Source organism: Giraffa tippelskirchi, chromosome 12 (assembly GCF_054371585.1).
Source record: "Giraffa tippelskirchi isolate mGirTip1 chromosome 12, T2T-mGirTip1v1.2.pri, whole genome shotgun sequence".
Taxonomy (NCBI): domain Eukaryota; kingdom Metazoa; phylum Chordata; class Mammalia; order Artiodactyla; family Giraffidae; genus Giraffa; species Giraffa tippelskirchi.
This window is the reverse complement of record NC_137286.1, coordinates 12,938,610-13,053,732: the sequence shown is the minus strand read 5'-3', so window position 1 is coordinate 13,053,732 and position 115,123 is coordinate 12,938,610. Positions and strand designations below refer to the sequence as shown.

Sequence of the window (115,123 nt, the reverse complement as noted above, 5' to 3'; positions counted from 1 at the left end):
ATGCTGTATGATTCAGTCCAGCCCTACATTTCCAGTCTCCCCTAAAACTAACCCCACCACACATTTTTGACCTTCTGAATTAATTGAAATTCCCTAAGTTGCCAAATTTGCACTACTGTTCTCTTTACTTCCATTTTATGTGTATCAACTGATAAGTTCATGTTCATTCAGTATCACTTCTTCTGGAAGATGAAACTCCACAAAACCCATCTGAGAGTGAATTAGGTGCCCTTCCTCAACATTTCCTTCATAATCCATTCATATCTGTATCATGGCCCCTACTCAGTAACTGTGATTATTGGCTTTTCCCCTTTTTTCCTATCAAACTCTTTCTATGTGAGTTACCAATAAACGGAAATTATAACCCACCTCCTCTTGAGCACATACCCATAGCTCCTCACATAGCAGCACTCAAATATTCATTGAATGAATGAAAAGCAAATCTTTGAAAGAATGTGAATTCCTAGAGCACTTGTAAAATAATTTCACAAATATAATGGTCATATGAACACAGTGAGGGTGGCATACAGATTTCTGCTTCCCTCCAAATTATTTCCTTCTCATGTTCTGCCTTAGAAAAACATAACAGCAGAAACCTCTACATATTCATTCTTTCATTTATTCACTTGTTCAACAAACTTTCTTGAGTGCTTGAAGTATATCAAGTACAACCCTAAGCATTTGCTTCAGGGAGAAAGTGGCATTTCAACAGAGTCACGGATGGTCATCAAACCTTAATTCCTTCTTGTGGCCTCAGAGCTAAACTTCATTGTCCATTCTCCTTGCATCTAGGTAAAGTCATATGACCAGTCCTCATCCATGGAATTTGGAGTTTCGCTTCTGGACCTACACAATTAAAAACCAGGAGTCTCTCTCCTTCTTTCCATCCCTTGACCACTTTAGACCCCTTTTAAACCATTACTAACCATGGCATCACTGATTCAACGGACACAAGTTTGAGCAAACTCCAGGAGATAGTGAAGGACAGGGAAGCCTGGCGTGCTACAGTCCATGTCCACAAAGAGTCAGACATGACTGAGCAACTGAATAGCAACAACCATCACTAAAGCTAATAATGCAACCAGATGGAAGAAGTCCTGGTTTCTGATTGACTCTATGGAACAAAGCTCCACCCACCTCCCACTGATCTTGATTGGATTGTGATATGAATGAAAAACAAACTTTTTTGTGTGTAAACTACTAATATTAAGGTATTTTTTCTCCAGCTAGCTTTACCTACCCTGATTAACATTGCCATACATGACAATATATAGATTACATAAAGCACTAGAAAACATCTTATCCTACTCCAGGCCTTGATTGAAAGTGAAAGTGTTAGTCGCTCAGTCATGTCTGACTCTGCGATCCCATGGACTGGATTCTGACAGGCTCCTCTGTTCATGAGATTCTCCAGGCAAGAATCCTGGAGTGGATAGCCATTCCCCTCTCCAGAGGATCTTCCCAACCCAGGGATTGAACCCAGGTTCCTGCATTGCAGGCAGATTCTTTACTGTCTGAGCCACCAAAAGGCCTTATGTGGGAAACATGAAAATTGATTAAAGAAAGCATTGTCCCAAATGGATAATGAAAAATCCTTATGGATACACAGATCTTTTTTTCTCTCTCTGATGGTCACCTGATCAAAATGCTGACATCTTGACCTGAAAAGAAGCACGGCATCACCATTACATCATATTCATCATCTCTATCAGCCCTTGTCAGCCTCTTTCATGCACTTTGAAGGGTTTCCCTGTGAGGCTCAGGAAGTTCAGTGCTACTCAAAGTAGAGTATGTACTGAAGAGTGATGGAAGATAGGAATATAAAGATAGGCTCTGAAGGCTCTTGAATATCTTACCAAAGAGATTGTGTGTTAATCTATAGGACATATAGTTGAATAAACTATGGACTGTTCGTGGTGAGATGAGCCCATCGTCTTCTTTCCTGGGTAATTGGTACTCACTAAAAGCTAAGGTAACAGTGGGAAAATCATAGATGCTCCACCAAGAGATATAATCATGATGAGGGCCTCTTTTCTCAGTGCCCTCACCCCACAGCCCTTCTCTCCTCCAAACCCATTAGTTAATGAAACTTCATAGCACCAAAAGGCTGATAGTTTCATGGAGGCCAAAATGAAAAACATTCAACTCCTAAGATGGGAGGCAATTGCACTGGTAGAATCAAAGGATGATTACAAAGGAGGAAAGAAAAAAAAAGAGAAGACCCAGGAAAAATAAAAAGGGGGCTTTCTACCAACCACAAGACCAACTTGCCTGACCAAGCTCAGATGCTGGTCCAAAGAGGATGAGAGACGCTTGGAGCACATCATGTGACATTGCCCCAGGATTCCAGAACAAAGGCCCCCAGACTCACTGAATAAACTAACATTTAAATCCCTACTTCCTATGAATTCTGTATGGAATGGAAGAAATGATTCATACCCCAAGTTAATGACTCTGCATTCTTCCAGACTGTCTGCGCAATGGTTTAAACTGTGTCAGTTTGTTTAAGCCAAAGCTACTTTTCCCAATATCTCTTTCCCTCTATTGTTCTCTTCTAGATTGACCAAAAAGAAGAATGGGCGTAGAATTTGGAAACTAGAAGCAAAACAGCTCTTACTCTCTGAATATCCTTGTGGTAATAGACAGGGGCAGACAAACACAGAGATGCTGGAAGGTTCTAGCTTGTCCTTGCTCCCCAGGTCTAAGCTTCTCCCCCTAACCACTGGCCCTACTGACCACCAGAGCCCCAGGCCCTCCTGCACGCCTTGGCTGAAGACCAGCAGAGCTCACAGAAGTCCACAGACTTTCTCATGGCACTCCTTCTGGATACTACTCCTGCAGTTACATGCGCCTGGCTTCCTGGATTCATTGCAAGTTCTGGCCCTTCAGGTCCACCTGCACCGGGGCTTCATGGGGGCTGATTAGTGACTTTTCACTGATCCTTCAATCCCACATGACAGACCTTTACTTCCCCTGCTTCTCCCACAAATCTGTGAGATTTTTTTCATATATCACTAATATCTAGTGGTTCTGTGCCTTGACTGAAGCCCTCTGGTTTACCATGCATGAGCTTGGCTGCCCAACAAGAAGATTATGTGAATTGCACTTTCTTCCCTTCCATTATTAAAGGCAGTGTGCTGGGGTTTATATATAGGAACTATAGAAATCTGGGTAAAAAAATTATACCATGGTAGAGGTCTCCCCAAAAGTGGGTTAGTTGCCCACTTGTTTCCCAGTGTGAATTTATCATAGTATGGAAACTGACTTTCAGCTTTTCTAGATCAGAAACTAGTTTACCTTCCTCTGCAGCTAACTAAGTTCAACTCTGTTAAATTAGAAGACTTGGTCAGGCTCACTAGAGGTTGAACTAGGGCCTATTAATATTAATAGGGCCATCTATTAAAATAAAATAAGATATAATTATTGCAGGTCCCAGACATTTGTATCTAAAGGTGAACACACCCTGCAGAAATAGCCTTATAAGAAGCTAAATGAAAATCAGAAGGTTGTCTGGGGAGGGATGTGGAACTAAAATTAGAAGAGTTAGGAGGAATACTGATTGATAAATAGCATCAACTTATAATTACTATCATCAATACCACAGATAAGCTGTGTGATTCCATTCCGAAGTGTACAGAGTCATAGGCCTTCTTCTCCTTAGTAGATTATAGGACTGGCTTGAGCCCTCATTGAATCCTACCCTTTGTCATGACTTTAAAGTTCCTTCCACTCATCAAATGGAATATATTTCCCCACCTCTTGATTTTGGGTTTAGCCATGTGCTTACTTTAGCCAATAGAACGAGAAGGAAGTAACAGTGTTCCAGTTCTGAGGCCAGACCTGGGAGGTTTCATATGTTTCTGTTTGCCCACTTGTGTTTTGCCATTCCCATGAGAAAATTTTGCCTGGGCCAGCCAGCTGGTCCAAGGAGGAAGAGGGACATAGATCATCCTAGGTAAGTCCAGATGAGAGGGACTAATCAGAACTGACCAGCAGATTGTCGTTTTACATCGTGGCATTTGGGGACTATTTGTCACACAGCAATAATTACCTGACATACTCTTCAATCATGATTTTCTGTGTTGGGGTGGAGAAGGTGCTCTTACCCCATTGTGGCCCCAGAGTTCCAGACCAGTGTGCCCAGGATTCCTCTCCCAAATCACTAGAGGTCACCTTGGACAAATAGTTAGTCAGGGGATTCAGCTTCCCATCTTCAATAAAATCCTGTTTGATTTTTTTTTTCCTGTCTTTTCGGTTAGGTGTAAAATCTAAACATGTGTCACTGCGGAGGGGAGAGATTTTTAAGCTCTTCCGAAGGCTACTTCTGAATATTAATGGTTGTTTACAAATGCAACTCAAAATCATTATTTGAAATAAAACTGAAATCCGATCACTTGTAATTTGTGCTTTCACCAGAGTTTTAGGAAAACTCATACGCCCAGCAAAAATCCCCAGACAGCTTAGGATGCCAAGACGTTCTTCCCCTCTCTTTTAAATCTGCTCCAAGTCCATAAGGAGAATTCATGAATAAATGTGGTTGGTGGAGGAACTAAAAATGCAAAGACATATTTTTATGACAATTGCATCTTCATTTGTTAGTTTGAAATATGCATTGGTCTTTATATGAATTAGAAGCGTGGCAGGGTGGGGGTCTCAAAACACTTTCCAATCCCATTTTTTTTGAGACGTTCCTTCCTTCCCCTCCACTTCCTGCCTTTCACCAGCTTCCCCCACCCTGCTAGTTTATGAAGGGACTGAAAATGTTGGGTTATTTTTTGAAGAAATGTGGGAGGTCTGCAATCCATTTCCTACTTGGTGTGGGTTTCATTTACCAGAAGAAGAAACAACAAAACAACAATACAAACACACTTCCAGGACAGCTGGATAACAGCTCCATGCACTGGCTTTTAAACAGCTATCCTATCACCCTGCGAGGCGACATCACTCAGGGGACGGTATGGGGTCTGTGAAGGCCAGTGAAGCATGCCCTTCCATTCCTGAAAAACATCCCCTCAGGAAACAACTTGGCGTTTCCTGCAAAACATGAACTTGCTTGGCAGTGGGAGCAACTCATCACCCCTGTTCATCTCATACTGACTGTCTGATTAATAACAATAACTAGTCCAAGAACAGTGTGACTACAACTTCAATAGGAAAGAGGGCCACAGGAGATAAACAATGCCCTCGCCAAAGGAAAAAAAAAAATGTGTGTGTGCACACAGGCACACACCCTCCCTTTAAAAATGTTGAGGGACTTCCCTGAGAGTCCAGTGGTTACGTCTCCACACTTTCAATGCAGGGAGTGTTGGTTCGATCCCTGGCTAGGGAACTAAGGTCCCACATGTTGTGTGGCGTGGCCAAGAAAATATATATGTTTTAAAAATGTTGAGAAATACAAACTGCCTCAATCAAAACCACTTTATGTTACTGGAAACAAGGTTGAAAATTACTACCCTTCTCCCATCCAGATATGTTTGGAATGCTAACAGCTGCCATTCTTCATTGACAACCATATAACAATCATGGTGTTAATGGTTCATATCCATACACTTATTTTAATTCTTGCAAAAACACTGCAGAGGAGATATCTTAACTTTACAGATAAGTAACCTTTCCAAGATTACAAAGAAGAGATCAAGGAGCCAGGATTTTAAACCAAGGTTGTGTGTGACGCCAGAAGTCAGGCTTGTTTTATGAAATCACAGGCTTGGTTGATAAACTGTGAAACCCAAACATGGGAGTTGTTTTTATTAACACATAAACCTAAGTCATTCCTCAAGGCCCAGGGATATTGCCATCTCATCTGTAAATTTTTGACTTGTTCTGGACAAAGCTCTTGATGGTTACAAGTAACAGAAACCCACCCAGATTCATTCAAGTGGAAAAGAATGGAATCCTAGTCCCAGCCCTGTGCTGGTAAGGGACCAACGGGAACACGGAGGAGTTTAGGATCTGAACAAGTGGAACTCAGAAAGGACAAGACCTGAGGCAGCCCGACTACGCCTACCCCTCACCTCAAGGAGACTGCTTGTCTCTCGCACCCACACATCCTTTCCAGCTTCTCTGAGTCTCCAGCCCCTCAGAGTTGTAGCCTGCATACAATTCCACAGTGACTTCCTTGATGGCAAATCTACTAGGTCTCTGAGCCCAGGGTCTACCGCCTCAGACAAGTAACTGCTTCTTCTTTTCTGGATTCCTGGGAGAGGAATCTGACGTGCTCAGCTTGTATTTTCCAGCCAGTCTCCACACAAGGCACAGGTTGTGGGCTGGTCTCTTGTTCAGCACCCCTGGGTCAAATGTTCACCCTGGTCCAGTGAGAGGTGGCTGGGGAGGGAGGATCAATGACCTGGGGCTGTGCCTTCTGGGTAGGGAAGCACCCTGAACTCCAGAAAATGCTTGGCTCGTCTTCACTCACTATTTCTTTCTAAGGCTGGTTTATGCACCTGGTTTAGCACTTAATTTTAAGTAGCCTGATGATGCTCTCCAATTGCCTTCTTTTGCCCTCTATTACTTTTCTAGGTTTCTAGAGAACCACATCTTATCATCATTATGTCTGCAACACCTAGCAGAGTGCTAAGAACACAGTGAACACTTAAAAGCGATTTGTTTTATTACAGTTCACTGTGGGGCAGAACCATGCAGATGATCAAGAAGAATTTCTTTATTCCCTCTTTGCCCACAAAAAGACCATTGGAACTAAAGAGAGAATATGAAATGTGATCCTGAGTCTTTACCCTCACTAGCTTAGCTGTTGCATATGCAGAAAAGGAAATAAATTTGAAATTTTAGTACACAAACTCCAAATCTCTTCCAAATCTTGGTAAAAGAGGCATCCAGGCCAATAGATCTCAACCTGGAGTAATGCTCCCATGAACCATTTTCTTGCTCTGATTCCATCCTCTTATTATCCATTCAGAGAAGCCTGTTGTTGTTGTTCAGTCGCTGTCGTGTCCGATTCTTTGTGACCTCATGAACTGCAGCATGCCTGGCTTCCTGGTCCTTCACTATCTCCCAGAGTTTGCTCGAACTCATGTCCATTGAGTCAATGACGCCATCCAACCATCTCAACCTTTGCCTCTCCCTTCTCTTTCCCTCAGTCTTTCCCAGCATCAGGGTCTTTTCCAATGAGTTGGCTCTTTGCATCAGGTGGCCAAAGTATTGAAGCTTCAGCATCAGTTCTTCCAATGAATATTCAGGGTTGATTTCCTTTAGGATTGACTAGTTTAATCTCCTTGCTATCCAAGGGACTCTCAAGAGTCTTCTCCAGCAGCACAGCTCAAAAGCATCAGTTCTTCAATGCTCAGCCTTCTTTACCGTCCAGCTCTCACATCTGTACATGACTACTGGAAAAACCATAACTTTAAGTATATGGACCTCTTACACTATTATAATGGTAAGCTTGATTATTCTCTGACTTGCAAAAAAAAAATAGTTTCAAAACCTAGGTATTAAATTACTAGTAACTAATTACTAGTAAACATTTTACAATTGGTATTGTGATTGAGAGTGGTTAATATAAGACATTCTCCTGTCCACAGCTCTGCATGCATGCATGCCAAGTTGCTTCAGTCAAGTCTGACTCTTTGCAACCCTATGGACCATAGCCCACCAGGCTCCTCTATCCATAGGATTCTCCAGTCAAGAATACTTCAGTGGGTTGCTATGCCCTCCTCCAGGGGATCTTCCCTAACCAGGGATTTAACCCCCATCTCTTGCATCTCCATTGGCATGTGGGCTCTTTACCACTAGCACCACATGGAAAGGCCCTCCCCCCCCCCACACACACACAGCTGAGATGACACTAATCCTAGCAATAAGAATGTTTTCTGCTGTTAATAACAGAAAACCCAATTTGAACAGTCAAAAACTTCAGGAAATGTATTGGCTGATGTCATGGCTTAAATCATGTTCGTAATTCTTTGAAATTCCTCTCATCAAGGTTGGGATCCATGTCCTCTCCCTGATCGAGGGTAACCATAGTGACTAACTGACCAAGAGAGTACTGTGGAAATGACAGAATGTGGAAATAACAGAGTGAGTGATTACAAATTAGAGAGTCAATGTCAGGATTAGAAAACAAACTTTTTTTTAAAGCATTTTTACATGAATCAACCAAAATGAACTGGAATTGAATCAAGCCTAAAGAGTTCATTCTCCCCCTTATTGAAGTGTCTAATTGGATTTCTTTTTAAAATTATACACACACACACACACACACACACACATTCTGTGTTTAAAATGGTTGTTGAATTGTTGCCATTGCCCGGAATCCAGCCTGACCTTGCAGCACTCCTAGATATTAAAAATCCTTTCCATAGTCTTACATTTTTTGGTTTAACAAGCATAAGAGGCCATGAACTCCAATATCTGAAGCAAACGTGTTAAACATCTGGGACCTGGCACAAGTTTCTCCTGTGGGATGCTTTGTTTGTGCAAACTTTTATTGAATTAAAAAAAAGTAAGGACTGAGTTTCAAAATATTCGTGTAACCTAGTAAGATTATTTCTCTGAAGCTCAAGTCAAAATACAGAGTTCTTCAAACCAATTAATGAGCTTAATTTAAAATCAGGCTAGAAATCTGGTCTTAAAAACACAGAGCTGTGTCTAAAAGGAATCAAACCGACATATCCAGAGCTCTCATTCCAACAAGAAGATGGCTAGGGCTTCCTTAGTGGCTCAAATTGTAAAGAATCTGCCTGCAATGCGGGAGACTCAGGTTTGTTCCCTGGCTCAGGAAGATCCCCTGGAAAAGGGCATGGCAACCCACTTCAGTATTCTTGCCTGGAGAATTCCATGGACAGAGGAGCCTGACAGGCTTCAGTCCATGGAGCTGCAAAGAGTCGGACACGACTGAGCGACTAACGCATACACAGTCTAAATTAGGTGGATTTTCCAGGCTAAGGCTCCAGTTCACAACCACTTGAAGAAAGGCCGTGACATTGGCAGGAAGGGCACTGGTCTGTGGTTTTGGGCAAGTTTTATCACTTAAACACAGATGATCTTAGGCAATTTACTTTACTTCTAGGCTTGATTTTCCTTATATCCTATAAAAAATGAAAAGAACAACCACCCCACAGGTTTTAGAAACTTACAAGCATTAAAAAAAATAGAATAATGAGGGGGACAGAACACGTAAAAGAACTATTCCGATAGAAATATGGGAAAAGAGGAAATACATAGAGAGAGGAGGAGGAAATAGAATGCAAGAGATTATCATTAGAAGATGGGAGAGATCGAACAAGTTGAACAAAGCTTTTAAAGAAGAAAAGCCAAGCTTGGTCTTCCAGATTATTCTTCAGGGTGGGCTTGAATTCTTCTAGCATTTCCCAGGGCTTCCCTGGTGGCTCAGACAGTGAAGAATCCTCCTGCAATGAGGGAGATCTGGGTTCAATTCCTGGGTTGGGAAAATCCCCTGGAGAAGGGCATGGCAACCCACTCCAGTATTCTTGCCTGAAGAATCCACATGGACAGAGGAGCCTGGCGGGCTACAGTCCGTGGGGTCACAAAGAGTCGGACACGACTGAGTGACTTTGCACAAAATGCCAAGGGCAGCATCCACTGATGACAGGTGTAACCATCCCTCTCAACTTTCACAGTCCATACTCTGAGCATTCTAAAGGGTGGGGTGAGGGTTAAGGCCGACAGGCTTAACCACTAGGTTTAACAGGCTGAAGGACAGGAAGTAAAGAAGAAACATGTCTTCTTATAGGGGGACAGAATTCATTTTCAAAATCCACCTTTTTCTTCTAAGAGGGGCCAGTAGTCCCTACAAAGTGTTTTGTGCAGCTGAGCATTTGGAGGGGTTTTGGCCTGAATGGTGGGCTGGAAACTGAGCTTGAGAGTAGGTGTTCTATATCTTAGAGCAAGGTGAATTTGGAATTCATGGACTTCTTGGGAAGGAGGGACAAGGAGAAAGTTGAACAGAAGAGAAAGAATGCAGGGCTGGTGGGATGGGGATGGTGGGTGGCAGAGGAGCTAGTGAAACAGCAGAAATGGAGAGCTGAAATGTAAATTACTCTCTGTCCCACCCTCTATTCTCAAATCCTCAGTAAAGTTGACTACCTACCCAGTCACCACAAACTGGGTGGCCGAAAACAACAGAAATTTGTTCGCTCCCATTCTGCAGGCTAGAATCCCCAAATCAAGGTGTCAGCAGGACCATGAGCCCTCTGAGGCTCTAGGGAAGTAGGCTTCTTGCCCTCACTCGGCTTCTGGAGGCTTCTGGAGTAGAATGATCTTAACTTGATCGATTATATGTGCCAAGACCTATTTCCAAAGAAGGTCAATTCGGATGTTCTGGGCAGATATGAATTTGGGGGGACACTATTCAATCCATTACCATGTTGTTTCATCTTTTTTGTGTGTGAAAATCAAGTGCAAGGGAGTTTCATGTCAGAATCAGCTGGCAAGGTACTGAGGGGGGGGGGCCATCTTGATGGTCAAATGGCCTATGAACCAAGTGAATTAATTCAGAAAAGTTCAAAGTTTGAAGTTAGAGGTGACCACCTCCCAGAAGAACATTCAGAAATCTAGAAAGACTTTGGAATTTTACAGGGCATGGAATGAGGAGTTCAAGCCAATATTACCTATATCTCATGGGCCCAGGGACCACAGCTTACTTCTGTGCTTCAGCCATTCAGTCATGTCCGACTCTTTGTGACCCCATGGACTGTAGCCTGCCAGGCTTCTCTGTCCATGGGGATTTTCCAAGCAACAATCCTGGAGTGGGTTGCCATGCACTCCTCCAGGGACCTTCCCAACCCAAAGATCGAACCCAGGTCTCCTGCATTGCAGGCGGATTCTTTACTTTCTGAGCCACTAGGGAAGCCCAAGAATACTGGAGTAGGTAGCCTATCCCTTCTCCAGGAGATCTTCCCAACCCAGGAATCTCGTGCATTACAGGTGGATTCTTTACCAGCTGAGCTACCAGGGAAACCTTCTGGGTTATCAATAAAAGAAAAAGGTCTGGAGCAGGGGAAGACAGAGGTAAAAGAGAAGGAAGAACAAAATTAAAAAGGTGGGGAGATGAATAAGAAAGACATTAGAGTTTTTAAAGGGAGACCAAGGAAAAAGAAAGCAGGGTTAAGAATCTAAGGTAAGACCTGGTATGTTTAAAGTGCTCAACAGAAGTTTGGAAAAAGAGAAGAAAGAGAGGGAGGGAGGGAGAGGTGTGCATGAAATGTCACCAAAAACTGGAGTAGGTAGCCTATCCCATTCCTCATGGACTGAGTAGCCTATCCCATTCCTCATGGAATGTCACCAAAAATCATCTCCACAGTCACCCAGAGCTGTCCAGACCGTGGCGATGTGCTATGACCTTGATCAGTTTCAAAGACCAGAGTGCCATGTGGAAACCCTAGTTGCTTCTCTCTATCAGTGTTCTGCGGACTAAAGAGGCCAAAGTCCATTTTCCACCCAAGGCCCCTGACATCTTTTCTTTTCTGATGATGAATATTCTATTTCAACTCTAGTTTGAGTTACCTCATACTTCTGGTCTCTTTGTGGTTTTTGCTGTCCCTCACTGTGCCAGGGTTTACCTTATTGAATACCTTACTGAATTCATGAAAGGACATGACGATGGTCTAAATTAGTGAATGTCCTTCAGCACAGAAGGGCAAGGAAAACCCTTATGGATTAAGCAAACAGCTTTCAGATCACTTGAGATGCAAAGTTTAAATAGTTCAGGACTGCAAAGACTCTGTGATTTAGGGAAAAGAGAACTACTAGATCCAGAATCAGAAGACCTCTATGCCAACCTACCACCAGGTTACATGAAGCAAGTAAATCCCCTGTTCCTAGCTTTGGATTCCTCATTGATCTCATGACATGATTTCTAGATCCTTTTGGCTGTCATGGTCTATATACATGCATAAATTCCAATTAAAATGACCTGCCTAGGACATCCATGGTGTATTTGGAGAATGAAAATGTTGCTAGAAACCACATTCCCACTTGTAGAAAGTGAAGATAAAATGGACCTGATTTCAAGTCATGAAGTGAAATGAAATGAAATGGAATGAGAAGGAAACTTCTGAGAGTATGCTGAGGCAAGTGAGGGCACTTCGGTCCTTCAAGTTCCAGGAACTGTTTATTAACTGAGTTATCACTTGGGTAAATGACTTGGATATTTGGAATATCTGAAGTGAAGAAAGTCAAGGGGCAATTGCTTTTTGCTAGGACAATAGAGAAGAAAATCAGCAAGCATTTCCACATACGTCATCTCGTTTCTCAAAACAAGGAGGTATCATTATCTCCATTTCATAGATGAGGAAACTAAGGCTCAAGGAACCTAGGCAACTTATTTCAGGTTACAAACTAGTAAGTGGCAGAATAGGACCCAAATCCAGGTCCGTTCAACTCCAATCCCAGTGTTTCCTCTGCCTCCCCAGATGGATGCTATTACACCCAGCTGTCTGAGCCAAAAAAAAAAAAAATTCCTATAAAGAATCTGAGTGGTGAGTATCTGCCTTTTTCATCCTCTAGCGTAAAGAACATAGGCATGCTTTCGAATTGAGAGTGATGGCTAGCAGGTCAAAGCCAAGAACAGGGTAGAAACTTGAAAAATATTTGTTGAGGAGTTCAGTGAATACTGAGTTCAGAGTTAACCTCTTTTGCAGGTTACAAGAAAAATCTGAGATTCAGAGAGGCCAAGTGTCTTGCCTTAGGTCAAGAGACCTAGAAAAGTTCTCTCTTTTTCCAGAGAGAGCTGAGAAAAGAATCAAAGATATCTAGACTTTCAGACTAGAGATATTCCTACCATATCACCATAACTCCTAAGGCCAATAGAATTTTTCTTATACATTTAATTAAATACAGTATACTTTAGGAGGAAATGAATGCTAACCTCCAATCAAGAATATTTACTTGCCTAATGGGTTAATAAGAAAATGACTCTGCTGTTTCATAAGCTAATAGATGGCATGGTTAGCATAATTTTCAGTTTTGATATGGGCTATGAGTCATCTTTGTTTTATCTTAGCATTTTTTCCTCAGATGTGGTATGTACTGACCATAATTACTGGGAATAGGAGCCCTGACACTCACTCAGGAAGTAATTGACAGACTTGCAGTGAGTCGATGACTGTTTTCATGAGTGTGTTTGGTCATTTAAGTCAAAAAATGGGTCCTTGGGGGATTTTGCCAGTCAGGGTGGTTGACTACACTTTCACTGCAGGGGGTTCGGGTTCGATCCCTGGTTGGGGAACTCAGATTCCGTATGTCACTAGCCAAAGGCAAAAAAGGTGTGTGTGGGGGGGTCCTCCAGAGTTTCTCATCCCCAATGAGCCACTTCATCTGCATCCCCAAGACCACATCTCAAAGGACCCCCAGAACTCAATCTCTAGCATGAAACTCTCTTGTCCAACACACACTTCTGACCATCTTCAGAAGACCTCTACCTGGATGTGTCATAGTCACCTCAAATTCAGCCGATTCTACCTGTCCAAGGGTATCTAACTGTGGAATTAAGATATAGGCACTTCCCTGTATGTAAATTATATGCCACAGAGAAATAAAGAAGCAAGTTTAAAATGGAGATCATCTTCCCCCACTTCCCAAACTCCTCCTCCTGAGGTATTCCTTGACTTGGGTCGGGGTGTGCCTTAGTTCCGTAAGCCTCCACACTCAGTAAATTACCAAGACCTATTGATTCCATCTACTACAGAGAACAAGGCTTCCCTTGTGGCTCAGCTGGTAAAGAATCTGCCTGCAATGCAGGAGACCTGGGTTCGATCCCTGGGTTGGGAAGATCCCCTGGAGAAGGGAAAGGCTACCCATGACAGTATTCTGGCTTGGAGAATTCCATGGACGGTATAGTCCATGGGGTCGCAAAGAGTTGCACACAACTGAGTGACTTTCACTTCACTTCACTACAGTTCTCTATACTCTTTCCCCTCCTCCCCATTTTCTCTTGTCAGTTCCCATCATCATATTCACCTGAATGACCCTGACCCCCTACTTTGTGCAAGACAGACACAATGCTAGCCCTTATGTCTATAGTGACGAGCAACATGCATATGATGTCTTGAAGGAGTTTGCATTTTAGAACTCCGTGTGGGAATCACAACCACAGAAATACAGATAACACAGAAGGAGCATTTCATCTTACACAGGAGTAGGGGTCGGAGTGAGCAGTGCAGTTCTAGGGTTTCCGGGATGGGTTTGGAAAGCTCAGAGAGGAGCTGACCTCTTAGGAGAAAACTGAGAGATGAATAGACATCCAGCAAGTGGACAAAGAGAAGCGCTGCCAACGAGAAGAGCTCTAGCAAGAACAGCTGGAGGGAACGTTTAAGCCTTTCAGGTTTGCTGGAGGGGTGGGGGCATTGTTTGAGAATTTGTTACAAAGAAGAGGAAAGTGATAGGAGATGGAGCCCAGCAAGTGGGCCGGAAACAGATCTTTGGAAAGCTTTGTGTATTACATTTAAGAGTTTGAACTTTATTCTATGGGAAGAGGGTGGTCAGTATAGACTTTTAAACAATGGACTAAACAGCCTACTCTCTAGAAAGCTCAATTTAGAGATAATGATCTCTTATGTGAACAACACAGTATTTTTCTTGATGCCCATTTCTCTCATCTCCATAGACCACTTCCAAAGTGATCTTCCTAAAAATAAAACCATGTCCCTTCCCTAATTAAAAAGCAAAACAAAATAAACTAAAAACCCTACCATAGCTTCCCATAGCAGACGGCAGCAATTCCCAAACTCTAAGGAAAATTATCCCTGCAGATGTTGATATTCTGGGGGAAAAACACAATTCCCTTGGAAATAAGTTTCATTTACTTTTATACAAAAATTAAACAGTTGTCCTTTTCATTGTAGGACTTCTCAGAGGCTTTAATTTTCAAGTGTCAATTGTGAATCTTTCTAAAAGGGATTCAGAATTCAGATTCCCAAATCTATTAAACAAGTGACCTCTTCAGTCTTGGAGCACTATTGGCATCTCCATGGACTAGTGTTCTGTGAAATTCTGGCCTCTACAGAAAGTCCAAACTCATTTAGATGAGCAAGGCCATCAATGATGTAAAAAATTTCATTGCTGTCTGCCATACTGACACCCCTGAATCCTCTGCCCCAGCCACATTGGTCTTCTCAGCGTCCTTTCCTTCCTATGCTTGAGGATTTCTTGGTCATCCTTTACGCTGTTGTTCAGTCACTGAGTCATGTCTGACTCTTTGCAACCCCATAAACCACAACATGCCAGACTTCTCTGTCCTCCACCGTCTCCTGGAGCTGGCTCAAATTCATGTTGATTGAGCCAGTGATGCTATCTAATCATTTCATCTGCAGCTGCTCCCTTCTCCTTTTGCCTTCAATCTTTCCTAGCGTCAAGATCTTTTCCAATGAGTCAGATCTTCGCATGAGATGGCCAAAGTATTAAAGTTTCAACGTTAGAATCAGTCCTTCCAATGAATATTCAGGGTTGATTTCCTTTAGGACTGACTGGTTTGCTCTCCCTGTAGTCCAAGGGATTCTCAAGTGTCTTCTCCAGCACCACAATTTGTAAACATCAATTCTTCAGCACTCAGTCTTCTTTAGGGTCCAACTTTCACATCCATATATGACTACTGGAAAAACTATAACTTTGATTATACAGACCTTTGTCAACAAAGTGATGTCTCTGCTTTTTAATATGTTGTCAAGGTTGGTCAGAGCTTTCCTTGCAAGGAGTAAGTGTCTTTTAATTTCATGGCTGCAGTCACCATCCACAGTGATTTTGAAACCTAAGAAAAGAAAATCTGTCACTGCTTCCACTTTTCCCCCTTCTATTTACCATGAAGTGATGGGACCAGATGCCATGATCTTCGTTTTTTTAACTTGAATTTCAAGCCAGCTTTTTCCACTCTCCTCATTCACCCTAATCAAGAGGCTCTTTAGTTCCTCTTCACTTTCTGCCATTAGAGTGGTATTATCTGCATGTCTGAGGTTGTTGGTATTTCTCCCGAAAATCTTAATTCTAGCTCGTGATTCATCCAGCCCAGCATTTCACATGATGTACTTGGTATAGAAGTTAAATAAGCAGGTGACAACATTCAGTCTTGACATACTTCTTTCCCAATTTTGAACCAGTCTGTTGTTCCATGCCCGGACTAGTTCTAACTGTTGCTTCTTGACCTGCATACAGGTTTCTCAGGAGACAGGTAAAGTAATCTGTACTCCCATCTCTTAAGAATTTTCCACAATTTGTTGTGATCCACATAGTCAAAGGCTTTAGCATAGTCAATGAAGCAGATGCTTTTCTGGAACTCCCCTTGCTTTCTCTATTATACAATGAATGTTGGCAATTTGATCTCTGGTTCCTCTGCCTTTTCTAAACCCAGTTTGTACATCTGGAAGTTCTCGGTTTACGTGCTGCTGAAGCCTACCTTGAAGGATTTTGAGCATAACCTTGCTAGCATGTAAAATAAGTGCAACTGGATGGCGGTTTGAACATTCTTTGGCATTGCCCTTCTTTGGGATTGGAATGAAAAACTTAACCTTTTCCAGCTGTGTGGCCACTGCTGAGTTTTCCAAATCTGCCAACACACTGAGTGCAACACTTAAACAGCATCATCTTTTAGGATTTGAAATAGCTCAGGTGGAATTCTGTCACCTCCACTAGCTTTGTTCATAGTAATGCTTCCTAAAGTCTGGCTTTAGGTGAGTGACCACATTATCATGGTTATCCGGGTCATTAAGATCTTTTTTGCATAGTTCTTCTATGTATTCTTGCCACCTTATTCTCTTCTGCTTCTGTTAGGTCCTTGACGTTTCTGTCCTTTATTGTGCACATCCTTGCATGAAATGTTCCCTTGATCTCCAGTTTTCTTGAAGAGATTTCTAGTCTTTCCCGTTCTATTTTCCTCTATTTCTTTGCACTGTTCATTTAACAAGGCCTTCTTATCTCTCCTTGCCGTTCTCCGGAACTCTGCATTCAGTTGGATATATCTTTTCCTTTCTCCTTTGCTTCTCTTCTTTACTCAGTTATTTGTAAAGCCTCTTCAGACAACCATTTTTCCTTCTTGCATTTCTTTTTCTTTGGGATGGTTTTGGTTACTGCCTCCTGTACAATGTTACAAACTTCCGTCTATAGTTCTAGCACTCTATCAGATCTAATCCCTTGAATCTATTTGTCACTTTCACTGTATAATCATAAGGGATTTGATTTAGGTCATACCTGAATAGAGTAGTGGTTTCCCCTACTTTCTTTAACTTAAGCCTGAATTTTGCAATGAGGAGTTCATTATCTGAGCCACAGTCTGCTCCCAGTCTTGTTTTTGCTGACTGTATAGAGCTTCTCCATCTTCAGTTGCAAAGAACATAATCAATATGATTTTGGTATTGACCATCTGGTAATGTCCATGTGTAAAGCGGTCTCTTGGATTGTTGGGAAAGGGTATATGCTATGACCAGCATGTTTTCTCGACAAAACTCTCCATTTTGTACGCCAAGGCCAAACTTGCTTGTTATTCTGGGTACCTCTTGACTTCCTATTTTTGCATTCCAATCCTCTATGATGAAAAGGGCATCTTTTGTCAGTGTTAGTTTTAGAAGGTGTTGTTGGTCTTCGTGTGTGTGTGTGTGTGTTAGTCACTCAGTCGTGTCTGACTCTTTGCGACTCCGCAGACTGTAGCTCATGAGGCTCCTCTGTCCACGGAATTCTCCAGGCAAGAATACTGGAATGAGTACCCATTCCCTTCTCCAGGGGATCTTCCCGACCCAGGGGTTGAACCCGAGTCTCTTGCATTGCAGGCAGATTCTTCACCATCTGAGCCATTAGGGAAGTCCTGTAGGTCTTCACAGAACCAGTCTTCTTTGGCATCAATGGCTTGGGTGTAGACTTGGATTACTGTGATGTTGAGTGGTTTGCCTTGGAAGCAAGCTGAGACCATTTTGTCATTTTTGAGGTTGCACCAAGTACTGCATTTCAGACTCTTTTGTTGACTATGAGGGCTACTCCATTTCTTCCAAGGGATTCTTGCCCACAGTAGTAGATTTAATGGTCATCTGAATTAAATTCACCCATTCCCTTCCATTTTAGTTTACTGATTCCTAAGATGTCAGGGTTCACTCTTGCCATCTCCTGGTTTACCATATTGAATTTACCTTGATTCATGGACTCAATGTTCTTGGTTCCTATGCAATATTGTTCTTTACAGCACTCGAGTTTACTTTTACCACCAGACATATCCACAGCGGACAGTTGTTTCCACTTTGACCCAGATGCTTCATTCTTTCTGGAGCTATCAGTAACTGCCCCCTGCTCATACTCAGTAACATACTGGACACCTTACATTCTAGGGGGCTCATCTTTCAGCTTCATATCTTTTTGCCTTTTCATACTTTTCATGGGGTTCTCACAGTGAGAATACTGGAGTGTGTTGCCATTTCCTCTTCCAGTGGGCCACGATTTGTCAGAACTCTTCACTATGACCCATCCATCTTGAGTGGCCCTGCATGGCATGGCTCATAGCTTCATTGAGTTACACAAGCCCCTTCGCCGTGACAAGGCTGTGACTCATGAAGGGGGTCCTCCTTTAAGTCGCAGCTAAGTCTCAACTCCACTGTGAAAAGGGGGGTCTATGGGCAAAGGATGCTAAGATATAGGTGGATGTGAGTAAAGGTTAGTGTCCATAAAACCACAGTATGTTCTTTATGAGAATAGTTTGGATGAATAATTCTATAAATTGTGAATCTATGAAAAGTGCTAGACTACATTTTACAAAGAACGTTATTTGTTATAGGCAAAGAAACTCTGGTCTTTAGAGACAGTGCATTGCCTGTGTTTAAACGGACTCCAGTTTTTCCCAGCCTCTGCTCCTGACTACACGAAGAATATAGGCACCATGACAAGATGGACTAGGGACAAAGAAAGTGCTGGAAAGATGTTTTAAAGTGCATTTCTGGGAATGAGTAGGGGTAGCCTGGCTCCTGACCAAGGGGTGTTGTTGGAATGAAGGAAGTCAAGCCTGGAAGGGAGAAACTGGAGGTCAGAAAAGATCCTCAGAAGGAATTCTCATGAAGAAGATCCACAGGGAAGACCCAGAATCAAATCACTGGATAAAGATTCTTTCTATTTTGAGCAGGGAAGACAGGAGAAAAATGAGGAAAGGGAAATCGTGGCTTTGCTCAGGAAAGGATGTTCCAGAGACTGGAGAGAGGTTCTGTGTGCTTGGGAGAGAAGAGGAAGGGAGGTGGAAAGAGAAGACGTCGAACTATATCCGTCATTTTATACTTTGCCATTTGGACCCAGCTCTGCTTTCACTGGACAGGACCCTACCGCCAACTTCCAACTTTCGGATGGAGATCAGGAGGTGGGAGTTAGGTGACAGTGTGGAAAAAGAAAGAAGAACAGAGGGAAGAGAATAAAGAGAAGAAATGAGAGGAAAAAGAGGAGAGGAATGAAGGATTCTCCCAACCCCAAGCCCACAACCTTACTCAGAACTAAAACGAGGAAATGGAGTTCTTATTTGGGAGGCAGAACAAGAGAAGCCCCATCCTTGTCTCCATCCTTGTCCTCTTCTTCCCATCTCTCAGCCTTCAGCAGGTTGTTGAGGAATCAACAAAGGAATGGAGCAGAGCTGAGTGAAATCTGGTGAAAGTTAAAAACTAGAGCAGCCTTGAGGCAGTCTCCCAAGATGGAAGCTTGCAGCTGGAGGGAGTGAGTATTACGAGCAGAGTATTTATTAGCTGAGTATTAGCAGCGTGCTGGCTCGGGATTAGCTGGAAGAAGGAACTTCCTTCCCTTCCAGAACCTGCTCCATCTCTCCAGCTGCTCCAGATGAGCAAACCGCTCCTTTTCCACATGCCTTATGGTCACAAAATTCTTGCAGCACACCTGCAAGCTCTTCACCACTTACTTGAGGAAAGTCCTGGCTTTTTATGATGGAAAATGATGCCTTGAGTCTTTAAAAGTGGTACTGAGGGCTCTGAGAAGGTTATACATTCCAAAGTTCCAACAGGAAAAAAGCAGGAAGCAAGAGGGGCTAGCTCTCCCCAACTCTGGCTAGATTCTGAGCTGAGAGGATCCTCTGGACTAACCGTGGTTTTACTGAAAAATGCCAATTATGATTTCAATAGTGCCTTTGCACATAAAAACGCTGCCTTTGCTGCAGTGTTACTGGCCCACAGCTCTGCTTTTCAGAAAGACTGGGAGGACGCTCTATGGAAATGCCAAGCTTGGGGTGGACACCTCTGTGGGGTCTCTTTCAATGTGGAACTAGAAGGAAACGAAACAAAGACAACAGAAAAAGGCTACAGGATCACTGTAAAGAGCTAATTTATTTGCAAATACCGCAGCTTGGTTTAAATGATGGGTACTTTCTTGGTAAAAATTTTTAAGAGCAGAGAATGAAGAATGTAAGAGCAATCTGTGCTCCTCTTTAACACAGGGAGTTCAACCTGGTGCTCTGTGACAACCTAGAGGGGTGGGATGGGGGTGGGGCCGGAGGTAGGCTCAAAGGGGCGGCGATGTACATATAGTTATGACTGATTTGCATTGCTGTACAGCAGAAACCAACACAACATTATAAAGCAATTATCCTCCAATTAAAAATAAACTTAAGAAAGGGGCAATCAAAAATAGGGTAAGTTATAAATGGTATGTACATTAAAGCTCAGAACTCAAGGCACGTGTTTGAAAATATAGTAGCTGTCTTGTGATAGAAGCCAGTTCTGCAACATCAAATGTATTTTCAGTAGAAACTAGGAGAGCAAGAATTAAAAAGGCTCGGTTGAAACCAAAACAACCCTCCCCAAACAAAAATTACTTTAAAATGGCATTCAGCAATCCAGTGACTCTCTGGTAGCCTTAAATTAGATTAATAAATTACCAACTTAAATCTTGATACATATCATAAAGATCTTAATATTTGAATCTATGCACAATTTACTCCTATATTCACCTTACATTATTGCTCAAGAATATTTCAAATTCCTGGAAAAAAAGGGTTGCTAGTCACCGCCTGCCAACATGTCTTTCCCTCTTTGAGAGGACACCAACAACAATATAATAGATCATTCCTGTGTTGACACTTATTTTCTCACCCTAACGGTCGATTTCACTGATGGATGCTGGCGAAGGTTCCTCAGCAGGAATCATTAGCAAATCAAAGATTCTAACTAGATGCTGTCATTCCCCCACCCAGGGCCAGTAAAAAGGCTACCAAAGTAATAAATCTTGCCTCAGTGCACTCCCTTTTGTCCTGAAGCTTCTTGGTTATTTTTTTTTTTTTTTTTTTTTACAAAACTTCTTTAGTTATTTATGTCAGGGATTCTAATGAAGCTATCAGTGATCTGTTAAGTAAAGGCACTAAGAAATTTGAGAACAAAAACATCAACAAAAAGGAACAATCTGTATATCTGTGATAGGTGATGGGTATTGGCCAATTTCAAAACAATGAAGAGCTTTACTAAAAGTCTGCTTTTTTTCCCCTAGAGATGAAAACATTGCATTTCAAAGTACATACCCACAGTATCCTAGAGAGAGAAAAATTTCAGCTAACACTGATTTTGTGTTTCCTTTCAGTGTATTTAGTAACTCCTAACCAGAGGCATCTTAGTCTAAATTTTAAACACGTGCCTGAGGATGTTCATAAGAATTTTTGTTGTATGAAATAGGTATGTCTTAATAATTATGAAAATCTAACCCAAATCATTTTGTTCACACTGCTAAACTGCGTCCACCACTATGTATTTCAGTTAGTTTTGTCTCGGAGGCTGCATCAACCCTTAGATATTCATAAATTTCTTATTGGGGACCTCTATCTATCTTGTTCATTTCTCTGAATCCAGAAACTGGCCCAACCCAAGTGGACTGGGTGGATGCTTAACTAAACTGTGTTCTCCTCTTACAATGAAAACTTTTTACAAACAAGATTTCATGTGTTGAGAGGGGAATAAAGAATAGTTGCTCTTCGGTCATGTCATCTCTCTCTGAGGGACCCTCAGATCACTCTCTTGGGTTACCCAGATGAAGAGTTTGTACATATTACAGTAAACAATCAGTCCACAAAAATACATTGAAACCACCAAGTAAATGAAGTAATCAGACCAGCTGAAAAATTTTCACCATCTGGGAAAATAACACCCCAAGCGCCAAGACAGTTACCTAAGAAAATTTCTAAGTACGTTACTCAGGCCTGACAGGCAACAGGTAGGTGGATTCCATGCCAATTAGAAAGTGTTATGATTGGCAAACCGCTGTAAAACTCTAAAACTGCAGTTTAATGGAAACGCTGGCTGTCATCCCCAAAGTACATTTCAAGGAATCGCAGAACTTTAGAATTAAAGGCAGCTGAATGGAAGTTTTCATCCATATTGAACCCAGAAGATTAGGTGGTAACACAAGAACTTTTGCAGGTGTCTCAATTCTTAATCTGGCATTTCTTCCACCACATAACCCTTCAGTCCTCTGACGGAGCTGAACAGAGCAGGGTTCATGTGACAAGCTCCCGGCCCAGCTCAGAGATGGGGTAGAGCTGATGGGGTGGAGGGTGGGGGGGGACAGGCGTGGAATGGCCTGATACCTCAGGGCCCAAGGGAACAGCCAGCCCCAGCAAACTTGAGCAGAGGGGGCACAGTGCTGAGATTCGAAGAGCAGACTTATTCTTGGTCTTGTGAAAACAGTAACACCCGACTATTCTCAAAGGGTGGCCGAAACCAACAGCTTTTCGGGTTCTGGGAGCCTCTGAAACGGTTTCCCAAATGTTTGGGGTTTGGCCCTACAGTACATACACGCTTTGCCCCAAGGCATCTTTCCCTTAATTTTTAGGCCCCAGTGTATTTTAAGGTAAATTGATCCCACATGCTTCTGATTCATTTACACTGAACTCATCAGGCTATGTTTGGAAAGAGCAATCCAAAGGCCAAGAAGCCCTTTGAGACTGCTTTTATGTGCCTTTTTTCTTAGAAACAGGAAGCCACGTCTTGACATGGACAAATAGAATGCAAGCCCTCAAGACTCAGGTCTGGTTCCAAAGGTGGCCCCTCTGAAACCCCAGGGTCGTCAAATCACCAAGACAAGGCTGCCCCTCCTACTTTTTCAGAAGTTAAAGGAAATCTTACCCTCGTGGTGTTATGAGCCTGAATCAGTCATTCGGAGAGGCTCGGCGCAGAGCTCACATAAGCCTTTAGCATTCTAACTCCACACCCATTCCTGACACCTAGGACTCCAACATGCAAGGGGAGCCCCAGGCCCAGGGCCACCTCTTCTCTCTGCTCTGCGGAGCTGGGCCTGCACCCTGGCAAGTCTGTAGGAAATTGCTCTTTTTATCTGAGCTGTGAAACTGGGCTGTTCCGTTGTTGATTTGTTGCTGGTGTTCCTGTTAACGTCACTCACACCTGACAGAGGAGGCACAGTGGGAAATGGTTTGGAAAGGGTTCCTTTTAGGGAGGAAGAAATTAACATATCCCCTCCAGCGGGCGGCGGCTGACCAGAACCAGGAAATGTTTGACTTTGCTTCCTCTACTTTTAGTATAAAAGAAGCCTGAGGTCTAACTCAGGCAAGATGGTTTTTGGGATATGTGTCAAAAGTCTCAGTCTGCAGACTTTTGAACAAAGTCGTCCTTCTTTGCCCCAACAATTGGTCTCTCAGTTTATTGACCTGTAGTGAGGCCAGCAGTGTGAGCTTGGACTCGGTAACAGGTTTGACCTCTGGGATGGGACACAGAGGCAGCTGTCCCAGTCCGTTCTCCCATCTGTGACCTGCCCTGTTGACTCCCTTTAACCCTGCCTGGGGTTCCAAGACGGAAAGGAATCCAGGTCACTGACTAGGAAAAAGACAATGAACTCTACAAGTAACTGAAAAGATGCTGAAGATAAAGTGGCCAGGGCTTGGGTCCATTTGTCTCCCTCTCTTTATACAATGCACTCTCAACTCCACCTACTCATGAAGTTTTAAAATTCTTAGGCCTACCTAAGAACAAGTAAATCAGAATCTCTGGGGGTAAGGCCCAGGAAGTCAAGTTTTTGTCTGGAAAACTCCACTGGTTATCCTACTCCACCATCAGGGGTGATGGCCACCGATTTAAAGCAACTTGATCCTTTCCTGTTCTGGAAAAGTACCTGGAAATAATCCACATCACAGAGGGTTTGATCATTGTCTTCTAATGAAATGGACTAGGATTTGGGGTTAATGTTCTCCTCTCCTTCACTCCCATTATGTTTTTAATGATGATCATGCTCTCTGGAGAGCTTTTCAAGCCAGTACCCAATAAACTAAAGAGAACTAGAACCAACCCCAAAGGCTGAATCATCTCCCATGTCAAAATGAACCAAACACAAGATCTCTTCAAATATTTAATCAGTTTGGAGACCTCTGCCTTCCAACCCAGTTGGGTAAAAATTCAAAAGAAAGCATGATGAAGGGGTCTTCAAAGAAAACACTGGGCTAAAATGGAGAGGAGACTGGGTTTGGGAAGACAGAATATAACATGTGCCTTATGGCCTTTTGAAGGCATCCTACCATGGATTAAAAATAATAATCATCATCAAAATGAACAAGAAAGGATTAAACAGTTATACAGATTTAAGGACAACTAAAACTTCTCTTATGACTGAAAATACCATACATGGCTTTGAAATAGACTCTTTAAAAACCTTTAGATCATTCTGTGGTTTCTTTCTATAGCCTTCTGTACATGCAAGAAGCAAGCTAGCTACACCCAGCATCCCCGGGAGCTTTGGGGGGCCTTGGCAAAGAAGCAATCAGCGAGAGATAGAGAGAAGGCCTGGAGGAGGTGAGAGGAAGTGGTTCACAGTTTTTGAACGTGGACTCAGACCCCACAAACCTAATCTATTATCTTTGAAAACTGTGGAAATAAACTGAAGGCCTTGAAAAATCACCGTTGATCTCAGGTCAGTGTGCCAATGGTAATACTTTTCGATAACTGCGTCGTAGAAACTGGGCAAGTATGTCCTTCAAAGTGATGGGTCTATAATAATAGAGGCGTGGTCGGGACTCATACTGACTCCTCAGGAGATGCTCAGCCGGAAAGGCCTCGCGTCTGTCTCGCTCTCGTGCTCTCTCTCGTCTCTCCGCTCCTCTGTCCCTTGGTGCAGTTGGAGGCAGTGTCAGAGGCTGCAGCCCGGCGCTCAGAACGGGTACTGGGACACATATATCCGCAGTCGGATCACAGAGCTGCCTCTGAAGTTGATGACGGTGTTGACCGTGATCATTTCCAAGTCCAGTTGTATGTCCCGGGGCCCTTTGATGGGGCGAGTCATCACCAGGGTGGCACTGATGGGGCCCGTTTGCTGTGGACGGAACCAGGTATACTAGTTAGAGAAGGTCTGACTGGCTGAAGGAGCCAAGGGTAAGCTTGACTCTGGAAGCTGTCAAACAGCAGCAAATGGTACAGATGAGCCTGTTTGCAGGAACAGGAATAGAGATGCAGACATAGAGAACAGATGTCAGGACACAGAGCAGGGAAGGGAGGTTGGGACCAATTGGGAGAAGTATTGACATATATACACTATCATGTGTAGAATGGACAGTGAGAAGCTACTGTAAAGCACAGGGAGCTCAGCTTGGTGCTCTGTGATGACCTACAATGGTGGGATGAGGGTGGTGGGAGGGAGGCTCGAGAGGGAGGGGATATATGTATAGATAAAGCTGATTCATGTTGTACAGCAGAAACTAACACATTGTAAAGCAGTTATACTCCAATAATAAAATTTTTAGAAAAAGAAAACAAACAATGGTAGAGAGGGTGAGGAAAGCTGTCCTTCAGGAGACATAGCCTCTGGGACAGTCACCAAAGCCGAAGGTCAAGTGGTCTGGCCGCAGCCAGCCTCTGTAGCCCCAATCAGGGTGCTCCCCCTTGCCCACTACTGGCAGACTGGCATCCCTTGATGCCCTGCTCCTCCCTTTGCTCATGTTCCCCTGGCTTCTCCCTGCTGCCCCTTCAGGTCTCACTGAAATATCACCTCCTCAGAGGAGCTTCTCTGCTTTTCCCAACTTAATTCAGGTCCCTGTGACCCTCTGCCAGTGCACCCTCTACTTTACCGAGGAAGGAAAGTATTCATTATCACCTGTCACTATCCACGCTATTTACTAGGTCCATGTCTGATGTCTAGGTCCACACTAGACTATGAACTCTGTAAGAGCAAGGACTGGGGGTGGATTTTCCACCCCTGAGCCCTCCAGAACCCAGAATGATGCCTGGCACATGGTAAATGTTCAGTGACTGTGTCTTGAATGAAAGAACAAACAGTTGCCTGAACTGTGTGACTCCAGGCTGTCACTTCACTTCTCTGGGCCTCCTCTCTAAAAGGAGAGTTTGTACCAGGTCAGTAGTTGCCAAGTAAACAGCCCTATAGCACCTGGGACATTTTTTAAACTAACAATCCCAGAGGCCCATTCCAAGATTTTCCGTTGCAGTGGATTTTTTTGATGATGCCTGGGGAAGTGTGACTTGTTTACCAGGCTCCAGGTGGTTCCGAGGGCAGCCTCTGCTGGAGCTCCCAGCTGGACACACCGCATCCCCTGCCCTGCAGCTTCATCACTCTGTGAATCTATCTCTGTCCTGATAACTTCATGTGAGCTTTTTTCCTCCACTGAATCTTTTCCTAAAGTTTTCAAGGCGGTGAGGAGAGAAGACTGACCTGAGCTTCTGCTATGTGTGAAGCACTCTTCTGGCCTTTTTTATGTACATATGCTTATTTAATCCCTGTAAAAGCTCTGAAAGGCCTGGCTACTTAAGGTGTGGTCCTTGGACCGGCAGTATCAGCATCACCAGGGCACTTATGAGTAATGCGGGACCCTCAGCACCCACCTAAGGCCTACTGAGCCAGAATCTGTAGCTTAATACAATCTGCAGGTGATTCATGGGCACATCAGCAATTAAGGAATGCTCATCTAAAAGCATAGAACCCAGTCTGGGGAGCCTAGCTGCCATACTAAAGGTATGTCTCGTTATCCCCTTGTTTTGTTGTTCCTTGTGAACTGAGTCTCCAAAAGTTAAGTCACTGCTTAGGGTTACTAGACCACTCATGGGCAGGGACATGGGGTTCCATTCCAGGGCTTTTGACCACAAACTCCAGGCCTTTTTCACTGCACAATTATCAGAAAAGACTGATATGTGTTTTCTTTCTCCCTGCACTGTCCTGAAAGACAAATACTCAGAGGGCTAGTGCAATGGCCAGAGGGTAGGTCCCTGGACAGTAAATATCACAAGGGAACAGGACACGCTGGACAATCCCTTCCTACAAGTTGCAGAGCCCAGTGCTGTGTCCAGAAACAAAGCAACAAGCTCGGCAAAATCAAGAAACTTGGCTTGTTTAAAGCCACACCAGACATTTTATCTGTCTCCCTGAAGGGAGAGCTCCCCATAAAGTTCTGGACATCCCCAAGAGCTGCCACAGGTATGACAAGGGCAGGGCAGGCAGACAGGTGCCACCCAGGTAATGGGACCTCCCCTGTCCTCTGGACTATCAGCAGCCTGACACCACACAACTTCCTCTTGGCATCAGCTCCCTCTGTTCCCATCAGCATCCACACAATTGGCACCTTCTCATACAGAGGATCACTCCAACTTCCTTGTCAACTCTTGCAAAACCTTGAAGCCCTGGGCTTCATAGGGTACAGCCATACAGTGAAATGCCCAGGGCATTTACAAATCTAAATATCTCACCAACTTTCACTGTTTGCAAGAACAAAGGACAGGGGTTCAGGACCCTGAGCTGTGGGCAGGCTTGGGCAAGCTGTGGGCAAGCTGTGGGCAGGAGAGTTGCAGAGCCAGGGACAGGGAGTGAAACAGCTGGAGACTTTCCAGTTGTTCCTTTGGGCTGTCCTTGTAAATGTCTCCAGAGTGTGAGAGCATCACTGCCCCTTCTATTTGGAAGTAGTCTTAAAGGTCAACCAGTCTGATCCCCAGCAGGGTCAGATCTGAAGCAGCCTGAGACAGGCCCGCCCACAAGCACACGGAGGATTCAAGTGCCTGCCAAGTTTGCTGAGGACAGATATCTCCACTCCTCACTGGGCTTTTAGGGCAGACCCAGGGCATTAATGAAACAGGCCCCCCAAGAGGCCCCGGTCATTAGTGAACTTGGTGATCACTTGGTACAAAATGATGATGGTGATGGTGGTCATGGTTGATACCCAGTATTTGGCTATGACTTGGGCTTCCCTGGTGGCTCAGATGGTAAAGACTGCCTGCAATGTGGGAGACTCAGGTTCGATCCCTGGGTCAGGAAGATTCATTGGAGAGGGGAAGGGCTACCTGCTCTAGTATTCTTGCCTGGAGAATCCCCTGGACAGAGGAGCCTGGTGAGCTACAGTCCATGGGATCGCAAAGAGTCGGACATGACTGAGCGACTGACACTTTCCCTTTCTTTTGCATACATCTCCTTTTTAACCTTTATAACCCCACAAAGTAAGTAGATTAAGTACATTAGCACACAGTACTGGAGCATCTGACTCTAAAAACCACGCTTCTAGCCACTAAACTCAGAGAAGTTCTCAGTATCTCTGAGATCATCCCAGGCACTTAGTCTACTTGAGAATCACTCCTTTGAATTGTAAATGTTTGCCTGGTTGTTTTTCCCTCCCTCGGTGTGGATTCCTCAGAGCAGGAGCCATGTGTTCCTAAACTCTCAGAGCTGCATATGTAGTAGAGCTGAATTAACATCAATGACAGAAGGTGGAGCAAGTCCTGATGCCGGTGAAGGGGCCCGCAGGAGAGTAGCTTGCAAACAGCCCACCTGACCGTCTGTCTTCTTGGGCCTGCCCCTACACAGGCTCGGGTTTGTCCTGAGTCAACCAGAGAGATGGCATTGTCTGACATGGGGCAAGCAGCCAGGCCACAGCAAGTCAGCTTCCCCTGGCCCCATCACCTGATCTCCATGCCCTTTGGCACAGTTAGCACCCTGTGAGCGTGCTCCTTCTTCCTGTCCTAACCGTCCCTAAGTCACCTGGCCAAAGCCAGTCACCTGTCATCTGTCCAGGTCTCAGTGGGAGACAGAGTGCCAATGGGGGCTCATGAAAGGGATGTGTGTGTACGTGTGTGTGTGTATCTGTGTGTGTGCATGTGAGTATGTGCATGTGAGTATTTGCATGTGTGTATGTACCTGTGCACATGAGCGACTGTGTGAGTGTGTGAACATGTGTATGTACAGGCATGTGTGCATGTGTGTGTACATGTGTGGGTATGTATGTGTGTGGCTTGCCTGCTGTGTGAAATGAAGCTCTTCCCAGGAGACTGTAACACCATCAGTGACACCCAGGGTGGCAGAGCCTGAACAGCCATCAACACCCACCCCCGACAAGATGCTGCAGTCCCTGGGGCATCTCCAACATCTCCAACCTCGCCATGGCCCAACAGCCCACAACCTCCTAACAACAGTAGCAGCAGCTGCAGAAATGACTCTACCAATACAATCATAACCAGTGCTTACTGGACACTTTCTATTGTGATTAGATGTTAAAGGAGACTTTTTTTTTGTTATCTTAATTTTGGCTGAGACCTCAAAGCTAGACAAGTACCCTGCATCCTAAAGAGAAATGTGAGAGTATGTACAGATACTAGTGGCACACTGCTGCTGCTGCTGCTAAGTCGCTTCAGTCGTGTCCGACTCTGTGCAGCCCCATAGACGGCAGCCCACCAGGCTCCGCCATCCCTGGGATTCTCCAGGCAAGAACACTGGAGTGGGTTGCCATTTCCTTCTCCAATGCATGAAAGTGAAAAGTGAAAGTGAAGTCACTCAGTCGTGTCCGATTGTCTGGGTTCTAATCCTGTGCTGGGGTTTCCTAAGCTGTGAGATCTGGGGCAAGTCCCTTCACTTCTCGGGGTCTCAGTGCTCTCATCTGTAAAGTCAGGGAGGGCAAGCAAGCTCTAGCAGCGGTCCCCAACCTTCTGGACACCAGGGACCAGTTTTGTGGAAGACTGGAAGGTGGGGGATGCTTTCAGGATGATTCAAGTGCATTACATTTATTGTGCACTTTATTTCTATTATTATTACATCAGCTCCACCTCAGATCATCAGGCAGTAGATCCCAGAGGTTGGGGACCCCTGCCCTAGAGAATAGGGCTGTGATGAAGGTGAAAAGCAGTGATATATGGAAAATACTTGGCATATGTCCCTCACTGTACAGGATCAGCTGCCACTACTCTTTGTATAATTTCTCCTGCTGTTGTCATACAGGACTTGAAGGCCATGGCCCAGCGCCAGATCTGTTTCTCTCACTCTGTCACCTCCAGCCTGTATAAGTGTATCAGACACACTTACCAGCCCCCAAATCAAGCAAGAAGGGCTTTCAGTGTGGGTCCTCTGAACTTAAGGATGCAGAGAGTGCACCGGACTCTTCCAGAGAAGAGAGCCCAGAGATGCTGTGCACCACGCGTGGGACAGGGGGCTATTGGGGAGCTGGCTATTGGTGTCCTGAAGGCCCAGTGCAAGGTCTGCCCGCCAGGGTGAGGCAAAACCCATACATGCAAACCTTCTGAGACAGCGGTTTGGGGTGGCAAGCAGACAACCAGAGGATCTCTCCCACACCTGGGAATGGTCAGTGAAAAGTCCTCAGGGGAGTCTCCAAAGAACCGACAAAGCATCCCATGAAAGCAAGAGCATTTGGGTCCCAGAAGAGAGCACCAAGTCCTGCCTACAATGGCAACAAGGGAGTAAGACTCTGGCCCCCCTCACCACTTCCCTTCCACAATCTGTACCCCTAAAACCCCAGAGGAGGAGCCAGGTCAGCACCATCAGTGAGGAAAGGGGAAGAGGAAGGCAGGACAGAGGCCAAGCTGGCGGGGAGGGTGGGGGGAGGCGGGGACTTTACACTGAGAGACTCGGTGGTTGGCTTCTACCTAAAGCAGCTGGGATTTCTGATATGGGGAGAGAGACAATTCAATAGTAACTGAGAGTATCTGTGAGTCCGATGGGCTCAGCCTGAGAGCTCACCCAGGTGTGTGCAAGTTCAAGACAGCCAGAGGAGAAAAAGAAAAGTTATTGGAAATTTCATCCTGCTTGTTTGATAAAAAAAACAGCTTCTCTGTGCTCCAGGCACTGTGCTAAGTAGATGATCTCATCCAATCCCAGAGTAGATACTATCATTATCCCCTCTATACAGATAAGGATGGCTTCCCAGGTGGCACTAGGGGTACAGGACCTATCTGCCAATGCAGGAGACATAAGAGATGTATGTTCGATCCCTGAGTTGGGAAGATCCCCTGGAGAAGGAAATGGCAACCCACTCCAGTATTCTTGCCTGGAGAATCCCATGGTCAGAGGAGCCTGGCGGACTACAGTCCATAGGGTTGCAAAGGGTTGGACACGACTGAAGTGACTTAGCATGCACAGATGAGGAAACTGAGGCTCAGAGAGGTTAGAGTGTGTGTCCAAGGCCATAGGGTTGGTGAGTTGTAGAAGGAAATGAAGTGGGTCAGCCTGGCTCCAAAGCCCATGACTGCGTAGCCTCCTGAGGAGGGCACTGCTGCTTTGCACAGCGTGGGGAGGGAAACCCTACCTCCTCCTGAAGGGAGGCTGCCTGGCTTCACAGGGCCCCTACACCGGGCCTGTCTTCTCTTCCCAAAAGCAGCCTTTAGGACGTTTCCAGCCAGGATCCAGCTTCCGATACCTAAGTTCCTTCAGCCATTCCCAGGGCAGGTCTCTGTGCCCTCATCCCCTCTGTGTCATGGCATCCTCAGCTGAATAAATGCTAATGAATTAGGGCCCTTCTCAATGTTCTCCAGAGAGAGAGAGCAAACCACATATGGCTAAAAGTTTTGTGAGTTTCAAGGGTCCCCTCATTGCCGTAACAATCCAGGCACTAGAGGAAGCTTGCAGGAAGGGGCTCCCCTCCTGGTCACTCACCTGCAGAAGACAATCTTCCTCCCCCGCCATCACGGGACAGCTCTTACACGTCAGCTACACGGGGAACATTTGGATCAAGGGGATTTTAGTAGGTGGTGACCTGGCCAAGACAAGGCCACTTCCTACAGAGCTTCTATTCTGCTGAGGGGAAAACCTAAAGCAGCTAATATAGGTGATGGTATTTTAAATCCCCAAGAAGGGCATCTTTGTACCCTATGATTGGGACCTGCTGTGTCTGTACAGATGACAGAGGCCAGATTGGAGAATGCTGGCAGGCTGGGCTTATGCTCAAGGGGGCACCAAGCCCACAGAGGTGGGCAGAGGTGGGTTCCATTGGATGGCCATGGCTGATGGGAATGCAGGAAGGACTGACAGAGACCCAGCTCCATCTTTTTCATCTTGAGAAGTTCCTCTACACTCAACTCATTTCATCTTCTTACAAAGCCCGTGACCCCACTACACTGTTCTACAGATGCTGGGCCCACAGGTGCATTATCACACGTGACCTGGCCCTGTTAGAGTCTTGCCAAAAACATATTAGTGAGGAAACTGGCATGATACTAGCTCCTGAGGCCTTTTCTAATCTGTTCTAATCCTGCTCCTGAAACCTCTCTGTTTTCAGATGGTCCCACCCCCAGAGGCAAAGACTGGAAGACAAGGGCTTGAGAGAAGGGGGGGAGTCAGACACGTGGTTCTTTCACCAGCCCACAGGCTGCCCCCATCAAAGCTGTGAACTTCTGAGTCGAGTGTCCCACACTGACCCTAGAGGACCACATACTGTGTTCATTAGAAATGCAGATTCAGATTCCCAAGCTGAATCATGGCCCCCAAGGGTGTCAAGTCCTAATCCCTGGACCCTGTAAATGTTACCTTATATGGAAACAGGATCTTTGCAGATGTGATTAAGTTAAGGATCTCAACACAGGGGGATTATCCTGGATTATCTAGGTAGGCCCTAAATCCAATCACAAGTGACATTCTAAGAGACAGGGGGAGATTTGATACACACAGAAGAAGAGGTAATGTGACAACGGAGGCAGACATTGGAGTGGTATGGTCACAAATCAAGAAAGACTGGCAGTACCAGAAGCTGGAAGAGACAAGGAATGGATGCTCCCCTGTAGCCTCTGGATGGAGCACAGCCCTGCCGACATCTTGATTTCAGCATGTGCGTGAGTGTGCTAAGTCACTTCAGTTATGTCTGACTCTTTGTGACCCCATGGACTGTAGCCTGCCAGGCTGTTCTGTCCATGGGATTCTCTAGGCAAGAATACTGGAGTGGGTTGCCATGCCCTCCTTCAGGGGATCTTCCCGACCCATGGATGGCACCTGCATCTCTTACATCTCCTGCATTGGCAGGTAGGTTCTTTACCACTAGCGCCACCTGGGAAGTCCAGAGCAGTGGGTAGATTCTAGCACAGTGACAATGATTTCAGACTTCTGGCTTCCAGAATAAATTCCCGTTGTCCTAAGCCACCAAGCTGGTGGCAATTTGTTACAGCAGCCATCAGAAACTGATACGCTAGGTCTTAGCCACCATCTTCTGAAATAAATTCTCTAGAGAGGAAGTTCTGGAATTCACATTTTCAACAAGCATCCAAATTCACACTGAAATGTGAAAACCATAGCTGTAAGACAGTGGGCTCCAAAGACATGTGATCACTCCAGAGGTTGAGGGAAATGAAGCCCAACGACAGAAATGGGACAGTATCACGTGTGTGTAATTTACAAATAAGCAAATACATTTAGGATGTGTGCTCTAAAATTTGTTCCTGATAAACCCACATCAATTTATCCTGATATGGCTAAATCGATGCTAGCCAACCAAACTTTCGACAGTGATAGAAATGTTCTATATCCAAGCTAATGTAGCAGCCACATGTTGCTACTGAGCCCTTGAAATGTGGTTAGTGCAATGAAAGAACCTAATTTTTTAATTTTACTTATTTGACATCATTTTCATTAGTTTAAATTTGAAGAACCATATGGCTACTGTGTTGGACAACGCAGGCAGAGCCCACTTCTTTGAGGAATGCCTTTAAGTTCACTGCTATGTAAGTGCAATGAAGGCAGGGATTTGGGACCGTTTTGTTCATTGCTGTAGTCAGTTTCTAGAAGCAAATAGTAGGGACTTGACACGTGTGTGAGTGCTCAGTTGCTTCAGTCGTGCTGGACTCTTTTGTGACCCCGTCGACTGTAGCCTGCCAGGGTCCTCTGTCCGTGGAATTTTCCAGACAAGAATACTGGAGTGGGTTTCCTTTTCCAGGGGATCTTCCTATCCCAGGGATCGAACCTGTGTCTCCTACAGCTCCTGCATTAGTAGACAGATTCTTTACCACTGAGTCACTTGGGAAGCCCAGGGATTTGAAAGAATATACATATGCAGACATAGATATAGATATGTCTATATCTGTAAATATAACTGAATCATTTTGCTGTATACCTGAAACTAACACAACATTGTAAATTGTCTATACTTCAATTTTTTAAAAATAGTTAAAAAAAAAAAAGAATTGCAGGAAGAAGGAGACCTACCATTGCATCTTGGCCTAATTTCTCATTGCACAGATAAGGATCCTGAGGCTCACAGAGGAGGAGAAAATTTCTCAAGGCCACTCAGAAAGTGAGAGGAACCAGGACAGTGGAGTTCTGACTCCCATCCACTTTCCCCTCCTGCCTCTATAGCCACCCCTCCGAACTGCACTCTGGCCTGTTTCTAGAAGCATGCTCCAGGCTAGACAACAGGACACCTTGTGGAAGATGGTGACCACCACTCAGCACCCACTCTTACCCGCATATAGAATTCTCTGCCCTCATTCCCAGACTTGATCTGGAAAATGTAGTAAGCCCCAGGGTAGCGGGTGGTTGCTTGCATTTGGAAAATGTCAGCGGGAACAGAGCGTCCTGACACCACATCCATATCCCGGTACAAGATGGTGAAGGGCTGGTCTCTGCAGCCAGGATTCTCCGCGGGACACATACAGCGGCTGTCGGAAAGGGAAATCATGTGAAAAAGTGGCAGATCCTTTCCAGATGCTGGTTGTACCTACCTCTGTGCTTGAAACACAGAAAAGGAGGACACCCCATTTCTACCGTCCAAATGCTGTGACTGTGGAGGCCCTCTCCTTCTGTCTCTGGTCTAAAAACTCTCCAGCATGTAGGAGAGCCCTCTGTTTCCTAGAGAACAGCCTGTTTTGGCCAATCAGATAGTCCTGCCACTAAAGCATAAACCTGAGTTGTCTGGTTTTCAGAATACTGGGACATCCTCTAATGTACTTCATGTCTGTCACATATTTAGTTGGCAAAAGTGTGCTGCATAGCCCTTCACTTCCCAACCATCCATACTCATTGAGAAGCTTTAAAAGTGAGAAATTACAACAGATTGATGGGTCTTAAGTGGTCTTTTTTACATTTTCTATTGTACTTACCCCAGCCTGTGTGGAATAGAATTGGGTATTTTCTTTCTCTAAACAAGCATCAGAACTTACTATGTACAAGATACAACATTAGGACAGGACTTTTAGATGTTAGGACATTTATTGCAATGATAAATTTAATTATCTTAAATTCACTCTTTAATAGGAGAAATAAATCACAGACACAAATATGTCTGATACAAAGACACAAATATGTCTGATACAAAGCATCTCATTTGAAACACTAGTAATAGCATGGTCTAACTATGTATATATTTAACATAGTATAACATAGTATAAATAACATAGTATAAAGTTGAGGTATGCCTTTTACAGACACCCCTGGATTTATCCTGAATCACCGCCCCTCCATCTCTCCCCTCATTCCTGAGATTCCCCCGAGGGGTCAGAGTGCATAACAGGATGAGGATATCTGTTGATCTATGCCTTGGTGGCCAAAACTGGGAGTAAGTTTTGCTGTTTCTGTCACTCTCCTGACTTCCAATACATCTTCAAAATCTGTCCATTCTACTTCTAAAATGTAATCCAGCTACTCCATCTCCACTGTCAGTGCACCGCCTCGCTGTCTCACCTGGACCTTGTGACAGCCTCCTTGATGGAATGGAAGGCTCTCCCACTCCAACCTATTACACCACAGGCAGAGTGCCCTTTGTCAAACATAAATCAGATTATGTCTGTATCCTGCTTCAAAGGTTCTACAGTGGCACCCATTGCAACTTGGATAAAAACTAAAAACATACTCTAACCTCTAAAACCTCACGGGGTGTGGTCTCTGTTAGTTTCTCTAACTTCCTCACAGGTCACTGTCCATTTCATTGATGAGGCTGCAGCTTCTTCCCGTCCCTGAAGACATCAAGGTCACTCTTGTCTCACAGTCTTAAACACACTGTTCCCTCTGCTCTTCTACTCTGATAACATCAACTCACCTTTCCATTCCAGCTCAAGGGTCATTTACTCAGAGGGGCTTTTAGACTCCCCAGACTAGACCAAGTCCAGCCTACTCTTTCACTTTGTAAATTTCCGTTCTTCCTGTTCACAGCCCCTGCTACCATCGAGGATCATGGATTCATTATGTGACCATTTGTTCATTGTCTTTCTCCTTCACCAGCATAAGAACAAACACCACAGCACCTGGCACTGGACACAGACCAGGAGTTCAACTAACACTTAATAAGTGAGTGTATAAAAAGAATTTTTAGGGGCTTCCCTGGTGGCTCAGTGGTAAAGAATCTGCCTGCAGGAGAAGTTGGATCCACATGCAGGAGGTAGGGGTTCTATCCCTGGTCTGGGAAGATCTCATATGCCAAAGAGCAATTAAGCCCATGTACCACAACTATTGAGCCTGTGCCTGGGAACCACAACTGTGGAGCCTTCACTCTGAAACTACTGAAGCCCATGCGCCTAGAGCCTGTGCTCTGAAGCAAGAGAAGCCACCTCAGTGAGAAACTCTCCTACTGCAACTAAAGAGTAGCCCCTGCTCACCGCAACTAAAGAAGAGCCCGAGAAGCAATGAAGACCCAGCAGGCCAAAAATAAATAAATAAATAAAATTACTTTTTAAAAATGAATTTTTAAAGTTTTGTTTTTTTAAGGCTCCATCAAAACAGACGAGTTAAGATGTTCCAGGTGCCAAAATAGCCACATTAAAATGTCACATGCCACACAGAAACTAATTGCTTTCTAAAAGAGATTTGGAGGAGGGAGAGATGGCTCCCAGCTGAAGAGGATCGCAAACAGCTGGGAGGTGGCATTGGTACCCAGATCTGAAAGATGGGGCAGGTCTGTCCCTGTGGGAATGGCAGGAATGCCTTCCATGTGCAGAAAACATGTGCACAGAAGCCAGGAGGCGGGATATTCCGGGGTGTGGGTGAAGATGAAGGCAGGTCATGCTCAGGTTGGCAGGAATACAGGACACCTGAACAAGGAAATGAGCTGGATAAGGGTGGCTGGAGTGGAACTGGAATGGGGCCTGGAGGCAGGGTGCAGGAGTCTCCCAGGGCCCTCAGCAGCTCGTCAGGGCCCTGCCAGTAACACCAGCTCAGGGCGGGTCCCCACCACAAACTGAGACCTGGAGAAACCCAGGGACAGACAGGAATGGGAGTTGGTGAGTGCGGAGTTCTGTTCTGCCACAAAGGGCCCTGGAACCAGAAATCAAAGAATGCTGTTCCACAGGGCTACTTAGAAGCACAACTCTTAGCAGCCAGCGAAGACTCCTTTAGGACCTGTCTGTTCCTGCTTTGTCCTCTTCTGCCAGCTTTTGATCAGAGCAGGAAGCACACTGGTAAGGCGTGAATTCCTCTTAGGAGCTGTGTCCTTAGAGGGCGTGCACAATGGATGTGTCCATTCATCCCTGTATCCCAGTTGGGAGGGCTGGGAGCTGCGGGGACAGTAAACAGGTGACTGGAAGGGAGGAGGGCAGAAGACATCCATGCGTGTGTGTGTTTGTGTGTGTGTGTGCGCGTGTGCGCCGGTTGCAATGCACGCAGGCTGCTGTGGAACTGAGACAGTTAAATAGGAGCTGAACAGTAGGAAAAGGAATTCCTAGTACACGGGGGTAGAAAACCAGTGTTCTAGTGTATTCACTCTGTAGAGGTTGTCTTCACTTCAGTTCTCACCTCAACTAAATATTTGTCATCTGGTGATTTCATTCAATCACTATTGTGACATCAAAAACTTGATTAGAGCAAGCTAGGTACCCTCGGTTAATGAGAACTCTCTAGCGACCTGTCCAGCCCCTCGCTACTCCCAACAAGGTCCAAGAAGACTGGAAGCATCCATTTCATCTGAGGGCTTGTCTGCAAGGCCAAGACTCATACCAGATCAGGCCCACGGAATCAGAATTGGGCCACTAACAAGATCCCAGGAGTGGTTTCTATGCGTGTGATCTTTGAGAAGCCCAGCTCTAAAGACCCTGTATATCCGTCAAAACAGCAACAATATCCAGAACAAAGTCATTAAAGGGAAAAGGAGATTCATGAACCCCGCCTCGCCTCGTGATTAGCTTTCTGGAGAATCTTCATATAGCTCTGGCATGCGCAGGGGAATGGTAGAGAACAGTGTGGCGAGGGAGGGGAGGCATGCAGGTGTTGTGTTCAGTTCAGTTGCTCAGTGGTGTCTGACTCTTTGCGACCCCATGGACTGCAGCACGCCAGGCTTCCCTTGTTGTGTAGGAGACAGTAGACCACATCTCCCATTACCCTGGCAGGTACTCTCTCCTTGACACCACACCGGCAGATTTCTGAAACAGGCTCCTCATCCACATTCCCATCTCCCCAGGGGAAGCCATGACTTACTTATCACTGATCCGCAGATAAGGCTCCTCACAGCGGATGGGGTCAATGCACTTGAAGCCTCCTTGCAAATTGTAGCAGGTCTGCTGCAGGATGCATGTGTGGTTTCTGTGCTCACACTCGTTGATGTCTAAAATGCATGATAAACAAGAGGCTGAAGCCAGGCAGCACTTCCGAGGTGATGGTCCCAGGGCTGGATGGGTGGGAGTGTGCGTGGAGGCTGCCTGGGTCTTTCTATAGAGCTACACTATCCAGTATGGCAGCCAGCAGCCACATGTGACCACCGAGCACTTGAAACGTGACTAGTCTAAACTGAGATGTTCTGTAAGTGGAAAATACAGATCAGATTCCAACAACTTAGTAAAGCCAAAGAATGTAAAACATCAATAATTTTTATATTGAGTACATAATGCTGCTGCTGCCAAGTAGCTTCAGTAGTGTCCGACTCTGTGTGACCCCATAGACAGAAGCCTACCAGGCTCCTCTGTCCCTTAGATTCTCCAGGCAAGGACACTGGAGTGGGGTGCCATTTCCTTCTCCAATGCATGAAAGTGAAAAGTGAAAGTGAAGTTGCTCAGTCGTGTCCGACTCTTCGTGACCCCATGGACTGCAGCCTATCAGCCTCCTCCATCCATGGGATTTACCAGGCAAGGGTACTGGAGTGGGTTGCCATTGCCTTCTCCATGAGTACATAGTAGAATGGTAATATTTTAGATATATTGCTCTAAATAAAATATGCTCTAAAATTAATTTTACCTGTTTCTTCCTATTGTTTTAATGTGACTACTAGGACATTTTAAATTACATATGTGGCTCACATTTATAGCTCACAATATATTTCTACTGCTTGGCACTGTTGTGTGGTGAATTCTTGCTTGGTGTCATGATGATGCAGGTCCAAGGAGCTGAAAATGAATCTGTTGCCCGGGTACCAGCCTCCTCCATCTGCCCCAGTAGGTGAGCACAGGCTGGAAAGCACCTTGAGCAGCCAATCTTGGGGAGATCCACCCCTTCACAGCTGGGGGTCACGACCCTTTGAGGCATGCAGCAGTCAGAGGATGCAGGTGTCCCCCCGCCTGCATCCATTCTCTAGGAAGTTGGTAGAGAAAGGCTGACCAGGCTGCTCTCCAGAGACCATGAGAAAACCAGCTCATGGACCACAACCCGGCCATCAGAGGTCCTGGTGGGGTCTGGAGCCTTCCTCAGAGGGGCCACAGAGACCTGCTAGGGGAAGCAGGACCAGCTGCGTGTATCTGCAGAGGGCATTCCAGCAATGAGAGTGACCTTGTCCTTTTTGAAGCCAAAGGATGGGGTTACAGGGCAGGAAGGTATCAGCTCAGGCATCCTGCCCAGAGCCTGCTGCACTGGGAGTCACCAGCATCCATTCACACCCTCACCCCTGCTACCTCCCCCCGGCGAAGATATCCAGGTGGCCCCCTGAGCCAGCCCCATCTCACACCTCCCCCAGCTGTGTCCCTCTAGCTGTCTCACCCTGGCAGCTCCGGTTGTCATCCAGCAGGATGTAGCCAGCTGGGCAGGAGCAGAAGTACGTGCCCGGCTGGTTCACACACTCATGTTGGCAGAGGAACTCAGAGAAGCTGCATTCGTCCATATCTGGGGGAGACAAGTTACACACGTCATTTATAATCATAAACTACCTGGGCATGGGAACTTAGTGCTACTCTAGCTTTATTTATCCCAGCGTACCCACTCTCCTTGGCCAGCAAGGAGATCATATCAGTCAATCTAAAAGGAAATCAACCCTGAATATTCATTGGAAGGACTAATGCTGAAGCTGAAGCTCCAATACTTTGGCCACCTGATGCAAAGAGCTGACTCATTGGAAAAGACCCTGATGCTGGGAAAGACTGAAGGCAGGAGAATAGGATGACAGAGGATGAAATGGTTGGATGGCATCACCGACTCAATGGACATGAGTCTGAGCATGATGAAGATAGACGGGGAAGGATAGGGAAAAGTCTGGCATGCTGCAGTCCGTGGGGTCACAAAGAGTCAGACATGACTTAGCAACTGAACAATAGTAACCACACTCTCCTAACACATAGGATAGCTTTTCTGCCAAGAAGTTTCCAATTCATTTTTGAACACTTCTGGTGATGGGGAGCTCACTACCTACCAAGGGAGCCCATTGATAACTGGACAGCTCTAATTAGTAGAAAATTCTCTCCTCCGTGGAGCTGAACTCTGTCTCCATCAAGCTTCCAACACCGTTTGCCTCTGGCTCAGCTACATCATCTACTCATCACTGTCTCATTTTGCCCTGTAGGTGAATCTACCCTCTATGTCTGGAGGTGAGATTTGTTTGTCTGCTGGAGTTTTCTGGGTGCAGAGCTCTTCCCCAGACCTATAAAACATTTACTGGACCTAGTTTTCTGAAAGGGCAACTTTACCAATACCTTGTTGTTATTTAGTCACTAAGTCACGTCTGACTCTTTGTGACCCCATGGACTGAAGCACGCCAGGCTCCTCTGGAGTGGGTTGCCATGCCCTCCTCCAGGGGATTTTCCTGACCCAGGGATCAAACTCGCATCTCTTATGTCTCCTGCATTGGTAGACAGGTTCTTTACCACTAGCGCTACCTGGGAAGCCCTAGTTACCGGTGTTAACTCCCCTCTAATCTCCCACAAGTTGAGAAACAATATTATTCCTAAAATCACAACTAAAAGGGACATCTCCAGAAGGCCAGGGGGTGCGAATTTTATTAAAACTTCATTGTGTCCAGAAACCTCCCTGAGGGACTTCCCTGGTGGTCCAGTGGCTAATACTCTGTCCTTCCAATGCAGGAGGTCCAGGTTCCATCCCTGGTCCAGGAACTAGATCTCACATGTTGCAACTAAAGATTTCACATGCTGCAATGAAGATCGAAGAGTCTGTGTGCTGCAACTAAGACCTGGCACAGCCAAATAAATAAATAAATGTTAAAAAGCTTCCTTGAAAGGGAAAACTCTGTGTGGCATGGGGTGGCCCACCTGCCTCGAGCGGTCCCTGGGATGTGGGACCTGGCGCTGGGCCACTCTCCAGCCCCAGAGGTGGGGACCTGAAGAGGGAGCCATTGAACTTGTAGATTGTGGCCAGGGATACAAAAGCAGGCGCTCCAGAAAAGCCAACTCTTCATCACACACAGCGTTTGGCAAGAGAACCCCCATTTGAGCCTCACGCGATAAACACGCCAAAGAAAACATGTTTTTCTTTCATTTGTTGTGTTCCCGAAAACTTGCTTTCACTGGCTTCCCCATGTGACATGTCCTCGGATTGCTCTCTGGAATCACCCAGAGAGGGTGTCAGCGCATGCGAGGCTGCTCCACCATGCGATAATTCCTGTGTTACATGCCTGCTGTCTCTCACATTTGAGAAGGAAAAACTCCTTTCCTTCTCTCCCAGGGGCCTCCAGGCAATGGGTTACAAGCCAGCAGAACTGAGATGCTGCTTTGAAAAGTTAAAGCACGCTCCGTGAGTCAGATCTGCTCTGTCCTGCCCACTCCCGCTCCCTGGGGAGCCTCATAGAGTCTGGTCTCGGCCCCAGCCGTCCTAACAGAGTGTCCTGTTTATTTCTGTTAAGCGTGTAGATTAATCTCTTCAGTAGAAGGCAGTGGTAAACCCTGTCATTTCCTGAGAGCTCGCCGTGTACCAAGCCCTGGGTTACATGCGCTACACGCCTCATCTTATTCAATCCTCACCTCGGCCCTAGAAAGGGGTGCTGCTACTAACCATAGTCGACAGAGGGGAGATTGAGGCCCAAAGAGGTTAGGTAAATTTTTTTTTTTACTTTTTGGCCATGCCATGCAGCATGTAGGATCTTAGTTCCCCAACATGGGATCAAATTTGCCCCCTGCATTGGAAACACAGTCTTAATCACTGGACCACCAGGGAAGTCCCAAGGTTAGGGACCTTGACTAAATTTACAGATAACGGGTAAGCAGTAAAGCTGGGATTTGAACTCAGCCAGCCGGGAGCCTGGTAGGCTACAGTCCTTGGGGTCGCTAAGAGTCGGACATGACTGAGCGACTTCACTTTCACTTTTCCCTTTCATGCACTGGAGAAGGAAATGGCAACCCACTCCAGTATTCTTGCCTGGAGAATCCCAGGGACGGTGGAGCCCGGTGGGCTGCCGTCTATGGGGTCGCACAGAGTCGGACACGACTGAAGCGACTTAGCAGCAGCAGCAGCAGCAGCCAGACTCTGGATTCTATACTCATCAACACAATGCCATAATGTCTCCCTGAGTAAATCCTGCCCGAATCAGACTCCAAACTGGTGGATCTGGGAGGTCCTGGGCTTGGGAAGTTCCCTGGCTGGGGTTAGCCCCAGTGCAGATGGAGAGAAAGCAGCCACCTCCACCTAACAGACCCCTCTGCTCATGTTAGAATCACTAACATAAGAGTCACATAACAGTCACATAGCATCCCCAGACTTTACTAAGGGCTGCGGCTCCATCCTCCACTTGAAATACATAAGCGGAAATACAATGGACCTAGAGTAGAAAAGCTATGACAAATCTAGACAGCATCTTAAAGAGCAGAGACATCACTTTGCCGACAAAGGTCCGTATAGTCAAAGCTATGGTTTTCCCAACAGTCAGGTACAGATGTGAGAGTTGAACAATAAAGAAAGCTGAGCGCCGAAGAATTGATGCTTTCAAACTGTGGTGCTGCAGAAGACTCTTGAGAGTCTCTTGGACAGCAAGGAGATCAAACCAGTCAATCCTAAAGGAAATCAACCCCGAATAGTCACTAGAAGGACTGATGCTAAAGCTGAAGCTCCAGTACTTTGGTCACCTGATTCAAAGAGCCAACTCATTGGAAAAGACCCTGATGCTGGGAAAGATTGAGGGCAGGAGGAGAAGGGGATGATAGAATGAGATGGGTGGATGGCATCACCGACTCAATAGATATGAGTCTGAGCAAACTCTGGGAGACAGTGAAGGACAGGGAAGCCTGGTGTGCTATACAGTCCACGGGGTCACAAAGAGTTGGACACAACTGAGCAACAACAAGTAAGTAAGTGAAGTAAGTCAGAAAGAAACATCGTATATTAACGCATATATGTGGAATCTAGAAAAGCGGTATAGATGATCTTATCTAGAGAGCAGAAATAGAGACATAGACATAGAGAAAAAAATGTATGGATACCAAGGGAGGAAGATAGGGATGGGAAGGCCCACAGTGGACAGGGATTACCTGAAGATTTCAGAAAGTGTGCATCATCACGAATATGGGAAAAAAGATGACCATTTTGGTTAAAGTGAGTCAACTGAAAACCTTTGCCAAAACACCAAGGATGGCTTCTTGAAAAACCAAAAGTTTCTTACACTTAGGCTTAGAGAAAGTTAAATTAACACAAATGACACTTAGGTCCCCCGGCTCATTTCATCTTTACGACTGCCCTGTGAAGGTGTTTGTTGGTTGGTTTGTTTTTTAACAAATGAGGAAACTGAGGCTCAGGAAGTGACTTGGCCAGGGAAAGTACTGAACAGGAGAGCTAGAATTGGAAACTGGCTCCATCTGACTCCACAGTCACTTTCTCACACCTTCTCTGCAGGTGGCCACACCTGTGGATATGCAGACAATTCTCCAAAAATGAGTGACCCCATCCTGTAATGCTAAACTTTTCACTTCTTAGTTCCTTACCCCAGATTCCCCAAAGGAGTGCCACAGGAGGTGGGGAGAGATGGGGACTGGAATCTAGGAAGAAAGCAGCTTTTTATGCCTGAGGGTATTTTACAGCTATTTCTGGGACTGACATTTAATCAGCCTAAGGCTCTCTGTAACTGCCTACTTGTGGCTGTGTCTTTCCTGGCCCTGGGGAGAAGGCCTCATTTGTTTCAGAGAATTCTGTCCCAAAAACACTCTAATCCTACCTGAAGCTATCACACAAGTTCCATTCATGGCCTGGGTCAGTTCCTGTTACAATGAAATCCAGGATTAGGAAACTTTCTATTCTGGAGGACGAAAAGATTTTCACACTCTAGGATATGGTCCACTTGTTTTGAAAAATACAGTGAAGCATCATTAATTTGGACTGTGCTCCTTTACAATTGCTGATGATGCTAAAACTGAATAGAATGGAGTTTAAGTCAACATTTACAAAAAACAGGAAAAGAAAGAAGAGAAGGAAAAATGAAGCAAAGAATGAACTATACATGGCCCTCTGCAGAATGCTACAGGAACAGATATGAGTAAGAAGCTACTCCTATTCTCAAGGAGTTTACCAGAGTTTACAAGTTTCTAAGATAATTATAATAGAGTCCACAAGCTAGCATGAGCAGAGAGTCATAGCTTCCTGGGCTTGGAAGGAATTTACAAAAGGTCAACTGAGCCATCTGTGTTCTCACAACAACTTAAGATTTTATTCATTCAACATCCAAACATTCATTAGTTGATTTGAGAACTAGTTACTGCATGTTCATGGTGTGCCAGGTCTGAAGTTAGGCACTGATTATAGAGATTTTAATAGTTTACATACATAATCTCATTCATTCAACACTCCCCCTCCCAACCCTACCCTGTAAGACTTGCTTTTATTCCTGCTATTATTCTATTAGTACTATCTGCCCTATTCCCATGACTTGACTCAGTGCTGGGTGAAGACAGATAACTCAAACCAGAATGCAAAATTAGGCAATTCCTCTTCCTCTTCAACCCCATGTCAGATTCTGAAAGTTAGCTCCACTGATTTTTGCATTAAGAGTCAAATAACAAGGGACAGTTGCATGGCACCTTTGGGAAGTGACTCATCTCTATTTTGTATGGTTGTAACCCTGCTGCACTGGAAAATGTCCCAAACTGGAAATCTGCCTGGGAAACAAGAGGAAACACCTGTGAAGAAACCCCTGTCCCAGTGCCCCTAGGACAAGCGGAAGTCTCCAAAGCCAAGCTCATTACCACTGCAATGAACGCCATCATCCTCCAGTTCATATCCTGGGTCGCAGCGGCAGATGAAAGAGCCATAGGTGTTGACGCAGGTTTGTACACAGGGATTCTCAGTTGCACACTCATTCACATCTGTGAAAAACCAAAGCATATCACTGACCATTCCCACAAGAGAACGTTTGTATTAACTCGGCAGAAGAATGCACCAGCAACAAAATCCACTACCACCAGGAGACCAGATCCACAGATACCAAGGATCTCCATCTAAGACCTGAGAGATGGAGAGCTCAGACCCAAAGGGTTCACTGAAGAAGCATGGGCTCCATCCATACATCCCCTCTGGGGTTGCAATTTAGGAAAGGTGGAAACGGCGTGTATACCTATCATATACTTGTGTAGACATGTACACTTTTACACCTCCAAGGAAGTCCACTCTCCAAGGCTTGCCAACAGGAATTTCTAGGCTACATCTGCTCCTTCCCATCCCCAATTAGCTCTTACCTCACCCCCACTGACTTTGAAGTTTCAGATAAAGAGGTAAATAAGCATGATAATTTATAAAAAATAACTATTCACTATCGCTGTGGACTGAACTGTGTCCCCCCCAAAATTCATATGTTGAAACCCTCATCCCCACATGTGATGATATTTGGAGATGGGGCCTTTGGGAGGTAATTAAGGTTAAATGAACTCATAAAGGAGGGGCCCTTAAAAAAGAAGCACTGGAGCTCCTGCTCTTGCTCTTCCTGTTGTGCAAGGACACAGGGAGAAGGTGGCCACCTACAAGCCAAGAAGCACCCAAGCACCCAATCATGCTGGTAACTTCACTTTAGACTTTCAGCCTCCATAACTGGGAGAAAGTAAATTTCTGTTGTCTAAGCCACCACGGTCTATGGTATAATATTTTATCATGGCAGCCTGAGCCGACAAAGATAGATGGACATAAATAATGTCACTGATTATTACAGAAGGATCTTGTACTCACCGAACCCTTACAGCCCAGGCTCAGGACCCCCATGTTACAACTTCAGTAGGTTGAGGAGAGAACCACAAAAGGGCACAAGGAAACTTTAAGGAGTGCCTGGGCTTCCCAGGTGGCACTAATGGTAAAGAATGCAATGCATTCTGCCAATGCAGGAGACATAAGAGATGAGGGTTTGATCCTAGGATCTGGAAGATCCCCTGGAGGAGGGCATGGCAACCCACTCCAGTATTTTTCCCTGGAGAATCCCATGGACAGAGAAGCCTGACAGGCTACAGTCCATAAGGTTGCAAAAAGTCGGACACAACTGAAGCGACTTAGCATACACGCACGGGATATTCACTATCTTGAGCTGGCGATGGTTTCGTGGGGATATATGTATGTCAGAGTGCATGAAATCATGTGCCTTTAACAGTGCAGTTCATCTTATGTCAATTATACATCAACAAAGATGTTTATCTCGGTTTTGAAGTTGAGAGATGTGCCCAAGTCCCCAAGCTACCAAGGGCACAGTTGAAAATGGGATGTGAGTCAGGGGTCTTTCCACAATACACAGGATTCATTCTGCACAGCTCAGAGAAGGGGAGGCAAGGAGGGAGCCATTGGTACAATGGCACTGGCTGACCCATTTTAAGCGCCTCTCCCTGCTACTCCATATGACAATGACCAAAGTGCCAGCTGAGAAAATTTCTATCCCTTTCAAAGTCCAGGTAAACCTCTTCAGACTCTTAATAGAGATTTGAATGCTTTCAGAATTAAAAGGGAAGTGGCTGGAGAAGTTTTTCTTATAGAAGAGGGCAAGCCCATATCCACATAGCTCCCGCTTCCTGGCATCTTTGAAACTTTCAGAGGGGCAAAAAAATAGATGGCCATGCAGGGCGAGTCCAGGGAGATGCCAGTCTCCTCCGGTGCAAAGGGAGTCTAGAAGCTGTCCGCCCATGAGGCCAGGAAAATGTCGTGATGCCAGGCTATCCAGGCAGGATGGCACCAAGGAAAAGGAGGGCTCAAGTCCTCAGCTTCAGCCAGAGGCTGGCAGTGCAAGGACAGCAAGCTCAAGACCCGCCCTCTTGTAGCTTTCAGCTACTTGCACTTCTGCCCCCAGGGCCCTGGCGGCCTTCTCCGGCCAGCCCTGCCCTCCACACATGCCCAAGGGCCCTTCTGAATCCTGTGGGAGCAGACCCGCTCCCCACTCCAACCTGCTGGACAGGACGACTAGACTCTTGGGCTTTACGCTCCTTTCTGCCACCACCTAGCCGCAGGACTCTGGCCAAGTTGCCTAACCTCTTTGAAGCCTGATTTCCTCATCTGCCCTGCCTACCTCACAAGGCTATTGTTGGGGCTCAGTGAAATGAACAAATGTGACAATGCTTGAGGGCAAAGCCCTCTTCCTTACTTGAGGTGCTAGGAATACAAAAGCTCGCTGGAGTTTGTCACATCCTGTGTTGACACGGGCCCTGCTGATGCAATATCCCAGTGGCCGAGTGCCTGCGTCCAGGCCTGGGTGCTGTGTCTGCTGCTTTATTACACTGCTGGACCCAGCACCGCCAGGTCTGTTAACTGCTCCTTGTCAGAGGATGGTCTCCACGGGACACAAGAGCCTTTGGGCTTCTCTGTGCGTGGCTGTGCCTTAGGAGGGACGGGCTGGCATCTCGAACCTCCAGGCCTGGCACGGAGAAGCCTGCATCTGCTCTAAGCCATTTATCACAGCAGCAAAGGAGCCAGGCGCCTGCTCCCCTGCCCAATCAGCGCCCTCAACCTCCCAGGACAGCCTCTGCTCTCAGAAGAAAATGACCTCTCCTGGCGAGAGGAACACAGTCGAGACTTCTTGGAACAATCAGCAGAACCAGCTTTGGAAGAGAGACAGACAAAGAATCCAGGATCCAGCTCTTTAATGCTGATGCCTTCCTGTTTACTCAATGATTTAGATACGATTAAACTAATGGAGACATAATATCCTCCAACTAGCTGGCCAGGAGCCTGCCAGCCAGACCTCAAGTGCTGTGACAAGGAAATGGATCCTGCAAAAGCTGGTGGCGGGCTCCAAACAAAGACCTCATTCTGAGTCTCTGGCGCTGTCTCCACCCTGCATGGGGTAGCTGCCAGGGACTGGAGGCTCCGGGCTGCGGGCTTGGGGCGGGGAGCCAAGGGGCAGGCAGGACTTGTGCTAATTCCTTGGGTCTTAAGTCCCCCATTCACTTCCTGAGCAGAAGATACCTTCCGCTGGAAACTGCCATAAGCCTGGAACTTGTTTTTCTTACTTATCAGTATGTGAAGCGATCATGTGAAAGTCAGAAAATGCCTTTGTTTCATTCTGTTACTGCAGGGAATGGGGAAGTGACCACCACCACCACTGGACTCCTGGCTAAATAACAGGCCCTCCTAGTGTGGACAAGGGAAAGCTGTAATGACAGGCATCGAAGTTGCCTGTGGGGCTTCCCTGGTGGCTCTGGGGTAAAGAATCTGCCTGCCAAAGCAGGAGACAAGGGTTCCATCCCTGATCCAGGAAGATCCCTCATGGCACTAAGCAACTCAGCCCGTGTGCCACAATTACTGAAAGCTCCAAGCCCTAGAGCACGCCCTCTGCAACAAGAGAAGCCACCACGATGAGAAGTCCACGCACCACAACTAGAGAGTAGCTCCTGCTTGCTGCAACTAGAGAAAACCCATGCAGCAATGAAGACCCTCACAGCCAAAAGTAAAATAAATAAAATTTTTTTTTTAAAGTTGCCTGTGAAACCCTTGCATAAAGTGTATGTGAGTATCTTGCAATTCATCAGGAATCAGGAGCCCTCTCTCTTCATCCCTCTTTGGGCCTCAGGAGTTGAACTCAGTCAGGCTAAAGGACATGTGAGAAAGCTTCTGACTGATCAAAAATGCTGGCAAGGCTACTTGTGGACAGCGGATACACAGAGAGAAGCAAATCCATGAAATCGTAAGCTCCCAGCTGGTGGATGATGTGGTTCTAATCTCAGTAAAAGCGCAGAGCACATCCTGACATGTTTCACATAAGCTCAGTTAGGATCTCAGGTTTCTGTAAGCAACGGCATGAGCGGGCAGTGAGTGGAAATACACTTTAACAACAGCATTTCCCACTGACATAAGCTGTCAGACTCTGAAGAAGACAGCATCTAGGGTTTCACACTGTGTTCAAGGTATCATTCACATCACATACCTTGGCAAGACCTTCCATCCTCGTTGAGGGTAAAACCAGGGTTGCATGTACAGGAATAAGATCCGGGAACATTCGCGCACAGCTGCTGGCAGTAGCCATAACGACATTCGTCAATGTCTGGAAACAGAATTGCAAGCAAGGTTAAGATATTTCTTCTCCATCACCGATGTCACCCTAGCATCATTACTGCCTGTCTCTTCTGGAACACAAAGGGAAGCAAAGGGGAGCTAACACAAAGACAGCACCGAGTAAGCCTCAGGGAGGATGACAACCCTCTGGATTCCAGGCTCAATCTCCCCACCATCCTCCATGACCTATCTCAGTCTTGTGAACACCTGAACCTATCTTGAAAGTTGCAGAAAAAGAATTTTTGCTTAGAGAGGAACGTTGGTCAAGGTGACCTCTAGGATTTCATCCAAATCTAAGACTTAACACTAAGACGGATCCAACCCTGACAGTTGCTCTAAGATTCTACAGAAACATGTCACTGCCCTGGGAAGGGACAAGTTAAAGTGTAAGAGGATTCCATAGCCTGGTTCCTATAGGCTCTTTGCCAGCTCCACTAATAATGAGTATGGGGATTTCCCTGGTGATTCAGTGGTTAAGAATCTACCTGGTAATGCAGGGGTCATGAGTTCAATACCTGATCAGGGAACTAAGATCCCAAACGTCATGGGGCAATTCAATGCACGCACAACTAGAGAAGCTGCCACTTGCCACAACTAGAGGGCCTGCCTGCTTCAACAAAAGATCCCGCATGATGCAACTAAGACCTGACACAGCCAAATAAATAATATTCTTTAAAAATAATAATACATAATGAATATTTCTGGCTGTCGGGAACAAGAGTGAGTGTAGGCTAGGCCAAGCTGGGGAGCACTGCAGTCTGGAGACCTGTGAATCCAGCATCCTTGAGCACAAGGATGCTGAAGTTCACCTTGAATCTCCTCCTTGTAGCACAACAGCCATAAAACTCTGGACAAACACACCTTTTTCAAACTACAACCAGCCTTTCTTGAGCAAGCAGCTATGTGAGTGAATGGTTCCTTTTAGCAGAGCCAGGCTGACATGTACCAGTCAATGGGGAGTCTGAGGTTATGCGAAAGCACTTCCCAACACCCCAGGCTGATGGGCTGGAGAAATCACTCCTGCAAGATAGGATGTTTTGAATGAAGCCTCCAGATGGGGACTAAGCTCTCACCTGACTTGTAGCTATAACTGGTCCTTATTTCATCCTCAACTCCTCCTAAACATTCCCCCTCTGGTATCCCAGTTCCTTTGGAACCAGGGTCCATTCAGGGTTTTGAAGACCAGCTTAGAACTTGTCTCTGTGCCTGGCTTCTACCACCTACTGCCAGAAAGCAGTGGTCTTCATTGGAAGAACTGATGCTGAAGCTCCAATGCTTTGATGATGATTCGAAGGGCTGACTCATCGGAAAAGACTCTGATGCTGGGAAAGATTGAGAGCAGAAAGAGAAGGGGGCGACAGAGGATGAGATGGTTGGATGGCCTCACCGACTCAATTGACTGAAGTTTGAGCAAATTCCAGGAGACAGTGAAGGACAGGAAAGCCTGGTGAGCTGCAGTCCATAGGGTTGCAAAGAATTGGACAAGACTGAGTGACCGAACAACTGCCAGAAGGGACCCCACCTCCACATTAGTCATTGTTCAGCCCCCCTCAGAAGCTGTGCCCTGTCCTTGTCAATCTGTTTTACCTCTGAGTGGCAGCTACTTTTAACCCGGCTCACCCCACTGCCCACTGAGTGGCACGCAGCTCCCATGTGGAAAGCACATTGACTTGTGCAGTTGCTTGTCCTGACTCTTATGTGGGTGCAGTTGGGTGCATCCCCAAGCCCAGAGAGGCAGCAGGGGGAAAAGAGGGCATCTTCTGTCTTAGGGGTGGCTTGGAGGAAAGGCAATCCCCAGGCCCTTCTTTTTCTGCAAAGGCATGCCTCCAAAGTCATGCAGAAAAGGTGGTGGACGGCCATGGAACTTGCATGTTGAAAGTGAAAGAAGAGTTTGGCCAGGAGAAGGCACAAGTTTAGCCATACTGGGGAAAGGTCCTCACTTTGGATGTCAAGTGTAAGCAGACTGTATGTGCAGCACCAATTAGGCCTCCAGGAGCATCCTTCCTAAAGCTTCATGCTCTGTGGATAAGAACAACCCTCCTGGGGGAGGAATGTCCCAGTTACTGTCCCCACTCAGATGGGAAGGGGTTTCCTGGCCCCAAGGTCTCTGCAATCTGGCCTGCATGTCCCAGTCACCTGGTCTTCTCTAGCACCCCCTTGTGGTGGAAAAAACTGGACTGAAAAACAGGACACAGATTTTAGACCCAACTAACTCTTTGTCCAACACGTTCCTCCTCTATGAGTCTCAGTTTCCAACTCAGTAAAAGGTGGATGACATAATATATAACATCCCTTCCAGCTATGAAATTCTACATATTAAGTTCCCATACAAATAACTCACACTGATCTGCTTATGTTCAAATCAGTGGCCTCAAATTTTCCATAATAGCTGAGGTTGGTTAAAATGCAAAGCAATCATCATATTCACATATGCCCATGTTCAGCCAGCTCTTCGTGCCTGGAAAGGAGAGTCAAGTGAGGTCCAGGCTGGCTTGTCAGGCCCCTTTGGGCAGGGCTCTAGAGGAGACCTCAACTCAGTCTCAATCGAGAGAAAACGGGAAAAAAGAATCTTTTTGTCTGTTTGTTTCCATGATGTTGTTTAGATTTATTTCTTAGCACCTCCAGGACTGACTTTCAGGCAATAGAACAGTGTCTTGAGACTTTAAACTAGAAGGGCTTTTCCAAGAAAACAGCAAAGAAATCACACCCTAGAAAGAGAAATTGAAATGATACCTAGAGATTGCTATGAATGTGTTCATTTGGCTAAACCAAAGACTAGAGGGGAAGAAAGGAAAATAGCCCTCCAGTAAAAATAAACAGAGGGATCATATAGCCGATGCCAACTGCAAGGGACAAAATTCTCAATAGGTGCTGACAGACTTCTTAAAAAAGACCAGAGCTAGAGGGGTGGGGGCTACAGTGGGGTATTGGGAGAAGATGATGTTAGATCTGAATCCCCTGATTCACATTTGAGACCTGGGACCTTTCTGTGACAAAGCTAGCATTCCCTTCTTTCGGTAGGATTTCTAATTAGGGACAGAATAACCCTCACCTTTATCACTTCCTGCCTCTGTTATAAAATTTCCAAAGGCAGAAGACCAAATATGAAACTTTAAAAATTACATTAAAAAATTCTGATGATGGAGAGGCAGTGACGAAGGCCTGAAAACACCTTCCTATCCTGGCAGAGTCTTTATTAGACTATATAAACAGAGCAGCAAAAGGGAGGAGGACCGCAAGGCTCAGGGTCTGAAAAGCAGGGTAAGCGGCTGCAGCCATGATGGATCAATCCCAATTGTCAACAGCAGGGATCCAGGCTGCTGCAAGCTTGTCTGCATTTGGGACTGGACAAAAACATGTTTTGGTGGCTCAGTGGTGAAGAATCTACCTGCAATGCAGGAGATGCGGATTCCATCTGTGGGTTGGGAAGATCCCCTGGAGAATAAAATGGCAACCCACTCCAATATTCTTACCTGGGAAATCCCATGAACAGAGGAACCTAGAGGGCCACAGTCCATCAGGTTGCAAGAGACACAACTTAGTGAGTAAACCACCATCATTGTCATAATAAAAATAAGAGAAAGTGAAAGTGGCTCAGTCGTGTCCGATTCTTTGTGACCCCATGGACTATACAGTCCATGGAATTCTCCAGGCCAGAATACTGGAATAGGTAGCCTTTTCCTTCTCTAGGGGATCTTCCCAACCCAGGGATCAAACCCAGGTTTCCTGCATTGCAGGCAGATTCTGTACCAGCTGAGTCATGAGGGAATACTGGATTGGGTAGATCCAAGAATACTGGAGTGTGTAACCTATCCCTTCTCCAGCAGACCTTCCTGACCCAGGAATCAAACCGGAGTCTCCTGCATTGCAGGCGGATTCTTTACCAACTGAGCAATCAGAGAAGCCCAAAAATAAGAGAGTTGGGGCGGGGGGCGGAAATCTCTGGTTATGACACGCCGTGATGTGTGATGGTGACAAGTGATCTTAAAGGGCGGTGCTCCACGTAAGCTCAACAGTCTTCTGCCACCTCCTACCCCAAAGAAAAGCCCACTGCCCTTAGGCCACCCAGCCATGACCACAGTTCACAATAACCCCAGGCATGCATTCACTTTCAAGAATTTCTGTATTACCTAAGCACTGGCCTTCGAGCAGCCAGTAGCCATCCGTGCAGGAACAGGTGTAGCCTCCTTCAGTGTTGATGCAAATCTGCGTAGGGTTGCACTGGTGGGAATCCGTTGCACACTCATCCACATCTGTAACACAGACATATTCCAAAGAATGTCACCTACATCTGTTTAGAGCCCTGGAGCCACCAGAGGTGCTAGCTGCTTGCTTGTCTGGCTGGGAGGCAGTTGATTATGTCCCTGGGTTACACCACCTCCCTAACAGGTACCACTAGGAGACCCTGGCCTTTCTGGAGGGGGCAGAGCTAATCTGCTCCCTGGAAATCTACAAGGGAAATGGCCAAAAAGAAAACACATATCCTTAAGCACTGTTCTGCCATCCTGTCCAACATTCTCTGAAAGCAAGTTCACCTTGATAACAACCATTACTTGATTTAGAAATGTATTTTGTATTAGGCTTATCCATTCACCTATAACCAGGCCTGTTGTATACCTTCTGGGTGAACAGAGCCACGATAAACACCACTGAGAACAATAACAGAAGGAAAAGAAACACTCCTTGCTAGTGGAAGCTTGCAAGTCACTTGACTGCATCCAAGCGTGAAGATCTTTTAATTTAGGGCCCCTGCTCCTTCACAAAGCTTCTAGGAGCCCTCCAGCCTTCCCTCCTCCACTCCAGAGCTCTGGGGCTTACCTCCTGCTGCCCTCTGCTCAGATTGGGTCTCTCCACGCTGCCGTTACACATGCCCATCTGTCTGCTGCTGGGCAGGTACTTGTGTCCAAGTCAGTCCCTTCTCCTTCACTGGGACCATCAGAGCGCAGAGACAAAGCTATATTATGGCCACATTTCTCATGTGGTGTACAAGTACTCAAAACTGTTTCAGCTGAAACAAATCCTACTTTCTTTTCTCCCCACACTGCACCTTAGGGAATCCCGTAGCGGGTGCTCCTGACACCACACCCTCACTTTGACAAAACTCTACAGGGATTCACCCAGCGCCCTTAACTCCTCCGGCCCGGTCCTGCCTCTCCTTTCCACTCCCGCCCTCATCTGCCTACATCCTTAGTAGGGCTCCTGCCTTTTGCCCTCTCATTAGGGTTTGCTCATCTGCACCCCACCCTTCCAGAATGGACCATCGTGCCATCAGAAATATCGAGTTGACAGAAAGTTTGTTAGGGTTTTGCCATAACAGCTTCCGGAAAACCCAAACAAACGTTTTGGCCAACCCAGTGGCATTAAAAGCTGCACTTCACTGAGAATGAGCAGTGGACCTGACTCATTTTCCTCTCATAGTCGCCCCATGCAGTGGGCTCGTGATTCCCATTTTGCAGATGGGAAAATGGTGCTGAACATGCTATAGCATTGAGGCCAGAGCAGAGTCCAGGCCTCCCTGCCTCCCAGCCAGCTCTGTGCAGGGATGACGGGGCTCATGCTGCCGGGCCCTGGCAAGTCAAGCAGAGGAGAGAGGGTTGAGCTTCTGCTGCCTTTTCCTGCCCCACCTGGAAAACTGTCCACCTCTTGACATTATAGATGGCAAACTGGGGGTGGGGAGGCAGCGCTGGGGGCCCCGAGGATTCCAAAGTGTTAGCTCCATGGGTAGCACAGGTGTGCACTCAGGAAGTGAACACAACTGATCCAGTGAAACAAACATTCAGCCAGGTAAGCGATGGTCTCCTGGGTCCAAGGACACCACCCACCACAATCCACCACCATGTGCCTCATCAGTCAACACCAAGGATGCCGGTCAGTTCCCACCCCAGCCCCAATGGCCAGAGTCTGGACATCACATGGAACCAGGCTCCAGCCCTCTCAACATGGACAACCTCCAAGAATGTACTTCCAGGGTGGCAGCCACCTCCACTGCACCCCAGTGATGTACGGCCTCGATGGCAAAGACCCAGGGCCATTCTCAGCTGCAAGAGTTCCTGCCTTTGCCCCGGGCATCACCTCCAGCCCCAGCTCTGCCCACCCAGCAGAGCCTCCCAGGGGAACCAGCAAATAATGCTTGGCCAGCAGCCGCTCCTGCTCAAATCCGTATCGAAGCCTAGGATAATAAATAACGCCACTATCAGCCAGCACATATTTACATTTTTCCGGTGGGAAGTGATGGATGACAATTGTACCCTGGGAACAACTCTGTCTTAGGAATGTGTGCTCTGTATCCTGCTTTGAGGGGAATGGAGGGTGAAGGAGCAGCAGGGCAGTCAGAGAGCCCTGGTGACAGCAAGTTCCCAGGGCTCTGTGATTGTGTAACCCGCATGGAGACGACATGCCCCCAGTAGCCTGATAGGCAGCCACCAAACTGGGAGAGGACCAGGCTGGGCTCAGAGGAGCATGGGAGGCCTAAATGTGTAGGCACGTACTCACTATTCAAATCATCCAGAAATAACATCTCTAAGGTTTATTTTTTTTTAAATCCACTATTTTTACTCAGTTAAAGAATTAACTCAGTTATACTAATATATCTATCGATGAACATTCAAAAAACTACTTGAATTGACTGATTGGATGACCTGAACGGGTTGAATTCATTGTCAATTGATTGACATTGAACAGATGGTCAACCTAAATATGTTCTGAGAACTCAATAAGTCTGGGGAGTCTCTGGGGGAGGTATGTCCCTTCTTTATATCCTCAAAATATACCTGGTTTTACTTGGGTCCATGCGTGCGTTAAATTGTGTCTGATTCTTTGTGATCCCATGGACTGTATCCCACCAGGCTCCTCTTGTCCATGAGTTTTCCAGGCAAGAATACTGGAGTGGGTTGCCATTTCCTCCTCCAAGGGATCTTCCCTTCAAGGGATCTTCCCTCCAAGGGATCTTCCCTTCAGGGGATCTTCCCTCCAAGGGATCTTCCCACAGGATGGAACCCATGTCTCCTGCTTGCGTCTCCTGCATTGGCAGGCGGGTTCTTTATCACTTGAGCCACCTGGGAAGTCCTCAGCTTGGGTCCATAGTAAATGTTTAATAACTATTTGGTGAATGAATGAATGAACATATGGGCAACACACATTAAGGCCTTTGAGTCCCAGACAAGTTTTTCCATCCAACTTGCTGACAACTGTGTAGACTTTAAAAACAACCAACCCCACCGAAAACCCTCCTCAGCTTGCACACCTGAGGGGCTGAAACTGAGAACGTTCACGCCTTGGGTTCCACACGAGGCAGAAAGACTCATCACACATTCCAGCTCACAGCTGAATTGCTTACATTAAATACTTTTGACTTAAATAACAGAAGGAAAAAATACATCGAACCACTCCAAGCACATTCTTTGGCAAAGGGGCCTTTTCTGCACCAGTGGAAAAGTACAAGTTAGGGCAACCCGAGTAAGTGCCATTATCCTTGGATGCAAATCGTGCTGGTTACTCCTTTCCTTTTCTGTGTGATGTTTAGGAATCGTCCCTTAAGAGAAGAGGATGCTGGGTTCATTCATTCAATCATGCCCTCATTATCTATTAATTCTTTCTGTGTGTGTGTGTGTGTGTCCTCCCAAATCTCCAGGCTGCTGAGAGAGCCAGTGGGGAGCATAGTCCCTCCAACCATGTGACTCCCGCAGCCTGTATCTCCTAGGGCTGTAGTCCTGGGCAGCCGCCTGGGCCCTTCGAGGACTCCAGTACAGCAGCTGTGGCTGGTCTCTCCTCCGCTGGGACAACATCTACCCGCTGTCCAGGCGACCAGCACCCTGGTAACTGGAGGACAGAGCTCCCTGACACCTCCAGAACCAGATCACAGCCCAGCACTGTGCCTGCCTGGGAAGAAATCATCCTCCGTGTTGAGCAGCACAGCCCTGCTGCCCGGTGCGGCTCTGAGCTGTCGCCCTTTCCTGCAAACCTCCTCAGGGTGGCTGGCCTTCAATTACAACATTCTTGGGACTTCCCTGGTGTTCCAGTGGCTAAGACTCTGCACTCCCAACATAGGGGGCCCTGGTTCGATCCCTAGCCAGGAAACTAGATCCCGCATGCTGCAGCTAAGAGTCCACATGACACGACTAAAAGATCTTCCATGTGGCAACTAAAAAGAAAATCTGATGCCTCAGCAAAGACTGAAGATCCTGCATGTCGCAACGAAGACCTGGCACCCAATAAATAATAAAATAAATAAATACACACGCATGTGTGTTAAGTCACTTCAGTCGTGTCTGACTCTTTGCGACCCTATGGTCCTAGCACCCCCCACCAGGCTCCTCTGTCCATGGGATTCTAAAGGCAAGGAAACTGGAGTGGGTTGCCATGCCCTCCTCCAGGGGATCTTCCCGACCCAGGATTTGAACCCGCATCACTTACACCTCCACACCTCCTGCATTGGCAGACGGGTTCTTTACCACTAGTAGCACCTAGGAAGCCCCAAAATAAATGCATATAAAAGTGATTTTAAAACTATAGCAATCTCAAACAACAACTGCTCATTTAGAAAAGTCCTCAAAGCAGTCAACCTCACCTCCTTGACCCTCTTCCAGGAGGCAGAAGTGAGCTCCCAGCCTTGGTACAGCGGCCCACATGTCAGAGGTACTCATTCAGGAGGTCGTATCCATAGCTGTGTCCCATGTCCCCAGCTGGTGCACTAAGGCAGCAAGATCTCACAGGGGCACCAGATGGAGAAACTGGCCTCAAGACATCAGAATACATCTGCCCAACAAACCGGGACAACAAAAGGAACAGAATCTTCCAGGCTGAGACCTTAATAAACATTTTTCTGAAGAGAACATACAAATGGCCATTAGGCACATGAAGAGATGCTCAACATCACAATTATTAGAGAAATGAAAATTAAAACTGCAATGAGGTACCACCTCATACCAATCAGAATGGTCATCATTAAAAAGTCTACAAATAAATGCTGGAGAGGGTGTGGAGAAAAAGGGACCCTCCTACACTGCTGGTGGGAATGTAAGTTGGTGAAGCCATTATGGAAAACAGTGTGGAGTTCCTCAGAAAACTAAAAATAGGATTACCATATAATCCAGCAATCGCACTCCTGAGCATATACCTGGACAAAACTATAATTTGAAAAGATCATGCACCCCTAGTTCATAGCAGCACTATTCACAATAGCCAAGACATGGAAACAATGTAAATGTCCACTGACAGATGAACGGATAAAGAAAATGTGATACATGTATACAATGGAATACTACTTGGCCATAAAAAGAAGGAAACAATGCCATTTGCAGTAACATGGATGGACCTAGAGATTATCATATTTAATACTAAGTAAAGTAAGTTCAGAAAGAGAAAGACAAATACCATATGATATCACTTACATGTGGAATCTAAAGTATGACACAAATGATCTTATCTATGAAATAGAAAGAAAATCAAGGACATAGAGAACAGACTTGTGGTTGCCAAGGGGGATGGGAAATGGGGGAAGGATGGAGTGGGAGGTTGGGGTTAGCAGATGTAAACTATTATATATAGAATGGATGAACAACAAGTTTCTACTCTACAGCACAGGGAACTATGCTCAATATCCCGTGATAAACCATAATAGAAAAGAACATTAATAAAGAATGTCTATATGTGCATAGCTGAGTCACTTGGCTGTACAGAAGAGATTGGCACAACATTGTAAATCAACTATACTTCAATAAAAAATATAAAATTAGAATCTTCCAGGCTGACTCAAGGGACAGCATGGGAAAAGGCCAGTCTACAAAGCTGCTGGAAGGTTTAGCTCTTGGAGCAGGAGTCTGTGATAGAAGCAAGTAGCAATAGAGAGGTCCCCTCCTCTCTTGTCAGATGGAGTTCTCACAGGGCATCCTGACTATCATGCTATTGGTTTATGCCTCTTATATGTCCTTCCCTGGGAGTGAGTTAGTTCTCAACATACAACCCACTTTCCCATTTCCTACAAAACTAATGGTTCCAAGTATGATCTTAGGGTTAACTCACAGTTTATTATATAAAAATCTCTACAGGCAGGTAAAACAGACAACATACCGTTATATATATGCATAAATGTGTATGTGCTTAGTTGCTCAGTTGTGTCCGACTCTTTGTGACTCCACAGACTGTAGCCTACCAGGCTTCTCTGCCCATGGGGTACTCCAGGCAAGAACACTGGAGTGGGTTGCCATTTCCTCCTCCAGGGGATCTTCCCGACCCAGAGATTGAACCTGTGTCTCCTGTATTGCAGGCAGATTCTTTACTGTCTGAGCCACCAGGGAAGCCCATGCATAAACATGTTTGAATACAAATAATATGCATACATAAGCCAGGTATTTATTATAGTTGAATGTCCATATTATATACCTACACATACTTACATTTCAGCATTTATTCCCAAAAGTTCAAGGGAAAATAGTTAAACTGTTCTCACAACACAAATTCTCATTGAAATAAATGTCCCTTAAAAACCATAAAACAAAGCAAACCAAAACAAAAACTAATGGTTCCCCCATGCCCACAGGGAAAAGACTTCCTAAGTCATGCTGCCTGTATCAAAGCTTAAGAGGAAATAAAGACCAAAGGTCTGAGACCTCCCCAGAAAGGGCTACTGGGTTGAAAAAAAAAGAATGTTGAGGGCAAGCAGAGCTGGGTGTGAATCCAGTTCTTGCACTTAATAACTGAATATTACCAACAAGGTGATTAATCTGAGGGATGCTCAAATGCTCTGCAAAACAGAGCTGCAGGAGCCTGCCTCCTCAGCTGCTAGGAGAGTTCAGAAATAATTGTGCTTGCAGGTACCATTGCTGCTACCTGGTGTACAGGAGGTACTTGGGAAGTTTTAGTTTCCTTCCTTAGTAAGCTGCTGTTTCTAAGAGCTGTGAAAGATGGGGGAAGCTTGGCTTCTGCCGGCTGCAGGCTTTGTCCTGGGATTCAGAAGACATGATGATGACAGCACTCAGCGGGCTGTGAGACACAGTTAGCTTATGGTTCAATCAACCACAGTGGCCAACCGTCCATGATTCTGGAACTGAGGATGTCCGAAAGCCTAAGGATGCGTGTGTCTTACTGAAGTCCACAGCCAAATACCTTAACACCATGATTCTTCCCTCTTCCTGTGTTTTCTCTTCTCCAATACTGCGATTAAGGCAGGGCTGACTTTGTGAGCCTGTGTACACACCCTCTGCTGAGCGTCTCGGTTCTTGTGTGAGAATGGCCGTCAGCCAAAGGGAAACATTCTCGCTGGGTGACACTGGGAGAAAGTGTCCAAAGCCTTTGGAAGACTGCACCTTTCCAAAGGCCTCCACGAGTCCTTTTTTGGACACGGTCAAATCATTTCCTTGGTAGTAAATTTTTACCCAGTGAAACAACATGTTTTCCCAGCCCGTTTTTGTTCCTTCCTTGCTCAAGCTAATGGGGCTTGATAAGAAAGAAGAAAATAAAAATGGCACATTCCAACGCCTCCAATTGAAGCCAGTTTCAGGCCTGCTGCTGGGCTGGATCGGGGCCATTTTTCAGCGAGACGAGCTCAGCCAAGGCTGGAAGCTACACAGGACCGAATTCCCAAACACCTGCTTAATTAAAGATCTCAGCGTTTGAGAACTCTCTTGTTGAATTCCCAGGACATCTGCATTCCATGTGTCTTATGGGTCCGGGGCAGTCGTCAGAAGCCAGCTCTTTCTGTGTTTACAGCACTTTTCCCAATGCTTGATATTAAGCTTAGAACACAAAGCTTGCTCGTTTCGTGCCTCTAATTAAACAACAAATATGTGGTCCATTTTCCAAACAACAAAAAATCCTCTCGGATGAAACCAGCTGGGCTGCAGCTTCCAACTTCTCAGTGGATTCTATTTTTCTATCCATAAAGCAAGAGCTTGGAGGAGAGCTCTAAAAGGCCTTTCTAACTCTGACCTTCTACAGAAACAAACTATGCAACTAATGGGGATCACATTGTTTGGTTCTTGGCTAATTTTTTTCATCCAAGTGCTTGGTAAACATCAGCTGACTTTAGCTGCTCTCAAACTGGGCAGTGAATTGGCTAAGCTCATTCAAGTTTTGACAACGTGTGAATGATCCCTAAAGGTTCAGGCATGGGGGTGGGAGTGAGCGAGGGACACATATGTTCCTTCTTGAGTATCATGCACCAATAGTCCCGAGAGGTCTCTCACTACAGAGTTAATTACTTAATGTATTTATTAATAATGACTTTAAAGTATTTTGTAGAAATATACTGTAAGATTCTTTATGCTAACAATATCATTAGCATTCTTTAGATTTACGTTCTCTAAGAATCTAGGTATTTCCCAAATCATTAACTACCTGAAGATTTAAAAAAATTATAAACTTACAGCAATGAAAAATATTGCATACTTGGGAGCACATTATACAAAATAATGTGAATAAATTTATTTTACTAGACTAAAAAAAATAAAATTGTCCTGAGAGTAAGGGGACAAGGCTGCTTGTTGACAATGTAGACAGTGGTATTTTTCAAAAGGGCACGAGACTTTAGCCATTATTGTGATTATAAAGCAAACAAATGTAGAGCTCAAACTAGATTTCCATTTGCCAAAATTCTTGCCATTTGTCCATCAACAGAGAAGGATTTTTGCAACTATACAAGCCGGTGGTTCGCAAACCTAGCTGTCTAAGAGAATTACTAGGCTAACACAGAAAATCTGGGGTGGAGGCTTGAAAAACTGTTTAAAGTGACCTAAATGATTCCAGTGTAAAACCATATCTGGAGCTTGCTGTGCCAGACTAAAACTTCTTAATGTGCACATGAATCAGTGAGGATCTTGTTGAAATGCAGGCTCCAATTTGGTCAACTCTGCATTTCTAATAAGCTCCCAGGTGATGCCAATGCTGCTGGCTCCAGGACCTCACTCCATGAGGCAAGGTACTGGATTATTCAGAGTGGTGTTTGGTTCTGTATCCATGCAACCTGCTCAGAGTTTAAGAAGCGGCTCAAAAGAGTCTGGGAGGGAATTAAGTGTTCAAAAATCAAGCTGGCAATTCCTAGCCAGATTCTTCTCTAAGATCAAACCTGTTAGTTATAACAGTATTGTGATTTTTAGAGCCTTATTCAAGATGTTCTCAACACAGTCAAAACCACAGTCTAAAAATGCTTTCCTGGAGGTACAGACAACAGCTATTACTCACATCCACCTGCAGTAGTTGTGAGCATTGTGTACCTACAAAAGGTTTTCCTCCTTTCAATTTGCTAGTGGTGTTTTGATTTCCTAAGAGTTAACTTAGTTCCCTGAATCTTAAATAAGTTCTTAGAAATACTGTCCCCAAAGTGATGGCAAAAAGTGCAAAAGATTCCAATTAGGAGAAAAGACAGGGTTTTTCCTTCAGTGCAGACCATCCCTTGTTCAGGATCACAGTCTATAAATACTTCAGCTCTTAAATTGTGTCATCTCTACCGCATCTCCCATAGGCTCCATCTCCCAGTTTCCTGAGCTATTCCTCCCCCACACCCTCAGCTCCTCGTCATCCAGTGCCCCGGGCTCCTTGTCCCTGATCCCCACACCCTCCTCTCTGTTTTGCAGAACCCCAAGCTAAAAACCTCAGGCTTCTTTAAATCCTTTCCCCCACCCACAACTCTCACACAGTTCACCTTCTGGAAATCTTGCAAATTCTTTCTTACCATCCCTTACACCCTAAAATTCCAAGGCCTCACTGTCTTTTTTCTGAATGACTGGAATAACTTCATACTAGTCTGCTGGCCTCCAGCCTCTCCCCCTGAAAGCAAGCGAAACGCAACCTCCAGAACCATCCAAGACATAGAATGTGTGGCCCCTACTACTCAACACTGTATATCCGCTCCTTAGAAACCTCACAGCTTTCTTTTTACACCTTGGCAACAGAGCACATCTAGCCTACTTTTATCCCCAGACGTGCTAATTAAGCACATCAGGTTTTACAGCATTTCACACTGTATTACATAATTAGCTGTGCAGGACTCCATCTCCCTCCACTAACCTGTGAGTTTCTTGAAAACATAAAGTGGGTCTTATTCACCTTTGTGTCCTAAGCACCTAACACAGTGCCTAGTATGATGGAGAACATGGAAGTGATTGATATTGGAAATGAAGATACCTTGTTTTTAGACTTTCCTTAAGGCAAGCAGGGAAAGTCAGTTACACTGACAGGAGAGGAAGCCATCCACCTCTTGGGTGGCCCTGCATCTCAAGCTGTGGGATGGAGGACATCTGGGGACTGTGCTTGCCCAGCAGACCTCAGGCCCCCGCCTGAGATGGGTCTAACCCCTGTCCAGTCTTCGCCGAGGGCTGATTTGAAAGTGTCTACTTTCAAATTGTGGTGCTGGAGAAGACTCTTGAGAGTCCCTTGGACAGCAAGGAGATCAAACCAGTCAACCCTAAAGAAAATCAGCCCTGAACATTCATCGGAAGAACTGATGCTGAAACTCCAATATTTTGGTCACCTGATGCAAAGAGCTGACTCATTGGAAAAGACCCTGTTGCTGGGAAAGACTGAAGGCAGGAGGAGAAGGGGTTGACAGAGGATGAGATGGTTGGATGGCATCACCAACTCGATGGACATGAGTTTGAGCAAACTCTAGGAGATAGTGAAGGACAGGGAAGCCTGGAATGCTGCAGTCCATGGAGTCGCAAAGAGTTGGACACGACTTAGCGACTGAACAACCAACCTCCAGAGGCTTTGACGCACCATATGCTTGGCTTGATGGAGTGAGTTATATTTCCTCTTTCCTCCTAAAGAGCCAGACAACCTAGACAAGCAAAAAGTTTATTTTCAACATTCACAGGAGGAAGGGACATCAGAGGAGAGAAAAGATACACCTTTTCCTGGCCTGAAAATGGGCACCAACAGGAACTCTTAGGGCACAACCAGGAAACCCAATCCACTTTGCAGACCCTCAGTCTGGTGCCAGCTGTGAGAATACCCAGGTGTGCAAATTCACCCCAAGAAATCAATCATCCTGTTGTCAGGATCAAACACTCCCTGCCAATCCCTCCCAGAGCACGAGAAAGGAATCTGCCTATGCCTCCCCACACAGGGGATGAGAAACTCTGCTACCACCTCTGATACCATCACTAACTAACCAGCATGCCCGCGTGTATGCCATTGGCCTGTCTATGCTTCTCTGTCTCTGTAATGGGGCCTCCGAGGACTTGCAGGCTAGTGGGGAAGACAGGTGGTGAACAGAAACGAGGCGGCCACTGCGGAAGGTTATGGACACACATAACAGTGAGTGTCCCACATCTGGGAGGCGAGGGCAGGCTTTGACTCTGGACAGTGACATAGGGGAACACTTCCTCCATATACACCCATTCCTGGAACCCTAAGACAAGGGAGGGGAGAGACAGATGGCTCTTTTGACATAAGTTACAAGCAGCAGGCCAGCAGGTGATTAAGGATATAGATATTCCATCCTGAGACTTCCCTGGTCATTCGGATGGTAAAGAATCTGCCTGCAATGCGAGAGACCTGGGTTCAATCCCTGGGTCAAGAAGATCCCCTGGAGGAGGGAATGGTAACCCACTCCAGTATTCTTGCCTGGAGAATTCCATGGACAGAGGAGCCTGGCAGGCTACAGTCCATGGGGGTCACAAAAAGTCGAACATGACTGAGGAACTAACATTTTCACTTTTCTTTCATCCTGAGATCACCCCCTCTACTAGTCTCCTCTCCTGCTCCCCACCCCTCTACTCTGCTTTGGTCTAAATTTCCCTGTTCCTCATCTCCAGCTGATGACTTCAGCACATCAGAGAATAACTGTTGAGGCTACAACTCAAGAGGAGGTGAAACCCCATGGGATGGGAGGAAGAGGGCAAAGGCACAGAGGGACTCTGAGGTTAGGGAGAGGATGCCAGAAAGAGAGAGAGTCTGAGGAATACTGTCTGCTGGCTGAGGGGTCACATGTCCTGAGAGTCTGGAAGGGAGAGCTCCACCCCAAATGGCACAGGACTGCAACAGCCACACCTGCTCCACACAACCCTTTGGACTTGGAAAGACTTGGATTGTATCACTTAAACCTAAAATAAATATTTGAACTGATTAAACACTTCCCAGGATTGTGTGTTTACCTAGCTGATGGAGTAGGAGCTGCTTTCTTCCATCCCCCCTCTGGGGTCACTAGCAGATGTGTGGATTTCTCTTCTTTGGAAGGCAGGGAGGTGAGGGAGCAATATTTGAGGGCAATCAAGTAGGTGACCTGCCGACCAGTCTAGCCCTCCCTCCCACCATCAAGAGCACAGCACCAAAGACCCAGGGCCTGTAATACAGCTATTCAGGATTCATTTATGCAACAGACATTCACTGTGAGCCAACACTGCTGTAGGGACTAGGAAGTCAAAGATGAATGACACGTGGGCCATGTCTGTTTACAGTCTAGCAGGCAATGGATAAGAGACCAGATAATCCCAATTCAGTGTGGTAAGTGTCATGCTGGAGAAAAGAACGTGGGCACTTCCAGGAGGAAGAGCCGTCTTGGAATAGGGGGTGGATTCCTAGAATAGGACATTGGGGTGAATCTAGACGGATGATGTGGCAGAGGCTACCTCAATCGGACACAGTCCTCTGATACCCATTCTCCCAACTAAAGACTGCATTTTTCATTTTCCTTCACAGTGATATGTGGCTATGTGATGAAACTCTGGCCAGAGGGATATAAGTAAAAATAATGTGTAACAACTTCTGGATCATGCTTTAAAAAAACAAATGTGTGGTTCCCTTGTCACCTCTTTCCTCCCCCTGGCTGGGATGCAGGTGTGATGGCAAGAGCTGGAGCAGCTATTTTGGATCCAGAGCTGAAAGTCACACATTGAGCTTGGTCTAGCCAGCCTCCTAGCCCTGAACTGCATGCCTCTGGACTGCACTATGAGAGAGAATTTTAATTCTCTCCTATCTAAACCAGTGTGTTGAAGTCTCTTTGTTATAGTAACATAACTTGTTTCTTAATACAAATGAGTAGGAGTCAGCCAAAAGAATGGCATATGCAAAGGCACTGAAGCATAAGAGGCACAGAACATTTAGACAGCCAAGAGCAGTTAACACAAGCAGACATATGTGGGTGAGTGCAGGGGAGGGAAGGGAAGATAGGAGCCCATTTGTAAAATGATTGTATACCAAGCTAAGGATGCTGGAGAAGCGTGAAGAGAAGATGAGCAGAAAGAACAGGAAAGGGGAAAATAAAAGAAAAAAGTGAAGAGATGATGAGGAGGGCAAAGGAGGAGTAAGAGAAAGGATAAAAAAAAAGCCAGTCATCCTTTCCTGCATGTGGGAACTTGTATTAGTTCTCAGTTAACACCACAAACGTACTAGCCCTTTGTAGTTCTGCAACAATTAGCATTAAGCTTCATGTTTTAATGAGCTCTCTGAGTTAGCTTCAATCAGAAAATTTTGACTTACGTATTTTTTTAAATAATACAATAAGATGAACCCTCCAAAATGTAGTTCCTGATTCTAAATGGTTGGGTTAAGAGTATGCTCAGTTGAGTTCATAATAAATGCTGTTTTGACTAATAGTAGCAGTAGTGAAGGAAATGCTAATAAAAACACATGATCCAATGTAGCTCCCCTGTGACCACCGAATTTCTCTGGGTCCCTCTGCCGCAGTCTTCCTGGAAGTAATTGTCTACAGTCACTGCTCTGCCTTCCCACCTCCCACTCTCTCTAACCTGATACAATCAGACTTCCATCTTTTTGATTTTACTATAGCCATTCTCTTCAAGGTCACAAATGATTTCCACAAGGTCAAGAATGCTTTTCACAAGATCAAATCCAAAGATTTGGTCTTTATCCTTCACTACTTCCCTTCAGCATTTGGCACAGTCATCCTTTCCTGTCTTCTTTCAAGACTTTCTTCATTAGACTTTCATGATCCCACCTTGCTCTGGTTTGGGTTCTCTCCTAAGGGTACACTGGTAGTCAGTCCGGGTGGGTCAGGACATATTATGGGTAGTCAGTATGGGTGGACTGTTACAGCATTAATCACAATAGGCAAGAGATGGAAGCAACCCTACTATCCATCAATGGATGAATGAATAAACAAAATGTGGTCTATACATAGAGTGGAATATTATTTGGCATTTAAAAGAAAGGAATTTCTGACATGCAACAGCATGAAAGAACCCAGTGAGACATTATACTAAGTGAAATAAGCCAGCCACAAAAAGACAAATATTAATGATTCCACTTATATGAAGTATCTAAAAGTAGCCAAATTCACAGAAAACATAAGCTAGAATGGTGGTTACCAGGAGTTGAGGGGAAGGGTAAAAAGGGAGTGACTCTTCAATGGGTACAGAGTTCTAGATTTGCAAGATGCCAAAGTTCTGGAGATCTATTTCACAACAATGTGAATGTCCTTAACAGTATTCAACTCTACTCTTAAAAATTGTCAAGATGGTAAATTTCATGTCATGTGTTTTTACCTCCAATAAAGTTAGTACCTGTAAATCAAAACATATTCATTGACTTCGACTCTAAATTTTATCAATTGTTCCTACTGGAAGACATAACTGACCTGTGATCTGAAATAAAATCCCAGAGAAGAGGGAGACAGTAGCATCCTGTGCTTCTGACGAGCTTACCTCTCTGCCTATCAGCCCATATCTCCTTCAGAGCTCCCTTCTCCACAAAGGAATCAAGACTTGAGTATCCTTGGATGGGAGCAGAGAATAAGGAGAACGAGGATGGAGAGGGAGAATGATGAAGGCATGGGGGTGGGGGGGGGAACAGGAACAAAGGGATCTGCACTAGGGCATGGGGCATCTCATACTTCTGTGCACTAGGTTCAAAGGGCAACAGAGGTCGGTGGGAATATGGGCTTTGGAGTCAGACCTGTTTCAAACCCTGTGGCTATGTGATTTTAAGCAAGTCTTTTTGTTGTTTTTTGCTGATTTGTTTTAGCCCCTAAAAGCCTTGGTTTTCTTCCTTTGTAAAAGGAGTTGGTGATGATACACAACTCCTGGTGTTTTGTGAGGATCCCATATAAGTATAAGCCTGTAAATTGTGCCCAACACAGAAATGGCCCTCAGCCAAGGCTGACTATTCCAGCTTCATGTCAAAAAGTAGGAGGAAGAAGGAGAAAAAACAAGAGACTGAAAGCCAGATCCTAGTCCAGAACCTTCCACTAGCTCAATGGTGGCCCCAGGCAAGTCTTTCCCAGCCTGTTTCCTCCTCTGAAAAACGAGGTCTGGGGTCTCCTTCATCTGGAAAGTTTGATACATCTGAATCCTCTCTGCTCCAGAGGAGTTCCCTACTCTCATCACTCACTTTACACCTCTTACCTATGCAGGGCTAAGGAGGCCCTCTAGAGGACACAAGAGGAAAAGACATAGACATGGCTGGAGGCTCACAATTTGACTCTGCATACAAAATAAGGACATGATCTTGTAGAACAGACTATTACAAGGTAGGGAGAAGACACAGGATAAGAGAGAGACCTAAACGGGGAAGGGCTTCTTACCTGATACTCTTGGGGAGCACAACTAAGTTAACTTCTACTTTCTGGTTGGCCCCATGTCAACTGTCAATTACAACATATAAACATTGTTATCAGGTATGACCATTGTTACAGTATATGAACATTATCATAATATGATGCAAGTGTTGTTACAATATATGAGTGCTGTTTTAATGTATAAACGTTGCCGTCTTTCCTGAGATACACTCGGAAAGAAGAATGGTCTCATATTTCCCTCTGGACCCCTTTTAAGACCTGTTGAATAGGCATCTTCAGAAGGCCCTTCTCAGGGGCTTAGGAAAAGACAGAGAAGCTTCGAATTAATTAGTTTCTCCTTTATATTCCAGCTTCACACTCCCTAGGTTTATGTCAGTGTTTCTGTTTTTTAAATGGGTGTATCATGTCTAATTACTTTCACGGATTCAGTGAAATAAGAGTTTCCTTTGGAAGAAATGCCAACTCATACATATTTTAGAGACTATTACCATTATAGAAGAAATATTTCTCTCCAGAAATAAGTGTAAAGCAATTATCCAATTCTATTACATTGAAGACTGGGTCTGATGGTCTCACACTATCAGTTTTGCAAGCAACCTCTCACCCACCCACTCGGTGTCTGTTTCGCAGGCCAAAGGAGGAAGGGTGTGAGCAGGAGAGGAGACGGCTTTGGCGGGCCATTATATTCCTAGTGCGCGTTTGCAAGGGTATTTTGGAATAAGATCTAGCTGGCAGGCTTGGACAACTTGGCTGAGTAGAAAGAGCTAATTCCTCTAATGCCTGGTCACTAGACATTCAATCATCTGTCATTCATTAGATCAGCAAACATTTACCAAACAACTTCCACAATCTTGGCATTATGCTAGGCACTGCAGATACAAAGTGAACAAATCATGTTTCAAGCAAATTTCGCACTATCACACAAATCATATTCCCTGATGACAGTGCAATTAAGTAGAAATCAATAACAAAAAAAAGAACTCCCATAAATACATAAAATGTAAAAACTCATCACTAAATAAATCATAGGCCACAAGAAGTAGTCACAATAAATCAGAAAATCCCTAGAACTTACTGGCAATGAAAATACTACATATCCAAATTCGTACAACATAAAGAAAAATATATAGTCTTAAATATTAGGAAAGAAGAAAGATTTAAAATTAATGAGCTAAGTATCCAGCAAAAGAAATTAGAAGGGGAACAAAGAAATTTTTAAAAAATTAGAAAGAAGATACTAAGGGTAAAAGCAGAAAAATAATGAAATAAAAAGCAAAAAGTAAAAAAAAAAAAAAATCCACAAAGCCAAAAACTGTTTCTTCAAAAATGACTAATAAAATAGATATGACTTTAGCATATTTTTAAAAGAGCACTAAAATACTGGGAATGAAAAACAGCAACAGAACTACAGAATAGCAACAGATTCAGCAGAGATTTAAAGGAAAATAGAAAGAATGCTATGCAAAAGTTCATGCAAATTAATTTGAAAACTTAAAATAGACAAATTCTTAGAAAAACATAACTTTGCAAAACTGACTTAAGAAAGAGTAAAAAGTCCAAAAGTTCCATAACTGTTAAAGAAATTATATCAGTAGCTAAAAATCTTCACACACACATATAAAATCAGACCTCAATGATCTATAGAAAAATTCCAATAAACTTTCCATGAATCATTCTAGCCTTCCAGAGAATAGAAAAGGAAGAATGTCATGCTATCAAGATATCAAACCCAGCAAGAGTAAGTTTTAAAAAGAAATACAAGTCATTTTAATATATAGACAGTGATGAAAAAATTCTAACCAAAATATGAGCCAAACAAATACAGCAGTTTATTTGAAACAAATTATGTTGTATCATGAAAAAGTTGGTTATACTAAGAATGAATGAAAGGCGGTTTAATAAGAAAATCTATCATTGCAATTCCTCACAAAAGCAGATTTCAAAAGCATATAATTATCTCATAGTTGTAGAAAAAGCATTTGATAAAATTCAATAACCATTAATTAATTAAAAGAAAAGAAAACATTCTTAATGAGGAAACAATAGACATAGTCCTTTCACTATCAGAAAGGCACAAGAATTCTGCTGTCAATACCTATGTCCAATATTATTCTAAAGGTACCAGTCAGTACTGTAAGACATAAAAAACAAAGAAAATGTATTAAAAATTAGAGAAGAAACAAAATTTTCATTATTCATAGATAGTGTGTTTGTTAAAATCACCCAAAAGATTCTACAAAGTATTGGAAAGAATACGAGAATTTCACACGCTATCTAGATATAAGTCAATATTTTAAAACAAACTCTGTTTCTATACACTAGCAACAAAGGAAACAATGAATTTTTTAAGATATCATAAATATCACAACAAAAATATGTATTATATATACACACATATAGATACACTTCAAAGAAATCAATCTAGACAAAGATGTGCAAAAAAGGAAGAGATTTAATGTATATAGACAAAAAAATACAGTAAAATGAAGATGTCAGTTCTCTTCAAATGCACCTAGAAACTCACTGAATTACAACCAAAATCTCAATAAGTGTTTTTTAAGGCACTTGACCTAAGACTATCCAAGACACTTCTGAAAAAGGAGCCTGCTTTATTAGATAGTAAGACTTATTATGAGCTATAATAATTAACACTGAGAGGTATTGGTGCAAAAACTGACAATGGAAGAGAGTGGCGAGAACACAGGAACAACACAAGTGTGGATATTTGATAGGTAAGTGAGGGGCCAGCACAGAGCAACGGGGAGGGGAGGGGCTACTCAAGAACAGGCGCTGGGGTGGTTAGTGATTGTCCATGTGGAGAAAAGTGAAACTGGATCTATACTTTTCACCGTATACACTAATAAATTCCAAATGGATTTAAGATTTATATGTGAAAAGCAAAGCTTTACAACTTTCAAAAGACAATATAAGAAAACATATTTATGATCCTAGGGTTGGGAAGGATTTTTCAGGCAAGCCTCCACAAAAACATTTGACTACATTAAAATTGGGAATGTCTGTTGTTCAAAAAACTCCATAAAGATACTGAAAAGATAAGCCGTAAATTGGGAGAAGTCAATCGGAACTCATACAATTAAAAAAGGATAAGTATATAGATATATAAAGAGATTCATACAAATCGCAAGTACAAAAAGGAAAACAAATCCAGTAGGAAGACAGGCAAAATATACCATCAGACAATTACACAAAAGAAGAAATACAAATGGCCAATAAATATATTAAAATATGATTAACCTCATTAGCAACCTGGGAAATGCAATTTAGAACACAAAAAATACCATTTTACAACTACTAGAGTGGTAAAAAATTAGGAAGTATATCATACCAAGTGTTGATGAGATTGAAGATAAATAGAAAATCTTAATCACTGCTAATTAGTATGTAAACTGGTATAATTATCTTAGAAAACAATAAAGCACTGCTTTGTAAAATTGAAATTTCCATACCTTCTTGGATATGTGTCTTAAGACACATATTCAAGGTCACACAGCTTGTGAGGCGCAGATCTGGCGTCAGGCCCAGAAATCCTGGCCCTGGCTCTAAGGTCTTCCTATAGATGCTTCTCCATTAAATACTTTGAGGGAATATTCTAGTCTACTTCTGACATCTCAGTACTATGCCGTGAGCGTAACTCCGGTCCTTTTCCAGAAAAGCAGTCTTCAATTGCTTTGGATTTTCTCTCCCAGTCATGGGGCAGTGGTGTATCCCTGAACCATCATTCCAGTTCAAAAGCTCTTAGAAGCTATCCTCACTCTGTAAGTGATCAATGGGGCTTTTCTTTAAGGGTAGAAGTTAATTACTCTAATGAAACAAGTCTTAGGAAATACACGGCTACACATAGCTACACTTCTTACTTATTCTAACATCACATACTTTGTATACATTCTTTAAAACATGAAGAAAAACATGAGATAGGCATTATCCTTATTTTATAGATAAGAAAACCAAGGCCATTCCCAAGATTTACTATGATAAGGACCAGGAGATAAAGAAGGATCAAAAACTCTGTCCATGTGAGTAAAGGCAATTAACGTACACAAACAATTAACCTATCAGTGCTAGTGAGTGCTAAGTCGCTTCAGCCATGTCCGACTCTTTGTGACCCTATGGACTGTAGCTCACCAGGATCCTGTGTCCATGGGATTCTCCAGGCAAGAATACTGGAGTGGGTTGCCATGCCCTTCTCCAGGGGATCTTCCCGAACCAGGGATCAAACCCATGTCTCTTGGGTCTCCTGCATTGGCAGGTGGATTCTTTACCACTAATGCCACCTGGGAAGCCCAGAATTAATGTATCATCACCATAAAAATAAAAATGGAATCAGAGACACATAAGCTCCTTAATGTGCTATGATGATGATGATGGTTATACTCAGTACTAATCTGCCATACTTTGTGTTTTATTTTTCGTTTTTCTTAAGCGCAGGATAAGAAAGAGCAACACAAATGATTTGAGCAAGGCAACAGGCATTTCTCCTTGACTCAGAAAATTATAACAGCGTGGTATTTCTATAAAGAGGATTCATGTTATTATCTCCCTGGCAATTTTTAATGACTAAGAGCGTTAGTTGTCTTCAAGGAGCAGTGTGGATACCTGGCTACATGATGGACAGATGGGTAGCATCTGGACAGTTCCAGGCCCCTTATTTCTTTCTTTACTGGCGACCATCCCTCCATGTCACAGAAGATGCATGTACAATGGACACTGAATCAGCTGGGGAGCACATTCTCCTTTATCTATCACTGTTGACTCAGAACAAACGATGGTCCTTCTGTTCCCTCTGTTTCCGTGTGGAAGAGAAAGTCTGCCCTGAAAATCAAGAAGTCTTTGTATTGGAGACAGGAGATCCCAGGTACAGCTCTTGCCCACTCAGCATCCAAACTCCTTTCACAAGGTAACAGTATTCTAAATTTCCTTTGAGAAACCATCTTTCCTCACCTTTAGTGTTTCAGACAGCTTTACAACCCACTACTGGCTCCAGCATTGGGTTGGTGATGTAGGCTCAGTAAATCAACAGCCCAAATTGTTGCTGGTCACAGTGATGGGCTCAGGACTGGGCATGTGACCCAAACTAGCTAACAAAATCCTACTACATCCTTTTACCAGTGTTCTAAAGATGGAAGCACTCTCTCGTGTTGCTAACCCGGTAAGAGAAAAGCCTGCAGCTGCTAGGGGATACCTCTTGAGAGAGCCTACCCCGAGAATGAAGAAGGCTTTGTATTGGAGACGGGAGACCAGGAGAGAAAAAAACTAAGTCCGTATGATAGCACATGAGCCCTTGGATCTAGCCATCTCTGGGGCTAATTCTGCTCCTGGACTTCTCAGTTATGAAAAACGATAGCCTTGATTATACAGACCTTTGTTGGCAAAGTGATATCTCTGCTTTCTAATATGCTGTCTAGGTTTGCCATAGCTTTCCTTCCAATGAGCAAGCATCTTTTAATTTCATGGCTGCAGTCACTGTTCACAGTGATTTTGGAGCCCAAGAAAATAATATCTGTGACTGCTTCTATTTTTGCCCCTTCTATTGATGGGACCAGATGCCATGATCTTGGTTTTTTAATACTGAGTTTCAAGCCAACTTTTTCACTCTCCTCTTTCACACTCATCAAGAGCCTCTTTAGTTTCTCTTCACGTTCTGCCATTGGGGTGGTACCATCTGTATGTCTGAGACTGTTGATATTTCTCCCAGAAATCTTGATTCCAGCTTGTGATTCATCCAACCTGGCATTTTGTATTATGTATTCTGCATATAAGTTAAATAAGCACGGTGACAATATATACAGCCTTGTCATACTCCTTTCCCAATTTTGAACCAGTCCATTGTTCCATTTCCAGTTTTAACTGTTGCTTCTTGACCTGCATACAGGTTTCTCAGCAGACAGGTAAGGCAGTCTGGTATTCCCATCATTTTAAGAATTTTCCACAATATGTTGTGATCCACACAGTCAAAGGCTTTAGCATAGTCAATGCAGCAGAAGTAGATGTTTTTTCTGGAACTCCCTTGTTTTCGCCATGATCCAATAAATGTTGGCAGTTTGATCTCTGGTTCCTCTGCCTCTTCAAAATTCATTTTGTGTAACATGGAAGTTCTCCATTCATGTACCACTGAAGCCTAGCTCAAAGGATTCTGAGCATAACCTTGTTATTAATAGCATGTGAAACAAGCACAATTGTACAATAGTTTGAACTTTCTTTGGCATTGCCCTTCTTTGGGATTGGAATGAAAACTGACCTTTTCCAGTCCTGTGGCCACTGCTGAGTTTTCCAAATTTACTGACATATTGAGTGCATCTCTTTAACAGCACCATCTTTAAGGATTTTAAATAGCTCATCTGGAACTTCATCACCTCCACTAGTTTCTTCACAGTAATGCTTCCTAAGATCCATTTGACTTCACACTCAAGGATGTCTGGCTCTAGGTGAGTGACCACACCATAGTGGTTATCCGGGTCATTAAGACCTTTTTGTATATTAATACATTGAATGTAATCAAATTGCCCTACAACTTTAATGAATCATAGAGTCCTAATGTTGGCTTTCACTTTGTCCAAAGTCAGAGCACCAAAAGTAATAAGTGAATGTATTTCATTTTAAAAGGTAAATACTGAAAAACCTGCTCAGTAATCCTAGACATCTCTGCAGAACACATCAGTCTAAAGCAGTCCTCACCAACCTTTTCCATTTGGGGGCATATATAGAAAATTCTAAAAAGTATATAAGGCACAATGGAGAGAACCAAGGCAATTGGTCCAAGGACTCAAGCATCCCAAGGCCCTGGCAACCATCCCAGGAGCTGAAGGGATCAATATCCAGGTATACCTACCCTCCTGGAACCAGGTAGAAAGCTTTACTAGAAGAAAGTAGAGGTAGGAGGGGAGGGAACGTGTTTCAGAGCAAGTCCTCCAAGGAGTCTTCTCTTAACAAGACGAGTGACCTCCCTTATCTAATAGTACATTCCTCATCCTCTGTACACCATTCTGAAATAGTGATTTTAAATTATCAGCATTGTTTTTCAGAATCAGCCTGCCAAAACCCAGCTGTTTCTGCACAGTCAGGCTTTCTGGGCTGTGTGGCTCTGGGTCCGTGGGAAGGACCCTCACTCTCCCGAAACTGCCTCTGCTCTCAACAGCAGACCCAGATGCTCAGCCAAGAAACAGGGGACAGAAGGTCACAGGACTGGGGGCGGAGGGAGGAGCATCCACAGAGCCCGGCCAAATGAATGCCATTATTCAAGCCATGATTGAAGCGCTTCTTCAAGACCGGCCAGAGGAGTCATTCTTTTTGAACTCTCGGGATTTAAGAATGCTGAGAACCCAGATGGCAGACTTCTCTGTTGACCCCTTGTGGTCAAACAAGGATAGAAGGGTGGAAGGAGCTTCTTTTTTTGATAAACCCAGGAGCTCAACTTTGTCCATGAGTGCAAAGACTCTGAGGAAAGGCATGTTGCTGTGGCTGTTTTATTAATAGCTGCATCTTCCTGTTTATCCAGCACTTATTACCCAACTTCCTTGGACAGCCGGCCCATCAACAAGCCAACAAATATTACCGAACCTGGTCCACATGCAAGGCAGGAGGCGATGGGCTATGAGAGAGACACAAAGATGCCTAAGACATGAGGCTTCAGTAAATCAGCAGCACAAACACATTTCTAATGAAGTCTAAGGAAGATGATGATAAATGGCTCAACAGAGGTACTGGCTAAGTGTCTGAGGAACTCAAGGGGTGGGGGGAGGGAATCCAACGGGCTTGGGACAGAGCAGTAAAGATCTAAGAAGGCTTCTTGGGGGAAATCACCTAACAGCTGGGTCATTAAGGATAAAACCAAAAACTGGCTTTCTGAGTGGCCTTTAATGTCACAAGGGTCCCCCCCACCAACCCCTGGAGGAAAAGGACTGTGTCCTGTGTTTAGGGCTGAATTGTGCTCCCCCCAGAATTCACATGTTGAAGTCAAATTGTGTCTCTTAAAATTTGTTTGCTGAAGTTCTAAGCCCCGGGACCTCAGAATGTGACTGTGTTTGAAGATAGGGTTTTTAAAGAAGGTATTAATTAAAATGAGGTCATTAGGGTGGATCTTAGTCCAATGTGACTGGAGTCCTCACAGGACGGGGGAATTTAGACACAGAGATGCACATGGAAGGAAGATGATGTGAAGATAACTTTTTGCAAGCCAAGGAGAGAAGTCTAGAACAGACCCCTCCCTTCAGGCGCTCAGAGGAATCCGGCTCTGCTGGAACCTTGACCTTGGACTTCCAGCCTTCAAAACTGTGAGAAAATAAATGTCCTAGCCCCCTAGTCTGTGGTACTTGTTACGGCAGCCCGAGTGCCCTCAGACTTCCTGTGTGCTTCTCCCTGGCCCCGAACACCTCCCGCCCTAGAGACTGTCCCCAGACCCTCAGAGGGACGTGACAGCTCACCCTCCCCTCTCCTCCACACGGTCTCAGGGTTCTTAGTGTGCGTGTGGCTCACTGGACTCAACTCGAACCCCACATACTCTTCCTCAAGGTCAGTAGGCTGCCCTGGAATGTGATCCTGGCAAGCCTGCCCTCCTCATGAGAGCTAAAAGCCAAGTCACACTATCTCCTGCTGTCTCATAATCGCTTTCTATTTTATTAACTCTTTTGTGACTCGTTTGCTTCTGAAGTACCAGGGTCTCCTGCCACCTTTTTTATTTTCATCTTCAGAGGGAGATCATGCTAACAGTCAAATTTATTTCATTTACAACACTCTTTTCCAAATTGGATTTTTTAAACTGCTTATTTGGTTTTTGTTGTTGTTGTTGTTCATGCTCTTCTGCTTGTGGGATGTTAGTTCCCTGACCAGAGATCGAACCCCCTGCATTGGCAGTGCAGAGCCTTGACTACTGGACCTTCAGGCAAGTCCCCCATTTATAACTCTTTATGGAGCTCGAACATGGAAAGAACATTGCTGTATGACTCACAAAGAAGATTCAGTTCGGGCTGTCCACACAGCTGGGTTGGAGCAGAATTTCCACGAAACCAGACTCTAGTGAAAGCAACTGTGGCCAATGCAATGAATCTGCTTTAGAAAGACAGTTGTGTTTATGCCCTGACTCACCTTATCCTGACAAACACTAGCCTGCCCAAACTGCTTAGAATATAAAAGTTAACACCGGTGCCAGAACCAGAGCTCCCCAGCCTGTCCATCTGAGATTGTATGATGTTCATCTCTTATCTCCACAATGAGTGAGGGCCTAAACTAACCCTACAGATCACGGTCCTCTGTGAGGCCCACAGATAAGAAGGGTCACTCAGCTTCAAATCTGGTCTCTTTCCACAGCACCACACGGTTTTCTGGAATCAGGAATTCAGTGAGTTTGGGCTCTATCCCAGCTCTGCAAATGACAGGTAAGGTGACTTTGGGCAAATTACGTCTCACCCCTGGTCTCCAGGTTCCCATCTAAACTATGCCTGTCCCTTCTCTGGGTTGACTTCTTGACTCTCTTGGGCAGAGGTAGTTGCCCGTGTAATATGTATTCCAGAGCAGCCATGTGGTTTGCAAACCCATCTCTTCTTGTGTGGGCACGTGTGTGAGCACATGTACACACACCCACTCTCTCTCCATTTCCCATGGATCCTTGAAGGAGTCCTGCCCACAACTGGAGGATGGAGCATGGGCCATCTTGGCCGCAGCCCCCACTCCCAGCACTCCATAAACACCTCAGACCTCATCTTCAACTCCCCTTTGACCAGGAAAATCAAATTTTACCTTTAAAACCCAATTTCAGTCTGGCAAAATCTCAACTTTTTTCTCTTGAAACCACAGGGTAGGAGAGGCCTCAGACACTTTAGGTTCTGAAAGTACCACTCTGGGAATTAGAAGTGTCCCATGCACAAAAGTGAGTCATGCAGCACAAAGTGATTTTGCTCAGTTGTGTCTGACTCTTTGCCATCCCATGGACTGTAGCCTACCAGGCTCCTCTGTCCATGGAATTTTCCAGGCAAGAGTACTGGAGTGAGTTGCCATATCCTTCTCCAGAGGATCTTCCCAACCCAGGGATCAAACCCAGGTCTCCCACATTGCAGGCAGATGCTTTACCGTCTGAGCCACCAGGGAATTCCCATGCAAGCTAGTCCTAAAATTCTAATTCACTCACCCAGAAAGTTCCCAAGAGGTTTAGAGCTGTGATATCTGGGCTGGGTCATAGTTTGTTTGAACAAAATGCTGACAAGCCCAAGATGAAGGTTTCTTCCCGTAATGTCAATCTGCTCATCACAGAGGAAAACCCTGAGCCATGGTCACAGCCTGCATGCCCCTAATCCATCACAACCACAGCTGGCTTGCCGGTAGTTTGTCCCATGTGGGAAGAGTGAGGATGTGTGCGCTCTTCCTCACCTGTTGTCAGGTGAGGTGAGGTGAGTATCAAAGTTTAAGTACAGCACAGAGACATGGTGGACTCAGGGAACCACACTTGGCTGGATATCCCGGTTGGACTTTGGACAGCCCTCCTTCAACCCAGATAGCCTCATTCATTCATCTGGAATTTCATGAAAATTGTCCATGAAAACTGTACACCGATTTAATAATAACCCTTAGAACAACAAACTAGTGAATTCAACAAACAAAGAAGCAGACTTACAGATGTGGAGAATGAAATAGTGGTTACCAGTCGGGAGAGGAAGTGGGGAGGGGCAAGATAGAGATAGGGGACCAAGAGGTACAATCTACTGTGTACAAAATCAGCTATAAGGATATAATGCACAGCACAGGGAATATAGCCAATATTTTGTAATAGCTATAAATGGAATATAACCTTTCAAATGGTGAATCACTATGTGGTACACATAAAACATATATTTTTGTACATCATCTATAATTCAATAATAGTAATAATAACCCTCAGAAAAAGCTTAAGAGTGAAAAACTGAAAGAAAAAGGTAACAGGGAGAAGAGATCAGACCAAATAATTCCATGTTTCTGTCACTGTTCAACCTTCCTTCTTAGGTGTGGGATGACAATAAAATAAAAGAGTTCATCTGAGTCTTCAGTCAACACCCACTTGACAAATACTTGTCAGGCATCAATGATGGACCAGGCATAAACAAGGATATGGCAGAAACAAGAGATCGAACAGACAATAAACGAACAAGTACTGCCAAGATATGGAAACAACTCACATGTCCATCAGCGGATGAATGGATAAGGAAATCAGCCATAAAAAGGGAAATCTTGCTGCTTGCTACAACATGGAAGGACCATGAAGGCATTATGCTAAATGAAATAAGTCAGAGAAAGACAAATTCCTTAGAATTACACATGGAATCTCACTTACACATGGAATCAAGGGGAAAAAGCTCCTGTATAGAAGAATAGACTGGTGGTTGCCCGAGACAGCATCGGGAAAGCGGACAAAATGGGTGAAGGGAGTCAAATGGTACAAATACCCAGTTATAAAACAAATAAGTCATAGGGATGAAATATAACTCTTGGTGACTAGAGTTAATAATACTGTATTGCATGTTTGAAAGTTGTTGAGTGTATATCTTAAAAGTCCACATCATAAGAAAAAAAATTTTTTTTAACTGTGCGTGGTGATGGATGTTAACTAAACTCACGTGGGGATGCAATATATTTTGATACTGTGCTTGAAGTCCTCCAGATGATTTTAAACCTGCTCTATTTCAGAACAAACAGCATGGACCTAACAGAAGCAGAAGATATTAAGAAGAGGGGGCAAGAATACATAAAAGAACCATACAAAAAAGATCTTAATGACCCAGCTAACCACAATGCTATGATCACTTACCTAGAACCAGACATCCTGGAGTGTGAAGTCAAGTGGGCCTTAGGAAGCATCACTACAAACAAAGCTAGTGGAGATGATGGAATTCCAGCTGAGCTATTTCAAATCCTAAAAGATGATGTTGTTAAAGTCCTTCACTTAATATGTCAGCAAATTTGGAAAACTCAGAAGTGGCCACAGGACTGGAAAAGGTCAGTTTTCATTCCAGTCGCAAAGAAGGGCAATGCCAAAGTATATTCAAACTACTGCACAATTGCACTCATTTCACATGCTAGCAAAGTAATCCTCAAAATTCTCCAAGCAAGGCTTCAACAGTATGTGAACCAAGAACTTACAGATTTACAAGCTGCATTTAGAAAGTGTAGAGAAACCAGAGATCAAATTGCCAACATCCACTGGATCAAGGAAAAAGCAAGAGAATTCCAGAAAAACATCTACTTCTGCTTCATTGACTTGCTAAAGCCTTTGATTGTGTGGATCACAACAAAGTGTGGGAAATTCTTAAAAAGATGGGAATACCAGACTACCTTACCTGCCTTCTGAGTAATCTGTATGCAGTTCAAGAAGCAACAGTTAGAACTGGATGCAGAACAACTGGTTTCTAATTGGGAAAGGAGTATGACAAGGCTGCATGTTGTCACCCTGCTTATTTAACTGATATGCAGAGCACAACATGCGAAATGCCAGGCTGGATGAACCACAAGCTGGAATCAAGATTGCCAAGAGAAATATCAATAACCTCAGATATGCAGAAGACACCACCCTTATGGCAGAAAGTGAAGAAGAATTAAAGAGCCTCTTGATGAAGGTGAAAGAGGAGAGTGAAAAAGCTGGCTTAAAACTCAACATTCAAAAAATGAAGATCATGGCATCCAGTCTTATAACTTCATGGCAAGTAGATGGAAAAACAGTGGAAACAGTGAGAGACTTTGTCTTCTTGGGCTCCAAAATCATGGGGACAGTGATTGCAGCCATGAAATTAAAAGACACTTGCTCTTTGGAAGAAAAGCTATGACAAACCTAGACAGCGTATCAAAAAGCAGAGAAATTACTTTGCCCACAAAGGTCTGTATAGTCAAAGCTCTGGTTTTTCCAGTGGTCATGTATGGATGTGAGAGCTGGACAATAAAACAGGCTGAGCACTGAAGAATTGATGCTTTTGAACTGCAGTGCTGGAGAAGACTCTTGAGAGTTCCTTGGACTGCAAGGAGATCCTAAAGGAATAAAGGAAATCAACCCTGAATATTCATAAGAAGGACTGATGCTGAAGCTGAAGCTCCAATACTTTGGCTACCTGATGTGAAGAGCTGACTCACTGGAAAAGACCCTGATGCTGGGAAAGATTGAAGGCAGGAGAACAGGAAGACAGAGGACGAGATGGTTGGATGGCATCATCAACTCAACGGACATGAGTTTGAGCAAAATCCAGGAAATGGTGAAGGACAGGGAAGCCTGGCGTGCTGCAGTCCATGAGATCACAAAGAGGTGGACAAGCGTGAGCGAATGAACTACAACACAACAGCAAGTTCAGAGCAGATAATGATAAGAGCTGTGACAGACAATGACGGCAGGGTGACTTCGGACAGGGTGGAGAGGAATGGGCTCGTTAAGAAGACATCATCTACTGAGCTGAAGCCTGAAAAAGGGGAATGAGCCAGGGAGAGTTCCAAACAGAAGGATTTGCAAATGTAAAGGCCCCGAGGTAGGAAAGAGCCTACTCTGTTTGAGAAGACAAAGGAGGCCAATGTAGTCAGCACACATCTTACGGGAGGAGCTGGGTCTGAAGATCAGCAAGTCTACACTCTGGTTGGCCTCTTCCATGGACAAACTGTGAGATGTTGCAACAGTCACACAGCCCTTCAGAGTCATCCTTCTGAAATGGGGAAACGATTCTGAGCCTGCCTACTGGTCTGAGAATTCAGTGAGTTAGTGGATGTGAAAGCACTTGGAAAATGGAGAGGCAGTGTTCAAGTGGGAATTATTACAATGAAGGGAGTCACTTGAGGATGTAACCACAGGATCAAGCCTCCCACAGTGAGTGGCCATCAGACCACAGGCCAGCACCACCTGGTCCCTGGCCAACTCCCGCTCTGTGCAGCTGAATGAGATTGAGATGATCCTTTAAAAGGGTCTGTTTAGAAGAACCGAGGGGGGGGATTTCCCTGAAAGGCGTGATTGTAGCACTCTTACATTCTTAGCTCATTGGTCAATCTCAGAAGAGTCTTGGCTCTGCAAGAAATCTGTGTTTTGCTCCAGCTGCTTGCAGACTCTCCCCAGGTGTTATAAAGGCAAAGCCAGATTTCTTACAGAACCAGGCCATGTGCTATCATCACAGTCAAAGCCAATTTCATCACCATCTACTGATGACCCTTTCCTGGAGGTACTCAAAAAGGACTCATCTCTGCCTCAAGCTTAAAAGAAGTCTCCATAATATCACTGATGAACATAGATGCAAAAATCCTCAACAAAATTCTAGCATACAGAATGCAACAACATATTAAAAAGATCATACACTGTGACCAAGTGGGCTTTATCCCAGGGATGCAAGGATTCTTCAATATCCACAAATCAATCAATGTGATACACCACATTAACAAATTGAAAGATAAAAACCACATGATTATATCTATAGATGCAGAGAAAGTCTTTGACAAAATTCAACATCCATTTATGATAAAAACCCTCCAGAAAGTAGGCATAGAAGGAACATACCTCAACATAATAAAGGCCATATATGATAAACCCACAGCAAACATTATCCTCAATGGTGAAAAATTGAAAGCATTTCCCCTAAAGTCAGGAAAAAGACAAGAGTGCCCACTCTCACCACTACTATTCAGCATAGTTTTGGAAGTTTTAGCCACAGCGATCAGAGAAGAAAAAGAAACAAAAGGAATCCATATTGGAAAAGAAGTAAAACTCTCACTGTTTGCAGATGACATGATCCTCTACATAGAAAACCCTAAAGACACCACCAGAAAATTACTAGAGCTAATCAATGAATAAAGTAAAATTGCAGAATATAAATTAACAAACAGAAATCCCTTGCATTCCTAAACACTCACAATGAGAAAACAGAAAGAGAAATTAAGGGAACAATTCCATTCATCATTGTGATGAAAAGAATAAAATACTTAGGAATGAATCTACCTAAAGAAACAAAAGACCTATATATAGAAAATTATAAAACAAACACTGATGAAAGAAATCAAAGATGACACAAATAGATGGATAAATATACCATGTTCCTGGATTGGAAGAATCAATATAGTGAAAATTAGTATACTATCCAAAGCAATCTACAGATTCAATGCAATCCCTATCTAGCTAACAACGGTATTTTTCACAGGACTATAACAAATAATTTCACAATTTGTATGAAAATACAGAAAACCTCAAATAGCCAAAGCAATCTTGAGAAAGAAGAATGGCAAAAGTCTACAAGCAATAAATGCTGGAGAGGGTGTGGAGAAAAGGGAACCCTCTTACACTGTTGGTGGGAATGCAAACTAGTACAGCCACTATGGAGAACAGTGTGGAGATTCCTTAAAAAACTGGGAATAGAACTGCCATATGACCCAGCAATCCCACTGCTGGGCATATACACCGAGGAAACCAGAATTGAAAGAGACGCGTGTACCCCAACGTTCATCGCAGCACTGTTTACAATAGCCAGGACATGGAAGCAACCTAGATGTCCATCAGCAGACGAATGGATAAGGAAGCTGTGGTACATATACACAATGGAATATTACTCAGCCATTAAAAAAAAATACATTTGAATCGGTTCTACTGAGATGGATGAAACTGGAGCCCATTATACAGAGTGAAGTAAGCCAGAAAGAAAAACAACAATACAGTATATTAATGCATATATATGGAATTTGAAAGATGGTAACGATAACCCTATATGTGAGACAGAATAAGAGACACAGATGCATAGAACAATTTTATGGACTCTGAGGGAGAAGGTGAGGGTGGGACGTTCTGGGAGAATAGCATTGAAACATGTATATTATCATATGTGAAACAGAACACCATTCCATGTTCGATGCATGAGACAAGGGCTCAGGGCCGGGGCAATGGGATGACCCAGAGGGATGGGATGGGGAGGGAGGTGGGTGGGGGGTCCGGGAAGGGGAACACATGTAAACCCATGGCTGATTCATGTCAATGTATGGCAAAAACTATTACAATATTGTAAAGTAATTAGTCCCCAACTAAAATAAATAAATTTATAAAAAAAAAAAAAGAAGAAGAAGAATGGAACTGGAGGAATCAACCTGCCTGACTTCAGACTATATTACAAAGCTACAGTCATCAAGACAGTATGGTACTGGCACAAACACAGAAATATAGATCAATGGAATAAAATAGAAAGCCCAAAGATAAATCCACACACCTATGGACACCTTATCTTTGGCAAAGGAGGCAAGAATATACAATGGAGAAAAGATAATCTCTTTAACAAGTGGTGCTGGGAAAACTGGTCAACCACCTGTAAAAGAATGAAACTAGAACACTCTAACACCATACACAAAAATAAACTCAAAATGGATTAAAGATATAAATGTAAGACCAGAAAATATAAAACTCCTAAAGGAAAACATAGGCAAAACACTCTCTCACATATATCACAGCAGGATCCTCTATGCCCACCTCCCAGAGGAATGGAAATAAAAGCAAAAATAAACAAATGGGACCTAATTAAACTTAAAAGCTTTTGCACAACGAAGGAAACTATAAGCAAGGTGAAAAGACAGCCTTCAGAATGGGAGAAAATAATAGCAAACAAAGCAACTGACAAAAAATTAATCTCAAAAATATACCAGCAGCTCATACAGCTCAATACCAGAAAAATAAATAACCCAATCAAAAAATGGGCCAAAGAACTAAACAGACATTTCTCCAAAGAAGACATACAGATGGCTAACAAACACATGAAAAGATGCTCAACGTCACTCATTATCAGAGAAATGCAAATCAAAACCACAATGAAGTACAATCTCACGCCGGTCACAATGGCTGCTATCAAAAAGTCTACAAACGTAAATGCTGGAGAGGGTGCAGAGAAAATGGAACCCTCTTACACTGTCGGTGGGAATGCAAACTAGTACAGCCACTATGGAGAACAGTGTAGAGATTCCTTAAAAAAACTGGAAATAGAACTGCCATATGACCCAGAAATCCCACTGCTGGGCATACACACTGAGGAAACCAGAATTGTAAGAGACAAGTGTACCCCAATGTTCATTGCAGCACTGTTTACAACAGCTAGGACATGGAAGCAACCTTGATGTCCATTGGCAGACGAATGGATAAGGAAGCTGTGGTACATATACACAATGGAATATTACTCAGCTATTAAAAAAGAATGCATTTGAATCAGTTCTAATGAAGTGTATGAAACTGGAGCCTATTATACAGAGTGAAGTAAGTCAGAAAGAAAAATACCAATACACTATATTAACACATGTGTATGGAATTTAGAAAGATGGTAACAATGACCCTATATGTGAGACACCAAAAGAGACACAGATATAAAGAACAGACTTTTGGACTCTGTGGGAGAAGGCGAGGGTGGGATGATTTGAGACAACAGCATTGAAACATGTATATTACCATATGTGAAGTAGATCACCAGCCCAAGTTCAACGCATGAAACAGGATACTCAAAGCCGGTGCACTGGGACAATCCTGAGGGATGGGATGGGGAGGAAGGTGGGAGGGGGGTTCAGGATGGGGGACACATGTACACCCATGGCTGATTCATGTCAATGTATGGCAAAAGCCACTAAAATAAAGTAATTAGCCTCCAATTAAAATAAATTAATTAATTTTAAAAAAAGGCTCCAACCAGGACTCTGTGGAGCATGGAGGTGATATCATTGGGGGTGGTCCGAAAATTAACCCCCAGAGTCTAGACTCACTGCAAAATCACTGCCTCCAATGAAAAGATACCACCTCTAAGTCTACCTGCCTCCAGAAGCTAGTCTCCACTTAGTTGTCACAATCATGTCCATATCCTGAGCAGTCAGGGCTGGAGGGAGCCTTGGAGACTGTGGTCCAACCCAATTGTGTAGACAGGGAAATGGAGCCCAGAAAGAGAAAGTTCAGGAGCCACAATACCTTCTACCCCGAGCTTGTGCAGTGATGAGATTAAATCAAGATTCCAGTCCACTGGGGCCCTAAGCCAGGAATCTTCTTCAAACAGATATCAAGACACTACTCCTCCATTTAAAAACCAGTGTTCATAGAACAAAGCCCAAGAGATTATCATGGCATACATGATAATTCCTGCCAAATTTCTTAGCCTCATCTGTCATTCTATGCCTGTTCCCCTGCCGCACCTCATGTCCACGCAGCAGCCATGCACTGGGTATCACAAATGGGCAAATGACCAATGGACTCATGACCAAGGCTGACCCTCACCAGTATTCTTCAACATGACATGAAGTTTCTTGCCTCCACGTCTTTGTCCAGGCTGTTCCCTCAACTCAGAAAGCCCTTTCCCATCTCCACATGAAAATCCTACTCAAGCCTCCAAAGATTGACTCAAAGGCCATCATATCCATTGCCAGGGGCTTCCCAGGTGGCTCAGTAATAAAGAATCCACCTGCCAAGCTGGAGATATGGGTTCAGTTCCTTGGTTGGGAAGATATCCTGGAGAAGGAAATGGCACTCACTCCAGTATTCTTGCCTGGAGACTCACATGGACAGAGGAGCCTGGCAGGCTACACTCCGTGGGATCACAGAAGAGTTGGACATGACTTATGCTGAGCAGAATCCCTACTCCTTGTGGGCGCTCCTACAGCACCTGGCCATACTGTTCTCACCACCACTCATACTCAAGCTCACGGAAAGACTCTGATGAGTTATATGTATCCACCCCTCCCCAAGCCCCACTCACATCTGCTCAGCTGTGAGATCCTGAGGGCAGGGACTGAGTCTTATTCATCTTTAGATCCCCTCCCAGAACTTGGCAGTATCTGACACAGAGACGTACTCAGTGAATACCTGTTTAATCAAATGAATGCACAGATGTGTAACACCTGTCCTTGTGGAAGGATTCTGCAACCACTCCAGCCAGGGCCAACAGAGAATCTCATACCTCCTTTGGCTACTGTCCCATTTCCTTGAGCTGTAACTGTGTATGTGTTGGATTCCCTACCTCCTACCAACCTACCTCAACTCCTGGCAAGAGAACGGAACTCTCCAGAGCGGCGATGATGCCTGGTTTACCTTTCTGTGCACAGCACAGCTCCCAGCACGGGAATGATACATGAATAAAGTTCATTAATGATAATAAGTTAACCCATGTGGTTAATTTAATATTTATTGAGAAGTAATCATTTTCTCTGGCTCATTTGACTCTATAAATACAATTCACCTCTATACATATAATTCTGCTTATTAAACAAATATTTTGTTGCTGTTGTTCAGTCACTGAGTTGTGTCTGACTCTTTGAGACCTCAAGGACTGCAGCATGCCAGGTTCCTCTGTCCTTCACTATCTCCTGGAATTTGCTCAAATTTATGTTCACTGAGTTGTGATGCTATCTAACCATCCCATCCTTTGGTGCCCTCTTCTCCTTTTACCTTCAATCTTTCCCAGCATCAGGGTCTTTTCCAGTGAGTTGGCTCTTTGCATCAGGTGGCCAAGTATTGCAGCTTCGGCTTCAACATCAGTCCTCCCAATGAATATTCAGGGTCGATCTCCTTTAGGATTGACTGGTTTGATCTCCTGGCAGTCCAAGAAACTATCAAGAGTCTTCTCCAGCACCACAATTCAAAAGCATCAGTTCTTCAGTGCTCAGCCTTCCTTATAGTCCAACTCTCACATCTATACATGATTACCAGAAAAACCACAGTTTTGACTACATGGACCTTTGTAAGCAATGTGATGCTTTTACTTTTTAATATGTTATCTAGGTTTGTCACAGCTTTCCTTCCAAAGAGCAAGCGTCTTTTAATTTCATGACTGCAGTCACCATTCCACAGTGATTTTGGAGCCTAAGAAAATAAAACCAGTCACTGCTTCTACTTTTTTCCCTTCTATTTGCCATGAGGTGATGGGACCAGACGCCACAATCTTAGTTTTTTAAATGTTGAGTTTTAAGCAAATATTTATCAAGCACTAAAAATACAATGGTGAACAGGACAGAAAGTTCCTGCTGGACATAGAGATGTTAAATACATAATCACAAATGTCTATTTATCACAGTTATGGAGCATGCACCAGACACAGTGCGGGACACTGTGGTCACTGCTGTTGGCACTGAGTTCATTGTCCGCTGTGGTGCTGGCATCCCATCATGCTTCACTTTGGTCACAGTGGCCCCAGCAGAGATGGCCACCCCTCACCCAGCTCAGATGCAGAAAACAGATGACTTGTCTTCTCCCCAATGGGAATGAAGCTGAGTCCAGGATTTTTGTGCCTTTGCATTATTAATATAATCTCCCTTAAATTATTATCCCCTGCTTCCCACGGGAACTGTTGAAGATGCCAATTTCATACTGATTCCGGATGCAAAGTCTGTTCTGTCTGACCTCATTGATTCCTGGGGGATGTGTTAAGACCTGTGAAATATGTGGGGCTCATAAATCAACTCTGGCTGGGTTTCTGCAAACGTTTTAGTTTGAAGGAAAGTCAGTTCACACTGACAAGTCCCCCACGCCTCACCACCTCCCAGCCTCGACCCACCCGCCGTCCCCTGGAGCCTGTCGATGCTGGCTGCCTGGGGCAGGGCCCAGCACTGGCTGTCCCCATCTCCCCTCTGGCCCAGCTCCGACAAGCTGAGGGGAATGGGAGGTCAGTCCTTAGCATCCAGTCTGATGTCTGAGGCCCTCGGGAGGGAAGGAATCCTGTGAATGTCCTTTCCCTGCCAGCCCCCAAGGAGATGGCCCGGGGACCCTTCCCCAAGCATGCACCTCTGTTTCCAAGACAAATAGGAGCCTCCCGCTGCTTGTTGGGCTCCAGAGGATGCCAATGGCAGGGCCGCACAATTGAATGGCGCCCCTTGGAGTTGTGCGAGGAGCTGACCCTGGCTGGAGGCGGATCCCTGAGAGCCAGTCCCTCCCAGGGCAGAGAAACAAAGCCCTGGTTCCAAGGAGAGCACAGCTTATCACAGATTTTCCCTAGCATAGCCCAGGGCAGAAAGGATGGTGGAGGTAAGGTCTCTTGGTAAGTCAATCTGAGCAGATGATCCGTCACAAGCATCTTTTCCCATCAGCCCCTCAGCTACAGTGTAAATTCAATTCAGTTCAATGCTTGCCAAGTGCCAGTTGTCCAGTGAAGCATGCTGGGTGCAGGCACACACCGTGAACATGACCCTGGCACTCAAGGGACAAAGAGACACTTGGTCATCCTGGACCCTCTTTGGCATCCAGCACAGTGGGAGCCAGTCAAGGGGTGTGCTTTGAGGGGGTGATGAGAGACCAAATGTGGAAGTGAGTGAAGTTCCCCCCAGTCACCTGGGTTGAACGGTGCCCACGCTTTCCTTCTATTCATCCCGCCACTCATCCATTCATTAGTTGCCAATAGCTTGTTGGGAGAGGAGGGCATGGCAACCCACTCCAGTATTCTTGCCTAGAGAATCCCCATGGACAGAAGAGCCTGGAGGGCTACAGTCCATGAGGTCGCAAAGGGTCAGACATGACTGAGTGACTAAACACAGCACAGCTTGTTGAGAATTCACGCTGCCAGATGCTGAGGGTAAACAGTGGATGCTGGTGCAGCGGCTGCATCCAAGGAAGCCCCGACAGTGTCTCAACTCCCAACACCCATGTCCTGGTGAGAGCATGTGGACTCCTGCCTGCCCTCTGTCGCATACCTAGAGGCTGCCAGGAAGCCTAGCCTTTCTGCCCTAGAGCAGGAGACTACCCAGCCTGCTCGAAGATCATCTGACACGGGGGTCTCTAGATGATGGGTCAGCCCAGCCCACCAGCACTTCCTAGTCACCGCCTCCTGGCAGTGTGGTCTGGAGTCTGTCTTTCTGTCGGCCTGTCCACGTGTCCAGAGAGGCTGGCAGCCGAAGAAAGAGGACGAGTATACCCATCTGGCCCCTAGGCACCCCCCAGAGGTAAGAGAGCCCTAGAGAATGACTCAAAGCCAGCCCCTTTGGCTGAGCAGGGATCAAAGTGGAGCTGGGAAGAAGCATCAGCACATGCTTACAAATGCAAAGGCGGTTCCCCTCCCTTTCCCTCCTGACAGCTGCCCACCTGGGATAAGCTGCCAGCGAGCAGCTGCCACTTGTCTGTCCCTGTGCTGGGCAGGGATTGGTTAGATGTGATGTGACAGAGGGGCTGCTCCTCTGTGGAGAGGGTGGTGGGAGTGACAGACAGCAGCAATTGTTTGGGGGGTGTAGACAGCACATCCTTTGCTAAAACCAACTCCACAGGGTAAGCACTACCATCTCATCTGGAAGAGACGTCTCTCAAAGGGTTTATAGCTCGGAGCCAGGCACCTGTGCTGGGGGTGGCATTTGAACTCCGGCATCTCTGAATCGAAAGCCCATGCTTTCCCCACGCATCACACTGCCCTCCACCACTCCCCAGCCTGTCACCCAGTCCCTCCAGGCCTTAGAGAACACAAAGATCCCCTTTCTTGGCATAACAGCAGATATAACTTGGGCCTATCAGACGGTATTTACATGAGGATGTTGCTGGCAGCATTAAACGTGATTCCTCATTTATGGCTTGAATCAGTTTCCTTGTACGCATGCACACACTCTCTGCAACGTTAACACTTTGCTTTCATATGGCATTTTTACTTCTTTATTTCATCTAATCCATTCCTAACAGCACAAAGAGTTCCCAGATCACTGTTTCTTGCATCACACTGGGTGTGGGAGCCGCACACATGCCCTGCGAACCCCGCCCACACATGCAGATCAGAGCCACACAGAGCGCCGGCAGAAGCTGCGAGGCAGGCAGAGAACCTCAGCCAGAACCTCTGCTCCCAGGTGTCCAGTGGTGTGCTCACCCCACTTCATCAGAGGGATCTCTGAAAAGAAATCTACAACCTGCCTTGACGACGAAAGAGGAGGTACAATTATCTTCCTACATATCAGGAACCATTGCACTTCTTTGAGAATCACAGTTACCAGGCACCTCCCACTAATTTCAAACACATGTGGCTAAACAGGCTGCAATGGTCCGCTCGGCCCTGGCCTCAGAAGGTGACTGCAACCTCGTGCCCTCCTGTCCTGCAGCAGGGCTCTCTGGAGACCTGGCCTTACATTCGCTTTTGCCAGAACCATGCACAGCAGGGCTGGAGCTGCCACGGTTCAGAGTCCATGTTTCTCCATCCTCCTGCAATACCACTTGCTCTTCACACACAACTGGCTAATCCCAGAATGGAACATGATGAAAAGAAACATGACCAGACCAAGGAACATAAGGTGAGAGCCAAGAAAAAGTTGTGGTTCATTGAGAAAATGGCCACACTAGGCAGCAGGGAAGTACCTACCACACACAAAAGGCCTGGAGGGTTCCCGTCCAGCCCCAAGGCCAGCCAGTGCCCTGACCTCACCGCGGACCTAGGCCAATCCCTGCAGCCAGCTCCAGCTGTGGGTAGGTCGGGCTTCCTCACAAATGTATGGTCTAGGCATGGTCCCAGCAGAAGATGTCCCTGAGCACGTCGACTGGTTGAAACACACAAGTAGAAAAGGACCACGTTGCAAGCAATCCAGGTGGGAACGAGTTAACAGAAAACCCAGGCTGTCTGGACACCACCATCATCTTCCCTAAGGACCAGGGATTGAAGAAATCATCTGGACTAGGGCATGTGTTTTGCAGACCAATGAAGCCATGGACCCGTTTCTCAGAGTAATGCTTTTGATTGTATAAATTATATTTATAGGATTATGAAAGAAACCAATAATACTGAAAGTTATCAAAATATTTTTAAACAAATGTATATCTTAGAAATGACAAGGTTGGGCAGTAGGTCTAGTATCTCCCACAATTTTGCAGTGACGGCAAGTGGGATTATTTCAAAATACATCAAGATCTTCAAAGTAGGTCAGAATAACTGGTACAGCTCTAATGTGATGTATAAATATCTGTGTTTCTCTTGTCAATACTGCCACAGATATTGCTAAGCATCCTGTGGTTTATTGTCTATATAAAGGCAGATAATGTTAAATTTCATTAGAAGTTAGTAGGGAAAAAAAGATGAAAACAGATCTGCTAAATTCTATCCACGGATCTCATAGTAAGACCCCTAATCCCTGCTTTTTACAGATAATAAACCTTAGGTCAGAGAAGCCAAGTGACCTTCTTAATATCACACAGCTAATAAATAGCTAATCTGGGATCAGAGAACATTTCTTACTGATGTCCTAACTTTACCACTACAGCATGATGCTTCAATTTAGGCTTTAAAAACATTTCTTTGGGGCTTTTTGTTTTTGTTTCTCAACAAAAATAAAACATTCTTCTAACAAATTCAAACAATATGGGAATTACATTAAAAATAAAGTTTCTACCTTTCTTCAAATGCAGGCCTATCTAAGGGTAGACAGATGGATGATAGCTTCCCTGGACCAGCAGCATCACATCATCCAGGAGCTTCTGCAGAATGTGGAGCCTCAGGCCCCAGAGCAGACCTGCCAAGTCAGATCTTCCCCACAGGTGACTCTGGGGCACATTTGTATGCGAGAAGAGCTGTCCTGGACACCTTTCTGGAGTCCCTTCTCTGCTGAGTTTCCCTTGGAAGCACAAGTAAGGCCAATTCCTGCCACCGAAAGTGGCAAGAATTCAACCCTCAATGCTCTAAAAGGCCTGTACTCTTTTCTCGTTGTTGCTGTTTCTGCTGCATAACAAAGTGAATCCGCTCTGCGTATACACATGTCCCTTCCCTCTTGAGCCTCCCTTCCACCACCACTCCCCCATCTCACCCCTCTAGATCATCACAGAGCACCAAGCTGACCTCCCTGTGCCATACAGCAGCTCCCCACTAGCTATATATTTCATGCATGGTAGGGTATATATGTCAATGCTACGCTCCCAATTCATCCCACCCTTTCCTTCCCCTACTGTTCACATGTCCATTCTCTACATCTGCATCTCTATTCCTGCTCTTAAGTCTAACTCCCAGAGGAAAGAAGAAACAATAGCAGAATAACAAGAGTAGCAGAATTCATCACAGAATGATAAGACTTGACACACCCCAAACAGTATAACAACAACTGTTATTAACCCTTACAGAAAGCCAGCCTCCATGCTAGACAAGTTATGTGAACTATCTCAGTGAAATCTCACAAATATCCTATATAATAATTGATACTGTCATCCTGGCTTACAGATGGAAAAACTGAGGTTCAGAGAGGTGAAAATGCTTGCTCACTATCCCAGCCAATGACTAGGAAAGATCTGAAGCAAGATGGGACAACCTGAGTGCAGGGGCTGCACGTGAACAGGCTTCCTAAGGCCCGGTTCACAGGGACACCTGAGCAAATCTGTGTCCTGCTTCCATCTGGATTCCCTCCTCCCTGGGCCTGCCTGGTCTGGTCCCAATGCCTCAGCAGCTGAAGAGCCCAGTGGCTTCAGCTTCCTGTGCTTCCCTCCTGGTCTCATCCTGAGGACTTAGTTTCAAACCTGTATTTAAAAAAATGTGAAGAAAAGCCTGCAGGAGCTGCCCCATCCAAGGACTCCTGCCCTTGTCTTATCAGCTGGGTAGTTTAATTGTTTTGTTTCACAATTAAATAAACTCAGGCTTCGCCAGCATCTCAAAGCACAATCTGACTGAAGTCTCATAAAGCGCTGAACTGGTTAAAGCCCAACAAGGTCTGCAAGGTGGGTGAGTACCAAGCTCAGTTTTAGGTCATTTTAAAGGTTTTCAAGAATTAGGACCTTGGGTCTTCCCTGGTGGTCCAGTGGTTAAGACTTCTCCCTTAACCAATGAGTGCAGGTTCAATCCCTGGTCGGGGAACTAAGATCCTGCAGGCCACACACAGCCTGGCCTAAGACATTAAATAAATTAAGTTATAAAGATTAAAGCTTCCTTGCAAAAGAAAAAAAAAAAAAAGACCAGATATCAATTTTTTTTTAAATTAGGCACTTAATACATTTTCAGACTTGATGACTCTCCATAAGTTATCATACCAAGACTTTAGAATCTTTCTTTTCTCAATTAACATTTACCAAGTGATACTCCATGCAGACACTGGGTGAGATATTTTCACATTATCTGTGAAATAGGCATTGTTGCACCCATTTTACAGATGAAGAAACTGAGGCCCCAGTCTCATAGCTAGGAAGTGGCCAAACCAAGGTGAGTATCAAGGCCTGACTGGTTTCCAAGTCCCAGCCCTCTCCACTCCAGGAAACAGAGCCTTTTCCTGTCTCTGCCTTCTCTTCGAAAAATCTCAGGAACCTATCAGAGGCCGCCAAGTATTTCAGCTGCTTGTTCCATGACTAATCTCCCTTCCTTGACGGTAAGCTCTGAAGACAGTCCCATGGCTGTGCCCAGACTCCTTGCCCCCCTCAGCGCCTAAGCCAGAGCCTGGCACCAAAGAGATGCTCTATAAACAGGGATTGACTACATGTTGGCTGACTTTCAGGAAAAATAACTCAAGAGAACGCTTCAGGCCAATGCCATTCATCTTCCAAAAGGATCCATATGTGTTCCTCTCTGCCTGCTCAGGCGCTTTGATCAATGAGAAAACCCTGAGCCAGAAGGGAGAATAAAGATATTGCTTGTAACTTCACAAATGACCAGAGGAATTCCTGTAGTCCCTGGGGCAGTGTGGCTCTAGTAAAAGGCTGCTTTCTGAATTGCGAAACGTCTCACGAGCGTTAGTTATTGGTGGAGTCTCTAGTTTGGCCACAGAGCCAAGTTGATTAGCAAAGCCAGAATGAAGAATGTCCACCCAGAGAGGTGACAAGTTAAGCCACAAGGGAAACAGACACGCCTAAAAGAGTGGCATCAACATGAGGGAACTTAGCCAAAAGTCCTGTTCTCAGAGGCAGCGTGATGGTAGAAAGCTTCCTTAGTGGGGGTTCATATTCTGGGTGCCCCAACCACTCAGCTTAGCTCATCCCTCCCTGAGTCCTCAGCACCAACACTGGTTAGCCCCACAGCATCATGCCTTTCATGCACCAGTCCCTTCCTCCTTGCTGATTAACCATGTCCATCTGGTTCTCCAATCTCTGAGATGCTGACCAGCAGCTCTCCCAAGGGGCCAGGATCAAAGGGACACACTCTAACCAGCCACGGGTCCCACTACCCTCATAGAGGTTGCCCTGGTGCTGAACATCCTCAAGCCAAGATGCTGGTTTTCTTGATGACACAAAACTTTTCTTGGTTCATGGGCGGTAATTCTTGTGTTACTGTTGACTCAGCCTGCAAAGGTCCTGAGTGATCCAGGTTTACATTTAGGGGCTTGCTGCACTCAAACCTGAGGCCAAGCTTTGTTCCAGAAAGAGCAGCGTCTAAGGATCTCCCAAGTAGAACCGAAAACAGAGAGGTCAAGAAGAAAGCTCAGAGGCTCAGGGGACCTGGGCTCCGAGTCTGGCCCTGCCCAGCCTGCAGAGACAGAGGACAAGGAAGGAAATTGCTGTCTTGGAAGTGGGTCCAAAACCCAGAAAGAGCAAACCTCAGTGAAAGTGTCCACTTGCTTCTTTAAGCCAGACTTACTTACAGTTTATGTGCAGAAACCTGGACATGGAAAGAAGAAGAGCAAGGACACTACCTAGAAAACAACTGGCCCAAAATTTAAACTTAAACTGGATCAAGTCTCTAGGTCTAACTATTACCAGTTTACAGAAAAATAGATAGGATGAAGAAATGTGTTAAGTACCACTCCAAGAACACAACAAGCAAGATTTCAAATGTAGGAAATTCTACAGGACAGACAACTCAGCCTCTTCAACAAATAAGTGCAAAAGAGACAAAAAAGATTAAGAAGCCGTTAAGAGACTCGTTAATCAAATGCAATTTGTAGACCTTACTTGGATCTGATTCTAAAAAACAAGAAAAAAAGGACATTTATGAAAGAATCACGGAAATTTGATATTTAATGTCTGGATATTAAATGATAAAAAGGAATTATTGTTCATTTTTGTAGGTTTGACAATGGTATTGTGGCTATTATTTTTTAAAGAAGCTTTATCTCTTAGAGATAGATACATTCTGAAGTATTTAAGGATAGAACGATTTGATACCTGATATTTGCTTTAAATCGATCACTGGGTCAGGGTAAAGAAGAAACAAGAGTGGGTCTACATTGACAATTACCAAACTGGGTGACAAGTAGGTAAGTGTTCACTATGTTTTCTCTGCTTTTGTCTAGGTTCAAGGTTCTACAGAACAAAAATTTATTTACCAAAAAAAAAAAAAAGCAAGAGAAAGCCCTACTTTTTCATCAGGGCTCCAGGACTGACTCCTGTGAGGCTTGAAACTTGACCTTGTTCAGCCTCAATTTCCTCATCCAGAGCCTGAATGGGTTCAAACCCTGGGTCAGCCTCCACCTGCTGTGTGACCTTAGACAGATTCTTAACCTCGCTGTGCTTTAGGGCCAACAAGAATAACAACAGTCCTGCTGTATAGGGTTGTGGTGAGGATTCAACATGTTCATTCAGGTAAGGATCCTAGCACACAGCATCATGTGCTTGCTATTATTACTACTGCTGCTGTTCTTTTCTGTTTATTTTCTGTGTTGAGGAGGAGAAGGAGAAGGAGGAAGGCCCCTTGGAGATGTGGTCCTCCTCTCCCACAACATCAAGTTTGAAAAAGAATAGATACACGCATATGTATAACAGAATCACTTTGCTGTACACCTGAAACTATCACAACATGGTTAATCAACCACAATCCAATATAAAAGCTAAAAAAAAAAAAAAAAAAGAGGGATTCCTTGGTGGTCCAGTGGCTAAGACTCTGCTCCCAATGTAGGGGGACCAAGTTCCATTCCTGGTCGGGAAACTAGATGCCACATGTCGCAACTAAGAGTTTGCATGCTGCAGCTTAAAGTTCCCGCTTGCTGCAATTAAGACTCTGCTAAGCCAAATAAATAAATATATTAAAAAAAAAAAAGAATATCCAAGTTTCAGAAACGCTTTCCATTCTCCACCTCACACACCACTCACTCTAGCTTCCTCCACAGGATCAGACCTGCGTTCACCCCCTCGCCTCCTCTTTTCCCAACAATATCCCTCTCTGGGTTCCTTCAGTTCCCTCCCACCTTCCCCCGCCCCCCAGCCTTGCCTCTCTCATCCCTCCCGGGGCCTCCTCCCTCTGACGTCCCTTCTCACAATGCCCAGAAGAACCGGTGTAAACCAGGAAAGGCGGGGTGGGGTGAAGGGAGGCGGGGAGGAACCGGGACTTATGAATACATAAGGCTGAACTTTTTGGAAGTGGGTGGCCCGGTGCCAGTCCTCGCTAGGGTTCCTGGATTGTATTCTCCTTACAAAAGGGCCATTATGAGGCTCCGCATCTCCCGTGAGACAGGTTGGAGGCTGTAAAAGTGCCTGACGTCACAGGGACCAGGAGATGAATAGGGCTCCCAGCCGCGTGCTTATTCTCCAGTGCGGGGATCCTGGGAAGAGGGCTGTGAGGGGAGGGGTCGCACTGGAGTTCCCAGCTGTTCCCCAGAAGGGGTCTGCGGGACTGCCCCACGGCCACCCGAGACCCGCCCCCCCTGAAATCCTGGCGTGACTCGCAGGGTCCTGACAGCCCCTTCCTCACTTCAAGATGTGCACATGGTCAGTTGGCTTCTCTAGCCCCACAGGACATCCTGAAGAACAGCTCCCCGCCCCCCAACTCTCTTTCTCTGCCTTTTCTTCCAGATCATTCCTTTTCTACCAAATGAGAGCGGTCTCGTGGGCGAGTGAGGAAAATGTAGGCTGGCTGTCAGAAGGGCAGGACCCCCATCCTACCTCTGTAACTACCTCTCTTGGTGGAGTTCACATCGCCGTTTGTATAGAATGAAGAGGCTGTGGTTAAAGATTGTTAAAGTCCCTTTCAGTTGCAATGGTCTATTGTCCTAGTGGTCATAAGGAAGTACATTACTATCTTCCCCACCAGCGCTTCAGCCCGTGTCTTGATTGGGTCCTGTATTCTTTTTCCTTGAACACTCATCTACTTTCAACGTGACCATCAGTCAGCTCCTCATCCCTCTCTCTTTCTCTCTCTCTCTCTCTCTCTCTCTCACACACACACACACACACACACACACACACACACACACACACACACCTCTTGAGATCAGTAAGAATAGAGAAGTTTGGACAAAGAGAATCCAATTTTCCCTTTTGCTCTGAAAGACACTTTGTTTGCATATTATTTCCACGTAGTCAAATGAAAATGCACACTCATTTGCATGGTCATATAGAAGACATAACAAAATCACCCACACAATCTCCCCAGCAGAAGCCTACACTGCCACCTTCAGAGCCCTGGAATGGGACCAACATCGATCTCATTAAGTACCCTGATGGTCTCACAAATTTTCAGGGCACAGGAAGGAAATATTAGAATTTCAATTCATATTTTACTTTGATCACATCCTTTAAAATTTTCTACATCTCACATATGCTTTACACTCCTCAAACCATATGAGACTAACAGGATATGTATGTAATTCATAAACATGCATGTAATAAGGGCCCAGGTTCAGAAGGATTTTGCAGATGGAGTGTATGATCAAAAAACTTTGGAGCGATCATCACTCTAGACCCACCTTCAGTATCCCCCCTCGTAGCTTTAGCTTTGGTTTTGGTCCAACCAAAGCTAAAGCTACGAGGGGGGATACTGGGTAACCCTCCACGAAAGCCACACTGGCCCAAGAGCTTCAGCACTCCCCCAGGCACCATCACAACGCTTGTCAACAGCCTGGGGACCTCATGGCATATGGCATCTCCTTCTTCCCCGAGGTCCACTCACACTATGAGCTCCCATCTGCAAGGTTCCGCCTGGTCAAAAGACTGGTCCCCACCCAAGGAACCCACTTTTTTCCAGAACAACTGGCCTTGTCCCTCAAGGCTTCTTTTCTTTCAGGAGCAAATACTCCATTCAAGAATGTGTGATGCTGAAGGCTCTAGAAAGCTGGTCCTTTTTAGATCTTTAGATCCTCTCCTCAGGATTCACTTAGTATGTTTGACCAAATATATTTGTTACTGAATAGAGAAAAACATGAGCTTGGTCTTCAAATAGACAGATGATAGATACAATTGAAAGATAGATAGGTAGATAATAGACACGTAGATGATAGAATGACAGATAAGACAGATAGGTGAATACACAGATGAAAATAAAGCAAAGACAAAGTGGCTTTCTGGAGACGACCTTGGGCTGGACCTGCTGGACAGGAACGTGGCTTTGCCAGTGTAGAGGAAGCCTAGGACACTGGGCTACTCACCCACACACTGGTTGCTTTCATCCATCTGGTATCCAAAGCGGCATATGAGAGGCCTGGAGATGGTGGGGTAGTTTGGAGCTGACAGCGGGGGTGCAGCTGCTGGGTAAGAAGCTGAGTAGGGGTTCGAGTAGGGGTTTGAGTAGGGCCCTCGGTATACGGGGTTCGTTCGGGGGATGCACAAATACCCGCCGTTTTGGTTGACACACATCATGTCTCCTCGGCAGGCCTCAGGGATGGTCCGGCACTCATCAACATCTGCAAGGCCACAGAAAGGACACGTGTTAGCAGCCCCTCGACCACATGGTGCAAACTGAAGCAGAGCTCTGTACTGACAGCGCCAGGAAGGGCCCCAACCATGATTTACCAGCATCTGCTCCCAAATATGTAGGGCAGTGCCTGGCTCATCACCATCAGGTACTACCCAAATATTAGCTGAATTGAATCAAATTGACAAGTCATCAAATACCCACTTCACCATGTCTGGGCTGTAGCTACCACAGCCTGTACCGTCACATGCTTGATCCAATTAACCAATCCATCATGTGTTTGGTCCCGTCCAACTCTTTGCAACCCCATGGACTGTAAACCACCAGGCTCCTCTGTCCATGGGACGTCCCAGGCAAGAATACCAGAGTGGGTTGCCATTTCCTCCTCCAGGGGATCTTCCCGACCAAAGGATTGAACCCACATCTCCTGCGTCTCCTGCACCGCAGGCAGATTCCTTACTGACTGAGTCATCAGGGAAGCCCCATATGCTTAACACTTTTCTCTAAATGAATCCACGTTGTAAACCCAAGTGAGCATATTTTTTTCATCTTACATGATGACAGCAAATGAAAAAAACACTATCAATTGTGAAAAACAGAAGGTAAGAGTAAAAATAAAATGTAAAACTATTAAAATAAAGAGTGTTTATCTGTGGATATATCACCCAAAAGCATCTTAGGTACTCTTGTGTGTCCATACGACACTCAGGAAACACTGGGATGGACCTCATCATTGTACTCAATTCTACTCCAAATAACAGCTGGGCAGGGAGAATGAGTCCCTTGCGTCCAGAAAGACAAGGCTTGGCCAAGAGTGAGTTACTTGTTAGGAAAGTGGAGACTTACTTGAGAGTCAGCTCACACGGTGCCAACAAACAGAGCCCGTTTCCAGCCAGGCTGGTGTTCTGTTTGTTGTGTCTAGAGTTGGGGGTGGGGTTTGGGGGTGGGGGTAGGTTCTCTAGAAAATCAGCCTTGCTGGCCGGGGACAGAGGAGGCCTGGACTGGGTTGCCAGCAGGAGCAGTTGACCTGACCCCACACACTGGGACTTCTCACCAACCTTGGGGGGTCTGTTCCCTGTGGGACCGGAGGCTGGTGGGGAGGGCCCTGAATCCTGACAGCTCACCCTTGCCACCTCCTCTGAGAGACTTGTGCCAACTCCCCCCTCAGGAAAGGGAAACATGGAGCTCCATTTTCTATCTGTAAGCCTGAAGTCATCATTAAAACTGGGGGGCCAGGGGAGATGGGGCTGTCATCCTTCTCTACATCCATCGGCGCATCCTCACGCCCCTTCATTGTAAGTCAAAGTGGGAGCCTGGAGCTTCCAAGTCATGCTTTTGTTCCTCACCACCCATCATTCTTTTCAACCCTAAGCTCAGAGATTACAAATGATTTGGCCTAAATCAAATATAGTTTAAAAGGTAAATATATTCCCAAGGTGGGAGCTATATTATTTCTCTCTACTCTATGCTTTGTCCACAGCACACTATTCTATACTCTGTCTCCCTGGTCTTTGCTGACGCTGTTCCTACCACTTGGGATGCTGTTTCTCAGGATCTTATTCATCCTTCAACACCCGACTCAAATGTGACCTCCATGAAGGCTTTCTTTATTGACCTCAGACAGAAGACATCACTCTCTCCCTTACTTCTGTAGGGGAGATCACCTCATCTTGGCAATGACTTTATTCCACTCTGTACAGTTCACTCCGCCTAGGTCTACCACCCCCCCTAGATGGCGTGCTAGGAGCAGAGCCCTAAATTGTCCTCCTCCTTGGAACCTGCTTCCCTGGTGGCTCAGCTGGTAAAGAATCTGCCTGCAAAGCGGGAGACCTGGGTTTGATCCCTGGGTTGGGAAGATAACCTGGAGAAGGGAAAGGCTACCCACTTCAGTATTCTGGTCTAGAGAATTCCATGGGCTGTGCAGTCCATGGGGTCGCAAAGAGTCAGACACAACTGAGCGACTTTCACTCACTCACTTGGAACCTGTGACTACATTAGGTTAGAGGACAAAGAGGAATTAGGCATGGATGGAGTGAATTTAAGGGTTTCCCTGGTGGCTCAATGGTAAAAGAATGCGCCCGTTAATGCAGGAGATGCAGGAGATGTGGGTTCAATCCCTGGGTCGTAAGGATCCCCTGGAGGAGGAAATGGCAATCCACTCCAGTATTCTTGCCTGGAAAATTCCATGGATAGAGGAGCCTGGAGGGCTACAGTCCACAGAGCTGCAATTCCAAGGAATCAGACACAACTGAGTGATGGAGCACGCATGCACTCACAGAATGGATTTAAAGCTAGTCAGAAGACTTTGAGATGAGAGGATTATCTGGGATTATCTGGGTGGGCCCAGGGAAATCACACAAATCCTTAAAAGTGGAAGAAGAGGCAGAAGGATTGGTCAGCGAGATGAGGCAACAGAAAAAGATGTGATTAGAAACATGTGAGGGACTTAACTTGTTGGCTCTGCAGGTGGAAGACCAAGGAAGAGGCCAAGGAAGGAGCTGGCCTCTAGAAACTGAGAAAGGCCTTCAGCTAACAGCCAGCAAGGAAACAGGGCCATCAGTCCTACAACCTCAAGAAACTGAATTCTGTGGAATGTAAATCAGTGCAGCCACTATGGAATACAGTGTGGAGGTCCCCTCAAAACTTAGAACTAGAAATACCATACAATCCAGCAATTCCAATTTTGGGTATATATCCAAAGGAAATGAAAATAGAATCTTAAAGAGATATCTGTACTGCTATGTTGACTGAAGCATTTATTCAGGAGAGCCAAATTATGGAAACACCCAAAATGCACATCAGTGGATAAAGTTCGTAATAGATAGATATGATATTATTATTATCAATTAATATTATCATCAGATGAATAATAGAATATTGATAATAATCATATGAATATTATTCAGTCATGAGGAAGAAGGAAAAGCTGCCATTTGCAACAACATGATGGACCTTGAGGGCATTATGCTACATGAAATTAGGCAAACAGAGAAAGACAAGTGCTACACGATATCACTTATAGGCAGAATCCAGAAAAGTCAAACTTACAGAAACAGAGAGTAGAATGGTTGTCATCAGGGGCTTGGGGGTGGGAGAAATGAGGAGATGTAAATGGTACAAACTTCCAGCTAGAAGATAAGTTCTAAGGAACTAATGCACAGTATTGTGAGTATCATGAATAATACCGTATTGTATACTCGAAAAATGCTGAAAATAAATCCTGAATGTTCTCACCACAAAAAAGAAATGGTAATTATGTGATGGGAGGGAGGTGTGAGCTCTAAGCTATGATGGTCATCACACTGGAATACATAAGTGTATCTCAACACACTGTACACCTTAAACTTAGACACTATTGTATGTCAATTCTATTGCAATCAAAATAAAAGAAAAAAGAAACTGAATTCTGCCAGCACCATGCATGAGCAAGAAAATGGATTCTTCCCTCAAGTCTCCAGAAAGGAACAAAGCCCTGCCCACACCTCAGTGTTAGCCTGGTAGAACCCCCAGTCAGGCTTTTGACCTGTACATCTGTAAGATCATATAGTTGTGTTGTGTAAGCCCCTAAGTTTGTGGCAATTTGTAAAGGCAGCCCTGGGAAACTGATACAGATGGGGAGCTCCTTGAGGATGGCAATCAATTCTTCCTCATCTTCACCCTGTCGCAGGGCTTACCCAGTGCTGGGCACAAAGAAGGTGATCAGTGGAAGAGTGTCATTGATTTCAACCATCCCGTGGCACTGTTTTTGCCCATTTCTGTGGGCAAGGCTGATACAGACTTGACAATACTGAACAACAGCTGAGAGAGAAGTGGCCCTGTGATGGAGCTGTGACTACACCCCCAACCAGCAAAGGATCTTCAGAGTCTCATACCTAAACACTGTCCTGACGAGCGGTCCAGGTCAAAGCCATTAGTGCATTGTTGCTGCAGGAAGGAAGAGAAAGAGGAGAGGTCATTTTACTTAGTTTTTTTTTTTTTTTTTTTTTACTATAGAAGTATTCTAACTGCATCACAGAAAGTACAGGAAATGGGTAAAGAAACAAGGCATTTGTGATACCAACATCTGTGTTATAACCCCTTTTTGTCCCTTTTTAGGTAATTTTTTTAACAATCATTTTACACCTAGCATCACTTTTTAAGCTCCTGCATCATTGTTTCAAAATGCCCATTTTTAGCAAATGGTTATTGGGGCTTTTTCCTGCTCTAGTTATGAAGAGCAATACTAACCACATCTGATGTGCCCAGAGAGGCTTGCCATGTGCTCACCCCTTCCTGGGAGAGAATATTATGGCTTTAAGGGCAACTACTCTTTTTCTTTGGGGGCTACTTAACTCCTTTCCAGTGCGCAGCATGAGTTCTTTGGCCCCTCTGAAATCTTGTACCTGATTACAGGGTCTGTGTATAAAATAAATCTACACAGTGATGTAGTCAGTTTTCTAAGAGAAACAGAATGGGGGAAATTCTTCCATTTTAACCTCAGGAAGACAATTACACAAAGATGCTTCCAGAGACAGCCAGGTCTCAACAGCCCCCGAGGGTTGCAGGCTTCACATACAACTTGAGTTACAACTTCATGCATTTAGAAAAATCCCATGGGCTCAACAATCACCCTCTAGAGCTGACATGTTACAGGAATAAGTCAAGGAGGTGTGGTTTTGCCTATGAGGGCTTCTTCCCTGGCCTTCCCTATGGTTTGGGGGGAGTTAAACTTCCCTGAGCTATGGGTTGATATGTAGAGATGATAGATTCAGCTGCATTCCTGAGAGTAGGTTCAGATGTCTTAGGGCCTTGGGGCAAAAGAAATGGAATGAATGAGCCAGGAGGCTGTGCCATAAAGTCCAGAAAACCAGGAGATGTGGTAAGTCTCAACCCTCGTTTGCTAAGTGCAGGTGTGGGTTCAAGTCTACTGACTGGCTTCCAAGTCTCACTCCAGCCCCTACTCACTGTATAACCTTTCTATGCCTCAGTTTTCTCATCTGTAAAATGGGAATAATAGTACTTACATCTGAGTGGTTGTAAGGACTAAATTGTTAATGTGCCTAAAGTATCTATAGTGCAATAAACACTGTATTACAAACACTGCCCTCTCTGGATCTAGATGTCAACTGTCACCACAGAGCTATACTGGAGAATGCCAAGGCCTTTTCAAGGCCTAAAAGTCTTTGGTGGGACTTCCCTGGTGGTCCAATGGTTTGGGCTTTGCCTTCCAATGCAGGCAGTGTGGGTTTATTTCCTGGTCAGGGAGCCAAGATCCCATATGCCTTGTGGCCAAAAAAAATGAAACATAAAACAGAAACAATACTATAACAAATCCAATAAAGACTAAAAAAAATGGCCCACATCAAAAAAAATGAAAAAAATAAGTCTTTGCTACTCTTCTCAAGATTCTTTCCACCACCAATGAAATCTATTTCAAAATTCTTAATGTGAAGGGAAAAAACACTTAAAGGATGTGATCAAAACAAATGTGAATTGAAATTCTAAGGTCTCCTTCCTAGACCCGAAAGTCTGGGAGACCATCCGTCTACACACTGAGAGTTTGGTTGGTTCCATTTCAGGGCTCTGGTGTACACAACTGTAACCAACAGTTAGAGGGGCTGTGTTGGTGATTTTGTCCTGTCATCTATATGTTCATGCACATGCATGTGCATTTCCACTTGACTATGTGGCCCCTCAGCCCCACTCAGAGGTGGGGCTTCTCTCATTTCTGCTGCAGATGCAGAAAGGCTGCCCTGAGCTCCTCAGGAGGGATCTGCCCACGTTTCTCAAGGGCTGACACAAACGTCATTTTGTAAAGTCAGGGATGCTGCAGGCTTCTCCACACAGCCCCCCAGGAGCTTAAGATCCCCCTTCACACTCCTCCCAGGGGTCTGGGCCAGAGCTGGGTCTTCAAGGGTTGGGAGCTGCATCACCCTTCCTCTGCCCACCTCCTCCAGCAAGGACACACACATACACACGGGCAACAGAGGGAGAACAGAGAGGAACCATTGCCCAGAAACACTAGAACATGCTTGACTTTTTAGCACTTACAATAACTCAAGACCCCCCAACGAACACAAATGAGGCAGCATGATCTGATTATAAGAGTCTTGGATGGCAAATCAGGACACCAAGGTCCCAGCCCTGCCACTTATAAACTGACAAGCGGGGGCAAGTCTCAGGTTCCCTGAGCCCCAGCCTTAACCTCTGTACAATGAAGAGCTCGGTTCAGGTAAACGGCACGATCCTAAAATGCATGGTTGAACACCTTCAGACTGTTTTTTTAACATACTTCCTGACAAGTAACAAAATAAAAATCTTACCTGTGCATTCCCAGGACTTGGAAGACAGAGAGCCAGAATGGTCACGGTGAGTATCCTATGGGAAGTAAAAAGTTGATGTAAATACCCGAGACACTTCCAGCACCCAGGTCTGGGGTTATATATACATCTTGTGCTGCCTGTGTGTTTACAATGGTGACTTCACGTTGTGCTTGTATTTGGAGGGTGAGGGGCATGCTCCCGAGTGGCCGGGGACATGCCAGATGCCCCAACCATCCCGAAGAGAACTGTGCCCCTTCCACTGGTTTCATATGTTGCATAATGCGTTAGGAGGCATTTTTTAAATAACTGAAAAAAATTTTAATGACATGATTGATTTACAACATTGTGTTAACTTCTGCTGTATAGCAAAGTGATTCAATTATACATATATTTTTTTCATATTCTTTTTGATTATGGTTTATCACCAGATATTGAATATAGCTCCCTATGCTATACAGTAGGACCTTGGATTTTTTTGTTTGTTTGCCATGCTGTATGACTTTAGGTGACATTTAAAAAGAAAAATAAAAATCAGGGCTTCCCTGATAGCTCAGTTGGTAAAGAATCCGCCTCCAATGCAGGAGACCTCGGTTCAATTCCTGGGTCGGGAAGATCTGCTGCAGAAGGGATAGGCTACCCAGTCCAGTATTCTTGGGCTTCCCTTGTGGCTCAGCTGGTAAAGAATCTGCCTGCAATGTGGGAGACCTGGGTTTGATCCCTGGGTTGGGAAGATCCCCTGGAGAAGGGAAAGGCTACCCACTCCAGTATTCTGGCCTGGAGAATTCCATGGACTATATATATAGTTCATCGGGTCTCAGAGTTGGACATGACTGAGTGAATTTCACTTCACTTTAAAAATAAATAGTTTACTGCTTCAGTGAACAAATCTAACACCCACCACTGTGGTATTAATAATGTATTCACCACTGCTTGACCTTCACTCGTGACCCAAGGGGACTTGCCTGAGTTTTGAACATCTTCACTCCGAAATGACTACAGCGTGAAGGAGTCATTGTGCCCTCGGATGATGAAAGTACAAACGTGAAGCATGTGAGTTCCAAGGACCGGAGATGTCACAGGGAACACATATGCTCCCAGAGTGCACCTCACACAGACCCAGATGGAGGACAGGACATGGGGACCCAGGCAGCCCCAAGAAAAAGGAACACAGTGGACACTTAGAAGGAGGTGCTGAGAAACTGTGTATCCACTTTATATCCATCAGGTGGCTATAACCAAAAAAGCCCAAAGCTAGTAAGGCTGTGGAGAAACTAGAGCACCTGTACACTGTTGCTGGGAAGGTATGCTGATGCAGCCACTATGGAAAGCAGTCTAGAGGTTCCTCAAAAAATTAAAAATGGAACATTATATGATCCAGCAATCCCACATCTGGGTAGACATACAAAAGAACTGAAAACAGAACCTCAAAGAGACTTTTGTACACCCATGTTCACAGCAGTATTATTCACAATAGCCAAAAGGTGGAAGCAACCCAACCGTCCGTCACCAGATGAATAAACAATGTGTTACATACATAAATGGAATATTATCAGCCTTAAAAAGGAAAGAAATTCTGACAAGTGCTACAATATGGATGAATCTCAAGGATCTTACACTAGGTGAAACTAGCCAATCACAGAAAGACAAATACTGTTTGATTCCATTTATATGAGGGACCAAGAGCAATCAAAATCATAGACAGAAAGCAGAATGGTGGGTGCCAGGGGCTGGAGGGAGGAGGGATTAGGGAGTTGTTGTTTGTGGGTACAGAATTTCGGTTTTGCAAGATGGAAAGACTTCTGGAGATTGATTGCACAGCAGTGTGAATGTACTTAACACTATTGAACCGGACACTTAAAAATCGTTAAAATGGTTTTTAAAATAATCTATGCAAATACAGGGCTTTATTTGGTGCTATTATTAGACTTCAATAGAGGGTTTATCTGAGCAACTACTACTTGCAGGCAGAAAAACTACAAAACTATGACACAGACGTTGCTCTGGAGAGCCGGTTAAGGGGCCACCTGAACCAATAATGTCTAGAAACTTTGGTTAGGGCATGGATAGAAATACCCAATGAGTACCAGGAGAGCCAGGCTGGGGGTAGAGAAGGTCAGAGAAGACTTCCTGGAGGAGGTGACCTCAAAGGCTTCTTCAGTAAAGCAGTGGACCTGGGACCTGCTTGAATTTAGTGACCTGTTATTTTCAATGTACACCTTCACTTTACAGTCCCTCCCTTTAGAAAAAGGGAGTTCAAAAGACTACAAAGCTCACTCAATCCATGACACGGCTCATAGGAACCAGCAACGCTGGGCTACTTGGAGAGCCCCAGAATTAAGGTGAGGTCCAGAGGAAACAGGACCTTGATGTGGTGCTAGGAGAGGCACGCCCACTCCCTCCATCTAGTCCTCGATCCGAAGAATAACGACCCTAAGAGTCCACAAGCTTTCGTTTCATCTGAGTGCCTGTACGAGACAGGTTCTAGAACGCCAGAGACAGCTCTGACCTTATAAAGTGCAGAGCCAAATCCCAGGGCTTTTTGATATTTGCAAAGGCCAGATTTATATCTGGAAGGAATGAAAGAACAATAACAAATTTATTTTCCAGGCTGTATATTATGAATTTCAATGTTTTCCTGTTTCTTCACATGAAGTTTCCTTTCGGTTGGTTATAAAACCCTGTCTCGTTTTTGTTGGAGACAGAACAGGCTGACTGAACATAGTGGACTTCAAGACCTAGTGGAAAAGGCATGCTAACTCCATGTCTCCCCCTACCCTTGACTCCCCCATTCCCTTTGGCCAGAGGGCAGCCCCAGGACAGGTCTCCCCTGAGAGATCCCGCCTCAAGCCCAGCCTCCTGGAAGAGCCTCAGCTGGGGCCTGGGGGCCAAGTAAGCTCCAGGCTAATTGAGATACTTTTCCAAAAATGAAATAACATCCAAGCATCCCTGCTCTGACAGTGTCACAAACAGTTAAGTTTGTCATGAAAAACTCCAGAAAACTCCAAGATAAATTAACTACAGGAACCCTGGGGATCCTCTGATGCTCATAACTAGTCCCTGGGACTTTCAAAAACAGGTGGGTCCACCTATTTTGTGTTCCATCCTCAACTGGGAGGAAAGCCAAGAGGGACCAACCGACTCTCAAATCTCAGGGCTGTCTGTCAGAGACGTGCTGGTCCTCGATCCAGGCTGACAGGATTACAGCTCCGTTTTCAGCACACACACACACACACAAAATCTGTCTAAAGCAGTTATGTTCTCAAGAGTTCCCTGGATAAAAACTGCAGATGTAATCTAGATAAACTTCTTCAAGGTTGAAGGATCACTTGACTGGAACTGCAATTTCCTTAAATAATATCAAAATGTTTGCTTACATGCGTTTCTGTCTGCAGTCCCCACTTTTCATTGGCTCGAGACTTCTGGGTCGCATGCCCTTTGTGAATTCCACACAGACATAGAGCAAATCCAGCCCCGGGAGGTGCAGCTAGCTTGTTCGCTGGTCCAACAGCCAATGCAGCAAAATAATTGCTAGAGAACTAGTAACTGATCTCTCAAATTAAGAAAAAAATTTTTTTTCTTTTTTTTAAATTAAAAAAAGAAAAAAAAAAAACGGCACACAAATCTGTGGCCCTTTCGGAAAAGAAAGAGGAAAACCAAGCTCTGAGATTTTTGCCGTCTTCTGTTGGATGCTGGCTTCTGAAACTGTCTTATAAAATACCCACTCCCAAAAGAAGACTTCAAGATGGAAATTACAGAGGCGCAGCTTTTTATAATTAACAATATCATTGCATCACTAGCTAATGCCTTTTCCAATATCCTGACACAGCCTGAATCACGGCCATAGCCATTTTCCACCCATCGGGTTTTGAGTAAGGTTTCCAGACCCTGGAGGAAAAAAAAAGTCCGGAGCAGAGAACGTACCTTTTGAATCCTGGCATGTCCAAGATGCGTGGGCAGGAGAAGCAGCTGGTGGGGAAAAAAGAGGAAGAGCTCTCAGCGCCCGCGGGACCCCCGGAGGAGCAGTTCCTGAACTTCGGCCTCCTCTGGGCCTGTGGGGCTCGCCGAGACTTTTATTCCAGGGGGGCCGAGCCGAGGCGTGGAGAGGAACAAGGGGAGAGCCTGGGTCCTCCGAGCCACTGGAGAGCCTACAGAGAAAGCACCTGGTTTTGCTTAGCCCTCTTCAGTAATTCAGCATTAAACCAATTGGAGGAGGAATGTTAAAAATGAACACTTCATTTTCTAAGTATGTTAAACAATGCAAATGGGGCCTCAGTCTGGACACAGCTGGTTCAGATTACAGCGCTCACCAACTGGCTAGACTCCTCACAACAATCTTGGGGCGTCTGCCAGGACCAAGTGCTCAGCGCTGGGAGGAGAGCCCTTTCCCGGCGGAGCAGTCGCCTTCGCTCGGGCTCCCAGCATCTCTGTGGAGGCGATTGGCGGGCAAGTGCAGGAGGGTGGGGTGCGGGGGCGAGCGGGGGACGGGTGGCTGGAAGGGCCGGTTGACCCTTTACTTCCCACCCGGGGAGGAGGTCCCCGGGGCTGGGCGGTCGTGGCCCGAGGCGCGGGCGGGGATCCAGAGCATCAGCACTTCGCCGAGGCGTTGGGACACCCGAGAAAGTGACTCCCACCCTGGGAGAGGACTAACTCGAACTCGTGACAAACAGCGACAGGGACTAGAGTCTTTTGATTTATTGGGAAACCAGACCCAACGAAGCAGAGGCTTGGGGTAAGCGGAGGGAGACGCAACGATTTTCCAGAAGAAGGGGTGGGGAGCTTGAGGGAGTGGGAGAGAGGAGGAGGATGGAAACTGGCTGACACTAACTCCAGACGTCAGCTTGTGCAATGCAGACCTCGGAGAGGACACGCTCCGGCCCGGCCTTATCCTGGCCATGTTCTTGCTTGAATCAAAATTTGTCCCTGTACCAAATCAAAGATCTGTGCACCTTAAAGGTACACAGTGTTATATGTCAATTACATTTCAATAACTCTGGGAAAACATTTTTAATTGAAAAAAGGTGTCCCTTGTCTCGAAAGTGATTTTAACAAGTAACCAGGTGATTTGAAGAGAAAGTCAGGGTAAAGCAGAATGATGGCTAATAATAATACTAAAAGCACTACTCGGAGTCCTTTACATTTATTACATTGGTGGTTTCATACTATTTCTTTTTCTTTCTTTTCCTTTGTTTTTTAAGCATTGTCTGTGTATGTGTGCCCTCAGTTGTGTCTGACTCTTTTTCGGCCCCATGGACGGTAGTCTGCTAGGCTCCTCTGTCCATGAGATTTCCCAGGCAAGAATACTGGAGTGGGTTGCCATTTCTTCCTCCAGGAGATCTTCACGACCCAGGGATCGAACCGTATGTCTTACGTCTCCTGCATTGGCAGGCAGGTTCTTTACCAACTGTGCCACCTGAGAATTCCTTTTTAAGCATTAGATCCCTTTTTATCAAATGAAATTTTACTGAAGACCCTATTCTTTTCTTTTCTTTCTTTTGGCCGCACCACATGGCATGTGGGATCTTAGTTCCCCAATCAGGGATAGAATTTTTATCCCCTGCATTGGTAGCATGGAGTCTCAACCATTGGACCACCAGGGAAGTCTCAGTCTCTATTCTTTAAAAGATGAAAATGGATTGGTAGTAGTCCAAGCCCCTCCTTCCCCACCTGCATCTTCCCTTGGGCCCCTCAACACAGCCGTACCTCCAGCTGAGAAAGCACTGATGAGGTCCTTTTTCCACTTTATAAGTCTGTGCATAGGAACTATTATCTCCACTGTATTGGAGGGGGTTAAGAGAGGTTAGCTTACTTCCCCATGATAACACAGCTATTGATACCACTGAGACTCCAAAGACTGCATTTTTAGCCTTTTTAAAGGGCATTTTTTTAAAAAATTAAAAAAAAAAAAATACATTTGAATCGGTTCTACTGAGATGGATGAAACTGGAGCCCATTATACAGAGTGAAGTAAGCCAGAAAGAAAAACAACAATACAGTATACTAATGCATATATATGGAATTTGAAAGATGGTAACGATAACCCTATATGTGAGACAGAATAAGAGACACAGATGCATAGAACAATTTTATGGACTCTGAGGGAGAAGGTGAGGGTGGGACGTTCTGGGAGAATAGCATTGAAACATGTATATTATCATATGTGAAACAGAACACCATTCCATGTTCGATGCATGAGACAGGGGCTCAGGGCCGGGGCAATGGGATGACCCAGAGGGATGGGATGGGGAGGGAGGTGGGTGGGGGGTCCAGGAAGGGGAACACATGTAAACCCATGGCTGATTCATGTCAATGTATGGCAAAAACTATTACAATATTGTAAAGTAATTAGCCCCCAACTAAAATAAATAAATTTATAAAAAAATAAAAATAAAAAATAAAAACAAAACAAAACAAAACAAAAATAAAGGGCATTTTTTTTTTTTTTTTGGTTAGTAAATGGAGTCTTCTGCATGAAAATACATTTGACAAGAAAGGCAAAATGTTGATAGTTGTTGAAGCTGAGTGTCCATTATACTATTCTATTTACTTTATATGTGTTGCATATTTCCCATAGTAAAGTATTTTTCAAATGTATTTACAAGGTTATTCATTGCTCCCATTGCTTGGAATAGCAAAAAGAGTAGAAGGAGACATATCATCAGTCAATTAGGTATCAATAGGGTTAAATAAAGTAATGTGCAACCAATAGAAAAAAGTGGACATATAAGAGTACATACTGGATCACAACTTTAACATGGAATTCAAAATGAGGTAGTAACTGGGAGGAGGCACAAGGGAACTACTGCATGCTGGTAATATTCTAATTAGTCATCTAGATGCTGGCTCCAAAGAGTGGGTACACCTAAGATTTGTGAAGTCTTTGATTTGTAAAGTTCATTAATATTAAAAACAGAAAAGAAAAAAGATTTGAAGTCTTACGTATATTGCCCTTTATTTTAAAAAAGAAAAAGACTGAAGCAGTTCCTTATGGACTTATAATGAAAGGTTTCCAATAAATTTTGTAGATCAAAATGGTAGAATATCAGTAATTTCACATAGATCAAACTAATATCTTAATAAGTATATCAATACGTTGTAGAACTGTGTGTAAAGCATGCCACCATTTGAGAAAAATGTATATACACAAGTTCTTGCTTATATATGTATAGAAAAGACTACTCTAGAAGGATATAGGAAGAACTGTTAGCAATTTTTGTCTCCTAGGAAGGAAATTGTGTAGGCAGCTGGGAAGGAGATATAAGAGAAGAATTAGCCCTTTCCTGCTCACCTTTTGCTATAATTTGAATTGTGTACCATGTACCATATTTTGTATCTATTTAAAATATGAGGCTAATTTAATAGTATATGGTATTTGTGTAGAGCTCTTTGGTGGGGTAGAAAGAGGTTTAAATGACTTAGTCCATTACCTCAGTTATACTGTCAACCCTTCTGAAGGATAAGGAGAGAGAGGAAATCAATATGACTGCTTTCTACATGAGCAAAAGGAGTCTCGAAGGCAAAACCACCCAGAGATCCATCTTGGACCAGAGATCATTCCTGCCTTAAAACTGTAGGATTGGAAGAGGGGAGAGAATAAGCATTCCAATAAAAGTCTGAGTCTTGATTTTTGCCGATTATCTGATGGGTGAACTTGGACAAGTCACTTAATCCCTAAGCATCTCAGTTTCCTCATCTGTAAAATGGAGATACTATTTATGTCTCAGGGTGACTGTGGGAATGAAAGAAAGTGTTAGTCACTCAGTTGTGCCCTACTCTTTGTGACCTCATGTACTGCAGCCTACCAGGCTCCTCTCTCCATGGGATTTTCCAAGCAAGAATACTGGAGTGGGTTGCCATTTCCTTCGCCAGGTGACCTTCCCAACCCAGGGATCGAACCTGGGTCTCCTTCCCTGCAGGCAGATTCTTTATGGACTAAGTGACAAGGGGAGCCCTTTACCCTCATGATGGTCACTGTATATAAATTCCCACCCATATACACTGCTCTCCAAACTATCTTTAATAACTAGTAAATTATCCACTTCCATGGACAAAACAGCCCCACTCACTACTGAGCAGGTCAAATTGCTAGAAAGTTCTGTCTTGCATTGAATCCAAATCTGGAAAAGACCCTGATGCTGGGAAAGACTGAGGGCAGAGACAAAAGGGGGTGACAGAGAACAAGATGGTTGGATGGCATCGCCAACTCAATGGACATGAGTTTGAGCAAACTCTAGGAGATAGTGAAGGGCAGGGAA

The 115,123-nt window shown here is 44.8% G+C and overlaps 1 protein-coding gene and 1 long non-coding RNA gene across 4 annotated transcripts; one reads left to right on the top strand and one right to left on the bottom strand.

Annotated features, from left to right (window-relative positions):
- Positions 1–24,263: 24,263 nt before the first annotated feature.
- On the bottom strand, positions 24,264–110,916 carry FBLN5 (fibulin 5). Of its 3 annotated transcripts, none has more exons than XM_081548201.1 (11): positions 110,793–110,916; positions 106,872–106,926; positions 104,442–104,493; positions 100,304–100,558; positions 53,817–53,939; positions 49,559–49,675; positions 45,417–45,536; positions 40,006–40,128; positions 38,518–38,644; positions 34,580–34,775; positions 24,264–25,233 (listed from the first exon to the last, which is right to left on the bottom strand). In XM_081548201.1, the coding sequence occupies exons 1-11, from the start codon at positions 110,807–110,809 to the stop codon at positions 25,072–25,074; spliced, it is 1,347 nt and encodes a 448-aa protein (XP_081404327.1). In that variant the 5' UTR covers positions 110,810–110,916; the 3' UTR covers positions 24,264–25,071. The 3 variants fall into 3 exon arrangements, with proteins under 3 accessions (XP_081404327.1, XP_081404326.1, XP_081404328.1); XM_081548200.1 differs by lacking the exon at positions 110,793–110,916 and adding an exon at positions 110,246–110,740; XM_081548202.1 differs by lacking the exon at positions 45,417–45,536.
- Positions 69,008–78,287, top strand: LOC145528962 (uncharacterized). Its single transcript, XR_014070819.1, has 4 exons — positions 69,008–69,106; positions 73,601–74,069; positions 75,481–75,597; positions 76,668–78,287. It is a non-coding gene; the product is annotated as an uncharacterized LOC145528962 (long non-coding RNA).
- Positions 110,917–115,123: the final 4,207 nt, after the last annotated feature.

Excerpts from the sequence above, each read along its gene's own strand:
- FBLN5 (XM_081548200.1), bottom strand. The coding sequence starts at position 110,301 with ATGCGACCCAGAAGTCTCGAGCCAATGAAAAGTGGGGACTGCAGACAG. Across the intron at positions 106,927-110,245 it reads GACTGCAGACAGAAACGCAT|GATACTCACCGTGACCATTC; the intron begins GTAAGCAAACAT and ends TACTTCCCATAG. Across the intron at positions 104,494-106,871 it reads CAAGTCCTGGGAATGCACAG|CAACAATGCACTAATGGCTT; the intron begins GTAAGATTTTTA and ends TCCTTCCTGCAG.